This window comes from Aphelocoma coerulescens, assembly GCF_041296385.1.
Source record: "Aphelocoma coerulescens isolate FSJ_1873_10779 chromosome W unlocalized genomic scaffold, UR_Acoe_1.0 ChrW_unloc_scaf_2, whole genome shotgun sequence".
In the NCBI taxonomy this organism is placed as follows: domain Eukaryota; kingdom Metazoa; phylum Chordata; class Aves; order Passeriformes; family Corvidae; genus Aphelocoma; species Aphelocoma coerulescens.
In genome coordinates this window covers 86019-230197 of record NW_027184081.1, presented here as the reverse complement: position 1 = coordinate 230197, position 144179 = coordinate 86019, and the positions used below count along the sequence as shown (strand labels likewise).

The 144179-nt window shown below is 47.2% G+C and overlaps 2 long non-coding RNA genes and 1 pseudogene across 2 annotated transcripts; 1 reads left to right on the top strand and 2 right to left on the bottom strand.

Moving 5' to 3' along the window:
* Nucleotides 1-2219: 2219 nt before the first annotated feature.
* LOC138102800 (uncharacterized) lies at nucleotides 2220-21516 on the bottom strand (annotated as a pseudogene).
* A 69265-nt stretch (nucleotides 21517-90781) lies between these two features.
* LOC138102817 (uncharacterized) lies at nucleotides 90782-97016 on the top strand. The gene is made up of 2 exons (XR_011147558.1): nucleotides 90782-91004; nucleotides 96491-97016. It is a non-coding gene; the product is annotated as an uncharacterized lncRNA (long non-coding RNA).
* A 1158-nt stretch (nucleotides 97017-98174) lies between these two features.
* On the bottom strand, nucleotides 98175-142476 carry LOC138102818 (uncharacterized). The gene is made up of 3 exons (XR_011147559.1): nucleotides 141744-142476; nucleotides 127352-127584; nucleotides 98175-98566 (listed from the first exon to the last, which is right to left on the bottom strand). It is a non-coding gene; the product is annotated as an uncharacterized lncRNA (long non-coding RNA).
* Between the last annotated feature and the right edge of the window lie 1703 nt (nucleotides 142477-144179).

Sequence of the window (144179 nt, the reverse complement as noted above, 5' to 3'; positions counted from 1 at the left end):
CCTGGTAAGGCATCTATGATTTTTCTGCACTCTTCATTTGCGTTATCTCTCACTAACTGCCTTAACAACAACTGTCTTAACCTGTCAACCTGCTTCTCGAGAGAAGCAGCGACTTTCTCTACAAAGAAGAATGACTCTGATTTGCCTTGAACTATTTCAGTATATCGCTTTCTAGGTGCAGACAACTCTATGGTTTTCAACAGGGCAGCCATGCCGACCTGTTGAGCTTGCTGCAGGATGCTAGTGGGCAAAGTACCCTCTAGGCTGGGATCAGAGAAGGGACCAGTCCCCGTCAAAGCATCCATTCCTTCTGTCCGTCTAGGATCGGCAGCAGGGAGCTGCATATTCCCTAATGCAGCCTTGTCGGCCAGCTTTCTCCTGGTTTTCTCAAAAACCGTAAATTGTATAGGTTGAAATAGAATTTGACCTAAGTGTCTAATATCAAATGGAGCAAGCAAATCTGTATTTATCACCCTTATTATCTGCATAACCTCAGCAGAACCTAGTCCATGTTGTGCCACCTTGGATTGTAAATGCTGCACAACCTTCCAGGCAATTACCTCATGCTTATCATGCTGGCCTGAGTTTGGGAGAGCCTTAGATACTGGGAAAGCTTGAATCTACCCTTTCAGGGAGTCACTACCAGCCTGAACTTCTGGCATAGCCTGTGGATGCAGTGTAACAGCTTCCTGATTACTCCCAGGATCCTCAACTCTGCTTGGCATCCCCAGTTTTTCCAATAAATCCCAATCACCCACCTCCAGAGCCCGCATCTTAAGTGACTCCCAGAAACGGTTGTAGTGTCTCGGACGCACTGTCACAGTGCAGTCTGGGAAGATCCAGGGGCGAGACTGGAGCAGCCTTTTCTTTCGCCTCCTGGCTACAGCCGCTTTACGACCTGGGGCCAAAGCCTCCTCTGTCTCACTGCCTGACGATGAATCATCGGGTAAAGGCAACTTTGAGGTGCCATGAACGAATAAAGGTGGGCGGGGCGGGGAAGGGACTGACCAGAAGAGAAACTGGCAGCACAAGCTGCAGTCGGCTGCACTGTGGTTTGAACTGCAGCCTATTTTTGGGATGTGATCTCTGCCAGTTTCGACCGATCTGGCGCTGGAGCTGCTGCTGCTGTCTCTGGTGCTGCTTTCGCCCCCAGAGCCGCTGCCGTCTCCTGTGCCGTGGCAGCACCTGGAGTCGCCGCCCACCTGGGCACGGCCGCCGCTTCCACCGCTTCTGTCGCTAGTCTTGGCTCCATTGGCGGCTGGAGTGCCGGCGCCGCCACTGCCGCCACGGGTTCCAGGTTTGGAGCTTCCGGCAGCGCCACTTCCATGTTTGCCATATCTCTTGCAGGTGGTGCGGAAGGCGCAGGCATGGAAGGCGCAGGCGCGGTGCGCCCTGCTTGGTGGGGCACCTCTGGCCGCTGTAACAGATGCCTTTGCAAGCTGAGCAGTTCCAATAGCTGCTGTGATATGTTCGGCAGCTCTGTCAACAAAGGCAGATGCTGTATTAGAAGGTCGATTGCTTGGTTCTGCTTTTCCACAGCACTGTCTGTCGCTACGGAGGGTGATGAGCCGCATCCGGGCATTCTCAGTGTGGCAGGTGCATGCGCAGCCGGGCTAGGAGCTGCCATGGGCATCCAAGATGCCAGACCACTGAACCGTGGCCCCGAAAAAGCGGTGGCCGCGGCTGAGCCGAACGGAAGGGCGGGCTGTCCGCCCCTCCGTCAGTTTCTCTGCCAGCGCAGGGTTCCTGGGGGGGCGCGGAGTCCTGCGACTGCGCAGGGTGACCCGGTACAGGCTCCAGGGCATGCCCCGCCTGTGGACCCGGGGTGGATTTTTTGGATCCACCACCACACGCCCCTGGAGCCAGGCTAGTGGGGGTCTCCTTCGGATATCTCTCCGTCACTCGCCACTGAAACAGGCTAGCCAGCTCTGTTGCCACAATTATAGTCTATTAGCAAATTAAACAAACCCCGCCATGTGCGCAGTAATTCCAGCACTGGCGGATCCCCAGATGGAAACTCGCGCCAGAGCACACAGCTGACTTCTTGCCACAGCCTGAATTCCAGGGCGGTGTCTGCGTTCGGGGACATGCCATGCAGAGCAGCCCAGTCTATTAGCTCACAGAGGGAATTCTCATAAATGCAGGCATTCATTAAACTGAAAACACCTTTCCAGACTGATAGCACAGCGTCAGTTTTTAAGCCACTGTTCACCATTCTCTCAGTCCCGTCGGACATCCCGGTCTGGGGGAGGTGGGGAGGGAACAGCGTACCTCTAAAGAATTTCGGCTTGGTTTGCAGCGTGCAGGACACATCGGGGTTCACGAAATATTACTGTATCCCGCAGCCGTAGGGAGGTGTCATGGGTTAGCTAGCATAGTTTCGGAAGTGATGTTCTCGCAAATGGGTGCTTACAGCTTCCCCCATGACCTGACAGAACCTATCAGCTAGCCAGTTTGAATATGGACAATTCTTTAAGCCACTTAAAATTGTGACCGCCTCTGTGATACACACTTAAGAAAAGACAAACCCCCCCCACAGCTCTCTCTCGTTTCCAGTGCTGGGACAGGTGGCTGCGGGCCCCATGCGGGGGCCAGTGGGCCCTGCCCAGGCCCTGCTTGGGCCAGGCCGGGCCGGGCCACGGCCATCCTGGAGCCAATGGGCCCTGTTCCACCTGTGGAACCACCCCACAGCAGGGCTGTGGGCAGCCGGAGTGGCTCGGCTCTCCCCCCACCTCCACTTCAATAAGCCACATTCCAGCCGCAAGGCCGAGGTGAGATTAACCCTTTTAGTGCTGTGAAGAGCTGAAAACCTGAGGGAAGAGAAAGAGGAGATGCTTAAAGCTGAAATTCTGTTGTGAAGCTATGATATGTCAGAGTATCCCGTTGTAATCTCATGAAGATATGGGGGATGGAGTGTTCAGTTCAACTTGTAAGCAAAAGCACCTGTGCTGAGATAGGCAGATGCTGACGCAGCTGTAATTTCATGAGAAGTTTGGACAGGGAGAGATGGAAGCGATGAGGACTTTTGCTCCAAATGGGAAAGGAGAAAGCCTCAGTTCCTAGAGATGCTCCCAGAGATAGTCCTAAAGATGAAGATGAGGAAGACCCTTTGCTCCCAGGGAAGGAGAAGGGCCTCTGTTCTTAGAGATGAAATGCTCCCAGAGATGGGTGAAGAGAACTTTTGTTTCTGAACGGGTCAACCTTAAAATTGTACCCCAAAAACTTCAAGAGTGGACCCTCGAAAGCAGTTGTGGGAAAAGCTGCAAGTCGGGGGAAGGGACTCACATGTGAGCAGAGAGACCTCTTCCTAAATGGACTGAACAAGGTTATTATGGAAGTGGTAAACAGACTGAACATCTCAAGGGTTGTCTTTTTACATTGTCAGTGGGAGAAGGGAGGAAGGTGGGGGGAGGAGAAGAGTTCTGAAGGTGTGGTATAATTTTTTTTTTCCTTCTTTTAGGTCTGTTAATAAACTTCTTTATATTCTTTCAAGTTTGGTGCCTGCTTTGTGTTTCTCCTAATTCTTATCTCACAGAAGGTAAACAGTAATGAGTATCTTGGACCAAACCACTACACTAAATTGGTGTTTCTGCCCGGTTACAAACCCAACCCGCTACAGGAGGAGAGGAGAGATATCCAGCAGGCAGGAATTGTGCAGCAAGATTGATTTATTTAATTATTTTACAAACTCTTTTACAGACTTTTTTCTTCATAGTCTAATTGGACAAAGGATCAGCCACCCATTGGGGTGATTGGCTAAAATTCTAAAACATCCATTGTCAAAATATTTTTCTACTGTACCATAAACATGGATTTGCAAGGCTGCAGGTGTTCATAGTTTTTAGAACTCTGCTACTATCTTCCTGAGAGAGAAAAGTATCTCACGGGCTTAGAAAGAAGCAGGAAAATTTCTTGTTAACAGCATTTTTGTATCCACAGAATTGGACAGTTGCAAAAGCAGTAATACATAGAGTGAAGAGAAGCATACAACAGCTGGGACCAGACTGTAAGGATAATGTATGGTTTTGGGATATACCAACTTGAGTTGTCGCCTCTTTAATTACACCTGGGGTGGCGGCAGCAAAAGCATTAGGAGATTTAACTAAATTAGGGTCTTGGGCTGTGAAGCAGTTAAACATAACATCAGATATTATTACGCAATTGCTTATGGATGTAGATAGCGTAAGACATGCTGTATTACAAAACAGAGCTGCAATTGATTTTTTGCTTTTAGTGCAGGGACATGGGTGTGAGGAGCTTGAGGGAATGTGTTGTATGAACTTATCTGACCATTCAGTATCAATTCATAAGAAGCTGCAGGAGTTGAGTGACAACATGAAGAAGTTGACTGTAGGCAGTTCAGGCCTTGATGAGTGGCTAAAAGGCTGGGGCATAACCAGATGGTTATTAGATATTTGTAAGCAAGGCATTGTAATTGTAGGCTTTGTACTAATTATTTTATTAAATGTTCCTTATGTAATGAGAGGGGTGTCTGGCACGATTGACAAAGCTATGAAGAAGGTTTGGCTGGTTCAAGAAAAGAAAGGGGGAATTGTAGAGATGTATTTGGAGGAAAACAGTTACATCATGAACCAGCCATACGAGAGTATAGAGTAAGCACGTAGCCAAGTATCAAAGGTCACCGGGAGGAGAGGAAAAGAGGAAGAACATCGATTGCTTCACTAAGAAATGAGGAAGAAAGCCAAGAACAGCTGGATACGCGGGAAGTACACCAGAAACTAACTGGACCAATAGAAATATTGCTGAGTTGCATGATTGCCTCGTGCAAAAGGACTTGAACCAATCAGTAAGAGCGTGATTGTGTGAATAGACAGAAAAATTGTATATAAGGGATAGACAAAAGCAATAAAGTGGCTTCTGCTTGATTCATATTGAATCGTGTGGAGTCCATTGTTTTGTCTCCTCATCCCACAGGCAAAAGTCCTCCCCAAACTGCTGCAATGTGGGTCGTTCTCCCACAGGGTGCAGTCCTTCCAGGACAGGCGGCTCCAGTGTGGGCTTCTCTCTCCATGGGTCTCCCATGGGGTCACAGCCTCCTCTCAGGCATCCACCTGCTCTGGCATGGGGGTCCTCCACAGGCTGCAGGTAGATCTCTGCATCCCCATGGATCTCCATGAGCTGCAGGGGGACAGCCTGCCTCACCATGGTCTTCACCACGGGCTAAAGACACATCTCAGCTCCAGTGCCTGGAGCATCTCCTCCCCCTCCTTCTCTACTGACCTTGGTGTCTGCATAGTTGTTCTTCTCACATGTTCTCACTCCTGCTTTTCTCTGGCCGCAATTACAACTGCACAACTTTTTTTCTTTCTTCTTAAATATGTTATCACAGAGGCATTACCACCATTTCTAACTGGCCATGATGCCTTGGGCTTTAACTTTTATATTTTTCAAATCCTGTACTGCTTTGTGTGCAACTCTGAAGTTTCTTGTAGCCTGTAATTTCTGCTCTCTCATGCTACGTAGACATAACAAAGCCTCTCCAGGCTTGCCCTTCAAGGACACCCAGACCGTCCTAGGCCCAAAAAGTATAAACCAAAAGCCTCTAAAGGGGGGCAAGCTGAGGGGAATTACATAATTAAACTGAAGCTTTAATTGGAGAATTAACCCTGATATGCAAATGAACCAAACCTATAAAAGTGTGAAGAACTCATGACCTGTCATGCATCTTGGGGTCCATCTTGGCAATAGCCTCTGGCTCCCCAGGGGGTACCTTTGAAGGCCTTTCAAATAAATACCTACCTTTATTCCCTTACTCCTGTCTAGTTTCTGTTTGTAGGTGGTCTCTCAAGGCATCAGTTCTTTGGCACCACCAGAAGGGACAACAAGGCTTCCGAAAATCCTCTGGGACTCAGAAAGATCCAGCTCAGCTCCCCTCCTTCTGCCAGCACCCGGGGGGGGGGGGGGGGGGGGGGCAGTTGCTACAGTCCAGGAGGCAGAGGAGCCCCAAGAGCCCAGAAAATTCTCCAGGTCCAGCACAGAGGCATGTGAGTAAATGAATAAAGGTGGTATTCTGTTAGCACCTGGGTTGGGTGTTAAGAGATCTCTTACAGTTTGTTTAGGGGCTCAAGAGAGTCCACAAGGGTCTCAACTCCAGTTGGAACACCTTTGTTTGCTAGATGCTTGTGAGAAGCTTGTCAGGGAACTCGTGATGAGTCCCAGGGGATTCCCTCTGTCAGTTTGTTCCTGCCTTGTGAAAGGTTTAGAATTGAAGCCACTGTCCATCGGTACATAGCCAGGTGGTGCTGTGGCTTGGGGTCTTGAAACATATTTCCAGCCACATTTGAAACCCCGGGGTTGTGAGTTCCAATCCTGCCTTCTCTAGTTTTCTTTCTTTGCTTAGTAGCGTGTTTTATAGATCGCTTTGCTTTATTTTTGTGAATTTTCTGTTTATAAGCATAAAACCATGGGCTGTAATATTTCTCATATGGAGAATGAAATACCGCAGAGCTGCCCTTTGAGGCATGTCCTAAAAAAATGGGGGAGGTTAACTGGTGGAGATAAAGCCCTTACAAAAGCAGAATTAATTTGGCTTTCCACAGTGATCTAGCCAGTTCATAGTTAGATAACCAGCAAAGGTGGCCCCAATTTGGAAGCCTAGATTGTTGGAGTCAAAGCTTCTCGGGACCCAGGCCCAGAGGAAAGCCAAAGTACAGGGGTTGAATTAAAACCTTTGGATAAGCTGAGATACATGAAGTCACACCAAAGTGAAATAGAAATATAGATTTTTAACTTTTAGTAGAAATATATGCTAAGTGCTTTAAACATTGAAAAGCTGCAGCAGAGAACTTAAACACAGTTTTTATTGCAGCAGTGTTATCTTTTCACAGAATTTCTTTACTTGAGACAAAATATAGCTAGAACTATACTGTTCACAGTTTTTAGATAGAGTGTTCACATAAACAGTAAGAGCTGATAGAAACTATATACGCAAATCTGTGTTGATGCCATGAAGATTTTTGCCTTTTCTTTTATACCCGTTATACCTTTTTACAACTTCTGTATTCCTAGTGCTTATTGCCTACATTCTTGGACTTGTTTGTCAAGCTGAGAGACTAAACATTTTAGAAGCTTCGTAGCTAGAGATCAGTGTGCCCCAGACCCCAAGGTCCTCTCCAGAACACATTCTGTAAACCAAGATAGAACCATCCAGGGGAAGGCTCCTTGGGGAGGGGGGCTCACTTGAGCCTCTCATTGGGGAATCTTTGATAGATATGCTAATTAGTAAAACCTATAATGTTATACCCAATGTTGGGGAGGGGGGAGAGACATAGATAGACTCGGCGGGGTGCATCTCGATGCATATGACCTGGACGTGTACACCTAAGGATCCTTAAAATAAACACCAAGGTAAAATCCCTTTTCCCCTTCTAACCGTGTATGACTCTTGATTTTAAGACCAGAAAAAGGCATCAGTGTGATACATATGTAACACTCGTGTAAGATTTACAACTGTTAGAATTAGACCAGGATAGGTTAAGAAAAGGAAAACTAGAATCACATGTTAATCTTATTGGTCAATTAACAAATATAATCCACACTTCTGTAAGAAAAAAAGAAGAACTAGAATTAGAAGAAGCTGTTTGCTTCTTGCTGTCTGCCTGCTGCTGCTGCTGTTGCTGCTTAGCCTTATGATGTAACCCCTTCGAACTCTGCCTTCAAGAAAGCTATGAGACTATGAAATAAAGAATTTAGCAGAACGGCAGCCTACTTTGCTCTCTCACCCTCGTCCCAAAAGGAAGGGTATCCCATCAAAAGCTCAACACTAGATGAAAAATTAATATCAAGTTTAATATCAAGCCTTCAAAAACACCACTGCTTCTTAGAAATCGAGTATGCAAGACTTTTTAGTTATAGCCCAGTTACAAGAATCAAAGAAGCATATACTGCTTTAAAAGAAAAAAGAGAAAAAGAATAAGAAGTCTATGTTGGACGTGACAAATGGGGAGGACGTGGAGATAGATCTAATAGCTCCTGCCTTGAGAATGGGTCCTCCCCCTCTTCTTTCTCAGCCGATGGGGGTATTGCAGATGGGGGGGGGGGGGGAGGAGGGGAGGAGAGACAGCTTTGGATGGGTCCCTGCCAGTGAAAAAGGAGAAGGTGGAGGCTGTGAGAAATGAGACAACTCTTAGTTAAAAAAAAAATTAAAATAATTTATTGAAAACAGAAAAATGGAAAAATTACAGAAATTAGAAAAATATAAAAATTTGGGATCCTATGGCTCAATAGATGGTATGCCCCCGGAGCACAGGGATTTTAGATCTTCTGGCTGAAACAGCTCTGCACCTCAGAGAAAAAGGACTTGCAGTGCTAGGCTGGCTTTTGGCTGGTCCAAAAGCAAAAAAATTACTAAAGGCTCCTTAAGAGGAGTAGGCTTTCCCAGCACTGACATCCACCACAGCTAGGCTGGAGAGAGAAAAGGGGCATGGCTCTGGCTGCCTCATTGTTTTATAGTGCCTTTGCTCCGCCCCAGTCCGCCCACAGCCCGCCCACAGCCCACCCCTTCGGTTTAAAGTGATTGGTGCTTTCCCTTTGACAGATCATCTCCATCCACCACTGGCTCATCGTTGTCAGAGGGGTGGTACTAGTAGAGATAAGGGTGCTACAATGCCTTCATTAAAATTCAGGTTGCAATAGAGCTTGCCTACAGGGTAATGGCTATGGGGCTAAAAATAGCTGCTGGCTGTTAGAACTGGGGTTTTTGAAATTTGCCTTGGAACCAAAGTACAAGTAAAAACACCTAAAAAAAGTATTAAAATACATCCAATACATCTTAAAACACTTGTAAAAGTATACAATAAACACAGGAAAGATAACTCTTATGGTGTACAAGTGGTTTGAAGTTTGAAAAGGGAGCATTAAGTTGGGAATTTTAACTGGGGAATTTTTAACTGGGAAGGGTGCAACTCTCTTAATAAACTACTTTGAACAATTGAAAACACTGATAATGGAACTTGATTTTTGTGCCTGGGCTGATGGGTTAATTTTAACATTCAGTTTAAAAATCTTTAACTCAAAATTAATTAATTAAAGCACTTAATATGCAAAGACCAAGCACAAATAGGGATTTCATGTATGACAGAGGCGGACTGGCTGCCCCTGCCCCCTCCTGCGGACCCGGGAGACCTCCCGGCAGCGACTCGGGCTGCGATTCTGGCCAATGTAGCAGGCCATCCCCTACAACCACTGCTGCTGCAGCCAAGCAGGGACCCAGCTCTGGCAGGGCCACATCTGAAGGAAGAGGGGGACTGGCTGTGGCAGCTCTGGGTGATGTTTGCATCTTCAGTGACTTCAGCCCAGAAGCCGCAGGCTGTCTCCCCTCTCCCCTCCGGTCCCTCCGGGGGGGGGGAGGGACTGAGGGGAGAGGACAGCCAGCATGTGTAGCCTACGGCACCACCCTTAGAGGTGGAGCTGGGAGGCAGGGCTTTCCACCGGGGGGGTGGGGAGGGAACCTCCCACAGGGGAGGCAACGCTGCGTGCCTGGATAGCGGTTCAGCGGATGACGTCAACAGACTGAGCCAAGTCCTTTCGGTAAAGGAAGCTGATGGTAGGAGTTACCGATTAGTGCAAAATTTAAAGGTAATTAGCAGAATTACAGAGGCCATACACCCAGTGGTAGCAAACCCTTATACACTTTTGACCACACTGACAGATGAATTTGGGTGGTTTACTGTTGTAGACCTGAAAGATGCCTTTTTCTGCATTCCTGTACATAAAAAGAGCCAAGAGCTTTTTGCTTCTGAGTTGGAAAATCCCGAAACAGAGAGGAAAAGTCAGCTTACTTAGACAGTCCTAACCCAGGGTTTCAAGAATAGCCCAACAATATTTGGAAAACAGCTAGCAAAAGGAATTAGAAGATTGGAGGAGACGAGCCAGGAAGGGTTATCCTTCAGTGTGTTGATGACATCTTGATTTCAGCTAAGACCAGAGATGACTGCATCCAATTCACTCTAAGCTTGTTAAACTTTTTGGGACAGAGTGGATACAGAGTTTCCAAAGACAAAGCACAGATCACCAAGGAATCAGTAGTTTACTTGGGACTTGAGATCTTCCGTGGACACCAACAGCTCAGCAAAGAATGGAAAGAAGCCATCTGCCAGCTTCCAGAGCCCCACTCTGTGAGAGAGATGCAAGCTTTTCTGGGAATGGTAGATTGGTGACATTTCTGGATAGCAAATTATGGGTTGTTGGTGAAATGCTTGTATGGAGCAATAAAAGCAGCTGAAAATGGCATTATAATTTGGACTGAAAGCACAAGGGCTGCATTTAAACAGCTGAAACACTTTAAGCTCCAGCACTGGGCTTACCAGACTTGACTAAGCCTTTTGAACTTTTTACACATGAAAGACTTAATGTGGCACTGGGCATATTAGCACAGCTATAGGAGAAAGTTTCACGAAGGATGTCTGGACTTCAGGTGGCTCTCTTGGAAGCTGTTTATTGCATAGGTGAAGTTACAGCATTTCAGGGAGTGGGTATCCAGAGCCAGCCCTACAGCTGCCAGCTCCAGCTGTAGGCATACCTGAAGCCGCTTTCTGTTCAAGTTACAAAGCATTTTATACTTTTCTTTGCAGAGTATCTTAACATATAACAACCAATAAGCACCATACACAATACCTTTACATTTGCCTATTGCCTATCATAACTACTACCATCACCATATTATAGTCATTATTATCCAATCACAAGAGTAAGTAAGTTACAATTTAAGCTTACAGTGGAAAATTCTCAGACCTCTCTTTTTCTTCCTACATCAACATTTCTTGTTTGCCTGCCATATCTCTCTTTTTGGTAAAGACATGTTTTCTATTTACTTATGCTCTTCTTGAGACTTATTTACTCCATGAAAAACATGTCTTTGTTTGTAGTCACATACCTTTGCCCTAATCATAAAAATCTCCTTCCAACTCATCTCCAACCTTTGCCTTCTCAGTTACTCAGTGGTCAGTGTTTCAGCAAAACATCTTTTACTCTATATCAAAACTTGCTTTCATTTCTATCTCATCCCCAGTTTCTACAGTCACAGATCTTTCTGCCAAGCCTAAATACCTGTGAAACTTCCCAACAAACTTTCATCCTCCCCAACACACAGTGCCTCGGATGCCAACAGAGGGCTGTGGCCTAGTTTTCCAAACAGCTAGACAATGTTAGCCAAGAGTGGCCTGGGTGTTTGAAAGCCGTGGCAACTACTGTTATCTTGATTCAAGAGGCCTGGAAACTCACCCTTGGACAACACATTGTAGTGTATGTGCCACATGCAGTAGCAGCAGTACTGGAACAGAAAGGAGGACGTTGGCTGTCCGGCAAGTGAATACTTAAATATCAGTCACTGCTGTTAGAACAGGATGATGTTACCCTGAAAACAACTTCTGTTGTTAACCCTGCCATGTTTCTGTCCTCTACCTTAACTGATGATGTGCCTCAGCATGACTACAGGCAATCGAGGAGGTCTATTCCAGCAGACCAGACCTGAAGGACGTGCCCCTAGGAAACCCAGACTGGGAGCTGTTTAGAGGTGGGAGCAGCTTCATGAGAAATGGTAAACTAATGACAGGTTATACAGTAACCACTGAGGACAAGGTGATCGAGGTGAAGGCCCTGCTAGCAGATGTGTCATCGCAGAAAGCTGAACTGATTGCACTGACAAGGGCCTGTCTTGGGGTGACCTTATGACGTGTATCCCATATCGCTGCCTATGCCCAGAAATTAATTCTTGTGCCTTTCTATGCCTCTAAACTGAGCCTGAGAGGGGGAAGAAAAAAGTGAGCAAAACTTTTTCAAAGCAGTTTGCAGCTTGTTCAAGGTCACACACAGATAGCAATTGGTTTTCCCAGCTGCGGCAGGGGAGGGAGGAGGCATCCGGCTTGCTGCTCCCGGGACAGTTTTTGGGTCAGTGGTTCAGCTGCTTTTTCTCCGGAGAGACTGAGAGTTGAATTTTTCCTTCCCTGGAATTTTAGATTTTCCCCCTTTTCTACTGGACTGCTTGATTGCTTTAACATCAGAACACATCGGGAGGACTTTCCACCGGGCACAGAGGGCCTGGCCGTGGGCCAAGCCCCAGCTCCGAGGAGACCAAAGGGAGGACTCTAACACTTTCCCAGGTTTTTCCTCCACAGTGAAAGATTTTATTATTTAGCATTATTTTCCTTTTCCCATGTGTTTGTTAAATAAATAGTTTTATCTCCTTCACTTTCCTTCGAGGAAAATTTTTTTTTTTTCCCGAACCTGGTGGGGGAGGGGTGGTTGTGCCTTCCCTCAGAGGATATATATCTAAATTTGGCCAAACCAGAACAAATTTAGTGGCCCCCAATGTAGGGCTCGAAGGAAAGTGAAAAACCTGCGATAATTACATTTTGGTTTGAATTTACTTATTCTGTGTCCGGGTAAAATAGCCATCATGTTGGTTGAGCTCATAACGTTTCTCTGGCTTGATATATTCATGTATTTCTGGTCTGTAGGGTTGTTTAAGGTACTAGTGCCTTTCTGGTCCCTAGGCTTATTTGCCTATCCACTGATGCCTTTTCCTGGTCTTAAAATCAAGAGTCATACACGGTTAGAAGGGGAAAAGGGATTTTACCTTGGTGTTTACTTTAAGGATCCTTAGGTGCACACATCCAGGTCATATGCATCAAGATGCACCCCGCTGAGTCTATCTCTGTGTCTCTCTGTTTCTCTCCCCAACATTGGGTATAACATTATAGGTTTTACTAATTAGCATATCTATCAAAGATTCCCCAATGAGAGGCTCAAGTGAGCCCCCCCCCACCCCCCCACAAGGAGCCTTCCCCAGGATGGTTCTATCTTGGTTTACAGAATGTGTTCTGGAGAGGACCTTGGTGTCTGGGGCACACTGATCTCTAGCTACGAAGCTTCTAAAATGTTTAGTCTCTTAGCTTGACAAACAAGTCCAAGAATGTAGGCAATAAGCACTAGGAATACAGAAGTTGTAAAAAGGTATAACAGGGGTATAAAAGTAAAGGCAAAAATCTTCATGGCATCATTTCCCCCCTTTTAGAGACTAACAAAACTCTATCTTGTCTAGACTTTACTCTACTCTACTTTACTCTACTCTATTTTTACCCGCAGAACCAGTTTACACAACTGTCTGCTCCCCAGGAAATTACACAGATAATAACTACAATTACAACTATTATGAATATTTCTTTTACCCAGGTCCAGTTTGGTAACCATGAGGTGAGGGTATCAAAAATATGATCAAATTTTAAAGTGTTATTTCTAGAAGCCACTTCATGCAGAATTTGAGTTCCCTTCCAAATTTTATCCAAATCTTTCTTAATTTTTCTATTAAAATGCTAATTAATGGCCAGTGACCCTTCCCATCTAGGGGCGGTAACTGAGTACAGATCTAGCAATTGCTCATATTAAGAATTTTGGACACATTTTGGACCACAGTCTTATGCAAATCATGGGGTGAACCCTGAACCATGGTTACCAGTTGGGCAAACAGCAAACATGTAAAAAACAGTTTAGACTGCATCTTTCTGATTTGTATCAGTCTCTGTCTTCTTGGTGATTTCGGGAGCAGAAGCTTTCTTCACCCTGGAGTAGTGAATCCACGGTCCCTTGCCAGCAACCTTGACCGCAGTAAAAGTGGTCAGCAAAATTTGGAATGGTCCCTTCCACTTGGCTTGAAAGGGGTCACTGCCCCACCACTTGATGTAGACCCAGTCTCCAGGCTGGAATGGATGAGCAGGTGTGTCCAATCCTATTGGTTTGGGTAACACGACGAATCTCTGGAGCTTCTGCAAAGTGGAACTCAGAGCCATAAAATATTTCTGCAAATCATTTTTACCTCTCATATGAATTTCCCCTGGGATATGTGGAACCTGGTATGGCCTGCCATATAATATTTCATAGGGACTGATGTTGTCCCTTCGCCTTGGCTGTATGCAGACCCTCAGCAAGGCTATAGGCAGGGCATGAACCCATGTCATGGATGTCTCTTGACAAATCTTGCAAATCTGGGTTTTGAGGGTCCTGTTCATGCATTAAACTTTGCCACTTGCCTGGGGCCTGTATGGTGTGTGCAGGTCCCAGGTAAGTCCCAAAATCTTGCTAACTTCCCCAACCACCGTTGCAACAAAATGTGGTCCCCTATCTGATGACATTCCCAAAGGAACCCCAAATCTTGGTATTATATGATTGAGCAAAGCTTTCACTACTTCTTTTGCTGTGTTGGTGGGACAGGGGAAAGCCTCAGGCCATCCACTGAAGGTGTCAACCAGTACTAGTATATACCTTCATCCCTCTTTGCGTGGCATCTCAGCAAAATCTATTTGCCAATAATCTCCTGGGAGATCTCCTGTCTTTGTCACTCCTAACACAACTCACCTGCTTGCGTCAGGGTTGTTTTTACAGCAGGTTTCACACTTGCTTGTTACAGATTGCACAATATCAGTCATTCCTCTCCCTATCACTACTTTCCTCAAATGTTTTAAAAGATTTTCTGTTCCCCAATGGGTACTTTCATGCTCTCGTTGGGCTATTTCCCGAAGGATCAGGGGTGGAACTACGACTTGTCCTACCAGGGTAACAGCCCACCCACCTTCTTTGATTTCAGCCTTAGGGAACTTAATTAATTTGTGATCCCTCTGATCGTTTTTTGGGGTAAATGATGACAAATCTATCTCTTTTTGTGGTACCACTGCAAAAATGCCTTTTTCTGCAATCCCCCTGGTTGTTTCATCAGCAAAACAATTTCCCAGTTCAGGGGCTGTTTTCCCTTTTTGATGACCCTTGCAATGCATGATGGCCACTTCCGTAGGCTTCCAAATGCTCTGTAAAAGTGCAAGAATCTGTTTAGCATGCTTAACTTCATTACCTTGAGCAGTCAGCAGGCTACGTTCCTTCCAAATAGCTCCGTGGGCATGCACAACACTGAAGGCATATTTGGAATCAGTCCATATGTTCACCTCCTTCCCCTCACTCAGTTCTAGAGCTCTCGTTAGTGCAATGAGTTCAGCTTTCTGTGATGATACATCTGGAGGCAAGGCTTTTGCGTCAATGATTTTATCTGAGGTGGTTACAGCGTAACCGGTCATCCTCCTACCGTTTCTCATGAAGCTGCTCCCATCAGTGTACAATTCCCTGTCTGGATCCTTCAAAGGAACATCTTTCAGGTCTGGTCTGCTGGAATAAGTTTCCTCTATTGTCTGTAAACAATCATGCTCAGGCACACTGTTAAGTAACGTGGATGATAAAAACATTGCAGGTTTTACCACAGAAGTTGTCTTTAGAGTCTCCAAGGTGCTGTGCCAGTACCCCCAGAGCAACATTCAGTAGCTCATGTGTAAAGAGTTCAAAAGGTTTAGTCAAGTCCAGCAGCCCCAGAGCTGGGGCTGACATCAAGGAATCTTTCAGCTGTTTAAATGCAGCCCTGGCATTCTCTGTCCACATAATTGTCCCCTTTTCAGCTGCTTTAAGGACCTCATATAAAGGTCGCACCAGTATACCATAGTTTGATATCCACAGGCGACACCAACCTACCATTCCCAGGAAGGCGTGCATCTCCCTTATGGTATGGGGCTCTGGAAGTCGACAGATAGCTTCCTTCCATTCTCTGCTGAGTTGTCGATGTCCACGGAAAATTTCCAGGCCCAGGTATACTACTGTTCCCCTGGCAACCTGTGCCTTCTCTTTCGAGACCCGATACCAACTTTGGCCCAAAAAGTTCAACAGACTTACAGTGAGCTTCATGCAGTCATCTCGTGTTTTAGCTGCTATCAAGATGTCATCAACATACTGGAGAACCGCTCCTCCTGGTTCTTGTTTCCTCCAGTCCTCAAGCTCCTTTGCCCGCTCGTTTCCGAATGTGGTCGGGCTGTTTTTGAATCTTTGTGGTAAAATTGTCCAGGTGAGCTGTGTCTTCCTCCCTGTTTCAGGATGTCCTGGGTTGAGGTGTATTCTATTACCATCCTCATGAGCAGTGGAAATCAGGTGGGGCAGTGTTTCCTTGCCTCCTCCCCCCAGACTATCTTGCTGTTAATGGCCCATCATTGTCCTGCTGCATGACTCAGAGATAACTCCCTCCGGACTATCTTCTGTTAACGAGCTTAATCAACACTTGGCCTCACGAATAATTACCCTATTGTGAGATGCTCCACCCAGAGGGAGGAACCAAGCATCCCACCGTGGATATAATCTGGGACTCTGAGCACCAGAGACACTCTCTTTCCACTGGATTTCCAGAGGACAGGAGCCCCACAGCCACCACTGGACTTTCTGAGGAAGAGCAGACCCCTTCTACTACAGGATCACCACTTCAGAGCACTGCGACCACCACTCTTCCTAACAGGGACTCAGGTTGTATCTTGACTCTCAGTGTTTTCTTTTACTTTCTTTCCCTTTTCTTTAATTTCCATTAAATTGTTATTCTGACTTGGTGCCTCCCACTGGTTTGTTTTCAAACTAGCACAGAGGATTCTCCCACTCAAAAGCAAAGAGTTCTTGGCTATTCTTATGCACAGGAATACAGAAAAAGGCATCCTTGAGATCTAAAACAGTGAACCACCCTAATTCATTCGTTAGTGTTGTCAAAAGTGTATAAGGATTCACTACCACTGGGTGTATGTCCTCTGTTATCTTGTTGATTTCCCTCAAATCCTGTACCAACCTGTAGCTTTTACCATCAGCTTTCTTTACTGGCAAAATTAGTGTGTTGTACCTGGATTCACACTCCACTAACAACATAAATTTGAGAAACTTTTCAATCACAGGTACCAATCCCTTACGAGCTTCTAATTTCAGAGGATATTGTCTTTGCCTTACTGGTGTAGCCCCTGCTTTGAGTGTGATACTCAGAGGTTCAGCTTTTTTGGATCTGCCAGGAGAATCATTGGCCCACACTATTTGAATGACAGCCTCTTCAAATTCTTTGGGAATTCTTCCATGGCATTCCTGTACAAGTATAGCAGCTGCTTCGATAATTTTAGATTCTGGGATTATAACTTTCACTCCCCCTTCCTTTGAAAACTTAATTTCTGCTTCCAATTTTTCCAATAAATCTCTGCCTAACAATGGCAGTGGGGAATTTGGCATATACAGGAACTGGTGAGTGACCCAGTGTTTTCCCAATTTAAATTTTAAAGGTTGGAAAAAAGGCCTTGTTTCACTTTCCCCTGTAGCTCCGATCACATCCACAGTGTCTTGACTCAGTGTACCTTTTAAAGTATTTAACACAGAATATGTTGCCCCTTTATCAACCAGAAATTCAACATCATCATTCCCCAGCTTAGCTACAACCGAAGGCTCTGCTGGGGTAGTTACCTTCGGTCCCCGTCAGTCCGTATTTACAGTTAGTTCCGAAACTGGAGGCTTCTTTTCTGCTCGTGATGGACACTCATTTTTCCCGTGCCCCCATTTTTTGCAAATTGCGCATTGGTCCTCAGATAGGGGAAAAGGGGGATCCCTTTTTGATGTCTCAGATGACTTTTCCTTATCATACTTCTTCTTGTAGTGGGGTTTATGATGTTTATCTTTGTCTGCTAAGTCCCTGTTCTGGTATACCTTCCAGGCTACAGTCAACAATTTACTTATATCTGGTGGCCCATCTATCTTTTGCAGCTTTTTCTTTATGTCATTAGCAGATTGACCTATAAACAGGTAAGCCAGGTGGATCTGCTGCTCAGGTGAGTCAGGGTGTAAGGGTAGTGTATTTTTGTGCAGCCTCTTTAAGCCTATTTAGAAACTCTGCGGGGGTCTCATTTGGATTTTGTTTGATCTCATACAACCTAGCCCAATTCACTGCTTTAGGAACGGCACATTTTAACGCAACAACCTCCCATTTTTGGTATCGCTTCAGCTTTTCCATCTGTTCTGGGACATTAGGATCCCAGTTAGGGTTTGCTAGGAGATAGATATCCCTTGAAGACTCCCAGTTGCAATTTGAGTTTCTAAAGAAGATATAGCAGCTTTGTTGACCATTTCTCTCTCTGTTTTATCCAATAATTCATCTAGCATAACATTTAGATCACCCCAATCTGGGTTTTGAGCTTTTATGGACATTTCTACACCCATAGCTACTCTCTCTGGGTTGTCCCTGTACTTCCCAATTGAGTTTTTCCACTGCTGTAATTCTCCGAGAGGAAATGGTGCTTTTATATAAATAACTCCTTGATTTCCCACAGCCTGTCTCAGAGGTGCTTCTAATACAAGTTCTTCTCCCTCCCCCTTTATCTATTTTGGACCTTGTGTGTTTAGCGACGGGACTGACTTCTCTCATAGCTTCTCGGGCTATCCTGCCCCTTCTTCTACCACCCTCCCCGTGGGAACCATCTGTATCGGAATCATCCCATTCGCTTTTAATCGAAATTGGTTCATTGGTTTTAAAACTTGTTGCAGGCAAATGTTGATCAGGAACTGTCTCGCTCTTTGCGGCGGTGGAGGGGTAGGGAGGCAGGGGCTGCAAGCAGGTTCTCCCGTCCCTAGCTCTGCAAGAGCCGCCTGAGTCGGGGCCATCCCATCTGCCCTCAGCTTTAACACTGCCTGTGCTGCAGGGTGGGGAGAGCGAGCAGCTCCTCCTGTCTCTGGCTCGGAAACTTGCGGTTCTCTGTATTGGGGAATGCCGCCGCAATTGCCCGTGTCCATTTCTACCTTCACTTCTGTGTTCAGGGTACTCGGGGAAAGGCGGCCAGCCTGCCCCTTCCCCTCCCCCTTCCCCGTCTCTGCCTCTGGAAAGGTCAGGGGGCGGCGGCCAATCCACCCCTTCCCTGCCTCTGGAAAAGTCAGGGGGCGGTGGCCAATCCGCATCTCTCCTACCTCTGCGCCTGCCCTCTGCCCCTGATGAGGCTGGGGGTGGGGGGGCCCCGCGCCCCTCCTCCAGCTTGGAGCCGGCCGCCTGCTCCCTCCCCTGCCCCCGCTCGGACAGCGGCGGGGACAGTGGCGGCGGTGGTGGGCGAGCCACTGCTCCCCCATCCCCCGCCCCCACCTGTACGGGCTGCCCCGGCGGTGGAGTCGGTGGCGGCGGTGGTGGGCGAGCCACTGCTCCCCCATCCCCCGCCCCCACTTGTGTGGGCCACCTCGCCGGCGGAGGCGGGGGCAGAGCCACCGCTCCCCTACCCCCCCCGTGCGGGCTGCCCCGGCGGTTGAACCGGGGGGGGAGACACCCCCCCCCCGGTGCGCAAAGCTGGTGCTACCATATCTGTATCTGTCATATCAATTTCTCTGTCCGTATTAGTATACGAGTCAGCTTGCTGCGGCTTTTTCTTTCCCTTTCTCCTCCTTAAAGTCATTTCCATATTACTTTTGTCTACTACATATGCTTCTTCCCTGTTCAAATACATAGTAAAAAGTTCTGCATATCTTAGTTCATCAAACTTACGTAATGATCTCAGTTTTACCATCAGGTCAGTAATGATGTTCCTTTCCAAACTCCCATAGTGAGGCCAATTTCCTTGACTTAATTTTAAAGTCGGCCAAACCCGTGTGGACAGTCTGATCAATTCTCGGGTGTCCAAAGTAGTTTTTCGCCCTGTCAGCCATCTCCAGTGTTTTATTATCAGCTCTAATTGAAAAGCGGAAAGGACTCCACTACTAGAATAAGTAGTAAAGTAGGTATGCTTTATTCCAGCGCTGGGACGCACGGGGGATCGCTCCTCCAAAATCATGCGTGCCGACAGCTGCATTCAGCTCGGTATTTATCGGGTTGCATGTTCCATATTCATTAAGTTTCCTAACAAACTCATACATATTCATCACCTAACCCCGCCCAGCTTTGCTTCGTATTATAATGAACTCAAAAGTCCTTTACATCCGCATAGCGCTTGCGCAGTGTTGTTTGGTGGTTGTGGTAGGGGTCTCCCGGGGGGTCTTGTGATGAAGTCAGGGGAGTCTTCCTCGTCCTGAACTTTTCACCTTTCTCTCCTGCGCATGCTCTTTTATACCTTTGGCCTGGGTTTAAGCTTTGGTACTGGTTTGAGCTAGTTTTGGGGAGGGCAGGATGTCTGTCTGAGGCTCCCGCTGGTCTTATCAGCAGTCTCTTATCTTTTTTCTTCCTGCTCTGGTATGCTGACCAAGCTAGATGCATTATTCCTGACAAATGAATTCTTCTGCTCCCCATCCCCCTGATTCAGTCCCCCCTTTTCTAAAGAGTTAGTAAATTCTTTTACTAATACTTAAATTCTTTTCCTAATGAATTTTTTGGTAGGCATCTCTTAATGTTTTTCCGTGTGCATTTGACAAAGTAGTTAGGACTGATAGCCTTTTTAGTACTCTATAGTTCCAAATAAGTAACGCGATAGACAGCGCGAGGCAGGTACTAACCAAGGTTAATAAGACAATTATGGGGTGACATAACATATTTAGGATACCAGTTGTGGTAGGTGACCACCCGAAAAGTGAGTCCCACCAGTTATGGCTTGCGTCTTGTTTTACTCTTTGCAAGATTCTGCTGATTTCTTGTGTGTCATAATGGACGGTGACTAAGGTCTTTTCCCCGTTTCTTTGGATTTCTCTCAAAATCTCCATGAGGTTCTGATGCTTTACTAATTGCTTTACTAATGTTAGGTCCATCCCAATAGGTGTGGGTAGCAATTTATGGTAAATGGTATAGTTAGATCTTATTAATTGATGAGATACGACTGGTGCTAAATACGAAAAGTCACACCCAACAATCTTGGCAAAATTACAAATACAAAAATTGGAGTGATTCCTGGCAGTTACATTTATAACATTGTCATCTATCATCATCGAAGTGCAGGTAGTTCTTAAGCACACACAGCCTTGACTAATATATACAAGTACAGTTTTTGGTGAAGTGTCTGGGTGGATCTCAAAGTGACATATGCCTTGTTCTGTATCAAGACATATGTCTCTGGTATCAAGTGTATTACTTTCACAGATAAATCCTTGTTGTTCCCGTGTAATGCAAGATTCTAAATTTACCGTTTACCATTTTTCTCCTACCATCCGAGCCCATACTCTATGTTCAGAGGGGTAGAAAACTGTCCCTTTATGGTTTAATCCCAATGCGACAATAGGATGAATTACATAAACTGTGGCATTCTGTATCGTAAGGACAAAGGCAGTAGCTATGTTAGTCATTGGGTCATAGGTGAAATTTACCAAGGTCCACCAGGATTGGAGCTTTCTTTCTAATTTAGTAGCATTGTTCCAAACAGCCTCTCGGATCTCAATAGGAAATACACCTTCATTACCTTCTCTTATGATTAAGGAAGCTGTGGACTGCATCCATAATTGAGCTTGTATGCAGCTAAGGGCTAATGAGACATTGTCCTGAGCTGTGCCAAGTGTGTTTAATATCAGTTCGTGGTCCAGGTTGCTGATTTTCTCAAGGTCTGGGAGTATTTTTGAGACTTGCCACTGGCTGTTTCCTAATGCTAATAGGGAAGACTGTAGGGGTTGTTTTAATTTGGTCAGGTCACTGGTCGCTGTGGCCAATTTATTCATCAGTATCTCTGAATCAATCCCATTTATAACTCCCAGTCCTGTTCCTAGTATGCCAGTCAGGTCTCTCTGCATCCTGCCCTTGAGGGGGGTTTGCTTTTGCAGCCAGGCTGTCCACCCTTCAAGGGATGTTTGAATTAAAGGGGAACAGGCTGGTTGGATTTCAGAAATGTTAATTTGCATTAGTAGTTCTACACGCTTAAGAGACCATTCTGGGTTAAACAGTAGTAATTGTTGGCATGTGTTCCTTACTACATAAGGGCCAATCTCATAAACCTTTGGCTCAGATTTAAGTGGTGTGACCTGGGTTTGGATCTGATTGCCAGAGTAGGTCGTAGTAGGCCTAGCCATGGCATTTATCTGGAATTTGAATGAGAGCCCATTACTGCCTTGGCCCCAAAGACAAACCACTTCAACAGTCTGTACTAATGTAAAATTATACCAACAATCTGCTTCACTTGAGTAACTACAGATTTCACGGTGTTTGTCTGTAGGAGTAGTTGAGACACTGATTTGGGTTGCTTTTCTGTGAGTAGTCCCGTTAATCATTCGGCATCCAATCTTGATTTTTTCTCCTACAGTCCCCTGGAGCTGCCAAGTTCTTTGTTTTTCCCATTCTTGCTTTGTATACACTTGGTTTCCGTGCATGACTACAGTCAACAGGTTTAAATTTTTTAAATCAGAATATTTCCCCATGAGTCCAGTAACCCGCATAAAGGCTTGAGACCATATGTCTTCTCTCCTATGAATAACTTCCCTGCTGAAGGCTACAATTATAACTGTGAGAAAAACAATTTTCTGGGTTATACTTGCGTGCCACCCTAACATTTTCATTTTGTTCGGGTAAACTTCAATTTCAGTTCATCATCCCCAGGGGTCACTTTCCAAGGGGTCTCTGGAGCCTTCTTTACTCGGGTATGGTGAATCCAGGCACTCTGTTCTCTGATCTTAATCGCGGTGTAAGTGGTGAGGAGCACCTGGAATGGTCCTTCTCACTGTGGTTCCAGAGTCTTTTCTGTAAGAGACTTAACATATACATAATCTCCAGGCTGAATGCCATGTACAGGACCGTCCAAGCCTCGACTTCGAGTTCCAGCCACGTTTTCCAATTTCTCTAAGCTGTTTATCTAAAGCAATCATGTAGGTGGTTAGCGTTTCTTCCCCTATTTGGGTAGATATTCCTTTCTGTACCCCATATGGTCTCCCATAAAGTATTTCAAAGGGACTTAGCTTCTCTTTAATTCTGGGCTTGGTCCGAATTCGTAACAATGCAAGTGGAAGAGATTGGGGCCAGGGTAGGTTAGCTTCTTGCCCTAATCTCACAATTTGCTGTTTAATCAAATGGTTCATTTTCTCTACTTGGCCACTCGACTGGGGATGGTATGGAGTATGGAGTTCCCAGTCTATGCCTAAATGTCGGCTAGTTTGTTGCACCACCCTTGAAATAAAATGTGGTCCCCTATCTGAGGACATTGTGGCTGGAACTCTAAAGCGCGGTATTATTTCTTGTAGTAACACCTTGGTTACTTCTCGAGCCTTAGCGGTCCTAGTAGGAAAAGCTTCTGGCCATCCTGAAAAAGTATCTGTTAGCACTAATAAATATCGATACCCCCCTTGTCTTGGAAGTTCTGTGAAATCAATTTGCCACTGCTGTCCCGGCCCATGGCCTCTCCCAATCTGGCCCATTTTTGGTTTGGGGGTATTTTTGGGATTAGTCTGGAGGCAAAGGTTGCACTGTCGGGTTACTTGCATAACAGTTTTGTATAAGTTTCTGGCGATAATTTTCTCAATTAAGTAGTTATATAAGGCATTTGTTCCCCAGTGTGTTTTCTGGTGTTCCTCTCTAACTACGGCCCATAGCAAATGAGAGGGAATAACTACTTTTCCTCCTGCAGTGATAGCCCATCCCTCTTGGTTAAATGTTCCCTTTTCATCTTTAATCAATTTCTTGTCTTTTTTATTATATGTTGGCTTACCCTCTAGGGAAAGTTGTCCATCTGGGATCAAGGCTCCAGTTGTTGTTACTTCACCTTTTGCTGCTTCTTTTGCCTCTCTGTCCGCCAGTTCATTCCCTTCTTCCAATTCTGAGCTCACCTTTTGATGCGCCCTTATGTGCATGATTGCTACCTTCTCAGGTAGCTGGACTGCTTCCAACAGCCACATTATTTCTCGTGCATGTTTGATGTTCTTTCCATGCGATTTTAACAGTCCTCTTTCTTTCCAAATGGCCCCGTGTGCGTGCACAACTCCAAACACATACCTTGAGTCTGTATAGATGTTTATTTTCTTTCCTTTTGCCATCTCTAAGGCACGGGTTAGGGCGATTATTTCAGCCTTTTGTGCAGAGGTGTTTGTTGGCAGAGGTCTGGATTCTATCACCTCCTGGCAGGTGGTAACTGCATACCCAGCATGTCGCTTTCCACTGATGATGTAGCTGCTCCCATCAGTAAACCAGGTCTCTGCGTTGTCTAAAGGGATATCCTTTAGATCCGGGCGGCTGGAGTAGGTGGCTTCGATAGTCTCCAGGCAATCATGATGTACCGGTTCCCCTTGATTTCCACTGAGAAAGGAAGCTGGGTTGACAATGTTAGTTACCACTATTTCTACATCATCTTGTTCCACCATGATGGCTTGATATTTCAGGAACCTTTGTGGGGAGAGCCAGTGCCCACCTTTCACTTCCAGCACCGCAGACACCGTGTGGGATACCAGTACAGTCATTCTCTGACCCAAGGTGAATTTGCGTGCTTCCTGGATGTTTAGCACGACTGCTGCAACAGCTCTGAGGCACCCAGGCCATCCTTTGGCTGCTGCATCTAGCTGCTTAGAGAAATAAGCAACTGCCCGTCGGTATGGGCCCAGGTCCTGTGCTAGTATTCCCAGGGCGATCCCTTGCTTCTCATGGGAAAATAGAAAGAATGGCTTACTCACGTCTGGGAGTCCTAGTGCTGGAGCTGACATGAGGGCATTCTTTAGCTGGCTGAAGGCCCGCGTGGCCTCCTTTGTCCACTGGAGATCTCTGCTTTCCTTTGTAATGAGTTCATATAGTGGTTTCACGAGCAGCCCGTAATTGTAAATCCGCAGTCTGCACCACCCTGTCATCCCCAGAAAAGTCCGTAACTCTTTCGCTGTCTGGGGTTTGGGGGTTTGGCATATCGCTTCTTTGCGATCTTGCCCCAAAGTTCGTTGCCCAGCACTGACTTCATAGCCCAGATAGATCACTTTCTGTTTCACCACCTGAGCCTTTTTCTTGGATACCCTGTACCCTTGGAGTCCCAGGAAGTTTAAGAGGCTTACCGTCCAGGCTGTGCAAGCTTCTTCTGTTCGGGTAGCTATTAGGAGATCATCCACGTACTGCAATAGCTTCCCTTCTCCTGGTGGGGCTTCCCAGGACTCTATATCTTTTGCGAGCTGTTCTCCAAACAAGGTGGGACTGTTCTTAAATCCCTGAGGCAACACCGTCCACGTGAGCTGGGTTTTGCGCGCACTCTTAGGGCTTTCCCATTCGAATGCAAAAATTTTCTGGCTGGCTTCATGGAGAGGGAGGCAAAAGAAGGCATCTTTTAGATCTAAAACGGTAAACCAAGTTAGCTCTGGTGTTAAACATGTTAACAGAGTGTAAGGGTTTGCCACCACAGGATAGAGATCCTCAGTTATCTTGTTAACAGCCCGTAAATCCTGTGCCACCCGGTAAGATCCATCAGGTTTACGGACAGGCAGGATAGGAGTATTAAAATCAGATTGGCACTCTTTTAACAATCCCAACTGTAAGAATTTTTCAATTATTGGGCCAATTCCTTCCCTGTCTTCCCTTTTAAGGGGATACTGTTTAATTCTAACTGGTTGTTTCCCTTCTTTGAGTTTGATCTGTATTGGGGTTGCATTTTTGGCTCTCCCAGGTACATCTGTGGCCCAGACTCCTGGGAACACTTGGCTTATTATCTCTTACCTAATTTCCTCCGCAGGGCCTTTGGTTGTTAATATTAGGCTCAGTATCTCTACGTACTGTTGGTCATTTACCTCCAGAATAACTTCCCCATTCCTAAAAATAATGGTTGCTTGTAATTGTTCTAATAAATCTCTTCCCAAGAGTGCTTTTGGAGAATTGGGTAAATATAGAAACTTGTGAATACTCCATTGTTTCCCAATTTTATATTTCAATGTCTTACAAAAATAAGCTTTTTCAGATTGGCCAGTTGCTCCGTGTACCACAATATAGTCATCCTCCACAGGCATTAAAGCTTTATTTAAAACTGAATATGCTGCCCCCGTATCCACTAAAAATTCTATTTCTTTTTCCTTGTCCCCTAGCTTCATTATAACCAGTGGATCTGCTAGGGTGGAATCCCCCGGTCCTCTTCAATCTTCTTTCACATGTGCAACCACCCTCCCCCTTCCTCGGTTTCCTCTGTTCTGGCGGTCTTCTTGTCTTCTTTCTGGGCACTCATTTTTCCAATGGCCGGACCTTCCACAAATAGCGCATTGGTCTCTACCTAGCCGGGGTGGGCCTTGTCTGGGAGGTCCTCGTCTGGGGGGTCCTTGTCTAAGTTTTCCTCTATTCCCTTCTTCTACTACTGCTACTAATCTCCTCATCCCTTGCTTGTAACTTTCTTCTCGATTACTGAATACCCTCCAAGCTGCATCTAATAGAGTTTCCAAGTTCCTCCCTTCTGGCCCCTGAAGTTTCTGCAATTTACGTCTGATATCTCCTGTGGATTGCCCTAGAAACAAAGATACCAGCTGTTGTACCCCTACCTCGGTCCCAGGATCCAGCGATGTGTTATGGCGCATTGCATCCCTCAGACGATCCAGGAATTCGGATGGTGACTCGGAAGGACCCTGTCTTATTGCGTACAAAGCTGACCAGTTTAGGGTCTTGGGAATAGCCCTTTCTACCCCTTTTGCTATCCATTCTTGATAACCTTTTAATTTCTTTAATTCAGCTGTTCTATTCGGATTCCAGTGTGGTTCCTGGAGTGGGAAGTAATCTTTTACATCTAATTGTTGCGTTTTGTAATAATCCTCTGCCAAGTCTCGAGCTGTTTTCAAAACTAACTGTCTTTCTGTCTCTGTTAGTCCACCCAATAATAGTTGTATATCAGCCCAATCTGGATTATGCTGTTTAATTATAAGTCGCAAGCGCTCAGCAGTACCCGCTGGATCATTTCGGTAATTTTTGGCAATATTATACCATGCATCTAGGTCAGCAGTAGAGAAAGGTACTCTAATCAACATTGTATCTCCATCAGGTGCCACCGCCTCTCTCAGGGGTGCCATCAGTACCTGTTTCCTGGTTTGGGACGAGACAGGACTGCCCGGGGGAGAGGGGGTTGGCGTTGGTGTTCCTTCCGAGTCCGCATCCTCTTCCTGTCTCCTGAGGGGGGCCTTAAGCAAATTGGTTAATTCATCATCATCTTGTCCCTGAGCTGCTGCTTGATAGACTTTGTCTGACCTTGTGCATCTCTGGCCTATGCTGCACGAAGAACAGCAGCGCTTAATTCTTCTTTGGCCCTTTTTATTTTCTTTTTCCAGAGCTAACACCATAGGATCACTGGGGGGTTTGATTCCACAGTCTCTCTGCCATTCAGGGTGTTTTCGGAGAGAGAAAAATGCATCAGCGTAGGAAACTTCTTCCCATTTACCTTCCAGCCTCAGAATCCGGATTAGCTGAAGCAAAGTATTATAATCTAAAGTTCCATTAGATGGCCATTTGGCTTCATTTTCTAATTTATACAGTGGCCACCACTGGGTACAATATTTTATAAGGGTTCTTTTATTTTCTGTGCCTCCAGCTCCTACTATCTCCTTCCAATGGGCTAGAATACAGCCGAGCGGGCTTGCTCTGGGGATTTCCTTACTTTGTCTGGTTCCCATCCTCCTATTTGAGCTTACTCAAATACTGTGCCACCCTCTTCGGGTCACCTGTATCCTATGCTTTTTTCCAAGCCTGTTTTGCTGCTTGAAATCTCCTTTTTTTTTTTTTTTTTCTTTTTGTTTTTCCCGACTTCCACAAAATCTGCACTGAGCTTACACCCACACACAAAGCGGGGAGTCCTTTCTATCACTCGAGCAGATAGGACACATGAATGGAGAGAGTTTCGTCCCCTAGTGTTATCTCGTTTCCACCCAAATCTTTCTTCACACTCTCTCACAGTTCTTTCCCAATTTTCTTCCCGAACCTCCCAAACCTCAGGCACCAAATGCGACTTCCCACACACAATCTTTAAAATCTCAGGCTCAAAATACAAACTTTACACTGCATTAATACCCATGCAACCTGCCACCCTCCCGTTGAATAAAAGGTTCTGATACATCCACAAGAACAAGCTATTCCACGTACTCTTTCAAACTCTAAATTTTCTGCTGCTGGTTGTTCTCAATCAAAAGCCACTAATCTTCCTGCAGAGGTTCTCCCAGTCAAGATTCCAAATTCAACAAGCAAGCACCCTCCCAAACAAATGTCTCAATATCGCACTCTCAAGCAACACACAGCAACACGCACGCTTCCTGTTTTACAAACGAATAGGCGACCTAATACACATCCACACCCATAAAAGCAGTCCGACAACAACCAATGTCTGCACAGACATATAAGCAACACAACATTCAAACCAGCTACTAGTAGCAAAAATGTTCATAACACCCGCTTGTAATAGTTTCAGGGTCCCGCTTATATTTTCCCAACACAGTAACAAGTTCCACCGGGACCCCCCCTGGAATCACCCGATCCGCCCTCAGGATCGCTAGCGGCCGCCCTATCAGTCGGCGATTCCCCCTTGCCGTCTCTGTAGCCGGTTGCTTGCAAGCCCCACCTGTACCCTCACAGGGGCTGCGCTGTGCGCGGGACGTCTCCTCACGGCTTACCAGCAGCCCTGGCCACGCGTATGACTTACAGGCACCTTAAATGCAAAACATACCGTTTGTCCGCAGAATTAGCAGGTTGTCTGTCCGCCGCAGTGAGGGAGCTGAGGGGAGGAGATCCTCCAGGAAAGCCCTGGGGCGCGCCTAGGATGTCCGCTCCTCAGTCGATCCTGCAGCCGGGCAGAGTTTCTCCTGGCTGGCTCGCCAAATGAAAAGTGGAAAGGACTCCACTACTAGAATAAGTAGTAAAGTAGGTATGCTTTATTCCAGCGCTGGGACGCACGGGGAATCGCTCCTCCAAAATCATGCGTGCCGACAGCTGCATTCAGCTCGGTATTTATCGGGTTACAAGTTCCATATTCATTAAGTTTCCTAACAAACTCATACATATTCATCACCTAACCCCGCCCAGCTTTGCTTCGTATTATAATGAACTCAAAAGTCCTTTACATCCGCATAGCGCTTGCGCAGTGTTGTTTGGCGGTTGTGGTAGGGGTCTCCCGGAGGGTCTTGTGATGAAGTCAGGGGAGTCTTCCTCGTCCTGAACTTTTCACCTTTCTCTCCTGTGCATGCTCTTTTATACCTTTGGCCTGGGTTTAAGCTTTGGTACTGGTTTGAGCTAGTTTTGGGGAGGGCAGGATGTCTGTCTGAGGCTCCGGCTGGTCTTATCAGCAGTCTCTTATCTTTTTTCTTCCTGCTCTGGTATGCTGACCAAGCTAGATGCATTGTTCCTGACAAACGAATTCTTCTGCTCCCCATCGCCCTGATTCATAATGGGCTGTTAGGAGGGATTTTTTCATTCACACCACTCATGTTTTCTCACAGACAGGAAAACTCTGCCAGAGGAAAGCTCTTAACTCTGGAATTCAGCCTGCAATCTGGCCTTGGAATTCCGATTTCCCAGGCAGTTTATCTAGGTTACTACACAAACACTTCAGAACAGCACTTTAAAATACTAAAAAGCAACTAGTTTTAGCAAGCAGTAAATGAGCGGGCGAAAATCTGGTCTCAAATGGATTCTAACCCTCAACTTCCCGACGTCCCAACCAACCAACCAACCAACCAACCTCTGAGCCACTCCTGCAGCTGCGTAGGGTGCAGCCTCTGGGCTCTTGTGGACTCCACAGAGGGCGTCCCCTCCTTTCCACAGTTCGCAGGGGAAAAGTTTAAGCTTTCCCCTTTTGTGGGCTTCTATGCCCCCAACCTTTCCAACCCCCTGGGAGATCTCCTTCCCTAGTGCTAGCACCATCTCAGTAGTACTGATCCCCTTTTCACTCACCTCTTTCCGGGCTTCTGCCTTTCCGTGCTGGGTCCTAAAGTCCTGGTCACAGTCTTAGATTGTTGCTCCGGCCCCTCTGTAATTTGCCGGCAAAGTGAGAGGCAAAGCAAGATGTGTTCCAACCCAAGACTGCGAGTTTCAAGGTCTTTAGGGTCCCTTCGTGGTCGCCAGCAACTGATGCCTTTTCCTGGTCTTAAAATCAAGAGTCATACATGGTTAGAAGGGGAAAAGGGATTTTACCTTGGTATTTATTTTAAGGATCCTTAGGTGTACACGTCCAGGTCATATGCATCGAGATGCACCCCGCCGAGTCTATCTATGTCTCTCCCCCCTCCCCAACATTGGGTGTAACATTATAGGTTTTACTAATTAGCATATCTATCAAAGATTCCCCAATGAGAGGCTCAAGTGAGCCCCCTCTCCCCAAGGAACCTTCCCCCGGATGGTTCTATCTTGGTTTACAGAATGTGTTCTGGAGAGGACCTTGGGGTCTGGGGCACACTGATCTCTAGCTACGAAGCTTCTAAAATGTTTAGTCTCTTAGCTTGACAAACAAGTCCAAGAATGTAGGCAATAAGCACTAGGAATACAGAAGTTGTAAAAAGGTATAACAGGGGTATAAAAGAAAAGGCAAAAATCTTCATGGCATCAAAAGAACACCCCCCAGTTTTAATTAAGAATTTAGAATCAGGAAAAATAGAAAGACCATATGATCTTATAACAGGGGGAAAGGGGTTTGCATGTCTCTCCACAGCTGAAGGAATCAAGTGGATTCCAGCAAAGTACGTGAAGCCGTACCACGCATCAAAGCCTGTTGTCGGTTCCACTTCAGCCAGTGACCCCGCGAGTGGAAGCTGAGATGCGGCACCCAAATGTGAATTACGCAGAACCACTGAGAGATCGTCTGCCAGAAACAGCTCAAGAAAAGAATGGAGTTTTATTATTATTTGTGCAGATGCATGTTGCTTTTACCCTTTTGTTTTTGTTTTTGCAGTGAAGCTTTACCTGTAAATCAACCAAAGACAAATGTTTGGGTTGCTTTAGCCAAGTCCGACACCATCTGTTTATCCAACATGAGCCCTGACAAACCCTTCTCAACCTGTTTAGTTGAGTGCCTTTCCCAGAAGGTTTTGGTAATGTTACTTTTGATAAATACTAGCCATATGATGATAATCACATTTCTCCAACTCCCAGCCCTAGACACCAAACTTATATTGATAATTTCAAAGTTGATAAATCTAACCTTCAAGAATTAGAAATTTTAGGCACAATAAAGAAGTAAGTGCCACTTCTTCTATGATCGGTGACTTGCTGACAGATGAAGAGGCTGTCAAACATGCCACTTTACAAAACAGAGCTGCCCTTGATTATCTTTTGCTAGTACATGGGCATGGCTGTGAAGATTTTGAAGGATTGTGTTGTATGAACTTATCTGATCATTCTGCTGCTATTCATAAGCAGTTGCAAAACTTAAGAGATTTAGCTAACCAAATTACAACAGATGAACCACCTTGGCTAGACAGTTTGTTTGATGGTTGGAGCTTTGCACCTTGGCTGAAGGAACTTTGTAAAATAGGCTTAATTATTTTGGTAGTAATAATTGTGGTTATAGTAGTAGTACCCTGTATACTTCAATGCATGCAGAAAATAATGAATAAAACAATTTCTAATATTTTAATAGTTCAACAGAAAGGGGGAGATGTTGGGAAGGATGAAAGTTTGGTAAGAAAGTTTCACGGGTATGTAGGCTTGGCAGAAAGATCTGTGAATGTAGAAACTGGGGATGAGATAGAAATGAAAGCAAGTTTTGATATAAAGATGTTTTGCTGAAACAGTGATCGATGAGTAACTGAGAAGGCAAAGGTTGGAGATGAGTTGGAAGGAGATTTTTAGGAGTAGGACAAAGGTATGTGACTACAAACAAAGACATGTTTTTCATGGAGTAAATAAGTCTCAAGAAGAGCATAAGTAAATTGAAAACGTCTTTACCAAAAAGAGAGATATGGCAGGCATACAAGAAATGTTGATGTAACAAGAAGAAGAAAGGTCTGAGAATTTTCCACTGTAAGCTTAAATTGTAACTTACTTACTCTTGTGATTGGATAATAATGACTATAATATGGTGATGGTAGTAGTTATGATAGGCAATAGGCAAATGTAAAGGTATTGTGTATGGTGCTTATTGGTTATTATGTGTTAAGATACTCTGCAAAGAAAAGTATAAAATGCTTTGTAACTTGAACAGAAAGCGGCTTCAGGTATGCCTACAGCTGGAGCTGGCAGCTGTAGGGCTGGCTCTGGATACCCACTCCCTGAAATGCTGTAACTTCACCTATGCAATAAACAGCTTTCAAGAGAGCCACCTGAAGTCCAGACATCCTTCGTGAAACTTTCTCCTATAAGTCACCACCATCCAATCACAAGAGCAAGCAAGCTACAATTCAAGCTCACAATGGAACACTCTCAGACCTCTCTTCTTCCTGCCACATCAACATTCCTTGTCTGCCTGCGATAGCTCTCTTCCTGGCAAAAACATATTTACTTATGCTCTTCCTGAGACCCACCCACCAAGGGAAAAACATGTCCTTGTTTGCAGTCACATACCTCTGTCCTAACCACAAAAATCTCCTTCCAACTCATCTCCAACCTTTGTCCTCTCGCCCATTCAGTGATCAATGTTTCAGAAAAACATCTTCCACTCTACATCAAAACCTGCTTTCATTTCTATTCCATCCTCAGTCTCCACACTCAGAGATCTCTCCACCAAGCCCACACATCTGTGAAACTTTCTTACCAAACTTTCATCCTTTCCAACACCAAACATCATTTCGTAAGGTGACACTCTCAGGTCTGACCTGGGTTGTGTCCGAACCCTCAATAAAGCCAGAGGTTGGCATTTTACCCATGACATTTGAGTTTCAATTATTAATTCAGTTAAGGTTCTCTTTAAAGTTTGTTTCATCCTCTCTACCTGTCCTGAACTCTGTGGGTGCCATGGGGTATGTAGTTCCCATTTTATTCTTAAGGCTTGAGTTAGTTGCTGTAAAACTTTTGATGTAAAGTTTGTCTATCTTCTTAATCATTCCATACCTAGGAATAATTTATTCTAAGAGGGTTTTATATACTACATTGGCTGTGGCTCTGCCAGTGGGAACAGCTTCCACCTAATGGGTAAGATGGTCTGTTATTACTAACAAGAATTTCTACCTCTGCACTTGGGGGAGTTCAGTAAAGTCCACTTGGATACTTTGAAATAGTTGGAGAGCTAACTTACGACCTCCTGGAGTTGTTTCTCTCATCACCTTTTTATTTACTTTTTGGCAAACCATACATCTTTCAGTTATTTGTTTAGCCAACCCATAAATTCCGATGCCTTAGAAAGTGATCACACAAAGCCTTAGTACCCCAATGAGTTTTTGATGCATGTTTTCTAATATTTTTCTGGTGAGTGACTTATTAAGTAACTGCCTTCTGTCAGGAAGTTTCCATTTTCCACATTTGTCTGGCTTTCCTCCCCTCTTACTTAATTCTTTCTCCGTTTCACTGAATTTTGGAGTCTCCAGTTTTTCGTTCTTTGAAGTCAAAATTAACACAACCCTTTTTATCCCATTCTCTGCAGCATCCTCAGCCCCCCCAATGTGCCAAACTACCTCCTCCCATCTCTGAGGCCATCCTCCCCTTGTATCTCCCCATATGTACCACAGCTATCTCTTCAGGCAATTCCAATGCCTCTAAAACCTCCAAAACAAGTCCCCTATGCATCAACCCCTTTCCCTCTGAACCAAGCAATCCCCTTTCTTCCCAGATTTTCCCAAAGGCGTGCACCACTCCAAAAGCGTACCTTGAATCAGTATATATATTTCCCTTCTCGTGTGCTAAATATTCTAGTGTGCATAGTCCCCCCATCAACTAAAGCATACCCTGTCATTCTTTTTCCTTGTACACATCTGGAAGAACCGTCTATATATATTATTTCCTTCTGAAAGGGCTTGTTCCTCGAGATCAAACTTTGGTGTTTTGCTTCTCCTTTAAGAGGAATAGCAGAAGCGGTCGTTGCCAAGGGAACGGTGCAGGCGAGGGAGGGGGGGTAGGGAGTAGGAGTCCTCTTCGAGGCTGATTCCTTTAGGAGTGGGGGAGCATAGGCGGAGACTGCCACCAGAACCGCCAAGGGGACAAGCTCTTCCGGTGCATACCAGAGTCTGGCGTGGACCCTCTGCACGCGGTCCACGGCAGCCATGGTGACAGGACTCTTGAGCTGCCGGCGGACCCAGCGCGGCCCACGGGGCCGAAGCTGGGTTCAATGGAGCCGCAGCAGACAACGCAGCAGGGGCAGGGGCTGGTGGAATGACCGCGGACATCAGAACAGGAGCCGGAGCCGGGGCGAGGAGAGGGCCCCAAAAGCGGAGGGCTGGGCTGCTGTGGAGCAGATACCCGGTCTAGGGATGGGCCGGACACCGTAAGGGCGGGCTGGGCTGCCTCTGGACCCGCAGGGGCTGGAGGGGGCGGTGGGAACACCGGGGCCACCGGCGGAGCCGCCGCCGCTGGGAAAAGAGGTGGAGCCGCGGGTGGTGCCATGAGAGCCAGGACAGGCGGTGCAGCTGCAAGTGGCGCAACAGGAGCCTGGGCTTGGCGGGGGGGGCAGGCGGGAATGGAGGGGGCAATGCTTCCAGGGGGTCCCAGCCCTTCTCTTTCTTGTTTTCCCTTTTCTCCTTTCCTTGGGTCTCTGACCACTTAAAAATTCTTATCCCTTATACTCTATGTTTCCCACCCAGCATGAAGCATACTTGCTTTCTTCTGTGTTAAAGGGTTCTTTTGAATTTACAAATATTTGTAAAGCCTGACAGATCCAGACTTCAAAAGAGCCATATCTGGGCCAGAAAACATGGTTGGATTTTATTTCCTTCTCAGCCCAACCAAACATACAAAACTGTATCATTTTGACTTCGCTCTTTTTCTTTGTACTTGGGTTTGTGAAAAACGAGGTTCACTCTCCTGTGAGAATTTAAAGGGTTTAATATAAAGACAATAAGAGACACATAAAATAAAGCAAAGAGGTAACAGCCGGGTGCCTTGGCGCTCTGCCAAGAGCACACCTGATGCTCAAGGTTAGTCCTTTTTATACCATTTTTACTGTGTTCTCTATTCATATTCAAACTTTTCCAGGAGCTGTTCTGCATGGCCACTCCTTGGTTCCGCCTTTTTAGAGCATTCGTATTCTTCTGCCTTGCGGTTTTATTTCTTTTGATTCTTGGGGTTGGGCTCGCTAGGTGAGAGTTGATAGTAGGGTGGATCTCTTAATTCTCCAGACAGTCAGGGCTGATTGCAGCTTTGGGCCTCTTTGTATCTCCGGGCAGAGCGGTGATAACGGCTCTTGGGCTCTCCTGGCCCCCCCCCCGTTCTCCGGGCGGAGTAGCCTTTAGGCCCTTTTGTTCTCTGGACAAAGTGTTGATTAGCAGCTTCTTGGGCCTCATCCTCTGTTCGTTTGGAGGTTATCTTACTTGCTCACACTTGCTAACATTCTTGCTAAAAAGAGAGAAAACTACATCCACACAGCAAAAAAGCATTTCTAACATTATATAATATCTACCTTTACTTTGCGAGAAGCCAATATTATAATATATGTTTATAACAGGTTAATATTCCAGTTAGCTAACATAACTCCCAAAGGGCTTTCCTGGGGTATCTCCGCTGGCACGCCTCTATTCCTTTCCTATTTTTTTTTTTTTTTTTATTCCCTGACTCTTGCTTACTAGTTTTATGTCCCATTTTCTCAGAATCTTATCTATCCTTCCCAGGCCTTTGTTTCCCACTTTTTTAATAAAAGCCAACAAAACAAACAACTATTCGAATCCCACCACCTCTTTCCCCTTTCTTCTCCTAGAATACAAAAGTTCCCACCTCTTAATAAAATATGCCTCCCTCCAGAAAATAAAGTTATATTTCAAGGTTTAACATTTCTATCACATACATTTTTATTCATTCTCACTCACTCTTTTTTATTGTTTCAATTTCTCTTTCTCAAGCGCTATCAGTCACAACCACACAAGACTTAGGTACCTTTTAATTTCAAATTGTTGGCCAATATTCACCCCTGGGCCCAAAATTCCAGGTTTCTTGGGGTAATCCTCAATTTGTCAGAATTACGCCTGGATTTCTTGAATTTTTTTAACCCTCAATCCAGCAGTCTCAAAACCCAAATGTCTTGGAACTAACCCTCAATTTAGCAGAATTAAGCCCGGATGTCTTGAATTTTTGAACCCTCAATCCGGCAGTCTTAAACCCTAAATTTCTCGGATCCAATACTAGGAAACTCTTGACTCCCCTCCTTCAAGGAGTCCTATCCCTCCCCTGAAACCCCATCCCAGTTAGACTAGGGGTTCTCTCACTCTTTTTATCTTTCTCTTCACCTCTTTACTGACTGCTTCCCTCGCAGGAGAGCAGAACTGCAGCCTCAGAGACTCCACACTCACTTCGCAGGTCTGGGGTAACCAGCCCACGTCTCATACACACACTTTCATCCCCCGTATTCCCCCAGAAAGAGGAAAGAAAAGATACTCAACTTTCTCAGAGTCTTTGTGCACAAGATTTTATGTGTTTAATTACCGCGGTATCTTAGGGAGCCTTTTCTTCCCTTTCTTTTTGCTTTGTCTCCTCTCTTGTCCTCCAGGTGTTTGATCTGCAAACCCTTCTGACCACACCGGGAAACACAACATGAGGCCGCCAAAAGCAGGCGGGGGCGCCCCCCCCACTCTGGGGTCCCCAGGAGATCCCAGAGGTGAGGCCTTTTCCCCGTATGGGCCACCAAATTGTGAAAAAAGAGGTTCAGTCTTTGTAAAATTTTAAGAAAAATTTAATAAAAGGGACAATTAGGAGACAACAGCAAAAAGGGTATTACAGCCGGGTGGTTTGGCAGAAATCCAAAGGCACAACTCTACATCCAAAAGATCATCTTTAAAAGTACATCGCTTATTTCATATTTATCACCATCATGCATAATTCATTAATTCTTTGGAGTTGCTAAGTATCATCCCATCAGCCTTATCTTCCTCCTTGGCTCCATTCTGTCTGGTTTCAGGTTTTTCTTCTGATAAGATTCTCCAGGAATGTGAAGACCCCCCCCCCCCCCCCATCCTTCCCAAACTGACCACACAAACAACAGACATTCTACAACATTACATTAGAGAATCTAGGCAAAGCCCCCCCCAACAATAAGTAACATGCAAAAACCAATATCACAATACATTCATAACAATTATATAACATGCAAAAAGCCAATACCACAGTACATTTATAACATCCAGAAATACCGTTCAGTGGAATGGACTGAGTATGATCAATGGCCCCATGCAGGCTCATGTGGTTAAGAGCCTCAAAGAGGAGATTAGGGAAGAGATGAGGGAGGAGGTGATGGAGGAGGTGAGGAAGAACAGTTCCCATGTGGCACCAGTGCAAACCACATGCCCCAACATCAGAGCCTGATGTCCCCCAGGTAGGGAGAGGGGGTCCAGCCCATGAGGCGACCTGTGGTTCTTCCTGTGTGACCATGGGGAAGATATGAGATAGTGGGATGGGAAACCCACTTCTATCCTGGCAGCATGGGTGCATAAACTCAAGGAGGAAAACACTAACCGAGAGAGTTCCGCTAAAATGAAGGTAGCCTCAGTTTCCTGTGACCCAGCTGCCAGGTATAACAGAAGGGAGGATAATATGTCTGATTCCCTTGAAGGAACCTCCAGAATGTATGCCCAGGGAGGGAATGATTAATGTGGTCCCTGCTTTGCCATTAACAGCCCAAAGGCATTAATTCATAGATGTGTAAAAGATGCAATTTTCAGACAAATCATCCTAAATATTTATTGTTTTCCCTTAGCCCATTGGTAGCTATTAAACAAACTGGTGTCAATTCTATGTTTGGCTCAAAATGTACCTTAGGAAGGCGAATGTTTTATTTTTCCTACACTTTTTCCTTAGGCATCTGCTGGTAGGCACTGTTGGAGGATAAGTAGTGGTTCAGTCAATACCCAAATAGAGCATATGGATTTTTAAACTGCTTTTCTCAGACTGTGCATTTCTTAATATAGCACTTGCATAGTTTCCAACAATAAACTGATTTTTCCAGAAACATGACATTTCAGTAGAAAGTAAGCAATAAAGAACTTCCAAAGGGCTCTGATTTACAAAGTCATTTTCAGTCTAAACATGTGTCCTGGTTCCAGCCAGGACAGGGTTAATTTTTGCAGTAGCCAGGAGGGGGCATGGCTAGGACCCAGCGGTTATTCTATACCACCTCACTTAAGGGAACAGGGAAAGGGCTTTTTTCTGGGTCGGGGTAGCATGGCTGCAGTTGGGTGGGGCCCAGGCAGTCACCATTTTGCATGTGAATCACTCACCTCTCTCTTGTACCCTCTGTCATTAATATTGTTGCTGTTACTGTTCCTTTTCTTATCTCATTGTTATTTCCAGTAAATTGTTCTTATCTCAACCTTTTGTGCCTCCAGTTCTCCTCTCCAGCCTGCCTCAGGGGGAGGGGGGAGTTAGCCAGAGGTGCCTGGTTTCAGTGGGAATACTAAATTGGAGAATATAATTCCTAAATCAATATGAGGTAAACAGAATTGCCCAATCAAATTTACAAAGAAATAACATTTATTATGTGACCGAAATATCGGTCTCAAAAGCCATGATCGAGAAAAGCAGCTCCGAGCCCAGGGTCGGAGCTGGGTGAACACGCATAGATCTGATCTCTATCGCACCAGACCTCCCAAGTTCCCGACTGCTGCTTCAGCTGGTCCCTTCTTATACAGTTTTTGGGTAGAGTCCGAATTAATTCTATTCTTCTCGTAATTTTAGCATATTCATGAAGTTTTCTTGTCCCGGAGTTGGGCTGCACAAAGCCTTTCCTGGGTCTGATGAATTGTCCATCCTGGGTGATGAGTGGGCCATTTCTGGTGATGGAAGGGCCATCTCTGATGATGAATGGGCCATCTCTGGTTCCTGGAACAGTTATTTTTAGTTCCCAGAATGTCCAATTCCTTATCAGGTGAGATGTAGATATCAGAGTGTGGTGATCAAGTTGTCATGGTGCAAATGTCCCGGTGATAAGATCCAATCCCACCTAGGTGGAATCCTCACTTATTGTGAGAGAACTTCTTTTAGTGTTGTGAAATTTTTCTCTCAGCCAGGCTGGTGGAGGGATTTTGAAACTCTGTCTCTACATGGTCTGATTACATTCCAGTTTTATACATAATAGCACGAATTACATACTTTATTTATAACAACATGTTCTCTACTCATCAACATTTGTGATTCGGTACTTGCTCATTTGGACTGGAGAAACAGAAGTGGCCATGTCTGAATGCCACCTCCTTCACTTTTGAAATGATTAGCATAGCTATCAGACCTCATTCAAGCTAGTCACCTAGGAAGAGATGTAGCCTGGATTCATTTTGATGCACAATAAAACCAGCTGTCTGATGGTAGAAAAACTAAACAGCATTTTACTTCAGCAAGATAGCCCATGGTACTGTAGCGATTTCCAAATCATTCTTGATAAGAACTTTCCTTCACCTTCCTACTTCCAAGGGGCTGTTGGTTATTTCAGATAATTTTCTTGGTTTGGATTTTCTTTTTGTTCTGTGCTTCCCCCCCTCCCTCAATATTCTTTGCCTGTTTGTACAACAAATTACCTCTCAGCTGTTTTAAAAAACTGTTTTTGGCCTTTACCTTCCTGATGACTGTATCTGGCTCTCACCTTGGGCGAGTGTCGGGGTCCCTCCCCCGCCATGTAGCCCTGGGAAGAGGGGCCCTGAGGGCACAGACACACGGGGTTTCCCTGCCCCTGGTCAGCCTCGTTCCCCATTGGTTGGTTTGTGTTCCCCTGCGCGGGCAAAAGGACCTCGGGTCCCGGACTGTAGCAGTTCCTTGACAGAGCCCGGCCATGCGGCTGGGGAAATAAACATCTCTCTGAAACATCTATCAAGAATCCGTCCATATATATATTTCTTTTCCACGGGACTCCTGGTTTGATATAGGCATGTTACAGTATCCCCACTGTAACAAAATGGTAGAGAATTGTGAGCAGAACGATCCCCGATCCCTAAGCGACTGATTTGTGTGAGTAAACCCTGGAAACTTTGGATTCCTCTTCTTGGTTTTGTTTTGCTATTCCACCTCCCCTGGCAGTGGCAACGCAGCTGAGAGCAGAGGAGGCGACGCACGGAGAACGGAGCGGCGCGGCCTGGCCGGGCCTGTGCGGCCCCAAACGTGACCCTGGGAAAAGCGCGCCGGAACCAGCAGCCCCGACAATTTCAACACAGGAGCGACCGAAAGAGAGAGCAAAGACACAGCGAGACAGAAAACAGCAGCCACTCAGAAAAAGGAAAAGACCATAGTAGCTAAGATCTTAGGGACAGTGAAATGGTATAATGTTAAACAAAATTATGGTTTTATAACAAGATGTGATAACCAGCAAGACATATTCGTGCATAGAACTGCTATTAAATAGAATAACCCTGAAAAATGCACCCCAAGCTTGGCAGATGGAGAGGTGGTGGAATTCAAAATCATACAAGGTAGAAAAGGGTTACAAGCATCGCAGGTCACTGGGCCTGATGGTGTTCCTGTGAAAGGCAGTATACATGCTAAAAATCGTAGTCCTGTTAGACAATATCTCCATTGTAAACCCTCCCTACAGTCTCCCTTTCCTAATCCCACCTTTCCCTTTTACCCTATGTCCTATTACCCCCAGTGTATTCCCAATCCGTTTTTCCATCCATGGTTTTCCTCACAAAACCATGCCTTTGCCAATTGTTTCCCCAAAAATCCCTTTCCAATGCCGAGTGGGGGATGAAAAAGGGGGAGGGAAGAAATTAAACCCTCTCCTGCCTCAGTTTCCCCACAAAGCATGCTCAGAGAGTTCTGTCTCCCTTCTGTCAGCCCTAAGATGTTCCACAGAATCTGTTTGGACATTTAAAGACTCAGGAGGGTGGCTTGTTTTGTTTTGAAACTGTTCTTGTTATGTTTATCCAGTTGTCTTCATTCTCCTTTTATTAAAATAAAACGGGTGAAATGTCGGGGTCCCTCCCCCGCCATGTAGCCCTGGGAAGAGGGGCCCTGAGGGCACAGACACACGGGGTTTCCCTGCCCCTGGTCAGCCTCATTCCCCATTGGTTGTTTTGTGTTCCCCTGCGCAGGCAAAAGGACCTCGGGTCCCGGACTGTAGCAGTTCCTCGGCAGAGCCCCGGCCATGCGGCTGGGGAAATAAACATCTCTGAAACATCTATCAAGAATCCGTCCATATATATATTTCTTTTCCACGGGACTCCTGGTTTGATATAGGCGTGTTACAGCATCCCCACTGTAACAGGCGAGTAGTGTGGAACAGCAGTCGTGGACAGCAGATGATGGTGTAAGATTTTTCTTTTTTTTCTTTTACATGCTGTCCTGTTCAGCCATACCTTCATGCTCACCTCTGACACTAAAAATTCAGTTTAATAGTAAATGAAGCATATTTCTAAAACACTGCATATTAGCTGCATAGTTAATGTTGCAAATCCATTTTCTTCCTACACTTGCAAGAAAACACCTGTCCAGAGAAGGGCATTGAAGCTGGTGAAAGGTCTGGAGTACAAGTCTTGGGAGGAGTGGCTGAGGCAGCTGAGGTTGTTTAGCCTGGAGAAAAGGAGGCTCAGGGGAGACCTTATTGCTCTCTACAACTACCTGAAAGGAGGTTGTAACAAGGTGGGGATCAGCCTCTTCTCCCAGGCAACTAGTGATAGGATGAGAGGACAGTCTCAAGCTATGCCAGGGGTCATTCAGTGTTGGGGTTCCTCCCCCCTGCCATGGGGTCCTGGGAGAGGGGACCCTGGGGTAGAGGCATGGCCTAGGCACGGGGTCTCCCTGCTCCCTGGTCACATGTACCCTAATCCTGTTCCCCATTGGTTATTTTGTGTTCCCCTGCCTGGGGAGGACCCTGGTTGTCCAGTGATTCCGGGGTCTTTGGGCAGTCCCCTGGCCATGTGGCTGGAAAATAAAGATCTCTGAAACTTCTATCAAGAATCGCTACCTCTTTCTTTCCATGGGCCTCGCTGTCTATGGATGTTGCAGGAGACCCCACTGCAACAATTCAGGTTGGACATCAGGAGGAATTTCTTCTCAGAAAGGATGATTAGACATGGGAATGGACTGCCCAGGGAGGTTGTGGAGTCACAGTCCCTGGAGGTTGTAAGAGACTGAAATGTTAACGGTTAATGACAAACAGTTGGCCATTGACAAAAGCAGCAGGTGCTTTGTGGAGGCCAGGTTTGCACCCCCTAACCGAAGGGGAGGGGGAGAGTTTTAGGGTGTGTGGTAGTGAAGCCTCTGATCTGCATAAGAGCAGCCCAGGTGCAGAGGCGGTGTGCACCCATCACCAGAGAATGACCATCACAAACCAACCTTTGTTCAGCAACAAGCTGGGTTTTGAGCCAGATAAAGGAAAAGAATGACAAGAAGCAGATCCTTTGAGGTGGGATAATGCTTTTTATCATGCCAGTGTTCTCCCTTACACATCTGGCACAGGTGTAAAACTCCCCTCGGGGAAGGTATCAGGACATTCACTTTTGCACATATTCATCCCTTCTGAACAGGAATAACTGGCTCAACTACGCTGGCCTGAGAGGCAGCTTTCATGTCTGTCTTGGTTTGAAAGACAGGTGTCTGCCAAGGAAAGCAGGAGTCTCCCTTGAAATGAAAAAGAAAATGCAACCCCCTTCCCTCTGAATTATTATAATTTTGAAATTAAGGGGCTTTCAGGCAAAGATATGAGGAATAGGAATAACAGTTCTTTACTTATATATATGTATAACAAGGCAAATAAACAACAATAACTATGGCAGTAACAGCAAACAGAATCACAAATCCAGTCCCAGCCTTCTCAGCTGTCAGGCCCTTTCCCCTCTGGTGCAGTTACGGTCGCAGCTGGCAGGGGTGCTGGAGGCTCCCAGTGAGCAGGGCAGGTGCGATGGTTCCCCCGCAGCTGCAGGGGGCGCTCCAGAGCGAGCCCGGGGAGCACGCAGCAATGGCGGCTTGGGATGGAAGAAAAGTTCCACAAACCCCCTGGGCAGCTGATCCCGGTGTCTGGCCAGACCCTCGGGGACAGCAGGCTGGAACAGCAGGGACAAGCACAAATCCCGAGAGGCAGACAAGATGTATCGAACTCCAGAGCTGCGATGGGAACCCCAGGAGGTCTCGGCAGGCAGGGCGTGCGGAGCTACAGTGTAGCGAAGGCTCGAAGCAACGGCGGGGGCAGGGCAGCCACGGCCCGGCTCCCAGCGGGGCAGGGAAAGGCAGGCTTGGGATCCCGGGGTTTTCCCTGAGGCACCCGATCAGATGGTGAAAAGGTCCCTGTTTTAGTAAGGTGGGGTGTTAGGGTCCCAGTGTAACAGCCACTCCAGCGAGCAAGCTCCACTCATGGTAGAAGGAAGGCAGACGAAAGCAGAAACCTGCAGCAGCGATGAACTCCCTCCACAAAGATAGGAGCCCTCGTCTAGCTCCGAACACCAAGAACACCAGCCAGCCAGGAGCTGAACCCAAGCCCTTTTTCCCAGTTCAAATCTCGTGGCATCCCCCACCCTACACAAGAAAATCCCAGGTGAAAGAGAGTAGCCAATTGGAACCCTCCCCCTCTGTCCAGGTCTTTTGTTTTTCTTAAGCACCCAGTAATTTGTCCCCCTGGCAACATATATAGGGAAAATTCTTTAAGAGAAAAAGAAAATAGAAGGAGAACTCCTAAAACCCCAACATCTTAGAAGGTGTCGTAAAACATCAAAGACCCCTGAAGCACCCCCAGACTCATTTCTGGGTCCTTCCACCAGAAGACTGTGCATGATCCTCAGTGTTGCATCAGACTATAAAATTCCCCCCTCAGAGGAGGTACCTGGGTGTTCCATCTAAACCTGAAAGTATATTAACCCATTGAACTTTGTGTTTCATGGGCTTCCTCTACCCCCGATGCATCAAGACTACAACCATCATTTCGACCAACGGACATCTAAATTGCAACAATCAAGTCTTGTCTCTGGATTCACAGATGGTGATATCTTTCCTCTCTGCTATCTACTGTTATCTTTCCTTTCATTTCTTTCTTTTCCTTATATATTTTCTTAAGTGATATCTTTATATTTTTATATTACTATATTTCTATTAATAATAACCAAAATGGCTACATCTAAAATAAACCTGCTATATGCATAACACCAGTTATTCAGTGTCATTTCACTCTAATTCACCCCAAGGGATCTATTATTAACAAGGACCTCAGTTACCCTGTCTTCAGGGGTGGGTTGTTACAGGTGTTTAAGGAAAGAATGTATGTTACACTTAATGCCATGGTCTAGTTGACATGGTGGTGGTCAGTCACAGGTTAGACTCGATCTCAGAGGTCTTTTCCAACCTAATTCTGTGATTCTGTGAAATTAGTGCTACTGACTTCTTATTTTCCTCAATCATTAAATTTATGCAAGACCAGATTAACATGTAATTCCTCTTTGAAAGACTGTAATAAATGACTGGGGAAGTGCAGTTAAAATTTTGACCATAACAACATTTCACTATTTACAAAGGTCAGTTTCCACCCACAGCATGTATAGGTAATTAACCACTGGAATACCTTGCGCAGGATGGAGATTTTCCTCTGCTTTTGATTATTTTATCAGCACTGAGTAACTTTCCACAGCCTGTGGTGAGCAAGAAGCAGATAAACTCCATCATTCTTCTTGGCCTTGAAATTTATGATTTTAGAATTAAAAAAAAAATTGTCTAGTGAAAATTTTCCAGTTTGTTGTAAGGAATTTATTATCTATAATAAGGATCCTGAAATGTAGGAAGGAGACCACAAACAAGCACATACATTTCTATACAGGCACTTCCCCTCTGCATTATTGTCGCGACATGGTGCTGGATGGTAAAGTGCTGTGACCTTCCCAAAAGCATCTCCAGGAGGACACCACACACACACACTATACCGGATAGCTAAGGATGAACTGATGACAAAGAAGGCAGGAAGGATCTCCATATGGGGTTCCATGGGGGAGGTTTATTCCAGCCACCTACGTGAAGGGTTCTAGGGACGAAGACAAAGAACAATGGAGGGTCCAGGGTTATATAGGGGAGCAGAGAGACCATCAGACACCAATGATCTGAGGACACAGGGGCGGTACAAAGGCAGGACTAGGGTAAGGGAGCCAGTAGGGAAGCTCTGAGGGCATGGGGATGGGGCAAGGGCCAAGGGGGGGGAACAGGGAGTGGAGAACCTTCTAGGGCAGGGACATATAAGGTACCAAAGGGGCAGGGAGGCCAAACTGGCCAACCAGGGACACAGAACTGGGGTACATTAACATAACAGAACAGAGGATCCTGGGGCAAGCCTTTTCAGTCACCCTAACCTGGGGAGGATCTCTGATACTAGGGACTGTCTCACCAGTGGACTCTCTTTGTCCCTTGTACCACAGGCCCACTGGCCCCCACAACTCCCCCTTCTCTTTTAATTAAAAAGGCTTCCCCTGAGGATCTCAAAAGCAATAATTTAAAGCAACCAAACACACATAAAACAACAAAAAACAGCCAGAAGCACTCACAACCCAACGCCCCAACAAGTCCTCAAATCCTTCAGGAGATTTTTCCTCTGGATGATGGTATGGATGCTCTCACTGTGGATGGCAAGATCCTCTTTGGGCTGTGGCTCAGTCCAAGCATCCACTGCCAGTGGTACCAGGAGTGTCCAGAGGATGGCGGTGCGACAAGTGCTGGGTTTCATGATGGAGTGTTGGCAGGCAGGTGCTTCTGCTAGAGTTTTAAATAAAATTGTTAAAAAATAGCAATTTTGGGGGGGATTTCCATTCCCTCCCTCATTGCATTCCCCCTTCTTTATTAACTAAGAAGCCATAGAAAAAGGGAGTGGTAACAGGGGTATGGGGACACGTGGCTGGGGAATGGATAACGTGGAGGAAAAAAGGGGGTAAGATATGAGAAAATGTCAACTGTGCAAAACTTATCTGGTCGCAGCTCTGGTTGTGGGACGGCGAGTCGGTGTCTGCGGTGGAAGTCGGTGCTGCCTCTGTCTCCATGCTGCGGTCGTCTGGTCTTGTGGTTGTTCTGCGTCAGCTTCAGGTATGGCTATGTCTTCGGGAGCAGTGTTTGCTGGCCCAGTGTAGGGCTTGATGTTCTTGCCCAGCAGCCGCCTTGGGCCCGATGGTGTTGAAACACAGGCATACCCCCTCTCCCAGGTTATCAATGGGAAAGGGCCCGATATTTGCTGAGTCTCAGGATCTTTGATCAGCACTGGCAGCTTCTCATTGAGGTTAGCTTGGGCCGAATTGGAGAAGTACCGGAATATGGGGGTTTTGGCTCTGTGAATGAGCTGTTCAAGAAATTTATTGTAAAAAGGGCCTTACAGAGCCTCTCAATGGGAGGGCTGATCTCTGTCCCTCCCTGCTGCTGATCAAGGACCCGCTTGATGGCACCATGGGCTCTCTCTACCATCCACTGTCCTGTGGGTGAGTGGGGTATGCTGGTGCCGTGCTTAACCCCCCACTGGTTGAAGAACTCTCTGAGTTTGTGGGAGATGTAAGCAGGGCCGTTGTCTGTTTTTATTTGCTCAGGCACTCCTAAGGTGGCAAACACGAGGAGGAAGTGTCTAATGGCAGCCTTGGCCTTCTCTCCCGCATGGGCTGAAGGAAACACTGCTCCAGAAAAGGTGTTTATCGACACATGAATATACTTAAGTCTGCCGAAAGATGGATAATGGGTGACATTGGTCTTCCACAACTGGCAGCTGTTGAGTCCTTGGGGGTTAACCCCGGAACCCAATGATGGTATTTGGTATTGCTGGCAGTTGGGGCAGATGGCCACTATCACCCTCGCCTGGTCGCGTGGTAGATGGAACGTGTGGACCAAGGCAGGCACATTCTGATGGAAAAAGCTGTGGCTCATTTTGGCCTGTGCAAAGATGTCAGGTATGTTAGCAGTCTGCACAGTCATGGCCAGGGCATCGGCTCTTCTATTACCCTCCATGACTGGCCCTGGGAGGTCGGTGTGTGACCTCACATGCATTATATGATAAGGTTGCTCTCGGTGGGTGTCCTGGGTTGAGGTGTATTCTATTACCATCCTCATGAGCTGTGGAAATCAGGTGGGGCAGTGTTTTCCTTGCCTCCTCCCTCCGGATTATCTTTTGTTAATGGGCCCATCAATGCTGTGCCGCATGACTCATAGATAACTCCCTCTGGACTATCTTCTGTTAATGAGCCCATCAACACCTTGCCTCCTGATGAATCATCCCATTGTGAGATGCTCCACCCAGAGGGAGAAACCAAGCATTCCATCCTGGATATAATCTGAGATTCCGAACACCACAGACAACCTTTCCACTGGATTTCCAGAGGACAGGAGCTACATAGCCACCACCGCACCTTCCGAGGAAGAGCAGCCCCTTTCTACAGGATTACCACTTCAGCAGAACCACACCCATCACTTCAGGAGGACTGCAGCCACCATCTTATTGGACTGCTACTGCCACCCTGACTAACAGGGTGTCAGGTTGTATCCTGACTATCAGTTTAACCCAGTTTTTTCTGCCTTTATGTTTTTGATTTCCCCATTAAATTGTTATTCTGACTTGGTGCCTCCCACTGGTTTGTTTTCAAACTAGTACAGTGGGAGAGAAAGTAAATCAGCTTTGAGAGCAATCTGTGTAAATTTGGGTTTGTCACTTCTTTTAACAAAGAATGTTCAGCCCTGGCAGCTACACTGGCTACATACGCCTAATCCGTGACCAGATTGATGGGTTCGTTCAACCTCTCAAAGGCCCTGACGACGGCTGCCAATTTGGCAATTTGTGGGGATCCTTCAACAATTTGGACCTCAGACTCCCACTTCTGTGTCCTTGGATCCCTCCAAGTGAAACATAGATTTAAAAGAAACATAAAGATTTTAGTTATAGGCTAGCTGTGTTGAAATTAGTTAGAATAAGAAGGAATTTGGGCCTGGCTAGAGTTAATTAAAATAGTAAAGAGAGCTGGACCTGAAATGGTTTTCAAGATGTTAGTAATTGATTGCTAAATAATTGATGATCTGTCATTTGTATGTTTGTTTAGCTGTGCTTTGATAAGTTGGTCTAGGGAACAAGGACAATTACCAATTTCCTCCTTCTGTGGGAATCTATTCAAAAGTCATGCAAGAGTAAATTTGGAGGTCACTAAAATAATTAGGATTGTTAAAGTTCAGAAAGGTGAAAAAGGTCAAAATGAGGGAGATGAGCTTACTTCATCTATCTGGGACCACTGACCCAATTCGAGACCACTGATTCAATTCAAAGCACACATTATGCATGCTTAATGACATTTAAGCTCATTTCCATATGAAGTGGAGAATGGGAGGTGTTAATGTTATGAATATGCATTTGTATTTTGGATATTCATAATTTTTGTAAATAAAAAGCTTTGTATTTGCTCAGATCGGGGGTCTGCATCTTAGGGAGCTATCCCACGCAGTGCCTGGCACCAAATAAACATACACTTTCTAACTCTAAACCATTATAGAGTCTTTGTCCATCTCAGTTGGATATCGATACTAGATCGATATTCATATTTTAATAAATCACAAGTCATGGCTGAATTTTTGGATCCCCCCAGGCTGTTGGTGAAAACTGTTAAGGCCTTTAAAGGCCTCCGACTTTGTAGGGATTTTGGGGCCAAATGAAAGGCCAAATTAAAAAGCTTGTGGCTAGGTTTATGTATTGAAATTTGGCCCGTCTAGCGGTCTAGGGCGAACTGGAGGTGCGTGTTGTTCTGGAGCAAATGGTCTAGAACCCCAGTGGTCAATGGCAGGAAAATGCATGAAAAGTCACAGCCCGCAAGGGTGTGGAGGTGTGCCCTGGCTTTAATGATCAGCTGAGCCATGAGCACTTGTGGTGTCGTGATAGTCTTAATTGGCTGATTATGCAGAAAGACCCACTCGATGATGAGGAGTGGGTCCTTCAGTGCAGAGGCCCACTAAAAAATTAGTGCATGGAATCTGGGTGACTTACCCAGGAAGACGAGATGGAATGGGATAGTGGGGTCAGACCTGTGCATTTGCCGGGAAGACAATGCCTCTTGAACCTTTGTGATGGATTCCTGGGACTCCGAGGTGATGGTACAGGGCGAATCAAGGTCCTTGCTGCCTCGGAGGAGATTGAAGAGCGACGTGAGGTCTTTCGTTGTGATCCCCAGCAGTGGACGCACGCAGTTGATGGACCCGTAGAGCTGGTGGGGTCGTGGAGGGTTTTTGGGTTGTCCCGGTGTCATGGGTTAGCAAGCATAGTCACGAAAGTGATGTTCTTGCAAAGGGGTGCTTACAGCTTCCTCTGTGACCTGACAGAACCTATCAGCTGGCCAGTTTGAATATGGATAATTCTTGAAGTCACTTAAAATTGTGACTGCATCTGTGATCCACACTTAAGAATAACCCCCCCCCCAGCTCTGTCTCGTTTCCGGTGTTGGGACAGGTGGCTGCGGGCCCCATACAGGGGCCAGCAGGCCCTGCCCAGGCCCTGCTCGGGCCAGGCCGGGCCAGGCCACGGCCATCCTGGAGCCTATGGGCCCTGTTCCACCTGCGGAAACCCCCCCCCCCAGCAGGGCTGTGGGCAGCCAGAGAGGCTCAGCTCCCCCCCTCCTTCCAGTGCTGCCAAGATTCATCTGAAGCTGCACCGCGCTCGGGCAGAGATCATGTGACCAACAGCAATAAGCTTCATTCCAGCTGCAAGGCCGAGGTGAGATTAACCCTTTTAGTGCTGTGAAGAGCTGAAAACCTGAGGGAAGAGAAAGAGGAGATGCTTAAAGCTGAAATTCTGTTGTGAAGCTATGATATATCAGAGTACCCATTGTAATTTCATGAAGGTGTGGGGGGTGTAGCATTCATGTTGTACTTGAGAGCAAAAGCACCTGTGCTGACATAGGCAGATGCTGACACCGCTGTAATTTCATGAGAAGTTTGAACAGGGAGAGATGGAAGCAATGAGGACTTTTGCTCCAAATGGGAAAGGAGAAAACCTCTGTTCCTAGAGATGCTCCCCAAGATAGTCCTAGAGATGAAGATGAGGAGGACCCTTTGCTCGCAGGGAAGGAGAAAGGCCTCTGTTCTTAGAGATGAAATGCTTCCAGAGATGGGTGAAGAGAACTTTTGTTTCTGAACGGCTCAACCTTAAAATTTTACCCCAGTAATTTCAAGAGTGGATTGTCAGAGACTGAAATACTATATTTTATGACTTAAACATTTTCTTAAAGGACTTTTTAAAACTGTATTACAAAAGCTGAAGAGAACACTACCACACCCTGAATGGGGCCCTGACTGAGGCCTGACACGGCTCGCTGATGAAGATAAGATAAAGTAACAACTCAGGGCGGGGGATATTCACTGAGCACAGGCTTAACACCTCCAAGATGAGGACCACAGCCCCAGGGCTATCAGCTGCCAGGCTCAAACAGACTCTCGAACCAAGGGGTGGAGGGAGGAGAGACTTTGGGTATCTTGGAAAAGCCTCTGGTCAGAGGCGCAGTGACTGCCCATCCTCCACTGTGCAAAGGAGCCAAGATGAGGGGTCCTCACCAGGAGGGGGAAGCTTATCCACAGCAGGAGGGGGTGACATGGCCCATCACAGGGGCCCCCCTCAAAGGAGTCCCCAGACCCTGCACCAGAGCACCAGAGATGATGCAACAGACCCTCAGTGTTGCAAGGGACAGTGTGTCAAGCTAGCCCCTGCAAGAGGAGGCACATGGGCGTTCCCACCTGGCCCAAAGTGTATATTAGTCCACGGGGTTCTGCACTCTTTGGCGTGTGGCGGCGTGTGATGGCGTGTGGCGGCGTGTGATGGCGTGTGGCGGCATCTGGTGTGTGGCAGCATGTAGCAGTATGGCCAGGGTGGCGGCAGGGGACCCTCACCACCAGCAGACCAGATGGAGGGGAGCAACGAGACGTCGTTGGGACCCTCAGATGGGTGATATGCTTCCATCTAACTCCTGTCACCTCTCCCTGTTCCCCCACCCCCCACGCACACTTCTTTTCTTTCTCTCTTTTCCCTTGTCTTTGCCTCTTTTACTATTAAATAAAATACATCCATTTTTTGGCAACAACATCTAACCGCGTTTGGTTTTAATCTCATTCCTGGGGATATTTTGAACCTTCTAAGCTCTTTTTGGTTTATGCACAGAGACTTAGTTTGCTTTGTTTTTCTGGGTTTAAACCGGATCACAACATCTTAATGGCTTAGTCGTCAGGATCCCGTTAAAATGAAAGTGTTGTTTCCAAAAAATCAATGAATTGCTAATTCTTATGATCAATCATTTAAACATTTCCTAACACCTCTCTACCTTTCTTACTCTCTCTTACTCTTTTGTTTGTTTGTTTGCTTGTGTGTTTACACATATACATGTGCCTAAGCGGTGCTCCCAAGGCCCAAGGTCTGGGAAATTAGCACTCCTGTAGGTGAAAGACCTGGGAGTTTGGAAAGTTATTTTGCGACTCGTAACTGAGATTTTTTACTTTGCGACTTGTAACTTTGGTAAACACTAGGTGCTCTTGAGGTGTAAGGAGTAAGACCTTGGAAAATATTTTTAAGGGATGTCCCTCGAGAGAGACTACTCCAGTGTTTGTAACTTTGTTTGGTATGGTATGAGAGGTACCTTCCCAGAGAGAGGGGTGAGACTTTTGTAAATTTGCTTTACGCTGGGCACCCTCTGGGAAGATCACCCCGACATTTATGGTAGCATAAGCTTTGTTTGATTTGATATAAGAGGTACCTTCCCAGGGTGGGGGGTGAGACTTTTGTAAACTTGCTTTTACGCTGGGCACCCTCTGGGAAAGATCACCCCCAAATTTGTGGTAACATAAAATATAGTGCATAAGCTTTGTTTCCTTTGTTGAATGAATTTGGTGCCAGGTCATCTTCTGTGGGGATGGTCTGCACACTGAAATGGTTTCTGTAACATCCAAGTGGTCATTGTTGTTTAAATTCTCCGCTCTGCTAGCAGGGTGAGAGTTAAAAGAGGCTGCAGGAAAAACCATGCGCCAGCTGCTGAACTTGATTGTCATGTCCAAAGAAAGTTTTGGAATGCAAATGAGAGAGAACTTTACAGGGGGAAAAACTGAGAAGTTTTGAACCTGTAACATTCTTTGAAGTGTGGTCTAAAGTAGCATGTAGACCCTGAATTAAAACTGGCAAGGGTCAGAAAATTACCACCAAAACGATATCTGTATGGCTACTGAAAAATCGAAATTTGGCCATAAACCCGGCAAAATTAGAATCTAATCAATAAAATGCAGTGAAACACAAAAAAGGCTGGGTGAGTAAAAGGAGCAAATGTTATCTGCAGAACTGATAAGACTAACTGCTCCAGGCAGAAATGCCCTGAAAAAAAAAAGAGGAGAAAAAGGCAGCCCGAATGTCTAAACCACTCACTCCACAGAACATCAAATCAATTGGAGGACACCCCATTGAAAAACAAACTGTGGGACATGAAACCTAAAAATAACAATAAATTGATGAAATTAACAACTTGCTTTACACATGCATATTTTGCCTGGGAAGCTCCTTTTCTTTTTCTAGGAATCCAAACATCCCTGCACTGAAGAAAAGGAGAATGAATTTGGGAGTAGCAAAACTGCAAGCAGCAGATTCACACCTAGATGTGATAACCATCTCTTCACTTTAAGCTCTGTGACTTTGTAATAACTACAAGACGTTTTTGTTTTAAGATCAGTCTGTAGTAGGCCAAATTTTTACTTTTCTTTTATAGGAACCTACCAACAGATGAAATAGAGCTGTGTGAGAACCAATGCAACTTTTAAATTGTCATCCTGACTGCTTGCGTTGTCAATTAATTTGTTAATGTTTGCAATTTGTTTGTGTTTGCATTACAAGCAAATCAATTTAATTTTATATATTGTTAAGTTTGAGTTCTTTTGCTGAGATAGTGTGGCAAAAAGTCTTATGAATGTTTGTTTGTTTTTTGAAAGTTGGTACAAGAATATATACATATATGAAATCTTACATATATGTCTTTCCCAGTTCTACCTTGGAATCATTATAATTTGGCTAATTCTTTTTTCTCTTTTCTTCAAGAGTTATCAATTAGTGAACTAAAGAATCCTAACAGAATATAAGATTAAATGAAAAGCAGCCTTCTACCATCTCTCAAACCCACTTAAACATCTTTAATGTACTGTTAAGTTTCCTGTGTCCAAGAACATTTTAATTCTACCTCACTTCTTTTAATCATGCTACTAAAGTTCAAAAGGAAAAAGTTTCTTAGTTGTACAACTAAATTTAAAAGAAAAGTCATTTCTTTTTTATTTCTTCTATCTTTTTTTTTTTTGTTTTTTTTCCCCACCAATAACAAAACTACAGTTTCTGTTTTGTGTCAAAATTAAATTACAACAGTGCTATGATCTATTCCCTGATAAATGAAACGTAGCTGTGATGTAAAAATGTGTTTGCATGAAAATCTTTTGTATGAACATGTTTTTATATTTTGTGAATTTAATATGATAAAAGTTAATTCTTTCATAGACTTACCCAGCAGAGCAGGAATACTACCAATGAAATCCTTCCAACTATATGTGAATGCAGTCAAGAAAACAACCTATTTTTCAGCCTTGAAGTATGCAAAAGCACACATTTTCAACAAACATATTCACATTTGTTCCAGGGTACAATTATATTAGGAATTTAAAAAATTAAAACCAGCTGTGTAACTCTATGATCAATTTCAAAACATATTGTGGGAGTGTGTTTGTTTAGTTCAGTCCAGGTCTCCCCCTATGTTCTGTAAGTTTGGTGTACCCCAGTTGGCACCCCCCCCGTTTTATTTAAATCACCCTGTCTGTCATTTTTATCTCCTCCCAGGACCCTGTCTGTCACTCTGCCACCCCTCCCAGGCTTCTGGAAAGTTCTAGCCAGGGGGCCAGGTGATTAGTCCTGGGAAAGGAGTCCCTCCCCTTCCCCTGTTATAGTTGGTTCCCTTATGTGTCCCTCGTTCTGCTTGCCATACCCTTCCCTTCCCTGGTTGGTTGTTCTGTACACCCCCCCCATGCCCCCCCCGCCATAAAATGCCCTGGCGTGCGATCTGCAGGTGCTCTGGGTTGGGCACCCCTGGTGGTTGAGGTCCCCCCATTTGGAGGACCAATAAACTTTCTGGATTTAACCCAACTCTGAGCCTGCCCCCTTTCCTCCGCCGTCTGCCTTTATCGCCGCGGTCCCTTGGAAGGACCCACGAGCCAGACCTTTGATCCCTCCGATATCAGAGGCTGGCCCCCGTTGCCTGCTGTGTCCCGAGCTGACCGGGCTGAGTGGGAACTGTTCCCAGAGGACACAACGGCAATTTGGCGCCCAAGCGTCGGGCTGCCGTTCCATCGGACTGCAAAGACAGCGCGGCGCCTGAGCGTGGGGTTCCTCGTTCTATCGGACCCCACGGAAGGGGCGTCCTCGGCAAAGGCAGCTTGGCGCCCGGGCATGGGGCCCCACTTCCATCGGACCCCACGGAAGGGACTGATTGTTTCGGCAAGTGCGTCATCGGGACGTCAAGCTACCCCAGCTGCAGCACGCTCCGTTTTAGTGAGCGGCGCGCCTGGGGTTGAGGACGATAGCTTCGCCCGCGCCGCGAAGTCGTTCTCGGCGGAGGAATCGGACGCCTGGAGTGTGCCTGGACGCCAGTCAGGTAAGTATTTTTCCCCGGGGGGGGGGGGAAACTTGCCTCAAAGCCGGTAAAGGCTTTTGGAGGGACCAGGACGGTCCCGGGCTCTCGAAGAGCCGAACGTAGGCTGCGCAGCCCCGGGACAAGCGCGGTTCGCTTGTCTCCGGTTGGTTTTTGGGAGACCGGCGTTCTAGGCTTTAAAGATTCAGCTCCACACACTGTGCTGTCGGTGCTATGGGCGTCAAACTGTCCACAGCACAGAAGGAGGCATTTCTCCAAGTTGCGGGACTCCTTCAGGGTGGGGGGATAAGTTTTTCAAAGGGATGTTTAAAACGGTTTGTTCGGTGGCTGTTTCTGCACTTCCCTCAGTGCTCTCAGAGTTTGGTTTTGACCGTTCCCTTCTGGAACGCCGTGGGAGAGACACTAGCGCGATCGAATTCTGCCAAAGAGAAAGATTTCTCTTTTCTGTATTTGCAGATTCGATCAGCGTTAGCTAAAAAAAGGGAGAGGGAAGGACGAACAACCCCGAATTCCCCAGTTGTTACCCCTAACCCGTCTCCCGAACCCGTGTCCCCTCAAACGGGCATCCTGAGGAGAGCAACCCGCGATGCGCAGGGGTGCCACCGTCTCCCTGGCTTTCCTCGGGGTTCTCGGAGCCCTCGCTCGGACAGTCCCGGCCAGACTGCCCGAGGTTTATCCCGTTCCCCGACTTCCCCAGTTATCAGACCCCAAGTTCGGTTTAGTGATCCAGACAGTTTAGAAAATGCCCTCCCTGCCCGAGGAGGACAAGATGGCGGGCGCCACGTGGAAGGGACCCCCTCTTGCCTTCCCCCGCGCTTTTCCACCCAAAATCCCTTTCTCCCAAGCCCCAACCCCTTTCGCCCCGACCCCTCCGACTCCCAAGTTGGATCCACCCCTCTTACCCCTCCTACCTGCCACCAGTGCACGCCCCCAAGCTCCGCCCCCAGAAATCGCGGCTCCATGCCTGGCTGCCACCCACTTCCTGCTTCCGGTTCTCACGCCTGTCATTCCGGTTCCCACGGTGTCTGGCCGGAAGGGGGAGGGCCGGAGGACCGGAACCCGGAACTGGATCCCATTCCCTCAGCCGCTCCAGTTTATTATCAGAGGTCCCGGAGAGGAGGAACAACCCATGTCAGCTGGGAACCCCTCTCCCACCAAACAATAAAGGAACTCTGCAAGGCACAGAAGGAGTTTGGGAGAGAAAGCAAATATTTTCGTGGCCTCTTAAGGCAAATCTCTCCGGAGCAGTAATGACGCCCTTTGATCTGTGTCAGCTTTTCTCATGCCTGCTTTCCTCAGCAGAGTTTCTGCTCTGGAAGGCAGCGTGGGAAAGGGAGCTCCGCAGACTCCTTCCAGCGCCCTTGCAAGGTTCTGATACGGCCGTTGATGCCGACAATGAGGCACTTACATTGGACCATCTAAGCGGCAAAGGAGATTGGGCTCTGGCACCAAAGCAGGCTCAAGGCTTGCCTTTGGAGGTTCTGCAACAGATCAAGGAAGCAGCCAGTAAGGCATTCCTTGGTCTGAGGCCTGATATGCCCATAGAATCTTACTCGCAAGTCCAGCAGGAACCCACTGAGTCATTCCTGAAGTTTGTGGAAAGACTAACCCGAGCTGTAGAGTTGCAGGTCAAGCAGCTGGCGGCCAGGGAAGAGGTCATTTCAGAGATGGCCATGGTGAATGCTAACCCTCAGTGCAAGGCAGCCATCCTGAGCCTCCCCCTGGACCCCCCGCCAACCATACAGACTATGTTAGAAGTTTGTGCTGCGAAGGCACCGCTCCTGCAACCTGCCAGCTCGGAGAGACAGCGGCCCAGAGGAATGGCCTCAGTGGGAACAGCAACGCATCGCCCTGCAGCGGACCAGAGGAGGACTACGGGCCAGAACACCAAACCACCTCCAACTGTGAACGGCCAAAGGCGAACCCCTCAGGCCAGGAACACCTGCTTCCTATGTGACCGGCCTGGACATTGGACAAGGGACTGCCCGCTCAAGCAGCAGTTCCAGCGATTTAAAAAAGAACATGAACCTGGGGGACAGGAGGGCCTACTACACCAAAAAAACTGAATGGGGAGCCGCGCCCGCCCCGCGTGAAGACAAAAAAGGGAGGGGACGCGAGGGGGAGGGGAAACTTAGAGAGGTAAAACCACCGGACATGACCTTAAAACTAGATTTGACTTCTTCTTCTGATGGTTCTTTCAGGTTGCAGCTGTTGACACCGCTCCACCTAAAGACCAGTGAGTGGCATACCGCACCGGTAAGCGCTGGTGGTGAGCTGTGTCCAGAAGACCAAGGCCCTGACAGGTATGTCATACTCGGAAGTGTTACCTGCACACCACAAGAGATCGAAGTCGCTCAGGGACTAATGACATCTAGTCCCGAAGGACCCGTTCTCTGGCTGCGCTGTGTCCACCCACCTCTGTTCCTGCCCAGAGGGCAGACAGTCGCCCAGGCTATCCCTGTAGAAAGGCCACCCCCAACGGTGTGTGCCACACATGTAATAGGGACAGAGAAGCCTCGGGTAGGCTGCGAAGTCAACAGAGGGGAGGAAGTCCTGCACCTCAGAGGGCTTCTGGACACAGGGGCAGATGTGACGATCATTCCCACACGAGAATGGCCGGCACATTGGGAATTGCACAACGTGGCTGGACACATACAAGGTGTTGGGGGCATTCAATTGGCTAAACAATCTAAGAGCATCGTGCAAATCAAGGGACCGAGTGGACAATTGGCAAACATACGTCTGTTCGTATTAGACTACAAGGAACCCCTCCTGGGGAGAGACCTCATGCGGCAGTGGGGAGTCACAATTGACCTACCTGACCCCCCGAAAAATTTTTGGGTTGCGGCCACTGAAGAGCGCCCTACTCAAAAACTAAATTGGAAAACTGATCAGCCCATTTGGGTGGAGCAGTGGTCGCTCCATGGTGAGAAGTTGAAGGCGCTCGAGAAGCTCGTGGAGGAGCAACTTAAAAAGGGGAATATCGTGGAATCCAACAGCCCCTGGAATTCCCCTGTCTTTGTTATCAAAAAGCCTAACAAAGACAGATGGCGGCTCCTCCAGGACCTTCGTCAAATTAACAATGTTATCGAAGACATGGGCTCTCTCCAACCAGGGATGCCATCCCCAACGATGCTCCCTCAAAATTGGAATCTGGCAGTAATTGATATTAAAGACTGCTTTTTCCAAATTCCCCCGCACCCTGACGATGCCCCGCGTTTTGCCTTCTCGATTCCTGTTATCAATCGAGAAGCCCCAAGGAAAAGATACCATTGGAGGGTGTTGCCACAGGGTATGAAGAACAGCCCGACCATCTGCCAATGGTATGTCTCTTCCTTGCTTGCCCCAGTTCGCGCAGCAGCAAAGGAGGCCATCATCTTCCATTATATGGATAATGTCCTCGTGTGTGCCCCCGACAATGACATGCTTGCCAGTGTGCTCGACCTGACAATCAATGCATTGGTTGCTGCAGGGTTCGAGCTCCAAGAGGAAAAGATTCAACGGATGCCACTTTGGAAGTACCTGGGCCTGGAAATAACAAAGCGGACCATTGTGCCACAAAAATTGGCTATCAATACCAACATCAAGACTCTGGCAGATGTCCACCAGCTGTGTGGGTCTTTAAATTGGGTGAGGCCGTGGCTGGGTCTGTCCAATGAAGACCTAGCCTCCCTTTTTGATTTACTAAAAGGGGGAGAGGAGCTTAGTTCTTCCCGGACACTCACCCCAGAGGCGCAAACAGCTCTGGAGAGGGTGCAACATCTAATGTCCACCAGGCAGGCAAGCAGGTATAGGCCTGACTTGCCATTCAAATTCATCATCCTGGGTAACCTGCCACACTTGCACGGGGTTGTCTTCCAATGGGAAGACAACAAAAAGAAGAGCAAAAAGGACCAGGACCGGAGGGATCCCCTCTTAATCATAGAGTGGGTATTTCTCAGCCATCATGGGTCCAAGAGGATGACACAGCCACAAGAGCTGATGGCTGAACTGATCCGGAAGGCTAGGATCCGGATCAGAGAGTTATCAGGATGTGACTTCGACTGCATCCACATGCCAATTAGGACAAAAACGGGCCAAATTACTAAGGCGATGTTGGAGAGTCTGCTTCGAGATTGTGAAGCATTGCAGTTTGCTCTGGAGGGCTACACAGGCCAAATTTCCTTGCATAGGCCAGCCCACAAAATTTTCAATTCGGAGATTCAATTCGAATTAAATACAAAAAGTGTTCGGAGCAAAGAACCTCTAGAGGCCTTGACAGTTTTTACGGACGCATCCGGGTCCCATAAGTCCGTGGTGGCTTGGAAAAACACCCAAACTCAGCGGTGGGAGGCTGACATCAAAGAGGTAGAAGGATCGCCTCAGGTTGCTGAGTTGGACGCAGTCATCAAGGCTTTCGAAAGGTTCCCCGAACCCCTAAATTTGGTAACAGACTCTGCATATGTTGCAGGGGTAGTCTCCAGAGCCGAGCACGCCATTTTGCGTGAGGTCTCCAACATGGCCTTATATGAGTTGCTCTCAAAGTTAATAAATCTGGTCTCCCACCGAGAGCAACCGTTTTACGTGATGCACGTCAGGTCACACACGGACCTGCCCGGGTTCATCGCAGAAGGCAACAGGAGGGCAGATGCCCTCGCTGCGCCAGCTGCGATGGCCCCGACTCGAAACGTGTTTGAGCAGGCCAAAATCAGCCATCAGCTGTTCCATCAGAACACTCCTGCCCTGGTTCGTCAATTCAATCTAAAGCACGACCAGGCCAGGGCGATTGTGGCTGCATGTCCAGAATGCCACCAGCTAGCTCTTCCTGCCATTAGTACTGGTGCAAACCCCCGTGGACTTAACAGCTGCGAAGTGTGGCAGATGGACGTGACACATGTTGCTTCATTCGGCAGAATGAAGTACGTACATGTGTCAGTTGATACCTTCTCGGGAGCAGTTTTTTGCCTCTGCCCACACAGGGGAAAAGGCTAGCAATGTCCAAAAGCACCTAGTGCAGGCATTCGCTACCCTGGGCATCCCCAAAGTCATCAAAACGGACAATGGCCCAGCGTATACCTCCAAGGAGTTCAGGAGCTTCCTGCAGCAATGGGGAGTAGAACACAAGACTGGCATCCCCTATTCCCCGACAGGTCAAGCCATTGTAGAGAGGGCCCACCAAAACATTAAAAGAATGCTCCAGTGCCAGTGCTCCTCCAAAAAGCTAGAGTCACCTGCTGTCAGGATCTCAAAGGCTTTGTTCACCCTAAATTTCCTCAACTGTGCCTTTGAGAACCTGAACCCACCAATCGTGCGGCACTTTGGGCGGTCTCAGCAGTTGCAAGTGAAAGAAAGGCTTCCGGTGTGGGTTAAAAACCCAGAGACTAGGGAGATATAAGGGCCTTATGAACTAGTTACCTGGGGGAAAGGGTACGCATGTGTATCCACCCCCGAGGGCCCTAGGTGGATCCCATCAAAGTGGGTGAAACCGTGTATCTCCCAGACCGTCTGGAAGGGAGATCAAATACCCCCCAAGACCGGGGTAGGTTAGTCGTGTGTCTCTCTGACCCCTAAGCCCCAAGTTTATCCCAGTTGCTATCCCCAGTTTTAACCTTATTTTTCTAAGTTGTGTTTTAGTTTGGAGACACCGGAGATGACGTGGTTCGGGGACCTGTACCCAGACTCAGAGTACTGTCCCCAACCCGGATTCATGTCATCTTAAAAAAAAACAAAAAAGGAGGAGATGTGGGAGTGTGTTTGTTTAGTTCAGTCCGGGTCTCCCCCCTATGTTCTGTAAGTTTGGTGTACCCCAGTTGGCACCCCCCCCCCGTTTTATTTAAATCACCCTGTCTGTCATTTTTATCTCCTCCCAGGACCCTGTCTGTCACTCTGCCACCCCTCCCAGGCTTCTGGAAAGTTCTAGCCAGGGGGCCAGGTGATTAGTCCTGGGAAAGGAGTCCCTCCCCTTCCCCTGTTATAGTTGGTTCCCTTATGTGTCCCTCGTTCTGCTTGCCATACCCTTCCCTTCCCTGGTTGGTTGTTCTGTACACCCCCCCCATGCCCCCCCCGCCATAAAATGCCCTGGCGTGCGATCTGCAGGTGCTCTGGGTTGGGCACCCCTGGTGGTTGAGGTCCCCCCATTTGGAGGACCAATAAACTTTCTGGATTTAACCCAACTCTGAGCCTGCCCCCTTTCCTCCGCCGTCTGCCTTTATCGCCGCGGTCCCTTGGAAGGACCCACGAGCCAGACCTTTGATCCCTCCGATATCAGAGGCTGGCCCCCGTTGCCTGCTGTGTCCCGAGCTGACCGGGCTGAGTGGGAACTGTTCCCAGAGGACACAACGGCAACATATTAAGTCAACATCCAAGAAATACCATATTGGGGAATCCCTCACATCCACTGTCAAATAAAGAAAACTGATTTTTGGGTTCACGGGGCGGGAGGCACTTACTAAGAAGCATTGGATTGATAATTGTAATTGAATTTACATTTTTGATTATTGGAATAACTATTGTATTACTTGCAATGTTACTTCTTCTATCTTTTCTCTTACTAACCACTCTACATATCACCCACCGTGGGTAACCCATAAACTGAAGAAACATCAGAAGAAAAGTTTAAGTCACGGGGTGGATTGTCAGAGACTGAAATACTATATTTTATGACTTAAACATTTTCTTAAAGGACTTTTTAAAACTGTATTACAAAAGCTGAAGAGAACACTACCACACCCTGAATGGGGCCCTGACTGAGGCCTGACACGGCTCGCTGATGAAGATAAGATAAAGTAACAACTCAGGGCGGGGGATATTCACTGAGCACAGGCTTAACACCTCCAAGATGAGGACCACAGCCCCAGGGCTATCAGCTGCCAGGCTCAAACAGACTCTCGAACCAAGGGGTGGAGGGAGGAGAGACTTTGGGTATCTTGGAAAAGCCTCTGGTCAGAGGCGCAGTGACTGCCCATCCTCCACTGTGCAAAGGAGCCAAGCTGAGGGGTCCTCACCAGGAGGGGGAAGCTTATCCACAGCAGGAGGGGGTGACATGGCCCATCACAGGGGCCCCCCTCAAAGGAGTCCCCAGACCCTGCACCAGAGCACCAGAGATGATGCAACAGACCCTCAGTGTTGCAAGGGACAGTGTGTCAAGCTAGCCCCTGCAAGAGGAGGCACATGGGCGTTCCCACCTGGCCCAAAGTGTATATTAGTCCACGGGGTTCTGCACTCTTTGGCGTGTGGCGGCGTGTGATGGCGTGTGGCGGCGTGTGATGGCGTGTGGCGGCATCTGGTGTGTGGCAGCATGTAGCAGTATGGCCAGGGTGGCGGCAGGGGACCCTCACCACCAGCAGACCAGATGGAGGGGAGCAACGAGACGTCGTTGGGACCCTCAGATGGGTGATATGCTTCCGTCTAGCCCCTGTCACTTCTCCCTGTTCCCCCACGCACACTTCTTTTTCTTTTTCTCTTTTCTTTCTCTTCCCTTGTCTTTGCCTCTTTTACTATTAAATAAAATACATCCATTTTTTGGCAACAACATCTAACCGCGTTTGGTTTTAATCTCATTCCTGGGGATATTTTGAACCTTCTAAGCTCTTTTTGGTTTATGCACAGAGACTTAGTTTGCTTTGTTTTTCTGGGTTTAAACCGGATCACAACAACCCTCGAAAGCAGTTGTGGGAAAAGCTGCAAGTCATGGGAAGGGACTCACATGCCAGCAGAGAACCAACCTGGGCGGCTGGCTCGTTGTGATGATGTTTTCATAGCATGGGCAAGAGAGACTCCTCTTCCTAAATGGGCTGAACAAGGTTATTATGGAAGTGATAAACAGACTGAACATCTTAAGGGTTGTCTTTTTACATTGTCAGTGGGAGAAGGGAGGAAGGTGGGGGGGAGGAGAAGAATTCTGAAGGTGTGGTATGATTTTTTTTCCCCTTCTTTTAGGTCTGTTAATAAACTTCTTTATATTCTTTCAAGTTTGGTGCCTGCTTTGCGTTTCTCTTAATTCTTATCTCACTGTCTGGCCAAACCGGTACACTCACAGAAGATAAATAGTAATGAGTCTTTTGGACCAAACCACTGCACCCTGATGGAGAGCTGCTGGGGTACGATGGTCTGCTCACCAATCTGGAGTCCCAGGTATGTCCAGGGGCAGGTTCGCTGAATCTTATCTTGGCGGATTTCGAATCCGGTGTCCTCAATAGTTTTTACTGTCCTTGTTAGCACAATGTCTAAATAGGACTGGTCCCAGGAAAAAATTAAGATATCATCCATATAGTGCAGGATGATGGCATGTGGAAAAGACTTTCTTATAGGTGAGAGGATGTGGGCCACGTACCACTGGAAGATGGAAGGTGAGTTTTTCATCCCCTGGGGGAGGACATGCCAATGGTACTGTTTAAGAGGGGCTTGCCTGTTTAGGGATGGGACTGAGAAGGCAAACCGGGGTACATCTCAAGGATGGAAGGGGATGTTTAAAAAGCAGTCCTTGATATCTGTGACTGCTAGTCTCCATTCGTGCGGCAGCATGGAGGGTGAGGGCAAGCCGAGCTTCAGGGGACCCATGTCCTCAATGACCTCATTGATCTTCCTGAGGTCGTGGAGGAGCCTTCACCTGTCTTTGCCAAGTTTCTTAATAACAAAGACAGGAGAGTTCCAAGGGCTATTGGTTGGTTCTATGTGGCCCTTGGCTAGCTGCTCCTCCACGAGGGACTCGAGAGCATGCAGCTTCTCAGTTGAAAGGGACCACTGGTCAATCCACACTGGACTATTGGTCTTCCACGTCAGCGGTGGGGTGGCACGCTCCACAGTAGCCCCAACTAAAAATCCTGGGATGGTAATGGGATTTTTAGTTGACCCCCCATTGAGATAACAGGCCCCCGCCCCACCGAGTAATACCCGACCTGACCACGAAGGGCCTGATGGTGGCAACTCGACCCTCGGGTCCCTCCACTATGATGTTGTGCTTGCTGCGCATGGAGACTGCAGCACCTCCAATCTCTGAGATGGTCCCAGCAGCCAGTGTCAGCTCCCAGTCCCGTGGCCACTTGGAGCAGGCGATGATGGTGACATCTGCTCTGGCATCCGCCATCGCTGGAATATATAACTTAGAACCCTTGTTAAGCAGGCCGCACTCTATCATAGGTTTATCTGGGTCCAAAACCTCAACCCAGCATGCCATAGACTTATCCGGGATCCAGTCTCTATGATGTGGCAGGATGAAAATTTGGGCAATGGCCATCCCTTGGTATAAAAACCAAGGGGGCTTATTGCATGAAACAGTTACATAAATTTCGTCGTTGTGGCCGACAGTTTGGACTTCCAGTGTGACATAAAGTTCGTCAGGCCCATAGAGTCTGTCTCCAGTGATTAAAATGTTACGTGGGCCATCTGGGTGATACCTTAAGTTTTAACCTTTATATTTTTCATATTCTGTACTGCTTGGTGTGTGATTCTGAACTTTCTTGTAGCCTGTTAATTTCTGCTCTTGTGCTAGGTAGACATAACAAAGCTTCTCTGGATCTGCTCTTCAAGGACACTTAGGCTGTCCTAGGCTCAAAAAGTATAAACCAAAAGCCTCTAAAGGAGGTGTAAGCTGTGGAGAAAAAGGAAGCTTTAATTGGAGAATTAACCCTGCTATGCAAATGAACCAAACCTATAAAAGAGTGAAGAACTCATGACCTGTTTTCCATCTTGGAGTCCATCTTGGCAATAGCCTCTGGCTCCCCAGGGTGTACCTTTGAAGGCCTTTCAAATAAATACCTACTTTTATACCCTTACTCCTGTCTAGTCTCTGTTTTCTAGGAGGCCTCTCAAGGCATCAGTTCTTTGGCACCCCAAATGGGACAACAAGGCTTCCAAAAATCCTCTGGGACTCAGAAAGATCCAGCTCAGCTCCCCCCCAGCTCCCCTGCCCCCTCGCTGGCACCCGGGGGGAAGTCCAGGAGGCAGAGGAGCCCCAAGAGCCCAGAAAACTCTCCAGATCCAGCACAGAGGCACATGAGTAACTGAATAAAGCTGGTATTCTTTTGGTAGCACCTGGATTGGGTGTTAGGAGATCTCTTACAGTTTGTTTAGGGACTTGGGAGAGTCCAAGGGGGTTTCGTTTGGTGTTTCCCCTTTTGTTAGCTTGGCAGCTCGTGAGAGCTTGTCAAGGAACTTGTGTGAGAGTCCCAGAGAATTTGATTTTCCCTCTGTTGGTTTGTTGCTAGCTTCCGTCCAGCCACCACCCTTTGGCACACAGCCAGGTGGCAGAGCAGCTTGGATCTTATTTCCAGCCTCAGTTTGAATCCCCGGGGTTGTGGCTTCAAATCCTACCTTCTCTAGTTTTCTCTCTCTGCTTTATAGAGTGTTTGAGATATTGTTGCTTTATGTTCGTGAATTTTCTGTTTATAAGCATAAAACCATGGGCCATAATATTTCTTGAATGGGGAGTGAAATACCACCGAAAACCCCTTTAAACTTTGTATTAGATAACTGGGCAAAGTTGATTGGCAATGATAAAACCCTTACAAAAGCAGAATTAATTAGGCTTTTGTCTCGGTTTGAAAGACAGGTGTCTGCTAAGGAAGGCAGAAGCCTCCCTTGGAGTGGCAGATGTAACCCCTTTCCCTCTGAGTTATGATTTTGGAATCAAGGGTCTTTAGGCAAAGATGTGGGAAATAGGAATAACAGTTCTTTACTATATATATATATAGATAGATAGATAGGTAGATATATAACCAGTCGAACAAAACAACAACAACTATGGCAGTAACAGCAAACACAAACCCAGTCCCAGCCTTCTCGGCTGTCAGGCTATTTCCCCTCGGGTGCAGTTCCGCTCGCAGCCGACAGGGATCGCTGGCGGCTCCCGGTGAGCAGGGCAGGTGCGATGGTTCTCCCGCGGCTGCTTTGGTGCCCTGGGATCCCGGGGAAGGATGGAACAAAAAAAACTTCACAAATCCCGGCTGGTCAGCCGGTCCTGGACTCCCGGAACCGCAGGCTGGACTGGCAGGCCGGAGCTGCAGGCACAAACACAAATCCCGGGTGGCAGACGAGATGTATCCAAAAGGGGAACCCCCCGGGGCTCCAGGCAGGCAGGGTGAGCACGGCTACAGCGTAGCGAAGGCTCGAAACAGCAGCGGTGCAGGGCGGCCCCAGCCCCAGCCTCTAGCAGGGCAGGGAAAGCAGCCTTGGGATCCCGGTGTTGTTTCCAGCAGAAAGGAAAGACACCGAAAACGGGAACCAGCAGCTCTTCTCTCCGCGGCTTCTCTCTCCAGACGCTGAGAGCGAACTGAACTGCCCGCCAGGTGAAAACAAAAGCCTGGACGGGCCCTTTTGTCTTTCTTAAGTATGGCTATCTCCTCTCAAGTATGGCCATTTATCTCCTAGCAACATGCTATGGGAAAAAATTCCTTTAACAGAAAAAAAACTAGGACTAAAGTAAAACCCCAACAGCTTTCTACATTGATTTGGCCAGCTTATAGGTTAGATAACTGGAAAAAGCAGCTGCAGTGGGGAAGCCTAGATGAAGAATTGTCTTGGTTTGAAAGACAGGTGTCTGCCAAGGAAAGCAGGAGTCTCCCTTGAAATGAAAAAGAAAATGCAACCCCCTTTCCTCTGAATTATTATAATTTTGAAATTAAGGGGCTTTCAGGCAAAGATATGAGGAATAGCAATAACAGTTCTTTACTGTTATATATATGTGTGTACAACAAGGCAAACAAACAACAGTAAGTATGGCAGTAACAGCAAACAGAACCACAAACCTAGTGCCAGCCTTCTCAGCTGTCAGGCCCTTTCCCCTCTGGTGCAGTTCTGGTCACAGCTGGCAGGGGTGCTGGCGGCTCCAAGTGAGCAGGGAAGGCGCGATGGTTTCCCCGCGGCTGCAGGGGGCGATCCAGAGAGAGCCCAGGGAGCATGCGGCAATGGCAGCTTGGGATCCTGGGAAGGGATGGAAGAAAAGCTTCACAAGCCCCCTGGGCAGCTGATCCCCGTGTCCGGCCGGATGCTCAGGAACAGCAGGCTGGAACAGCAGGGACGAGCACAAATCCTGCGTGGCAGATGAGATGTATCAAACTCCAGGGCTGCAGCAGAAACCCCCCAGAGGTCTCAGTAGGCAGGACGTGTGGGGCTACAGAGTAGAGAAATCTTAAAGTAACAGCTGGGGCAGGGCGGCCACAGCCCGGCTCCCAGCAGGGCAAGGAAAGGCAGGCTTGGGAATCCCGGGGTTTCTCTGGGAGAAGGAAGGAAGGCAGCCGAAAAAGCAGAAGTGTTCAGTGCTGACGAATTCCTTCCAGCCTCTCTCTCCATCCAAATGCCGGGAACTAAAAGCCCACAAGCCCAGGTGAAAGAGAGTAGCCAGATGGACCCCTCCCTCTATGGCCAGGTCTTTTGTTTTTCTGAAGTACCCAACAATTTTTCCCCCTAGCAACGCGCATGGGGAAAATTCCTTTAACAGAAAAAAACCCAAAAGAACTCCTAAAACCCCAACATTATCCACCCCGAATTTTTTCCATACTAACATGTTGCATGAAACTTGACCCTTTCAACCATATACATGCATGCATCACCCGAATTATATACATATATACATGCTGATACTGATACAAGTACAGAGCCATGGGTAGTTCACCCTGAAACAAGGTCCCCTTGAGGTATACATCGGGTCTCTCCATCCTTTTGCATCACCCACCAGGTGCAACCTGGTCCCTGAGCGAAGACAACTCCACAGATGGGTTTAGTCTTTGCTCAAGGCAGACTTTACCCAAACAGTTTTTCCAAGCATACCTCTCAGGGCACCACTGGAACCTTATCCCCGTCTGTTGTTTGTAGGGGTTCGGATTGGGCAGGGCCTTCTTGGCTGGTGGAGCCTTGGGTGTTAACTAACCAGGGGGCTCTTGCTAAATGCACCTCCCAGTTTTTGAAAGTCCCCCCACCCAGTGCCTTCAAGGTGGTTTTAAGCAATCCATTACACCGCTCCACTTTCCCAGCTGCTGGTGCATGGTAAGGGATATGGTACACCCACTCAATGCCATGTTCTCTAGCCCAGGTGTTTATAAGGCTGTTCTTGAAATGAGTCCCATTGTCAGATTCAATTCTCTCAGGGGTGCCATGCCTCCAAAGGACTTGCTTTTCAAGGCCCAGGATGGTGTTCCTGGCAGTAGCATGAGGCACAGGGTAGGTCTCCAGCCACCCAGTGGTGGTTTCTACCATTGTGAGCACATAGCGCTTGCCTTGATGTGTTGGAGGCAGTGTGATGTAATCAATCTGCCAGCCCTCCCCATACTTGTATTTCGACCATCGCCCACTGTACCACAGGGTCTTCACCCGCTTGGACTGCTTGATCGCAGCACATGTCTCACAGTCATGGATCACCTGGGAGATACTGTCCATGGTTAGATCCACCCCTTGATCTCGTGTCCACCTATAGGTGGCATCTCTGCCTTGAAGTCCTGAGGCATCATGGGCCCATCGAGCTAGGAACAACTCTCCTTTATGTTGCCAATCCAAGTTTATCTGGGACACCTCTATTTTTGCAGCCTGATCCACCTGTTTGTTGTTACGATGTTCTTCATTAGCCCGGCTCTTGGGGACATGAGCATATATGTGGCAGACTTTCACAGGTAGCTTCTCTACCTGAATGGCAATGCCTTTCCACTCTTCAGCAGCCCAGATTGGTTTTCCTCTATGCTGCTAGTTTGCCTTCTTCCACCTTTCCAGCCAACCCCACAGAGCATTGGCTACCATCCATGAATCAGTGTAGAGATAGAGCTTTGGCCACTTCTCTCTTTCAGCTATGTCCAGGGCTAATTGGACAGCTTTGAGTTCAGCAAATTGGCTCGATCCACCTTCTCCTTCAGTAGCTTCTGCAACCCGTCATGTGGGGCTCCATACAGCGGCTTTCCATTTCCGGCTAGCTCCTACAATTTGGCAGGAACCATCAGGGCGTGTTGTCTTCCACTCTCTGGTAGCTCCTTATATGCTGGGGCTTTGTGGTGGTTCTTGACCCCCACATTTCCTCCCCGGATGGGGGAGAAAATCCTTGCCAGGAATAAGAGATGAACAGGACTTTTGGATCTTCTCGGTCTTCAGATTATTATAACTTATCTGTAATTTACATGCCGCTGACACAGTGTGAAGCAGAGCAAATACCAAAAAACAAAATGCAGGAAAACTCAAGGCCTTTTAAAGATAAATTACCCAATAGTCAATAAGTATGTACATTATTTTTACTTTTCTACCAATGCCTAATGAACTATCTATTCACGTAGCCTGTACTGCGGCATTTTCTAACCAATCATTCTGTGCTACCAACACTGCAGAAAATGGAGTAGGTGCAGAAGAAGGAAGAGACCTGAAAAATGACAGGGATCCTCCATCTTGCCTTCATCTACTTACAATGCTAATAAACCTAAAAACTCTAAATTTTTCACCCTGTCACAAACTATATATTATACTACCATCTAACTCACACTCTTGTAGATTCTAATTCATCCCAAAGCCTTGGCAGCTTTCTCCATGGAGGAAGGTTAAAAACAGTGTTCTCCTGAGGGGATGGATCCTTGAGGACAGGCAGAGAAACATTCCCTGCACTCTGGGTTCCAACAGGGCTTCTTTGGCACGTGTCACCTGCTCCTCTTCGTCTTCAGAAGATAACCCAAAAGTCTCACCTTCAGGTGAATTGGTAATTATTTCCAAAATCCCAGGGCGACTTGGGTTTCCAATTCAGGCGCACTGTGTGATGAGGGTGATACATTCGCTCCAAGTAGCGTCAGTGGTGTGATGCATGGAAGGAACCTTTCCCTTGAACTGTTACAGTATCCCCACTGTAACATTGAACATCCACCCCAGCACCAGTAGTCGGGGTGCCAAGAAGAGTTGTGCCTCTGTGCCGATTACTTCTGAGGCAGCTTGGACTCCGCCATAAGCTGCCAAGATCTCTTTCTCTGTGGGAGTGTAGTTGGCTTCAGACCCTCTGTAGCTTCGGCTCCAGAATCCCAGTGGTCGACCACGAGTCTCACCAGGCACCTTCTGCCAGAGGCTCCAGGACAGACCATTGTTCCCGGTTGCAGAGTAGAGCACGTTCTTCACCTCTGGTCCTGTCCTGACTGGGCCCAGGGCTGCTGCATGAGCAATTTCCTGCTTGATCTGGGCAAAGGCTTGCTGCTGTTCAGGGCCCCAGTGGAAATCGTTCTTCTTGCGGGTAACCAGGTAGAGAGGGCTCACCATCTGGCTGTACTCAGGAATGTGCATTCTCCAAAAACCTATGGCGCCTAGGAAAGCTTGTGTTTCCTTCTTGTTGGTTGGTGAAGACATCACAGTGATCTTATTGATGACCTCGGTGGGAATCTGATGTCGCCCATCTTACCACTTTACTCCCAGGAACTGGATCTCTTGAGCAGGTCCCTTGACTTTGCTCTTCTTGATGGCGAAGCCAGCTTCCAGGAGAATTTGGATGATTCTCTTTCCTTTCTCAAATACCTCCATTGCCATATTCCCCCACACAATGATGTCATCAATGTACTGCAGAACATCTGGAGCCTCACCCTTTTCCAGTGCAGTCTGGATCAGTCCATGGCAGATGGTGGGACTGTGCTTCCACCCCTGGGGCAGTCAGTTCCAGGTGTACTGCAGGCCCCACCAGGTGAAGGCAAACTGTTCCCTGCACTCTGGCTCCAGAGGGATGGAGAAAAATGTGGTAGCAATCTCAGTAGTGGCGTACCACTTCTGTGCATTGGACTTGCGACGGTTTGTCAAATTTAGAAATATATCCTCTGAGAGAAGGCACAACTTCCCCTCCCGCACAAGGTTTGGGAAAAATAAATTTTCCTCAAAGGAAAGTGAAAGAGATAAAAACTATTTATTTACAAAACACACGGAAAAAGGATAATAATGCTAAATAATAAAACCCCTTGCCCTGCTGAGAAAAACCTGGTGTAGTGTTTTGGTCCAAAATACTCATTACTGTTTATCTTCTGTGAGATAAGAATTAGGAGAAACGCAAAGCCGGCACCAAACTTGAAAGAATATAAAGAAGTTTATTAACAGACCTAAAAGAGGGGGAAAAAAATCATACCACACCTTCAGAACACTTGTCCTCCCCCCACCTTCCTCCCTTCTCCCACTGACAATGTAAAAAGACAACCCTTAAGATTTTCAGTCTGTTTACCACTTCCATAATAACCTTGTTCAGTCCATTTAGGAAGAGGAGTCTCTCTTGTCCATGCTATGAAAACATTATCACAATGAGCCAGCCGCCCGGGTTGGTTCTCTGCTTGCAATGTGAGTCCCTTTCCCCCGACTTGCAGCTTTTCCCACAACTGCTTTCAAGGGTCCACTCTTGAATTACTGGGGTACAATTTTAAGGTTGAGCCATTCAGAAACAAAAGTTCTCTTCACCCATCTCTGGGAGCATTTAATCTCTAAGAACAGAGGCCCTTCTCCTTCCCTGGGAGCAAAGGGTCTTCCTCATCTTCATCTTTAGGACTATCTCGGGGAGCATCTCTAGGAACTGAGGCTTTCTCCTTTCCCATTTGGAGCAAAAGTCCTCATCAGTTCCATCTCTCCCTGTTCAAACTTCTCATGAAATTACAGCTGCTTCAGCATCTGCCTATCTCAGCGCAGGTGCTTTTGCTTACAAGTTGAACGCTCCACCCCCCATATTTTCATGAAATTACAACGGGTACTCTGATGCATCATAGCTTCACAACAGAATTTCAGCTTTAAGAATCTCTTTCTCTTCCCTCAGGTTTTCAGCTCTTCACAGCATTAAAAGGGTTAATCTCACCTAGGCCTTGCAGCTGGAATGAAGCTTATCGCTGTTGGTCACATGATCTCTGCCGGACAGCAGTGCAGCTTCAGCTGAATCTTGGCTGCACTGGGGTGGGGGTTGAGGGGGTGGGGGGGGCGGGGGGGGGGGGGGGGGGGAGCCGAGCCGCTCCGGCTGCCCACAGCAGGGCTGTGGGGGGGGTTCTGCAGGTGGAACAGGGCCTATCGGCTCCAGGATGGCTGTGGCTCTGCCCGGCCCAGCCCGAGCAGGGCCTGGGCCGTGCCCTCTGGCCCCCGCCTGGGGCCCGCAGCCACCTGTCCCAGCACCGGAAACGAGAGAGAGCTTGGGGGAGAGTTTGTCTATTCTTAAGTGTGCATCACAGAGGCGGTCACAATTTAAGTGGCTCAAAGAATTGTCCATATTCAAACTGGCCAGCTGATAGGTTCTGTCAGGTCACAGAGGTAGCTGTAAGCACCCCTTTGCAAGAACATAATTTCCAGGAATATGCTTGCTAACCCATGACACCTGGGAAAATTTCAGAGTCCTTCCGTAGATCTCTCTCTCCCCCTCCTTGGAGCTGGGACGGGTTGGTGGGCATACATCCAGGGCCAAGTCCTCCCAATGTATTCTGATGTTGAAACCATCCAGCAGAGAGAAAAGGGAAAAAAACAAAATCCCAGGAAAACACAAGTTCAACTCTCCGAAGGAAAAAGAGATGAGGAAAAAACTGCCGAAAAGCAGGCTGGAAAGAAAATCAAGCCTGGGGCTTCCCTTCCCACCTGCTCTCCTGCTGCAGCTGAAAAAAAGTCTCTGTCTCTATGTGACCTTGAACAAGCTGGAAAATGCTTTGAAAGAGTCTTGCTCAGTTTTTTCCTTCCCCCTCTCAGGCTCAGTTTAAAGGCATAGAAAGGTGCAAAAATTAATTCCTGGGCATAGGGCAGAAATATGGGATACACATCATAAAGTCACCCCAAGACATTCCACCCCTTATCCCATATCATCGGCTCAATGCCCAAACTAATATATTCTAATTCTACACACACACATTAATACATATATATATATACATATATACACATAGCTATGTACAAATAGTGACAGTGACACTCAGCAAGCAGTGGTATACATGCATTCCACATTACAGATTGTTTTCACTCAACAATCAGATCTCCCTGCGGTACACAACGTGTTGTTCCATCTTTCTGCATTACCCACCATGTGCAACCAGGTCCCTGAGTAAAAACAACCCCATGGATGGGTTTGTCTGTACTTGAGGCAGAATTAACCCAAACAGCCATTCCTAACAGACCTCTGACATGCACTACTGGGACCTTATCTCCATCTACTGTATGCAGGGGTTCAGACTGGGCTACACTAGCTCTATTGGTAGAACCTCGGGTGTTAACTAACCAGGTGGCCTTTGCTAGATGCTGCTCCCAATTTTTGAAAGTTCCCCCACCTAGTGCCTTCAAGGTGGTTTTAAACAATCCATTGCACCGTTCCACTTTGCCTGCAGCTGGTGCATGGTAAGGGATATGGTACACCCACTCAATGCCATGTTCTCTAGCCCAGGTGTTAATAAGGCTATTCTTAAAATGAGTCCCATTGTCAGATTCAATTCTCTCAGGGGTGCCATGCCTCCAAAGGACTTGCTTTTAGAGGCCCAGGACGGTGTTACGGGCAGTAGCATGAGGCACAGGGTAGGTCTTCAGCCATCCTGTGGTGGCTTCTACCATTGTGAGCACATAGCGCTTGCCTTGGCGTGTTTGAGGCAGTGTGATGTAATCAATCTGCCAGGCCTCTCCATACTTGTATTTGGACCATCGCCCACCATACCACAGGGGCTTTACCCGCTTGGCCTGCTTGATCGCAGCACGTCTCACAGTCATGGATAACCTGGGAGATACTGTCCATGGTTAGATCCACCCCTCGGTCTCGTGCCAACCTATAGGTGGCATCTCTGCCTTGAAGTCCTGAGGCATCATGGGCCCATCGAGCTAAGAACAACTCTCCTTTAGTTTTCCAATCTAAGTCTATCTGTGACACTTCTATCTTTGCAGCCTGATCTACCTGCTTGTTGTTTTGGTGTTCCTCATTAGCCCTACTCTTGGGGACATGGGCATCTACATGGCGGACTTTCACAACCAGCTTTCTTACTTGGGCAGCGATGTCTTTTCACTCTTCAGCAGCCCAGATTGGTTTTCCCCTACGCTGCCAATTAGCCTTTTCCCACTTTTCCAGCCATCCCCATAGAGCATTGGCTACCATCCATGAATCAGTGTAGAGGTAGAGCTTTGGCCACTTCTCTCTTTCAGCAATGTCCAGGGCTAGTTGAACAGCTTTGAGTTCAGCGAGTTTGCTTGATTCACCATCTCCTTCAGTAGCTTCTGCAACCCATCATGTGGGACTCCATACGGCTGCTTTCCACTTTTGTTTCATCCCTACGATTCGGCAAGAACCATCGATGAAAAGAGCGTGGCGTGTGTCTTCCGATGGCAGTTGGTTGTATGGGGAGCTTCTTCAGCACGTTTCACTTGTTCTTGTTCCTCTTCATCAGTGAGACCAAAGTTTTCACCTTCAGGCCAATTTGTGATTATTTCCAAAATCCCAGGGCGATTAAGTTTTCCGATACGGGCGCGCTGTGTGATGAGAGCAATCCATTTGCTCCCTGTTGCATTGGTGGCATGGTGGGCAGAGGGAACCTCTGCTTTGAACATCCACTCCAGCACTGGTATTCGGGGTGCCAGGAGGAGTTGTGCCTCAGTGCCGATTACCTCTGAGGCGGCTTGGACTCCCTCATAGGCTGCCAAGATTTCCTTCTCTGTTGGGGTGTAGTTGGCTTCAGACCCTCTGTAGCTTCGGCTCCAAAATCCCAGTGGTCGACCTCGAGTCTCACCAGACACCTTCTGCCAAAGGCTCCAGGACAGGCCATTGTTCCCAGCTGCGAAGTAGAGCACATTTTTCACCTCTGGTCCTCTCCTGGCTGGGCCAAGGGCTACAGCATGAGCGATTTCCTGCTTTATTTGGGCAAAGGCTTGTTGCTGTTTGGGACCCCAATGGAAATCATTCTTCTTGCTGGTAACCAGGTAAAGAGGACTCACAATCTGGCTATACTCAGGAATGTGCATTCTCCAAAAACCTATGGCACCTAGGAAAGCTTGCATCTCCTTCTTATTGGTCGGTGGAGACATTGCTGTGATCTTATTGATGACCTCGGTGGGAATATGATGTCGTCCGTCTTGCCATTTCACTCCCAGGAAGTGGATCTCTTGAGCAGGTCCCTTGACTTTGCTCTTCTTGATGGCGAAACCAGCTTCCAGGAGAATTTGGATGATTTTCTCTCCTTTCTCAAACACTTGTGTTCCGGTTTTCCCACACACAATGATGTCATCAATAATGTACTGCTGAACATCTGGAGCCTCACCCTTTTCTAGTGCAGCCTGGATCAGTTCATGGTAGATGGTGGGACTGTGCTTCCACCCCTGGGGCAGTCGGTTCCAGGTGTACTGCACGCCCCTCCAGGTGAAGGAAAACTGAGGCCTGCACTCTGGCTCCAGAGGGATGGAGAAAAATGTGGTAGCAATGTCAATAGTGGCATACCACTTCACTGCTTTGGACTCCAGCTCGTACTGGAGCTCCAACATGTCCGGCACAGCAGCGCTCAATGGTGGAGTCACTTCATTCAAGGCACAATAGTCCACAGTCAATCTCCATTCTCCTTCAGATTTGCGCACAGGCCAAATTGGACTATTGAATGGTGAGTGTTGCTGCTTCTCCGAGCTGCCCTTCCCCCTCCGCGAAGCAAGTCAGGACTTGCCTCTGCCATATGCTCTAAACTCGTTTGTGCGAAGTGCGGGCAAAACTGAAAGGAACTCTAAACTCTAGAGCAGTGTCTGATTGTCCAGTTACCCCGGGTCTTCCCCCCAGTTCTCCCCTTTCCTTTCCTGAATAAAAGAGGACCCCAGAGGGGGCCCGCCCTCTGTGGCTCTGCATCCCTTCTGTGAACAACGTCTGTGTGTCTGTCTCTTATTGAAAGCAGGAGTATAGCTTAAGCCAAGAGGTATATTTCTCCCTCTTTGCTTCTACTAGTGGTATTAGCTTTGCAGCTATCATTTGCTGCTTTTAGAGCTACTGAAATGCTAGATTGCCCGTGCTACCTCTCTAGGCTGCTCGAGGCTTTCTAAGGCATTGAACTACGAGCGCTATCCAGTAGAAAGCTGTGAGTATTCCACATTTGGCTCCCATTGAGCTATCTCTGAACCTCCGTTCTGAGAGACTTTTAGGGTGTCCTGGCCGCTGCGTGTCTGCCGGAGTTAGCTCTGCGTGTCCTGCTGTGCCAGCTCTTTGTAGCAAGCTGTTACATTTTGCGTAACAGTGAGCCCAGAGCCTCAGCCTGTACCCTCCCCCACACCGCATGGCGAGTGAACGGCTGGTAAGTGGAAGACCCATGTTGCTTATTTTTTTCTCCGGACCTGCTTTCCTGTGATAAAATCCAGAATTCTGGTGAGTATTTCCCTGCTGGTTTAGGGGGTCCTTTTTTAAGCTGGTTCTGGTGCAAATTTTCTCTTTTTTTTCCTCTTTTTCGTGATTTGGGGATGAGGTTTATGGTGCTGCATTCGTAATGGGATCTGAGGTTTCGGCACACCACAGAGGAATATACTACCAAGTTCAAAGATACCTTTCTTGTACTGGGCATAAATACCCTAAAAATCTAGTTCAGTCTTTTGTGCGATGGCTTTTCCAGTACTTTCCTAATCTGACGTCTGAGGATATGAGCTCTTCTGAATTTTGGGATAAGGTGGGGAGAAAACTCTCCTCTCTCAGATGACCGGGAGATGAAACAGTTTCAAAATTCTTTCCTCTCCTGTTACTAAGTTTCATTTTGCCTGAGAAAACCACAGTACATGAAAAGCCACCGCAAAAAACCCTGTTAATTCCCTTATACCCTCTTCCAACGCCTGTGTCCCTGACCCCTCTTCCCCTATGCTGGAAAACACAGCTAGAGCAGACTGCTTTTTAGCACAGGAGAGCTATCGTCCTCCTGGCTCACAGGTGTTTCCTTAGCACCCTGCCTTGAATGGGAATCCAAAGCCCGTCCCAGGACCTTTCCGACCCCTTTTCTCCACTCCTTTGTCCCCAGTTTCTAGTCCTCATGTTTTAAGCGCGCGTAAAAATCCCTTCTCCCCAGATCTCTTTGTTCCCAGGGACAGCCATTGCCATGTGCTCGCAGCCTGGGAAAAACCCCAACCCTTTTTCTCCGAGTTTGTTTGTCTCCAATAATGGCAGACACAACGTTTCTTCGTCTCCGAACTACACCTCCCACAATCCCTTTCTCCCCCACCCCACAAATCCCTTCTTGTCCCCATCCCCTCCCACTTCTGCACCGCAACCTGTCCCCGACCCCAACCCTGCCCCCAAAGCCTTGTTTCACACCTCCCTCTGTTCCTGCCCATGACTCAAGTACCACCCCTGCCTCCCACAACCCCGTCCCCAAGCCCTCCCCTCCTCCTGCCGCATCCCCACCTCCACTCCCATGGAATGTTACCATTGGCTTGTGCTTCCCCAAGGTATGAAAAATTCCCCAACTCTCTGCCAAGAGTATATTGCTAAAATTCTATCTCCCATCCGTGCCAAAGCAGAGAAAGCCATCATCCTTCATTACATGGATGATGTGCTGGTATGTGCTCCCAATAATCAGTATCTCGAGCAGACACTTAACATGGTGATTGAGGCCCTAGAGGCCAAGGGCTTTGAATTACAACCTGAAAAAATGCAGAGAACAAGCCCTTGGAAATACCTTGGACTCAAAATCACAGAAACCTCTATCACCCCAACACACGTCACCATTAATAATAACCCAAAAACATTAAAGGAAGTACAATGGATATGTGGGACACTGACCTATCTAAGGTCCTTTTTAGGACTCACCACAGAGGATGTAGCTCCTATTGCAAACCTGTTGCAAGGAGAAGGCGGTCCAGCATCCCCTAGATCCCTGACAGAAGAGGCAAGGCAGTCTCTCAAAAAGATACAAGAGCTCATTTCCACCAGACAAGCACACAGGTATCAGCCCTCCTTACCCTTTAAGCTTGTCATTCTAGGGAAGGTACCACGTTTTCACGGCCTCATATTTCAGTGGGACAAAGAGCAGGAGGAACCCCTCATCATAACTGAATGGGTTTTCCTTCCACTCCAACCGCCTAAGACCATCACATAGCCACAAGAACTAATGGCAAAAATTATCATGAAGGGTAGAGCAAGGCTCCGCACCTTGGCAGGATGTGACTTTGCATGCATCTACTTACCGGTAACAACAGACACATTAGATCACCTACTTCAAAATAATATAAATTTACAATTTGCATTAGATAGTTACTCAGGCCAAATGTCAAATCATTACCCAAAACATGCATTGTTTAATCTGGCATTCTCTTTCATCCCTTGAGAGATTCAAAGTAGAAAACCCCTTGATGCTTTAACCATTTTTACCGATGGCTTGGGAAAAAGTAAAAGGTCTGTGGTCACATGGAAAAATCCAAAGACGTAAAAGTGGGAATCTGACATCAAGGTAATCCAGGGATCACCACAAGTAGCTGAACTAGCAGCTGTCCTTAGAGCATTTGAGAGGTTCAAAGAACCCTTTAATTTGGTGACAGACTCAGCATATGTAGCTGGAGTAACTGTTAGAGCTGAGCATGCTCTCCTAAAAGAAATCTCAAACAAAAAAATTTATGATTTGTTCTCAAAGCTAATTTATCTAGTTTCCCACAGAGAGCATCCCTATTTTGTCATGCATGTGAGGTCACATACAAACCTGCCAGGATTTATTGCGGAAGGTAATCGAAGAGCTGATGCTCTGGCTATGCCAGCAGAAATAGTTCTATCAGCCGACTCACCAAAACTCCCCCAAGTTTTTGAACAGGCAAAATTGAGCCATTCCATGTACAATCAAAATATTCCTGCTCTTATCCGTATGTTCCATCTGTCACGGACACAGGCAAAAGCAATAGTGGCAACATGTCCCAACTGCCAGAAGCTACAGCTTCCATGACTGGGCATGGGGGTCAATCCCAGAGGCATTAATAGTGGTGAAGTGTGGCAGATGGACTTCACACATTTCCCTGAATTTGGGATATTAAAATACATTCATATTTCTATTGATACCTTCTCTGGTGCTATGTCTGCCCCTGCACATGCAGGTGAGAAAGCTAAGGATGTTGAAAAACATCTTGTCCAAGCTTTTGCTGTGCTCGGTATACCTGAAGAGATACAAACTGATAGTGGACCTGCCTACACCTCTCAGGAGTTTAAAAACTTCCGTCAGCAGTGGGGATTTCGACATGTTACAGGTATTCCTCACTCCCCAACTGCACAAGGCATTGTTGAACGTGCCCATCAAACCCTCAAGCGAATGCTGTTACAACAATCAGGGATCACTAAACTCAACTCACCTGTCCTCAGACTCAGCAAAGCACTGTTTACCATAAACTTCCTGAATGGCACCTTTGAGGAACCAAACCCTCCCATCTATCATCATTTCCAGAACACCGGGAGACAGAAACTGAAGGAAAATCCAGAAGTCCTGATCTGGAACCTGGAGACTCAAAAAATCCAAGGGCCATACAAACTTGTAACTTGGGGATGTGGGTATGCCAGTGTATCTACCCCTCAAGGACTGAGATGGATCCCAGGGAAATGGGTAAAACCTTATGTCACTTCCTCAAAAGTCAAGGTTAAAACTGCCTCCTGGAGGAGATGCCGTAAAAAGGATCCTGATTTTGCACCCTCATGTAATCCCCCTACTGCAGATTTTGATGTTAATCCCTTAAGGTAAGTTGCATTGTTTTGCACCCACATTTTGCACTATATTTTGTAAATCTTCATCCTGATACCCCATACCATAGATGTCCTGACTAACCCCCTGAGTTTTAACTGGGGAACTAGTTTTAAGACATCCTAGGTACTGTCAGGTTGTAGGGACGATAGATTCCAATTAACTTTTGCACTGTTGTTTTGTTACTGTTCTATGCACTTTTAAGTTACTAAGAGGTACAACCCAGCTTTAAAGAAAAAAAAATAGGGAATTGTTCCTGCCTGCTCCAAGCTGCCCTTCCCCCTCCCCGAAAAAAGTCAGGACTTGCCTCTGCCATGTGCTCCGAGCTCCTTTGTCCCAAGCTTGGGCAAAACTGAAAGGAACACTAAACTCTAGAGCAGTGTCTGATTGTCCAGTCACCCCGGGTCTGCCCCCCAGTTCTCCCCTTTCCTTTCCTTGCCCCTCTCAGGCTCAGTTTAAAGGCATAGAAAGGTACAAAAACTAATTTCTGGGCATAGGGCAGCAATATGGGATACACATCATAAAGTCACCCCAAGACAGGACTCCAGCTCGTACTGGAGCTCCAACATGTACGGCACAGTAGCACTCAGCGGCGGAGTTACTTCATTCAAGGCACAATAGTCCACAGTCAATCTCCATTCCCCGTCAGACTTGCGCACAGGCCAAATGAGGCTGTTGAAGGGTGAATGGGTCTTGCTGACCACCCCTTGGCTCTCCAGCTCACGGATCATCTTGTGGATGGGGATCACAGCATCTCGATTAGTCCGATACTGCCGGCGGTGCACTGTCGAGGTGGCAATTGGCACTCATTGCTCTTCCACTTTCAGGAGCCCAACTGCAGAAGGATTCTCTGATAGTCCAGGCAGGTTGCTCAATTGCCTAATGCCCTCTGCCTCCACAGCAGCTATTCCAAATGCCCATCTGAGTCCTTTTGGGTCTTTGTAATAGCCGTTCTGGAGGAAGTCTATGCTCAGAATAAACGGGGCCTCTGGGCCACTCACAATCAGATGCTTTTACCATTCCTTCCCAGTCAGGCTCACCTCAGCTTCCAACAGGGTCAACTGCTGTGATCCCCCAGTCACCTCAGCAATAGCAACAGGTGACACTGAACTGTGCTGTAAATCAAATCTCTCCTGATGGGAGAGGGAGTTTTAAAAGTCCTTGCAAGGAGTTCACGAAAACAGAGACTCTTCCTGGAGCTTCACTGCTGCCAGATAGCTGTTTATTAAGTCTTATCAGAGAAATAGGGTCACTAGCGTGACCCAGGCATAACATAGAGCAGTGAAAGAAGGAGAGAAGTGTGTGTTTATCAAGATTTACACAGCCTTTTAAAGATAATTTAACCAATGGTTACTAGAAACGCATATTATTTTTACTTTCCTACCAATTATTCAGTAACATGGCCAGGAACTGCAGAATTCTTTGTCCAATCATCCCAAATTACTTTTACTGCAGAATATGGAGTAATAGAAGAAGAAGAAGAAGGTTTAGAGAACAACAACAATCCTCCATTTTGGTGTTTTTTGCTCTTATCTATTTACTACAAAGAGAAGCCTAAAACCTCTAAATTTTTCACCCTGTGACAATCTTACATAGTAGTCTATCACCTAATTCACACCATTGTATTTTCTAGTTCTTGTCTGATCGTAGGCAGTTTTTTCCAAGGTTGGAGGTTAAAACAGTGTTGTTCAGGGGGGTAAAAACCCTTCAAAACAGGCAGAGAAATATTCTTGGCACTCTGGGTTCCTACATCTCCCCCTCCTGTTTGAACCAAAAACACTTCCTTGACAGCTTTGTCCATGGCTCATCTAGCACAGTGAAGTATACATGGCACAAATACTAAAAGAATTACAACAACAATTAAGACATACAAACCTATCTTCAAAATTTTTCTCCATAAGGGTGTAAGGTCAAACCAATTGAACAAATCGTTCAACAAAGATCTGCTTTCTTCTCCAAGTTTAGCTATTCCGTCCTCTAATTGCCATATACTTTCATGAATGGATTTCGAATGATCCAACAAATTCATACATCACATACCTTCAAATTCTTCACATCTATGTCCATGCACTAATAGAAGATAATCAATTGCTGCTCTGTTTTGCAGAGTCGCTTGTCTCACACTCTGAACATCAGTTAACATATGGCTCAGTGCGAGAGAGACAGCATGAGAGTTCTTACTTAGCCAACAGCCCAATTGATCCAATTGTCTTAAGGCTGCTCCTGCAGCAGCACCAGGTAAAAGGAGAGCTGCAGAAAACCTTTGTCCAAAATTCCAAGCTACAAATTTGTGATTACAATCAGATTTATATTGCTCAACAAATCTTTTCTCCCTACTCTTATGTTCTTTTATCATTTTTGCATTAGGCGTTAGCAAAGAAAGCTTTCCAAAGCTGCATGGACGGCCTTTGACATTTGAGGGAATTGCAGGCCAAATTTTGCCCCCACAAATGAGAAACATCCCTCGTGGTAATTGTAATGGATCCTGGTTGAACGGTGTGCTCATCTTTACTGTTGAATTGCACCAAGATGTTGCATTTCTATATATTTTGTAATTTGGAGTGACATCTGTTATCTTGTCTTTATTTTGTTTCAATGACCCTGGAGAACTGAATACTACACAAAACTCCATCTTTATTGAACCAAGAATTTCCAATTCCTGAGGTTCGTAAGGAGCCTCCGGAAGGGATTTGGTCCAAACATCCCAACTTTCCACTGGATTTGAACTGAATTGTGAAAGTTTTAGATTAGCATGTTTGGAAGGTGGCCATTTGTCTGCTGGTAGACCAACCAAACGTTGAAAATGGCTTCTTTGGCCTTGAATGAGTTAGACAGATGGTATCTAAGCCTGATGCATTGGCCAAAGTCTCCCAGACATTTTCTTTTGGTTGTTTCACTGGGAAAGCTGCATTGCTTAAGGCAATCAGTGAGATGATAAGACACAAATGTAATACCTGATTGAGCTTCATGTTCAACAGCTTTATCTAATATAGGAATCTCTGATCTGTAACAACTTCTACCACACTCTTACATACAAAATTTGCACCATTAACTTTCCCACACTTTTGCATAAGATTCAGTCCACAATTCTTGCACAGAAAAATAACCGATGTCTGTGGCATCGACAGTAGTGTTGACACTGATTCACGTCTGCATGCTCGCTTCCTTGTCCCCGGAGTCGATTCCTGCTTGTTTCTGGACTTGATAAGGTTTCACGGTTTTTGCTGGAATCCACTTCGGTCCTGCACCTGTTGAGACACAAGCATACCCTTTGCCCCGTTATTAGTTGAAATGGACCCTCGATCTTTCCCGTCTCTAAATCTTTGATCAAGACTAAAGGATTTTCTCTCAATTTTGCCTGAGTACTATTTGAAAAATGCCTGATAATTGGTGGAGTAGGTTCTGCAAAGGAGCTATTCAAGAAGTTTAAAACATACAAAGCTTTGTTCAACCGCATTTGAGGCATAGCCTCTGCTTCCCCCCTTTTCTGTTTATCCAAAAGTGATTTTAAGGTATGGTGTGTTCTTTCAATGATGGCTTGGCCCGTAGAAGAATTAGGAATGCCAAATATGTGATGAACACCCCAATTTTTCAGAAATGTGTCAAGGGTTCGTCCGCTGTAAGCTGGACCATTGTCTGCTTTAAGTTCCTGAGGAATGCCTAATAATGCAAATGCTTGCAAAAAATGTCAACATGCATGTTTCGCTGTTTTGCCTATGTGTAGGGAAGCAAAGACTGCACCTGAGAAGGTGTCCACAGATACATGAATATTTTTAAATCTCCCAAAACATGGGTATTTTGTGACATCTGTCTGCCATAATTGCAGGCTCTGCAATCCTCTGGGATTGAGTGCTCCTGTGGATACAGGGGGTTGCACAAGCTGACAGTCTGGACAAGCATTTATGATGGCCTTTGCTTGATCTTTAGAAATGTGAAATGTCCACATCGGTGCTTGTGCGTTCTGATGAAAAAATGCATGACTCAGTTTTGCTTGTTCAAACATGCTCGGCAAAGTGTTTGAAACGACAATGGTTAATTTATCTGCTTGTGCATTTCCTTCTGCCAAAAATCCTGGAAGAGAAGAGTGTGGTTCTGTTCGTAACCGGGTGGAAAAACCAATTTAGTGTAGTGGTTTGGCCCAAAATACTCATTACTGTTTATCTTCTGTGAGATAAGAATTAGGAGGAATGCAAAGCAGGCACCAAACTTGAAAGAATATAAAGAAGTTTATTAACAGACCTAAAAGAGGGAAAAAAAAATTATGCCACCTTCAGAACTCTCCTCCTCCCCCCACATTCCTCCCTTATCCCACTGACAATGTAAAAAGACAACCCTTAAGATGTTCAGTCTGTTTACCACTTCCATAATAACCTTGTTCAGTTCATTTAGAAAGAGAAGTCTCTTCTTGCTCGTGCTATGAAATCATTATCACAATGAGACAGCCGCCCACTTCCAAATATTGCTCAGTCCATTTAGGAAGAGGTCTCTCTGTTTGCAATGTGAGTCCCTTCCCCCGACTTGCAGCTTTTCCCACAACTGCTTTCAAGGGTCCACTCTTGAAGGTTTTTGGGGTACAATTTTAAGGTTGAGCCATTCAGAAACAAAAGTTCTCTTCACCTATCTCTGGGAGCATTTAATCTCTAAGAACAGAGGCCCTCCTCCTTCCCTGGGAGCAAAGGGTCCTCCTCATCTTCATCTTTAGGACTATCTCTGGGAGCTTCTCTAGGAACTGAGGTTTTCTCCTTTCCTGTGTGGACCAAAAGTCCTCATCGTTTCCATCTCTCCCTGTTCAAATTTCTCATTAAATTACAGCTGCTTCAGCATCTGCCTATCTCAGCGCAGGTGCTTTTGCTTATGAGTTGAACACTCCACCCCCCATATCTTCATGAAATTACAACGGATACTCTGATATATCATAGCTTCACAACAGAATTTCAGCTTTAAGCATCTCCTCTTTCTCTTCCCTCAGGTTTTCAGCTCTTCACAGCAATAAAAGGGTTAATCTCACCTTGGCCTTGCAGCTGTGTGGGTTATCGTTGTTGGCCACCTGACCTCTGCTGGACAGCGGTACCGCTTTCGCTGAAATCTTGGCTGCAGTGGGGGGGGGTTCCAAGCCGCTCTGGCTGCCCACGGCAAGGCAGTGGGGGGGTCATCCTGGAGCCGTGGCTCTGCCCATACTGGCCCGAGCAGGGGCTGGGCCCACTGGCCCCTGCTCGGGCCCCACAGCCACCTGTCCCAGCACCGGAAACGAGAGAGAGCTTGGGGGAAGAGTTTGTCTATTCTTAAGTGTGTATCACAGAGGCGGTCACAACTTTAAGTGGCTTAAAGAATTGTCCATATTCAAACTGGCCAGCTGATAGGTTCTATCAGGTCCCAGAGGAAGCTGTAAGCACCCCTTAGCAAGGACATCCCTTCCGGGACTATGCTTGCTAACCTATGACAGTGGTCTGATATAGGAAATAAAATATTTGTGCTCTCTCTTATCTATTAATTTTTTCATACACCTGAGATAAGAATACAGATTCTCATTATCAACTTCTTTCCAAAATGATCCTTCTATTCTTTTAACTATATTTGCTATGTAAGCTGAATCTGTAATTAGATTGAATGATTCTTGAAACAAATGAAATTCTCGAATGACTGCTGCTAATTCCACAATCTGGAGTGAGCCTTGTACTATCTGAATATCTGATTCCCATTCTTTTGTAGTTGCATTCTGCCATGTTATCACTTATCTAAGTGTTTTCCCTGAACCATCAAGAAATAATGTTATTGCGTCTAATGGCACTTCACTTATCATGGGTTTTTCTCTAAAGCTTACTTTTGCTTGTAGCAGTTTGTGGCTTGGAAAATGAATTGAGCAAACGCCTGAATAATCTAACTATGCAACCTGCAAATCATCTGATTTTTGCATTGCCCAGTCAAAATATTTCTTTTTCAAAGGCAAATAGGTTGTTAGTAACCTTGCTCTAGCTCTGATTATAATTTGAGCTGCCATTTCCAAAGTTGTGAATATTGTTTTAGGGGATCTATAGGGAAGAAAAATCCACTCTAACATTAATAAAGGATTTTGCTGTGATGAGTCCCATTGAAATATGAGACCATACAGTTGCATATTTTCTCCTAACACTACAAGGAAAAACGGTTGGCTCAGTATAAAGCGATGTGCTTGTCTGTTGAAGAGCTTCAGCAATCTTTTCAAGACCTTCTTGAGCTTCAGGTGAGAGGGTTCTGGGCGAATTGATATTACAGTCTCCCCTCAAGAGATTAAAAAGTGGTGCAAGTTCATAATCTGTGATTCCCAAGATTGGTCTGATCCAGTTGATCTCTCCCAAAAGCTGTTGTAGATCTCATAGATTTTTAACTTGAGTTCTGACTTGTATCTTCTGTGGTCTTATTGCTTGCTCTGTAAGTCTCCATCCTAAATATCTCCATGGTGAATTTTCTTGAATTTTTGAAGTGGAGATTTCCAATCCGGCTTTTTGGACTTCTGTAATCACACTGTTGCGAGCTTCTTGTAGTTCTTGTTGTGTGGATGCCTCAAGGAGCAGATCATCCATATAATGAATAATTATCGCTTGTGGGTGTTTCTTTTGCTCTGGAGATAAGGCTCGCCCCACAAACCATTGACAAATGGTTGGATAATTTTTGAGACCTTGTGGAAGGACAACCCAGTGATATCTTTGCAGAGGTTCTTGTCTGTTGATGCTCGGGACTGAAAATGCAAATCAAGGAGCATCCTCTGGATGAAGTGGGATGTTGAAGAAACAATCTTTGAGATCAATGATTACAGGTGGCCAATCTCTCAGAATCATCGAGAGAGATGGAAGTTCAAGTTGAAGTGATCCCATTTCTTCAATGACTTCATTAATTTTCCTGAGGTCATGGAGCAATCTCCATGGACCGGAGGTTTTCTTGCAAATCACGAATACTGGAAAATTCCAGGGACTATTGGTTGGTTTTATGTGGCCTTTTTGCAATTGTTCTTTAACAAGACGCTTGAGGACACTCCATTTCTTCTCTTCCAGGGGCCACTGGTCCACCCATACAGTATCGTCTGTTTTCCAGGTTAATTTAAAGGTGGTGAGTGCTGCAGTGACCCCTATTAAAAATCCACTTCTATCTTTGTTCCCCATTGTGACAACATGTCTCTTCCCCATACTGTGATGGGCTTCTTCACAATGAAAGGACGAATGATTGCTGTCTTTCCTCCTGGTCCTGAAACAACGATTGCATGCTCACACTGCAGGCATAGGGTATTTCCTCCAATACCGGAATGCAAATTCAGAGTTGCCCTCAAGCGCCATTCTTTGGGCCAAAAGAGATAAGACATGACTGTAACATCTGCACCAGTGTCCAACATGCCCTTGATTGAGATTGTCTTGTGTAGCAGGTTTGGTTCTGTAACCGGGCAGAAACACCAATTTAGTGTAGTGGTTTGGCCCAAAATACTCATTACTGTTTATCTTCTGTGAGATAAGAATTAGGAGAAACACAAAGCAGGCACCAAACTTGAAAGAATATAAAGGAGTTTATTAACAGACCTAAAAGAGGGAAAAAAAAAAAAAATTATACCACACCTTCAGAACTCTCCTCCTCCCCCCACCTTCCTCCCTTCTCCCACTGACAATGTAAAAAGACAACCCTTAAGATGTTCAGTCTGTTTACCACTTCCATAATAACCTTGTTCAGTCCATTTAGAAAGAGAAGTCTCTTCTTGCTCGTGCTATGAAATCATTATCACAATGAGACAGCCGCCCACTTCCAAATATTGTTCAGTCCATTTAGGAAGAGGAGTCTCTCTGCTTGCGATGTGAGTCCCTTCCCCCAACTTGCAGCTTTTCCCACAACTGCTTTCAAGGGTCCACTCTTGAAGTTTTTTGGGGTACAATTTTAAGGTTGAGCTGTTCAGAAACAAAAGTTCTCTTCACTCATCTCTGGGAGCATTTCATCTCTAAGAAATCTTTGGGAGCGTCTCTAGGAACTGAGGTTTTCTCCTTTCCCATTTGGAGCAAAAGTCCTCATTGCTTCCATCTCTCCCTGTCCAAACTTCTCATGAAATTACAGCTGTGTCAGCATCTGCCTATCTCAGCGCAGGTGCTTTTGCTTACAAGTTGAACTGAACACTCCACCCCCCATATCTTCATGAAATTACAATGGGATACTCTGATATATCATAGCTTCACAACAGAATTTCAGCTTTAAGCATCTCCTCTTTCTCTTCCCTCAGGTTTTCAGCTCTTCACAGCAATAAAAGGGTTAATCTCACCTCGGCCTTGCAACTGGAATGTTGCTTATCGCAGTGGAGAGGGGGGAGAGCCGAGCCGCTCCAGCTGCCCACGGCAAGGCTGTGGGGGGTGTTCCGCCGGTGGAACAGGGCCCATCAGCTCCAGGATGGCCGTGGCCCGGCCCGGCCTGGCCCGAGCAGGGCCTGGGCCGGGCCCACTGGCCCCCGCATGGGGCCCGCAGCCACCTGTCCCAGCACTGGAAACGAGAGAGAGCTTGGGAGGGGGGGGGGTTGTCTATTCTTAAGTGTGTATCACAGAGGCGGTCACAATTTTAAGTGGCTTAAAGAATTGTCCATATTCAAACTGGCCAGCTGATAGGTTCTGTCAGGTCATGGGGGGAAGCTGTAAGCACTCCTTTGCGAAAACATCCCTTCCGAGACTATGCTAGCTAACCCATGACATCTTGTCTCCACATGTTAAGCTGCAAATGATCACAGGTTGATCACAGCCTATCTGCTTCATCCAACTGGCATGAATGTCCACGTCTTCAATGCCAAGTGAAGCTTGTTGATTGGTCACTAGCATGATCAGTTCTGTTGTATGAGATGGTAAGGCAATAGCCTTGGCTATTGGAGTATTTTTTGGAATAACCAGTGGAGGACGTAAAGGTTGAGCCAAAACTGTTAGCTCTTCATTTTGATCTGCTGAAACAATTGATGGAAAAACAACAAGCCCTATGATGCTACATCTTTCCTTGCCTACTGTTAAAAAGTCTTGTCTCTTCCAAGATGTTCCAGTGACCGCTGTGGGTATCACTGCATGACTTTCATTCATAAAACTTACTAATTTGGAAGCTGCCAATTCGCATTGCACCCCTGGTGGTAGCAATTCTGGGTCGCTGGGGAATCTACAGATGGTCCGATCGATGGAGTTTGATTGACCTTCCCCAATAACTGTGTTCCCTGTGGGATTACAGATTGAGCCATCGCCATCACTTGTGTCGTAGCACGTTGGCGTCCCGCGCTCCTTTTCAAGTTTTTCGGAAGAGGTAAAAGATTCCCATCCACATATGTTCTGGGGCGACATTGATTGGCATGATGCCTTCCTCTACTACATCTTGGACAGAGACCTGACGCTTTCACATTTTTTCCAGGTCCTGGACAATGCTTTTTCATGTGTCCATATTTTCCACATTTAAGGCATGGTCCCCCAGTGAATTCTGCAGCCATCACTTCTGTGGAGTTACTTCGTTGTAGATCTGAACGAAACGCTGCTACTTGCTCTTTAAGAAGTATTCCAAGTTCTTGTCCAAAAGCATTTGCTTGGACTGTTGCAACATGCTGAGGTGTGCCCACCTTACTGCATGCTTCTATCATTTCAGCTATGGTCGGTTGACCAGGCATAGCACTGATTATACGTTTGCACTCTGCATTAGTGTTTGCAAAAGCAAGACCTCGTAGCAGATATGGTTTTGCCTCATCATCACTGACTTGTCTGTCCAAGTCTTGCATAAGGCGATCGACAAATGAGGTAAAAGTTTCAGCAAGACCTTGCTTTATTTCTGTGTAAATGCCTTCTGGAGTTCCAGTTGGTGGAATTTGTAAGATTGCTTTTTGCGCTGCTTCTTTGATATCTATAAGCACATTTCAAGGTAAAACCACTGCCTGATCTTCTGGTCTAGCATGAAGTTCGTCACCAGCCAATTGCTCTAATGTGAGAGCTGCATGTGGTCCTCCTGCATATTTTTCTCTCAGCTCACGAAGTGCTCTTCTCCATCTTGCATCCCATAGCAGGAGTTGTGCATCTGTAAAAATTGTTGAGGCAATACTTCTACAATCAAAAGGTACCAAATCATAATTGTTAAATGTGCCTCTCAAAAGTTGTTTGAAGTATGGACTTCCCAGTCCATGATTCTTTACTGCATCCATTAAATCTTTGATGACTTGATGATCCATAGGTTGCCATACAGGAGGATTTTGATTTTGTCTGGAATACGTAACTGGCATTACAATACTATCTGTTTCGGCCATATTAAAATCAATGTCTTTGAGTCCTTTTTTACTAATACTTGGCCAGTCTGTTGTAACAGATGTATCTTTTGAAACATATTTGTTGGGTGAAACCATGTCCATACCAGCATTCCGTGGACTTGCAGCTTGAGAGGATGCAGGTTCTTCCTCACTGAAGAATCCATGCATTCTATCTTCTTCTCCCCCTCCTGGATGAGGAATAGGGGAGGGTATTCGTGGTCATGCACTGTAAGGTAATAAATGAGGAGTGGCTGAACCTGCCATCGCAGGTGGCTGTGATCTGGACACGGGAGGAGAGGGTACAGTGGATTTGGACAGGGTATTGCCACCATGCGGGATGGGTGAGGGCTGGGGACCCAGTGCACCAACCTCTTGAGGTAGATAATCTCTTGCACATTCTTTGAGTCGGAAATTAAGATGACAAACTAAGTCATCCAAAAGCTGAAGGCGACGGTGGAAGAATGAGGGATCAGATGCCTGTTGTTGTGGAACTCAAAGCCTTGAAGGAGGCATGCAAAAAGTTGGAGTTGTACTGCTCATCATAAAAAAATGAGATGAAGCTTGAGAAGATATAGGAATGCCTTCTGAAGCTGTGATGGTCACCATATTCTCCCAACTGAGGTCCTGAACAGGCACTTGAGGATGAAAAAGTCCCATAAAATCAGCTGAGCATCCCTGAGAAGTTCGAGAAGAATGTGCTTGAATTGGTACGTTACAGTGCGGATACTGCAACACGTATATCAGACAACAAGGCCCGTGGAAAAGAAATATATATGGACCGATTCTTGATGGATGCTTCAGGGAGATGTTTATTTTCCCAGCCACATGGCTGAGGATCTGCCCAGGAACTGAGGCAATCATGGGACCCGAGGGTCCTTGCCTGCGCAGGGGAACACAAAACAACCAATGGGGAATGAGACTGACCAGGGGCTAGGGAAACCCCATGTCTCCCCACCAGGGCCCCTCTCCCAGGACTACATGGCAGGGGGGAGGGCCCCAACAGTACGTTTCGCTCCGAGACTTCCCTTTTAGTAGGGATAATACGTGGTGCATCCTGCTGTGGTGGAAGAGGAGTTAGCATATAATTGAAGAAGTCCACCTTCTCTTCTGGAGATAGAACAGATCTTGTTTCGCTGAAGACGTGTGGGAGATATGGTTTAATATTGTGTGATTGTCGTGATAATTCTCTGAGTGGTGTTGTCAGAGGGATGGGGGGGGGTACACGTGATGCTGACAGAGTAGCTGCTGAAATGCCTTGGCTGTATGCCCTTGGCCTTGGCTGCAGTGAAGACAGGGGCACTGTTGATGCAGAGCCGGTGGGAGCCGCAGCCGCTGAAGGCATGTACGATGGAGCTGCAGTAGCTGATGGAATTACAGCGCTGGCCGGAGGTGCTGTGTCTACTGGCGGTGCTGGCGTAGCAGCTGAGGCGTCCGTGTCTGGCAGCCGCGCAGGGGTAGCAGGTGGGATCGGGGGTGGGGCCGGCCTGGTACTAGAAACGCTGGGGCCGGGGACCGGGGGTGCAGCTTGGCCGGAGCTAGGGGTGTGGCTGACGCCCTGGCTAGGGCTAGGTGCAGGGCTAGGAGTGGCTTGAGTCGCGAGCGGCGTTGCTGGGGTAACCGCGGTATCTGAGGACGGGGGGGGGTTATGCTGCGCGGCGCAGGCATGGAAGCGAAGCCTCCGGAATGCAGAAGTAAAGCAGAATCAGCAGCGGCGGGGCTGATGATGTCAGAAGCAGGCGCCGCCGCCGCGCCGGGCAGTTCAAACGCGGAAGCGGCTGTGAATCCGTGCTGCGTGGGGGTAGCGGGAGGGCTAGATGGAAGCTCCGGGACCGCCCTTGGCTGCGCGCATAGTTCATCTGACGGAAGGACCCCGAGTTCGGGAGGTACAGATCGCCCCCTGTCTTGTGGTGTAATGGGTGGTTTGGGCATGATGGAAACCACGCCCTCCGAGGCAGACTCCGTCTTCAGGGAGACGGTCGGGGATCCCCCTCCCCCCCGGGCATGCGCCCGTGAAGGGAACTCTAAAATTGCTGTATCATGTTCCTCGCTTGGACCGACCAAAAAGTTGTAATTTCGGGTCCGGTAAAAATTCCCATTCTGCCTCCGGAATGGCTGCGCCCCCCCTCCCCGCCGCCTGCAGTGCCTGCAGGGATGGATAATCGCTTTTTCTAGGAACCTCGGGGACTTTTGCACGAACATCGCGTTTTCCGCCCGTCTCTGAGGGTGGGAAGGGTGCAAGCGGGGTTTTAAAATCTCCCGCTGTTTGCACGGGTGTCAGCGAGCTCTCCGCGGGAGTTTTAAACAGCTCGTCTGTGGGAGAAGTAGGAGGTGCCAGCTCTAGAAGTGTTTCATAAATTACTCTAGCTGGCGGTATTAATTTCTGAGCCGTTTCATCTCTTAGACTCGCGTAATGGTATAGAATAGAATTAACATTCTCCCAAAAAGATGGTAAATACAAATCTCCAATTACTGCATCTGGAAACTATTTTTTCACCCAGGATAGCAAATTACGTATTTCTTTTCTAGATGCTGGTAAGGGATGGTTACGAACTAGGTTTTCAAAACTATGTATTACATTTGCCTTGGCCTGGGATGGAACTGCACCCATAATTTGCTATTTGGTCAAGTTTTGGACAGCTCACCGTGTTTTAGATGGTTGTTATCAGCTCATGAAATCCTGGTCTGTGTTCCGTCCAGCAGTTCACAGCTCCTCCTCCCCCCTGTCGACCAAGGCTAGGAGATCCTGGAGTTTCAAAGCCGACCCCAGTTTTTTTTTTCTTCTGTTTCTAGTTGCGCGCTGCCATCCAAAACGTCCTGGCTTGCTTTGTTCCAATGAGGCCGAACATAGAGCACCAATTGACACTGAACCGTGCCGTAAATCAAATCTCTCCTGATAGGAGAGGGAGTTTTAAAAGCCCTTGCAAGGAGTTCGAGAAACAAACAGAGACTTTCTTGGAGTTTCACTGCTGCCAGATAGTTGTTTATTAAGTCTTATCAGAGAAACAGAGTCACTAGCGTGACCCAGTAGGCTTGAAACCTGGCAGAAACACCAATTTAGTGTAGTGGTTTGGCCCAAAATACTCATTACTGTTTATCTTCTGTGAGATAAGAATTAGGAGAAATGCAAAGCAGGCACAAAACTTGAAAGAATATAAAGAAGTTTATTAACAAACCTAAAAGAAGAAAAAAAAATATTATACACCTTTAGAACTCTTCTCCTCCCCCCACCTTTCTCCCTTCTCCAAGTGACAATGTAAAAAGACAACCCTTGAGATGTTCAGTCTGTTTACCACTTCCATAATAACCTTGTTCAGTCCATTTAGGAAGAGGAGTCTCTCTGCTCACATGCAAGTCCCTTCCCATGACTTGCAGCTTTCCCACAACTGCTTTCGAGGGTCCACTCTTGAAGTTTTTGGGGTACAATTTTAAGGTTGACCCGTTCAGAAACAAAAGTTCTCTTCACCCATCTCTGGGAGCATTTCATCTCTAAGAAATCTTTGGGAGCATCTCTAGGAACTGAGGTTTTCTCCTTTCCCAATTGGAGCAAAAGTCCTCATCTGGTCCATCTCTCCCTGTCCAAACTTCTCATGAAATTACAGCTGCGTCAGCATCTGCCTATCTCAGCGCAGGTGCTTTTGCTTACAAGTTGAACTGAACACTCCATCCCCCATATCTTCATGAGATTACAACGGGATACTCTGACATATCATAGCTTCACAACAGAATTTCAGCTTTAAGCATCTCCTCTTTCTCTTCCCTCAGGTTTTCAGCTCTTCACAGCACTAAAAGCGTTAATCTCACCTCGGCCTTTCAGCTGGATTGTTGCTTATCACTGTCGGTCACATGACCTCTGCCAGACATCAGTGCAGCTTTCGCTGAAATCTTGGCCTTGGCCGAAGTGGAGGGGGGGGGAGCCAAGCCACTCCGGCTGCCCACAGCCCTGCTCTGGGGGGGTTCCACAGGTGGAACAGGGTCCATCGGCTCCAGGATGGCTGTGACCCAGCCCGGCATGGCCCGAGGGGGGCCTGGGCTGCACCCGCTGGCCCCCGTACGGGGCCAGCAGCCACCTGTACCAGCACCCAAAACGAGACCGAGCCTCTGCCTCGGGGTTTACTATTTTTAAGTGTGTATCAGATGCGGTCACAATTTTAAGTGGCTCAAAGAATTGTCCATATTCAAACTGGCCAGCTGATAGGTTCTATCAGGTCATAGAGGAAGCTGTAAGCACCCCTTTTCAAGAACATCACTTCCAGGACTATGCTTGCTAACCCATGACACCCAGGCATAACATAGGGCAGTGAAAGAAGGAGAGAAGTGTGTGTTTATCAAGATTTACACAGCCTTTTAAAGATAATTTAACCAATGGTTACTAGAAACGTATATTATTTTTGCTTTCCTACCAATAATTCAGTAAAATGGCCAGGAACTGCAGAAATCTTTGTCCAATCATTCCAAATTACTTTTACTGCAGAATATGGAGTAGTAGAAGAAGAAGAAGAAGGTTTGGAGAACAACAACAATCCTCCATTTTGGTGTTTTTTGCTCTTATCTATTTACTACAAAGAGAAGCCTAAAACCTCTAAATTTTTCGCCCTGTGACAATCTTACATAGTAGTCTATCACCTAATTCACACCATTGTATTTTCTAGTTCTTGTCTGATCGTAGGCAGTTTTTTCCAAGGTTGGAGGTTAAAACAGTGTTGTTCAGGGGGGTAAAAACCCTTCAAAACAGGCAGAGAAATATTCTTGGCACTCTGGGTTCCTACAACAGATTTTGCCCCCACATGCCCTGATGGCATTAGAGTACACTGTGCGCCAGTATCAACCAATGCATCATATTTTTGTGGCTCTGATGTGCCAGGCCATCGGATCCACACCATCCAAAAAACCCGGTTCTCCCATGCCTCTTCCTGGCTAGAGGCAGGGCCCCTCTAGCCCTGGTTATCATTCTTCCCCTGGGCGTACATTCTCGAGGTACCTTCAAGGGGATCCGACATATCATCCTCCCTTCTGTAATACCTGGCAGCTCGGTCACGGGAGGCTGAAGCTACTTTCATCTTAGCAGAACCCCCTCGGTTAGTGTCTCCCTCCTTGAGTTCACGCACCTGCACTGCCAGGACAGAAGTGGGTTTCCCATCCCACCTTCTCATGTCTTCCCCATGGTCGCACAGAAAAAACCACAGCTCAGCTCGTGGGGTGTTCCCTCCCTCTCTAGCCAGGGGACATCGGGCTCTAACTTGGGGGCCTGTGACACGCACTGGTGCAACACTGATCTTCCTCATCTCCTCCCTCATCCCCCTAATCTCCTCTTTAAATTCCTCTTTGAGGTCCTTAACCATGGCAGAGACATGAGCTTTCAGCGGGCCATTGACCATACTGTCATAATTTCCAAGCTTGTTGGCAACAGAGCCCACTGTTTCTCGGTTGTCCTCTGCATTAATTGTTGCAATGAAGGTGGTGTATTGCTGTGGCCCTAGCTTTGCCAGGTTCCACAACATCTGCCCTGTGCACTTGACCTTATCGGAGTCATTATCATGCTGTCCATCCTTCCCAAAGAGTACCTCTAATACTGCCACCTCTCTTAGCTGTTGGATCCCTTCCTCAAGTGTCTTCCATTGCATTCTATGATGGTACTCCTGCATTCTCTCTTTATGAACGAACCTTTCTCTCACACTCGTTAAGAGCCGCTCCCAGAGAGAAAGGGGCCCTGGCTCCCTGTCATAGGTTAGCAAGGATAGTCCCGGAAGGGATGTCCTTGCTAAGGGGTGCTTACAGCTTCCTCTGGGACCTGATAGAACCTATCAGCTGGCCAGTTTGAATATGGACAATTCTTTAAGCCACTTAAAGTTGTGACCGCCTCTGTGATACACACTTAAGAATAGACAAACTCCCCCCCAAGCTCTCTCTCGTTTCCGGCGCTGGCACAGGTGGCTGTGGGCCCTGTGCGGGGGCCAGCAGGCCCGGCCAGGCCGGCCCTGCTTGGGCCAGGCTGGGCAGGGCCACGGCCAGCCTGGAGCCATGGGCCTGTTCCAGCCGTGGAACCCCCCCCCCCCCCACTGCCTTGCCGTGGGCAGCCAGAGCGGCTCGGAACCCCCCCCCCCCCCCCCCCCCACTGCAGCCAAGATTTCAGCAAAGCGGCACCTCTGTCCGGCAGAGGTCAGGTGACCAACAGCGATAAGCCACACAGCTGCAAGGCCAAGGTGAGATTAACCCTTTTATTGCTGTGAAGAGCTGAAAACCTGAGGGAAGAGAGAGAGGAGATGCTTAAAGCTGAAAGTCTGTTGTGAAGCTATGATATATCAGAGTATCCTGTTGTAATTTCATGAAGATATGGGGGGTGGAGTGTTCAACTTGTAAGCAATAGGCAGATGCTGAAGCAGCTGTAATTTCATGAGAAGTTTGGACAGAGAGAGATGAACCAGATGAACCAGATGAGGACTTTTGCTCCAAACGGGAAAGGAGAAAAACCTCAATTCCTAGAGATGCTCCCAGAGATAGTCCTAACAATGAAGATGAGGAAGACCCTTTGCTCCCAGGGAAGAAGGGCCTCTGTTTTTTTGTTTCTGAATGGCTCAACCTTAAAATTGTACCCCAAAAAACTTCAAGAGTGGACCCCCGAAAGCAGTTGCGGGAAAAGCTGCAAGTCGGGGGAAGGGACTCACATCGCGAGCAGAGATACTCCTCTTCCTAAATGGACTGAACAATATTTGGAAGTGGGTGGCTGTCTCAGTGTGATACTGTTTTCATAGCACGAGCAAAAAGAGACTTCTCTTTCTAAATGGACTGAACAAGGTTATGGAAGTGGTAAACAGACTGAACATCTTAAGCGTTGTCTTTTTACATTGTCAGTGGGAGAAGGGAGGAAGGTGGGGGGAGGAGGAGAGTTCTGAAGGTGGTATATTTTTTTTTTTTTCTTTTCTTCTTTTAGGTCTGTTAATAAACTTCTTTATATTCTTTCAAGTTTGGTGCCTGCTTTGCATTTCTCCTAATTCTTGTCTCACAGAAGATAAACAGTAATGAGTATTTTAGACCAAACCACTACACTCGCTCACAAATATCTGGTCCACACCCGGGTCCTGGGTCAATGATCCCAAATACCTTGCCTCACCACTATCCAGTTGCACGCCTGTGCCCATAAGGTCCCAAACCCAAAGTAACCAAGTTGTATAAGCCTCACGCCCCCTTTGCACAATGTCTTTTCGCATTCTTGTCGTACAACACGGACTCAGTGATTGTTATAAACATATATTATAATACTGGCTTCTCGCAAAGTACAAGGGTAGATATTATATCTATATATATATTATATTATATTATATAATGTTAGAAATGCTTTTTGCTGTGTGGATGTAGTTTTCTCTCTTTTTAGCAGGAATGTTAGCAAGTGTGAGCAAGTAAGATAGCCTCCAAACGAACAGAGCATGAGGCCCAAGGAGCTGCTAATCAACACTTTGTCCAGGGAACAAAAGGGCCTAAAGGCTACTCCGCCCGGAGAACAGGAGGCCAGGAGAGTCCGAGAGCCGTTATCACCACTCTACCCGGAGAGACGAAGAGGCCCAAAGCTGCAATCAGCCCTGACTGTCTGGAGAATTAAGAGATCCACCCTACCATCGACTCTTACCTAGCGGGCCCAACCCCAAGAATCAAAAGAAATAAAACCGCAAGGCAGAAGACTACGCATGCTCTAAAAAGGCGGAACCAAGGAGTGGCCATGCAGAACAGCTCCGGGAAAAGTTTTAATATTAATAGAGAACAGACAGTAAAAATGGTATAAAAAGGACTCACCTCTAGCATCAGGGGTGCTCTTGGCAGAGCGCCAAGGTACCCGGCCGTTACCCCTTTGCTTTATTTTATGTGTCTCTTATTGTCTTTATATTAAACCCTTTAAATTCTCACAGGAGAGTGAACCTCGTTTTTCACAGTGATGATTTCAGGTTCTGACTCTCCTGCTGGTTGCGAGGGCCCTGGTTCCCCATCATCATTAACTGGGCATACTGATTTGGTCTTATACTTCCTCCTTTGCACAGGGGCGACTGCCGCTGGCTGTGATTGCCCTTGTGGTTCAGCTGGAGCCTGGACGGTTGTAACATCCGTGGGTTCTGCTGCTGCACCATCAGACTCTCCCCCTTCGGGGCAGGGAGAGGGTTTACCACTAGCTGGGGAGGTGTATTCCCTCTGCAGCACCTGCCACATCTTGTGCATCTCCTTCACCAGTGCCCCCACTAAATCTGGGTGGTTCATTTCTGAGGTGGGCTCTTGGGCAGTGTCAGGCTGTGGGGCAGGGTCAGGCTCTGGGAATGGATCTCTAGTGTCTGGGGCCGTGTCAGGTTCTGGGGCAGGATCAGGCTCTGGGGTAGGATCTCTAGTCTCTGGGGCCAGTGTCTGTGTAGTTATCCAAGTCAATCTCAACTTGTCTCTGAGTGCTAAATAGAGTAGGCTTATCAGCACCACTTGGTTAGTATCCAGAGGAAATCTAAACCCTTCAAAAATTGGTGGGGTGGGCCCAAAGAACTGGTTGAGGGGTTGGGAGAAAACTTCCCCTGGTGTCATTTCCTCACAGAAAGTACCATTTTTAACATAACCCCAAAAACATGCACTTAGTGTGTGATAGCCCTTTATCCATGTGCCCACATTCCAGAGCAAGATAAAAGCCCATGAATTCCTCACCTTCTTGACCCATAGTGCAAACTGGATAACAGCAATGGTAGCCATAGTCAGAGGACCCATGTTTAGGTAAGGAGCTGCAAAGGGGAAGAATATAGCCACGACCACCTGCCACCCGAACCAGGGTAAACTAGACCACATAGTGCTGCCTAACAAGGTTCCTATATGCAGCACACAAAATTAAGTTATCCAGGAGCTGTTATTCCTTTTTCACCCCTTTCTCTTGATGCCCTCAGGCCCCACGGTTGGGCGCCAAGATCTGTCTCTGTTTGAAAGACAGGTGTCTGCCAAGGAAGGCAGGAGTCTCTCTTGAAATGAAAAAGAAAATGCAACCCCCTTCCCTCTGAATTATTATAATTTTGAAATTAAGGGGCTTTCAGGCAAAGATATGAGGAATAGCAATAACAGTTCTTTACTATTATATATATGTGTGTGTGTACAACAAGGCAAACAAACAACAGTAAGTATGGCAGTAACAGCAAACAGAACCACAAACCCAGTGCCAGCCTTCTCAGCTGTCAGGCCCTTTCCCCTTCGGTGCAGTTCCGTTCACAGCCAGCAGGGGTGCTGGCGGCTCCTGGTGAGCAGGGCAGGTGCGATGGTTCCCCCCACAGCTGCAGGAGGCGCTCTGGAGCAAGCTTGGGGAGCACGCGGCAATGGCGGCTTGGGATCCCGGGAAGGGATGGAAGAAAAGCTTCACAAACCCCCTGGGCAGCCGATCCCGGTGTCCGGCCGGATGCTCAGGAACAGCAGGCTGGAACAGCAGGGACGAGCACAAATCCTGCGTGGCAGATGAGATGTATCAAACTCCAGGGCTGCAGCAGAAACCCCCCAGAGGTCTCAGTAGGCAGGGTTTGTGGGGCTACAGAGTAGCAAAGGCTCAAAGCAGCGACGGGGGCAGGGCGGTCGCAGCCCAGCTCCCAGCAGGGCAGGGAAAGGCGGGCTTGGGAATCCCAGGGTTTCTCCGGTAGAAGGAAGGAAGGCAGCCGAAAAAGCAGAAGTGTTCAATGCTGACGAATTCCTTCCAGCCTCTCTCTCCATCCAAACGCCGGGAGCTAACAGCCCACAAGCCCAGGTGAAAAAGAGTAGCCAGATGGACACCCCCCCCCCCCCCCCCCCGGGGCCAGGTCTTTTGTTTTCCTTAAGCACCCAGTAATTCGTCCCCCTGGCAACATGTATGGGGAAAATTCTTTATGAGAAAAAGAAAACAGAAGAACTCCTAAAACCCCAACAAGAATTGATACTGAGTTTAATATCGTATCATCAAAGAGATCACTGTTTCTTAGAATTAGAGTATGCAAAGCTTTTCTTGGCTGCATCTACGTTACAAATATCTAAAAAAGAGCATATACTGTTTTTAAAGAAAAAAGAGAAAAAGGTTAAGAAGTCTATGTTGGACCTGACAAAAGGGGAAGACATGGAGATGGATTTAATTGTAGGTACAAAAATGCTGCTAGCAAGGATTTTCTTGTTATTTTCTAAGTCCGTGAGAGACTTTTCTCTCTCACAGAAGAGGTAGCAGGGAATGTAAACAACCAAGCCACCTGCAACCTTGAAAAGTCTTGTTTATGGTATAGTAGAAAAATATTTTGACAATGGATGTTTTAGGATTTTAGCCAATCACCCCCAAGGGGTGGCTGGTCCTTTGTCCAATTAGACTAAGAAGAAAAAAGTCTATAAAAGAGTTTGTAAAATAATTAAATAAATCAATCTTGATGTCAATTCCTGCCTGCTGGATCTTCTCTCCTCCTCCTCCCTATGGCTGCGGGATACGGTGATATACCGTAGGAACCAGGCCTGCGGTAATATTTAATAGCTCCCATCTTGAGATTGGGCCCTCCTCCTTCTCCTTCTCCTTCTCCTTCTCCTTCTCCTTCTCCTTCTCCTTCTCCTTCTCCTTCTCCTTCTCCTTCTCCTTCTCCTTCTCCTTCTCCTTCTCCTTCTCCTTCTCCTTCTCCTTCTCCTTCTCCTTCTCCTCCTCCTCCTCCTCCTCCTCCCCCTCTCCCTCCTCCTCCTCCTTCTCAGCTGACGTGGGTCCCGGGGGTGGGGGGGGCGGGGGAGGAGAGGCAGCTTTAAAATGGTTCCGGCCAGTGAAAAAGGAAAAGGGGGAGGCGGACTGGCTGCCCCCACCACCTCCCACGGACCCAGGGGACTTCCCGGCTGCGACGCAGGCTCTGACAGGGCCGCATCTAAAAGAGGGTGAAGACTGGCCGTGGCGGCTCTGGAAGGTGTTTGTGTCTTCAGTGGCTTCTGCCCAGAAGCCCGGGTCTCTCTCTCCCCCCTCCCCTTTGGTCCCACCAGGAGCGGAGAAGCTAAGGGGTGGGGACAGCCAGCATGTGCAGCCTATGGCATCGCCCTTAGAGGTGGAGCCGGGAGGCAAGGCTTTCCGCCAGGAGGGCAGGGAGGGAACCTCCCGCAGGGGAGGTGGCGTTCCTTCCTCTCCCAGGCGTTGGAGTCTCCATGACAATGCCGTGTGCCGAGCAGTTGGCTTAGAGGATGAGGTCATCGAAGCAAGCAGGCCCAGGGACACTGCCCTTTCCCTGCCACAGAGCAGGTCCCTGACAGTGATACCAGGTACCAGAACAGGCCGGGGCAGACCTGACACAACCCTCTCACTCTGGCAGTTCCTCTGAAAAGGAAGATGAGATAGCTGCTTTAAGCAGGCGAAAGAGGAGAAAGATAGCAAGAAAAGCAATAAGGGAGCGAAGCCCAATTGCTAAATGGACCAGAGCAAAAAGGGAGCCAGTTTTGCAAGCCCCTCTGAGACAGGCTGCAGGTAATCAAGGGCCAATCTATGTGAAGGTTCCGTACTCCCTCATAGAGTTAGAACAATGGAAGAGTACAGTGGGAAAATATAAAGAAAATCCAGACAGAGTTGCTACTTTGATACAAAGAGCAATTCAAACACAGAACCCTGACTGGAGTGATTTGGCAGCTATAATAGAGACATTGCTTGATCCCACTGAAAGACAGATGGTAAACAAAGCTATTACAGACTCTGTGGAATTAGGCATAGCTAGCGGGACGTTCCAAGGTACGGTCACAAAAATTTTTCCAACGGATGATCCAAGGTGGGACCCAAATGTGCCAGCAGAAATGCAAAGATTAAAACGGTATCAAGATCTCATAGTATATGGGTTAAAGCATGGTGTCCCTAAAGCTCTCAGCTGGGCAAAGCTTTATGAAGTGAAGCAAGGTCCTAATGAAACTCCTACTGATTTTTTTAAGAGGTTAAGAGAAGCTGCTACCAAATACACAAACATAAATCCTGATACAGTGGAAGGGGGAAATGATCTGGCTTATTTGTTTATGGGTCAGGCTTCAAACGATATAAGAAGAAAGTTGCAAAAGTTAGAAGGGGTTCAAGACATGAATAAATTGTTAGAAGTAGCCTGGAGAGTGTTTCAAGAAAGAGACTCCAGTGACAAAGGTAAACCCTGTCCCAGGAAGAAGGATACCCAGGAAAAGTCATCTAAGAAAGCCTCTACCCCTAGGGACAAAGACACATGCGCTTATTGCAAGAAGAAAGGGCATTGGAAAGCTGACTGTCTGATGCTGAAGAAGACACCCCCAGTTCTATAGCTCCCATTAGAACAAAACTCATACTCAGAATGATGGGGACCAGAGGCTTCTCCCCAGCAGAGCCTTCGGTTATAGCCAAGCTGGGGAAAGATGATATAGAATTTCTGGTAGACACCAGCATGGCATATTCTGTGTTAAATACTTTAAAAGGGAAACTGAGTCATGAAACTGTTCATGTGTTTGGGGCAACAGGGGTAACTGAAACATGGCCTTTCTTCCAACCTTTGAAATTTAAACTGGGGAAGCACTGGGTAACTCATCAATTTCTTTATATGCCCAACTCCCCAAAACCATTGCTGGGGAGGGATTTGTTAGAAAAATTGGAAACCGAAATTAAATTTAAAAGAGGGGAGGGCATACGAGTTATCATTCCAGAAACTAAATTTGTCTAAGTTGCTGCACTTTTTATACAGGACAGATGTGGCAAATTCCCCATTGAAGTCAAAAATGCTGTCAATCCAATTGTGTGGTCCAGTGATGTTCCAGGAAGATCCAAACAGGGAGAACCAGTGAGCATTGCACTCAAACCAGGAGCTACACCGGTAAGGCAAAAACAATATCCTTTAAAATTAGTCGCAAAGGACTAGCACCTATAATCGAAAAATTCCACCAGCATGGGTTATTAGTGCAATATGAGTCCAGGTATAACACGCTAATCCTTTCAGTGAAGAAAGCTGATGGTAAAAGTTATCGGTTAGTCCAAGATTTGAGGGCAATTAACAAAATTACAGAGGACATACACCTAGTGGTAGTCAATCCATACACACTTTTGACCACACTGACAGATGAATTAGGGTGGTTTACTGTTGTGGACCTAAAAGATGCCTTTTTCTGCATTCCTGTGCATAAAAACAGCCAGGAGATTTTTGCTTTCGAGTGGGAGAATCCCGAAACAAGGAGGAAAAGTCAGCTTACTTGGACAGTCTTACCCCAGGGTTTCAAGAATAGCCTGACAATATTCAAAAACCAGCTAGCAAAAGAATTAGAAGATTGGAGGAGACAAGACCCAGGAGGGGTTATCCTTCAGTATGTTGATGACATCTTGATTGCAGCTAAGACCAGAGATGACTGCATCCAATTCACTCTAAGCTTGTTAAACTTTTTGGGGCAGAGTGCATACAGAGTTTCCAAAGACAAGGCGCAGATCGACAAGGAATCAGTAGTTTACTTGGGACTTGAGATCTTCCGTGGACACCAACAGCTCAGCAAGGAATGGAAAGAAGCCATCTGCCGGCTTCCGGAGTCCCACTCCGTGAGAGAGATGCAGGCTTTTCTGGGAATGGTAGGTTGGTGTCAGTTGTGGATAGCAAATTATGGGTTGTTGGTGAAACCCTTGTAGGGAGCAATAAAAGCAGCTGAAAATGGCATTATAATTTGGACTGAAAGCACAAGGGCTGCATTTAAACAGCTGAAACACTCTTTAATGTAAACTCCAGGTCTGGGCTTACCAGACTTGGCTAAGCCTTTTGAGCTTTTTACACATGAAAGACTTAATGTGGCAATGGGCGTACTAGCACAGTGCCTCGGAAGCCAATGGAAGGCTGTGGCCTATTATTCCAAACAGCTGGACAATGTTAGCCAAGGGTGGCCTGGGTGCTTGAAGGCCGTGGCAACTACTGTTATCTTGATTCAAGAGGCCCAGAAACTCACCCTTGGACAACACACTGTAGTGTATGTGCCACATGCAGTAGCAGCAGTACTGGAACAGAAAGGAAGACATTGGGTGTCCAGCAACCAAATGCTTAGATATCAGTCACTGCTGTTAGAACAGGATGATGTTACCCTGAAAACAACTTCTGTTGTTAACCCTGCCATGTTTCTGTCCTCTACCTTAACTGATGATGTGCCTGAGCATAACTGTTTGCAGACAATCGAGGAGGTCTATTCCAGTAGACCAGACCTGAAGGATGTACCCCTAGGAAACCCAGACTGGGAGCTGTTTACAGACAGGATCAGCTTCATGAGAAATGGTAAACGAATGACAGGTTATGCAGTAACCACCCAGGACAAGGTGATCGAGGCGAAGACCCTGCCAGCAGATGTGTCATCACAGAAAGCTGAACTGATTGCACTGCCAAGGGCCCTAGACCTGAGCGAAGGAAAGAAGGTAAATATATGGACTGACTCTAAATATGCATTTAGTGTTGTCCATGCCCATGGAGCCATCTGGAAGGAGAGAGGACTGTTGAATGCTCCAGTTAACCAGATCAAACACGCTGAACAAATCCTTGCCCTCTTAGAGAGCATCAAAAAATCCACAGAAGTAGCCATCATGCATTGTAGGGGTCACCAGAAAGGGAAAACCACTCCAGAATTGGGAAATTTCTTTGCTGATGAAACAGCAAGAAGGGCTGCAGAAAAAGGTATTCTTGCAGTAATTCCACAAAAAAAAGATTGATTCTTCCGGGTTGACCCTAAAATATGATCAGGCAGACCACAAGTTAATTAAGTTTCTTAAGGCTGAGATCACAGAAAATGGATGGGCTGTTACACCTGTGTCATGGCTTACCAAAGCATAGTCCCAGAAGTGATGTTCTCGCAAAGGAGTACTTACAGCTTCCCCCCATGACCTGACAGAACCTGACAGCTGGCTAGTTTGAATATGGACAATTTTTTAAGCCACTTAAAATTTTGACCACCTCTGTGATCCACACTTAAGAATAGACAAACCCTGGGCAGAGCTCTGTCTTGTTTCCGGAGCGGGGACAGGTATTACGGCAGTCCTGGTTCCTACAGTATATCACCATGTCCCACAGCCATAGGGAGGAGGAGGAGGAGATCCAACAGGCAGGAATTGACATCAAGATTGATTTATTTAATTATTTTACAAACTCTTTTATAGACTTTTTTCTTCATAGTCTAATTGGACAAAGGACCAGCCACCCCTTCGGGGTGATTGGCTAAAATCCTAAAACATCCATTGTCAAAATATTTTTCTACTATACCATAAACAAGACTTTTCAAGGTTGCAGGTGGCTTGGTTGTTTACATTCCCTGCTACCTCTTCTGTGAGAGAGAAAAGTCTCTCACAGACTTAGAAAATAACAAGAAAATCCTTGCTAGCAGCATTTTTGTATCTACAGACAGGTAGCTGCGGGGCCCTGTACAGGGGCCAGCGGGCCTGGCCCAGGCCCTGCTCGGGCCAGGCCAGGCCAGGCCACAGCCATCCTGGAGCCTATGGGCCCTGTTCCACCTGCGGAACCCCCCCCCCCCCACCCCACCCTGCTATGTGCAGGCAGAGTAGCCTGGCTCCCCCTCTCCAGTTCTGCCAAGATTCAGCCGAAAGCTGCCCTGCTGTCCGGCAAAGATCATGTGATCAACAGCAATAAACAAAATTCCTGCTGCAAGGCCTAGGTGGGATTAACCCTTTTAGTGCTGTGAAGAGCTGAAAACCTGAGGGAAGAGAAAGAGGAGATGCTTAAAGCTGAAATTCTGTTGTAAAGCTATGATGTATCAGAGTATCCGTTGTAATTTCATGAAGGCATGGGGGGTGGAGTGTTCAACTTGTACTTGTAAGCAAAAGCACCTGCGCTGAGATAAGCAGATGCTGAAGCAGCTGTAATTTGATGAGAAGTTTGAACAGGGAGAGATGCAAGTGATGAGGAGTCTTGCACCAAATTGAAAGGAGAAGACCTCAGTTCCTAGAGATGCTCCCAGAGATAGTCCTAGAGATGAAGATGAGGAGGAGCCTTTGCTCCCAGGGAAGGAGGAGGGCCTCTGTTCTTAGAGATAAAATGCTCCCAGAGATGGGTAAAGAGAAGTTTTGTTTCTCAATGGCTCCTGTTGGGGAAGATGAAACAGGAAAGCCTTATAAATATGATTGCCTAACAAAAGATTTTGGGAATATGAAAACTGTGAGCGACATCGAAATGAAGGCCATCTTTGAGATATAGAGTCTTAGTTACTGAACAACTAGAAAACAATGGTATAGCCGGCTGAAGGTAATCCCCTCTTGATTGAACAATACCCTCTGCTTGCAGACAGGTCCAAGGGTCAGAGCAGACCCTACTAGCTCAGCAGAAGGGGTCCAAGGAGTAGTTTTTAGAAGTAAAAATGTAACACTCTATGGTAATGTAAGAACTCTTATAGGCTGTATGTAAATGCTATAGGATTTGTACCTTGTATTAGATTGGCTAGTGAGAATTAGAATATTCACTACAGAAGATGATTTATTGTATTGTAACAAGGACCTCGCTCTCTTAGTAACGCTCTTGCTCTTAGCTCTCTTAGTAACTCTCTTGCTCTTTACTCTCTTAGCTCTCAGCCTCTTGCTCTAGCTCTCTTGATTCATCTCTCTCTCTCCTACACCTTGGGCCTGCTTGGAGCTGCAGCTGGCAGCTCTAAGCAGTGCCCCTGTACCCACGCCCTTTGCAATAAACTGCATGCTCCTAAGACCTGCTTATAGAGATCTCTAGTCTCCATCCGTCCATCTCCAGCCGGGCACTACCGAACCCACACCCTCATCACGATCAGTTTCGACAGCTCCACCTTAAAATTGTACCCCAGTAGCTCAAGATTGGACCCTCGAAAGCAGTTGTGGGAAAAGCTGCAAGTGGTGGGAGGGGGACTCTCACATGATGCGAGCAGAGAACCAACCTGAGCGGCTGTCTTGTTGTGATAATTTCTCCATAGCATGGGCAAGAGAGGCTCCTCTTCCTAAATGAACTGAACAAGGCTACTATGGAAGTGGTAAACAGACTGAACATCTCAAGGGTTGTCTTTTTACATTGTCACTGGGAGAAGGGAGAAAGGTGGGGGGAGAAGAAGTGTTCTGAAGGTGTGATATGATTTTCTTTTCTTTTCTTTTCTTTTCTTTTCTTTTCTTTTCTTTTCTTTTCTTTTCTTTTCTTTTTTCTTTTCTTTTCTTTTCTTTTCTTTTCTTTTCTTTTCTTTTCTTTTCTTTTCTTTTCTTTTCTTTTCCTTTTCCTAATTTTAGGTCTATAAATAAACTTTGTTGGGGAGGATGAAAGTTTGGTGAGAAAGTTTCACAGATGTGTAGGCTTGGAAGAAAGATCTCTGAATGTAGAAACTGAGGATGAGATAGAAATGAAAGCAAGTTTTGATATAGAGTAAAAGATGTTTTGCTGAACCAGTGATCACTGAATAACTGAGAAGGCAAAGGTTGGAGATGAGTTGGAAGGAAATTTTTATGAATAGGACAAAGGTATGTGACTACAAACAGAGATGTTTTTCACCAAGTAAATGAGTCCCAAGAAGAGCATAAGTAAATAGGAAGCATGTCTTTACCAAAAAGAGAGATATGGCAGGCAAACAAGAAATGTTGATGTAGCAAGAAGAAAAGAGGTTTGAGAATTTTCCACTGTAAGCTTAAATTGTAACTTACTCTTGTGATTGGATAATAATGACTATAATATGGTAATGGTAGTAGTTATGATAGGCTATAGGCAAATGTAAAGGTATTATGTATGGTGCTTATTGGTTGTCATGTATTAAGATACTCAGCAAAGAAAAGTATAAAATGCTTTGTAACTTGAACAGAAAGCGGCTTCAGGTATGCCTACAGCTGTAGCTGACAGCTGTAGGGCTGGCTCTGGATACCCACCCCCTGAAATGCTGTAACTTTGCCTATGCAATAAACAGCTTTCAAGAGAGCCGCCTGAAGTCCAGACATCCTACGTGAAACTTTCTCCTATAAACTTCTTTATATTCTTTCAAGTTTTGTGCCTGCTTTGCTTTTCTCCTAATTCTTATCTCACAGAGGGTAAACAGTAATGAGTATTTTGGACCAAACCACTACAACCCGCAAATCAGGTTGTAGTCCCACCTCTAATTCTTTGAGGGCTAGCTGCAAGAGAACATGAAAGCACACATTTCGGGGTTGAAAATCTTCTGAAACATCTCAAAAAGGTAGTAATAGGAAAGTGAATGACAGATATTGTACAATCAGTAGTGAGCAAGTGCGAAATCTGCTGCAAAAATACTCCTGATACGAGGAAAAAGTTGTGTTAGGAGTAACAAAGGCAGGGGATCTTCCTGGAGATTACTGGCAAATAGACTTTGCTGAGTTACCACGCAAAGAGGGATACAGGTACATACTGGTAATGGTTGACACCTTCAGTGGAGGGCCTGAACGTTACCCCTATTGCACTAACACAGCCAAGGAGGTGGTGAAAGTTTTGTTTAATCATATAATACCATGGTTTGGGGTTCCTTTGGGTATGTCCATGAACAGAGGACCACATTTTGTTGCAAATGTGATTCAAGAGGTTAGCCGGATTTTGGGAATTGCTTAGGATCAGCACACACCTTACAGACCCCAAGCAAGCGGTAAGGTGAAACGCATGAATGGGACCCTTAAGGCACAAATTAGCAAAATTTGTCAAGAGACATCCATGACGTGGGTTCAGGCCTTGCCTATGGCTTTACTGAGGATCCATATACAACCAAGGCGGAGGGATAACATCAGTCCCTATGAAATATTGTATGGCAGGCCATATCAAATTCCACATGTTCCAGGTGAAATTCACGAGGGCAAAACTTGATTTGCAGTGATATCTAATGGCTTTAAGTTCTACTTTGCAGAAGCTCCAGAATTACATCGTGTTATCCAGACCCATAGGACTGGACACACCAGCCTGGAGACTGGGTCTATGTCAAGTGGTGGGACAGTGATCCTCTACAGGCCAAGTGGAGAGGACCATTCCAGATTTTGCTGACCACCCTCACCGCAGTCAATGTCGCTGGCAAAGGACACTGGATTCACTACTCCAGAATTAAGAAGGCTTCTGCTCCTGAAATAACTGAGAAAACAGAGACTGATACAAATGAAGATGATGTAGTTTAAAGGATTTTTTTCCTGTGCTTATTATCTACACAGTTGGTAACCCTGATTCAGGTTTGGAACTAAATTTTGCGTATGATTCTAGTCCAAAGTATATCCAAAGACATTCATTTGGATACAAAACTAATAATTGACATGTAAACTGAAGTGAAAAGAGCAACAAAATTTGTTTACAATTTGAGAATTAACTTAGATCTTTCATTGGATAGCATTCAAAGCTGATTGTATCTTCCACACCCTGGTTTCATGGTTACCAAACTGACCCTGAATTGAAGATTGTTTATAATGATTGTAATTATAATTCTTGTTTATAGAGATATACTGCTGTTAGACACATATTATTAGTAGATATTTAGAATATTTGGAATAGAGTCTCTACAAGATAGAGGCTTTGTCAAGCCTCTAAAGGGGGGAAAATGATGCCTTAAGTTTTAACCTTTATATTTTTCATATTCTGTACTGCTTGGTGCATGACTCTGAACTTTCTTGTAGCCTGTTAATTTCTGCTCTTGTTCTAGGTAGACACAACAAAACTTCTCTGGATCTGCTCTTCAAGGACACTTGGGCTGTCCTAGGCCCAAAAGTATAAACCAAAGAGCCTCTAAAGGGGGGGTAAGCTGTGGGGAAAACTTAAGCTTTAATTGGAGAATTAACCCTGCTATGCAAATGAACCAAACCTATAAAAGAGTGAAGAACTCGTGACCTGTTTTCCATCTTGGAGTCCATCTTGGCAATAGCCTCTGGCTCCCCAGGGTGTACCTTTGAAGGCCTTTCAAATAAATACCTACCTTTATTCCCTTACTCCTGTCCAGTCTGTTTTCTAGGAGGCCTCTCAAGGCATCATGAGGGCCCAAACTCTCCCATGGGGATTCTATAAATGCCCTCATAATCAAACTGAATTAATAAGGCACTCACCAATTTGCACCAGGAGCATACCTTTAGATGCGGGTAGGCCTCAGAGACTTGGAGCTCCTGGTCTCTATACTCCTCTGGAACATACCTTTGGGCACCCGAGTCTCTGGGATGGTGGGCGGGGCATGGCACAACAACTGCGCATTTGGTGTCATTTCACGGGGCCGTCCCGCGCTCTGTTGGTAGTTTCCCAGACGCCGCCTATGGTCTCAGTGATATTGGTGAGGCCAAGGTCATTCCCCTGGTGGCTGTAAGTCTCTTGAAGCCCCGTGCTCTGGGCAGTCTTTAATAAAATGTCCAGGCTCCCCACAATGGAAACAACGCTGTCTGTCCCCAGACGTTGCCACTAGGGTTTCCGCCACCCCCTTAAAAACCGCCATGCCAATTACATGTTCAGTGGATGTCAACTTAGCGCAGGCTTCGATCATCAGTTCAATTGTTGGCTCACGGTCTAGGGTGAGGGCCCTTAAGATCTTTTTACACTCCCCATTCTCATTAGACATTGCCAGATTGCGCAGCAGTTCCCTGCGGGCCACTGCATTCTCCACCTGCCTTTTGATCAAGCCTTTTAGGTGGTCCACAAACTTGATAAATGATTCCTCAGTCCCTTGCCGAATATCTGCAAAGTTCAGGGTGGGCGTGGCATCATCAGGTGTGTCGAACAGTGCTGCCTCTGCTACCCTTTTAATATCTCTTAGGACAGCCTTGGGGATGTCTTGGGCCTGGTCCTGGGGTTTTTCAAAGTTACCTTCTCCTCATAAGTGTTCGATGGTTAAATAACCCCTAGTACGGTCTCCTTGATATGTTTGTAGGAGCCCCCTTAGGTGTTTTTTCCATGTTGTCTCCCACAGCATGTATTCCGTGGGGGGAGAGGAGGCACGACATGGTGTTCTTAATGTCATGTGGTACTAGGGTGAGCACGGAGAAAGTAACTTGCAATAGATTTTTAAAATATGGTGACCCCCGCCCATAGTCTTTACTGGTCTTGCATAGCTCCTTTAACTCTTGGTAAGGGATGGGTTCCCAATGGGGATTCCTACCTCCCCTCTTATAAATAGCTGGGGCTGTATACGGCGTTCTCTTATCTGCCAGCTACCAGTTACCATCCCCGGTCTCCTGCTTCCTCACTATAACCCAGTGATCTTCAGACCTAGCATAAGAATCTGAGGAGTCACTGCTCTCCTCCTCCAAAGAGGAGGGAGAGTGCCTGGCTGGGATGCGAGGCTTTTGGCAAACCGGAGCTGCCTGGTGTGCTGCAGTGGAAGGCAAGATGGTGCCTTTCCGGTTGCCACCGCACTCACTTCCGGTCCCAGTGATGTGGGAACCTGAAGCGGGTTGGTTCCCAGGGGTGGAGTCACCGATGGAGGGGGTGGGAACACAGGAAGGAGAGGCAGGGTCTGCAGCCAGAAGGGGATTCCTGGTGGAATGGGAGGGGCATGATGCAGACACACCCATTGACGCAAGGGAGGAGAAGGGCGGAGGGGGGTCGCGAGTTTGAAATGGCCCCTGCCAAGTGGCTGGGTGAGGGTGGGAAAACTTGGAGAGGGAGAAGACAAGATGGCAGGGCTGGGCATGTTGCCAGCGCCATCTTGGGACATAACTGGGAGTGATAGAACTGGGTATGCAGGCATAGGTAAGAGGGTTAGGAAGAGCCTGGGACAGCATGGCCACTGCTGTCCTGGAAAGGGGACAGAGGAGACTGGGAGATGTCAGGAAGATGGTAGTAATCCTGTGCCCTTGGACGGGATCCATCTCCTGATCTCTCCTGAGGCAGGGAAGAGGGATCTGGAACGCTAGCGGAGGAACACGGCAAAGGGGTTTTTAAGCTGGGATTTACTTTTCCCAAACACCCCCCAATACACTTAACACATTTAATAATCATAGAAAATAAAGGATAAAACTTTCCCACTGAGAAGTCCCCTCTGGATTGCCAAACACCCAACTTTATCCCAACTTGATCCCAAAAATCCTTGGAAAGAACTTAAATAACTAAAGAACAAAACATTTTAACTCCCCCTTTGAAAAACGAAAATTTCCCCGAACAAGGGCTCCTTTAACTTGGATATAAGCTTCCCGCTGAGGGTGGGTCAGTTTAGCTCCCATCTCCCCTCTTCCCAACACCCAAGGCAAAAGGCTTAACAAAAAAATAGAAAAGAGACACGATATATCTCACCACACAGGGTCAAACGAAAACTCTCGGGGTGGTTCATCCATTCTTGGCCGATCCTCTGTTCCCAAGAAGGTTGCTGACCACCCGTCCAATCACCCTGATAGAACTCAGGGCTCTCTTCAGGGAAGTGGCTGCTCCAAACGCAAACTTCCAGCAGCTCAGGCTGCTGGAGATGCTTTCAGGGACCCTCAGAAGAGGTCCCTGTTCAGGCGCCACTTGTTGCGACGTGGTGCTGGATGGTAAAGTGCTGTGACCTTCCCAAAAGCGTCTCCTGGAGGAAGCTGCTCAGCGAGGTCACCACACGCACACACACACTACACCGGATAGCTAAGGATGAACTGATGACAAAGAAGGCAGGAAGGATCTCTGTATGGGGTTCCACGGGGGAGGTTTATTCCAGCCACCCACGTGAAGGGTTCCAGGGATGAAGACAAAAAACAATGGAGGGTCCAGGGTTATATAGGGGAGCAGAGAGAGCATCAGACACCAATGATCTGAGGGTGCAGGGGTGGTACAAAGGCGGGACTAGGGTAAGGGAGCCAGTAGGGAAGCTCTGAGGGCGTGGGGATGGGGCAAGGGCCAAGGGGGGGGGTAACAGGAAGTGGAGAACCTTCTAAGGCAGGGACATATAAGGTACCAAAGGGGCAGGGAGGCCAAACTGGCCAACCAGGGACACAGAACTGGGGTACATTAACATAACAGAACAGAGGATCCTGGGGCAAGCCTTTTCGGTTACCCTAACCTGGGGACAATCTTTGATACTAGGGACTGTCTCACCAGTGGACTCTCTTTGTCCCTTGTACCACAGGCCCACCGGCCCCCACACATTATGAACCTGTTAACCATGTCTTTCTCAGTCACTAGGATGTCTTCATGCCAACTGCTACAAATGCTTACAGCAGAAAGTGCCATTAAAAAGCTATAAGTGTTTTAGCTCTCCTAAAAACAACCTTAGAGGCTGGAAACAAGCAGAATAATAATTAGAATTCAATGAGCCATCACTCTATGGACTAGACACGAATGGTCCTCAGACATTAGATTTCCACAGACTGCAGTCTATAAAATTGAAAAGTGCTTGATACCATAGAATCTAACCCGAGCTCACCAGTAATTTCAGGACTGCAAGTTACTTGGGCTATGTATGGTAACATCCAATTGTGCCAGTCAAATGCATTCATCTCTCTTAACCATGGATTTAACTCATTATCACTGATTTTTGAACCTTCTCCTTAAGTAAGTTAAAGGAAGGTCTTAGCTATACTCAAATGTTAAAACCTAGTGCCTGGTGTCCAAAGAAAATAGTACTATTCTTAGTTAAGCCTGACCACTGCTCTGAAATAGCTCAACTCCAATATCCTAATGGAAAAGCAAAGAAGTGGCTTCATGAAGTATAAGTAATATGTAAGGAAAAATTAATTGATCTCAACCAGAAAAAAAATAAACAAAATGCAGCACAAAACCAAGACATATATTCCACCTGCAGAAAATAACTTCATTTTATAAAAATGGGATTGGTTAAGAAATAAAGTTTTATCTAAATTATGTTCTAGTGTTCTTAACACACCACTATGATGCTGTGACACCATTTTTGAGCTGCTTTCTGGGTTCATGTGTCAGGAAAAATTAATCCACAAACACCAGAGGTTTATGTTCAAAAAGGAGACAGAGGAGCCCTGATACTTTATTCAAATAAAGGAAGAGGCCATGGGGCATTCCCCTGGGGTCTCTCAAATTGTTAGAGGACGCAGCCTCCTTTTTATCCTAATTTTCCCAGCCGTATTTCCCTCTCTCTTTCCCCATTGGCTGAGGTACTTGAGAGGTACAGACTTCCTGAATCACTTAATACTGACCCCTTTCTGATGTATACTCCCCCCCCTTTTTCTTTCCTATGGAATTTATGGTTCTTCCCATTGCCTCTTTCATCTCTCAGTATCCATCTTCACCTATCAGCAAACCCACAGTTTGTTTGTAAAGACAAATTCCTCTCACTCCTTTTGATGCCATGATGATTTTTTGCCTTTTCTTTTATACCCCTTTGTTGGGGTTTTAAGAGGTCTAGTTTTTTTTTTCTGTTGAAGGAATTTTTCACCCCATACTGTTACTAAGACAACAAATCGCTGGGTGCTTAAGAGAGACAAAAGACCTGGCTGCTCCTTTTGTTTCACCTGGGTGTGTGGGCAGTTGGGTCTCCAGAGTTTGGACAGAGAGGAGTTGGCTTGCTTCGGCTGCTTTTCCTTGTGCTGGAAAGCCCCTGGATCCCAAAGCCGCCTTCCCTGCCCTGCTGGAGGCCGGGCTGTGGCCACCCTGCCCTGCCGCTGATTCGAGCCTTCGCTACGTTGTAGCCGTGCTCGCCCTGCCTGCCCAGACCTCTGGGGGGCTCCCCGCTTGGATATATGGTGTCTGCCACCTGGGATTTGTGCTCATCCCTGCCGCTCCAGCCTGCCATTCCAGCCTGCCGTTCCAGCCTGCCGTTCCCGAGGGTCCGGCCGGACACCGGGGCCAGCTGCCCAGGGGTTTGTGAAGCCTTTGTTCCATCCTTCCCCGGACCCCAGAGCACCAGTGCCGTGTGCTCCCCGAGCTCGCTCCGGAGCGCCCCCTGCAGCCGTGGGGAAACCATCACACCTGCCCTGCTCACTGGGAGCCACTAGTGCCTCTGCCAGCTGCAAGCAGAACTGCACCAAAGGGGAAAAGGGCCCATCAGCTGAGAAGGCTAGGACTGGGTTTGTGATTGTTTGCTGTTACTGACATAGTTATTGTTGTTTGTTTGGCTGGTTATATATATAATAGTAAAGAACGGTTATTCCTATTTCCCACATCTTTGCCTAAAAGCCCTTGATTTCAAAATTATAATAACTTGGAGGCAAGGGGGTTGCATCTGCCATTCCAAGGGAAGCTTCTGCCTTCCTTAGCAGAACCCTGTCTTTCAAACCAAGACACCCTTTTATATACCTTTTTACAGCCTTTGTATTCTTAGTGCTTTTTAGCCTACATTCTTAGACTTATTTGTCAAGCTAGGAAACTAAACATCTTAGAAGCCTCGTAGTTAGGGATCAGAAAGCCCCAGACACCAAGGTCCTCTCCAGAACACATTTTGTAAAGTGAGATAGGACCATCCAGGGGAAAGGTTCCTCGGGGAGGGGGGCTCACTAGAGCCTCTCACTGGGGAATCTTTTATAGATATGCTAATTAGTAAGACCTATAATGTTATATCCGATCTATTGTGTGTGGACATTGTGGTGTGCATTTCGGCCCATTCCACCTGGACATGGTGCACCTAAGGATCCTTAAAATAAATATAGAGGTAACATCCCTTTTCCCCTTCTAACCGTGTTTGACTCTTGATTTTAAGACCAGGAAAAGGCATCAGTTGCTGGCGACCCAGGTGGGACCCTAGAGACCTTGAAACTCGTAGTCTTGGGTTGAAACACATGTCGCTTTGCCCCTCCCTTTCTGCTGGCGAACTACAGAGTCCAAAGCGACAATCCAGTACTGTGACTAGGGCTTTAGGACCCAGTACAGAAAGGCAGAAGGACAGAAAGGAAGGTGAGTTAAGAGGGACCGGTATTGTGCTAGCACTAGGGAAAGGTTGGGGTTTGAAAGTGTGGGCAGAGAAGCTCGCGAAAGGGGAAAGCTTAAAGCCTGCCCCTACAAATCTATGGAGAGGAGGGGACGCCCTCCATTGAATCCACAGGAGCCCAGAGTCTAAACTCCGCTGTGCTAGTTTGAAAACAAACCAGTGGGAGGCACCAAGTCAGAATAACAATTTAATGGAAATTAAAGGAAAGGAAAAGAAAGTAAAAGAAAACACTGACAGAGTCAAGATACAACCTGAGTCCCTGTTCGGCAGGGTGGTGGTAGCAGTCCTCTGAAGTGGTGATCCTGTAGTAGAAGGGGTCTGCTCTTCCTCAGAAAGTCCAGTGGTGGCTGTGTAGCTTCTGTCCTCTGGAAATCCAGTGGAAAGAGAGTGTCTCTGGTGCTCAGAGTCCCAGATTATATCCACGATGGGATGCTTGGTTCCTCTCTCTGGGTGGAGAATCTCACAATAGGGTAATGAGTCATGAGGCCAAGTGTTGATTAGGCTCATTAACAGAAGATAGTCCAGAGGGAGTTATCTCTGAGTCATGCGGCAGGACAATGATGGGCCATTAACAGCAAGATAGTCTGGGGGGAGGAGGTAAGGAAACACTGCCCCACCTGATTTCAACAGCTCATGAGGATGGTAATAGAATACACCTCAACCCAGGACATTATCCACCCCTTATTCTATTACCATCTACATCATCCCAAACCAATACCTTCTTAAACTCTAAACACACATAGATATATATATATACATATACATATACAAACATAAATACATCCATATATATATATACACATATACAATGAAACCCTACACACCATTCTCACCTAAGATTAGGTCTCCCTGTGGTACACAATGGGTTTCCCCATCTTTCTGCATTACCCACCAAGTGCAACCAGGTCCTTGAGCAAAGACAATCCCACGGATGGGTTTGCCTTTGCCTGAGGTGGGATTAATCCAAACAGTCTTTCCTGAAATACCTCTCAGGTGTACCACAGGGACTCCATCTCCATCCACTGTGTGCAAGGGTTCAGACTCGGCAGGACCAGCTCGATTGATGGACCCTCGGGTATTGACCATCCAGGTGGCCTTTGCTAAGTTCACTTCCCAATTTTTGAAGGTCCCCCCACCAAGTGCCTTTAGGGTGGTTTTAAGTAGTCCATTGCAGCGTTCAACTTTTCCGGCAGCTGGTGCATGATAAGGAATATGATATATCCATTCAATACCATGTTCTCTGGCCCAGGTGTTGATGAGGCTGTTCTTAAAATGAGTCCCGTTGTCTGACTCGATCCTGTCCGGGGTGCCATGTCTCCACAGGACTTGCTTTTCCAGGCCCAAGATGGTGTTCTGGGCTGTAGCATGAGGCACAGGGTAGGTCTCCAGCCATCCAGTGGTTGCTTCAACCATGGTCAACACGTAGCACTTGCCTTGGCGGGTTTGGGGAAGGGTGATGTAATCAACTTGCCAGGCTTCCCCATACCTGTACTTTGACCATCGTCCACCGTACCACAGAGGCTTCACCCGCTTGGCCTGTTTGATTGCAGCACAGGTCTCACAGCTGTGGATGACCTGTGAGATGCTGTCCATGGTAGGGTCCACCCCTCGGTCACGGGCCCATCGGTATGTTGCATCTCTGCCCTGATGACCAGAGGCATCATGGGCCCAACGAGCTAGGAATAATTCTCCCTTGTGCTGCCAGTCCAGATCCACCTTAGATACTTTCCCCTTGGCAGCTCGGTCCACCTGCTCATTGTTGCGATGTTCTTCATTAGCCCGACTCTTGGGTACGTGCGCATCCACGTGTCGAACCTTCACGGTCAGCTTCTCTACTCGGGCGGCGATGTTCTGCCAAATCTCAGCTGCCCAGATGGGTTTCCCTCTGAGCTGCCAGTTGGCTTTTCTCCAGCGATCCAGCCATCCCCACAGAGCATTAGCTACCATCCACGAGTCGGTGTAGAGATAGAGCCTTGGCCACTTCTCTCGTTCAGCAATATCCAAAGCCAGCTGGACGGCTTTAAGCTCTGCAACCTGACCCGATCCACCTTGTCCCTCGGTAGCTTGTGCAACTTGTCGTGTGGGGCTCCATACTGCAGCTTTCCACTTCCGGTTAGCGCCTACAATTTGGCAGGAACCATCAGTGAAGAGGGTATAACGTCTTTCAGTCTCCGGTAGCTCATTATATGGTGGGGCTTCCTCAGCACGAGTCACTTGCTCTTCGTCTTCTTCAGAAGATAATCCAAAAGTCTCACCTTCAGGCCAGTTTGTTATAATTTCCAAAATCCCAGGGCGATTCGGGTTTCCAATACGGGCACGCTGTGTGATGAGAGCAATCCATTTGCTCCATGTGGTGTTGGTGGCGTGATGCCTGGAAGGAACTTTTCCCTTGAACATCCAACCCAGCACTGGTAGTCGGGGTGCCAGGAGGAGTTGTGCCTCTGTGCCGATTACCTCTGAGGCAGCTTGGACTCCGTCATAGGCAGCCAAGATTTCCTTCTCTGTGGGAGTGTAGTTGGCTTCAGACCCTTTGTCGCTTCGGCTCCAGAATCCCAGTGGTCGGCCACGAGTCTCACCAGGCACCTTCTGCCAGAGGCTCCAGGACAGACCATGGCTCCCGGCTGCAGAGTAGAGCACGTTCTTCACCTCTGGTCCTGTCCTGACTGGGCCAAGGGCTACCGCATGAGCGATTTCCTGCTTGATCTGGGCAAAGGCTTGCTGCTGTTCAGGGCCCCAGTGGAAATCGTTCTTCTTGCGGGTAACCAGGTAGAGAGGGCTCACAATCTGGCTGTACTCAGGAATGTGCATTCTCCAAAAACCTATGGCGCCTAGGAAAGCTTGTGTTTCCTTCTTGCTGGTCGGTGGAGACATTGCAGTGATCTTATTTATGACCTCGGTGGGAATCTGACGTGGTCCATCTTGCCACTTTACTCCCAGGAACTGGATCTCTTGGGCAGGTCCCTTGACTTTGCTCCTTTTGATGGCAAAGCCGGCTTCCAGGAGAATCTGGATGATTTTCTCTCCTTTCTCAAATACTTCCTTTGCTGTGTTTCCCCACACGATGATGTCATCGATGTATTGCAGATGTTCTGGAGCCTCACCCTTTTCCAGTGCAGTCTGGATCAGTCCATGGCAAATGGTGGGACTTGACTTCGACCCCTGGGGCAGTCGGTTCCAGGTGTATTGCACACCCTTCCAGGTGAAAGCAAACTGGGGCCTGCATTCTGCTGCCAAAGGAATGGAGAAGAAGGCATTGGCAATGTCAATAGTGGAATACCACCTCGCTGCTTTGGACTCCAGCTCGTACTGAAGTTCCAACATGTCCGGCACAGCAGCGCTCAGTGGTGGTGTGACCTCATTCAGGCCACGGTAATCCACCGTCAGTCTCCACTCTCCGCTGGACTTACGCACTGACCATATAGGGCTGTTGAAAGGTGAATGGGCCTTGCTGACCACCCCTTGGCTCTCCAATTTGCGAATCATCTCATGGATGGGAACCACAGAGTCTCTGTCGGTGCGGTATTGGCGACAGTGCACTGTTGCTGTGGTGATTGGCACCTGTTGTTCTTCAACTCTTAGCAGTCCCACGGCAGACGGGTCATCTGAGAGGCCAGGCAATGTACTCAGTTGTCTGATATCTTCTGTCTCCACAGCAGCTATCCCAAAAGCCCAACGATGTCCTTTTGGGTCCTTGAAATATCCATTTCTGAGATAGGCTATGCCGAGAATGCATGGGGCCTCCGGGCCAGTCACAATGGGGTGTTTCTGCCACTCGTTCCCAGTTAAACTCACTTCAGCTTCCAGTACAGTCAGCTGCTGGGATCCTCCTGTCACCCCAGAAATAGAAATGGGTTCTGTTCCCACATACCTTGATGGCATCAGAGTACATTGAGCGCCTGTGTCAACCAAAGCCGTGTATTTTTGTGGCTCAGATGTGCCAGGCCATCGGACCCACACAGTCCAAAAGACCCGATTATCCCTTTCCTCTACCTGGCTAGAGGCAGGGCCCCTCTATTCCTGGTTCTGGTGCATGTTGCTCCCTTACGGTGAATATGTTCCTGAGGTCCCTTCAAGAGGATCAGTCATACTATCATTCTGGTATCGTCTGGAGTTCTGTGTGCGAGAGACCGGAGCAATGTTGACTCTAGATGCGCTTCTTGTGGTAGTTGTCCCTCTTTTTAGTTCCCGTACCCTGGCTGCTAAGGAGGAGGTGGGTTTTCCATGCCACTTACTCATGTCTTCTCCATGTTCCTGAAGGAAAAACCAGAGATTACCTCGTGGGGTGTATCCTCTCTCCCTGGTTGGGGGACGCCGGCTCCTAATGGCAGAGACTCTTGTTGGTTCTGGTGAGATCTGGTAAATCTCTTCCTTAAGTTCCTTTTTCAATTTCTGATGGCCTTCTTCAATCAAGCTCCGGACTTGCTCAGCCAAAAAATTTGTTTCCACGGATGAGACATGGGTGCGAAACAGGGCTGTGACGGTGTCCTCGTAAATCCTCAGCTTGTTCACCAAGATGCCCACCCTGTCCTCGCCTTCCCTCCATTGCAGCATTGCCAGGTAAAGAGAGTATATCTCTGGTCCAAGGCGTGCGAACCTCAACCACATCTGTGACGTGCACTGGACACCATCTGGGCTCTTAGGAAATCTCTCGTCTTCTGAGAAAATGATCTCCAGCACAGCCAATTCCCTCAGGCACCGGATACCTTGTTCCATTGTGCTCCATTTCCCTTGGTGCACCTGGAGGTCTTCTTTACAAAGGTACCTGTCCCTTACACTTGTAAGCAGTCGCTGCCAGAGGCTGAGAGTTTCTTGGGTTCTCCCGATTCCCTGGTCAATGACCACATCCCGGGACAGAGATCCCAGCTGCCTGGCCTCACTTCCGTCCAGAATGGTGTCATTGTCTGCAGCGTCCCAAAAGCGGAGCAGCCAGGTCAGGGTGGACTCGTTAGTCTGGCGCGTGAATTCCCTCTGCAGGTCACGCAGCTCACCCAGGGATAGTGACCGAGTGATGATCTCTGGCTCTGCCTCTTCTTCTGGGTGCAAAGGTCCTGCTGCATCCTTGTCAGTCACTATGCGGACTGATTTTCTTTTTGATTTCTTCTTCTGGACGGGGGCAACTGCAATCGGTTTGGGCTGTTCTGGTTCAGTGATGGTTTGCATGGGGACACTGACAGTGCTTTTGGTTCCTTTCTCCTCTGAGTCAGTCTGCGTAGACATGGACGCTGTTGTTTTGTGTTTGGTTCCTTTCTCCTCTGTGACAGTCTGCATAGAGATGGACACTGTTGCTTTGTGTTTGGTTTCTTTCTCCTTTGTGACAGTCTGCGTAGAGATGGACACTGTTGCTTTGTGTTTGGTTTCTTTCTCCTCGGTGTCAGTCTGCATAGAGATGGATGCGGTTGCTTTGCGTTTGGTTCCTTTCTCCACTGTGACAGTCTGGGTAGAGATGGATGCGGCTGCTTTGCTTTTGGTTCCTTTCTGTGTGGCAGTCTGTGTAGACATGGTATTTGCTGCTTTGCTCCTTTTTACTTCCTCCTCAAGCAGACATTGAACCACACTAAGTAGTGTTCTGTTTCTAAGCATGGTGTACACAATGCAGGCCATAGAGAAAAAAGAGAATAGAACTGACAAGAAGATTATACCATCCTTAACATCCAGAGGGAACTCAATATTTTTAAAAACTGCTGTGCCTGGCCTGAAAGGCTGGAAGAAACCACTCTCTACTCCTCCCACCAGGGGCTGGGTGCGATTGTTGAAGAGATCCCAGACATAGGAGCCCAGACTAGGACAGCCAAACAAAATTGAGTATATATTCCGAATGGTATTCATCGCCTCGCAGGTTATTATGTTATATGCATAATAAACCAATAAAGCAATTCTCATACCAGTCCCTGGTTTTAACAGGAGTAACACAACAGGCAGATAGTTCCCCATGTGAGGAAAAATATAGAGAGCAAGATACAGTACCCATGTAGACAAGCTGAGCACCATGGTGAATAGGTTTCTGTTTATACAAGATTGTAATTCTGACTTTCTCTCAGAGCAAGCCCCATACTGGGCGCCAAATTATGTGTGCTAGTTTGAAAACAAACCAGTGGGAGGCACCAAGTCAGAATAACAATTTAATGGAAATTAAAGGAAAGGAAAAGAAAGTAAAAGAAAACACTGACAGAGTCAAGATACAACCTGAGTCCCTGTTCGGCAGGGTGGTGGTAGCAGTCCTCTGAAGTGGTGATCCTGTAGTAGAAGGGGTCTGCTCTTTCTCAGAAAGTCCAGTGGTGGCTGTGTAGCTTCTGTCCTCTGGAAATCCAGTGGAAAGAGAGTGTCTCTGGTGCTCAGAGTCCCAGATTATATCCACGATGGGATGCTTGGTTCCTCCCTCTGGGTGGAGCATCTCACAATGGGGTAATGAGTCATGAGGCCAAGTGTTGATTAGGCTCATTAACAGAAGATAGTCCAGAGGGAGTTATCTCTGAGTCATGCGGCAGGACAATGATGGGCCATTAACAGCAAGATAGTCTGGGGGGAGGAGGAAAGGAAACACTGCCCCACCTGATTTCCACTGCTCATGAGGATGGTAATAGTATACACTTCAACCCAGGACATCCGCACAGCTGTGGGAGTGGCTCAGAGGCTTGAGAGATTGGTTGAATGATTGGGAAGTCGAGAAGTTGCGGGTTTGAATCCCGCCAAGACCAGATTTTCGCACGCACGCATTTTCTGTTTGCTAAAATTAGTTGCTTTTTTAGTATTTTAAATTGCTACAGTTTGTGTAGTAGGCTGGATAAACTGCCTGGGAAGTGGGATTCCGAGGCCGGATTGCAGGCTGAATTCCAGAGTTAAAAGCTTTTCTCCGGCAGAGCTTTCCTGTTTGTGAGTAAACATGGGTGGTATTTTTTCAGATGAAAATGTGAAAATTCCCCATAATAGTCCTTTAGAGTTGATAATAAAACACTGGAGATGGCTGACAGGGCTGAGAACTACTCTGGACACCCGAGAATTGATCAGGTTTTCGACACGAGTTTGGTCGACTTTAAAGTTAAGTCAGGGAAGTTGGCCTTGCTTTGGTAGCTTGGAGAATGATCTCATTACTGACCTGATGGTAGAACTTAGATCATTACGCAGGTTTGATGAATTAAGATATGCAGAGCTTTTTACTATGTATCTGAACAGAGAAGAAGCATATGTGATAGAGAAAAACAGTTTGGAGATGGCTTTGAGAAATAGGAAGGGAGGGAAGGCAAGGCTGCCGCAAGCTAGCTTGGATACAACCAGAGAAATCGATATGACAGACGTAGATATGGTAGCCCTAGCCTTGCACAGCAGGAGGGGGGTCTCCCTCCCCGTTCAGCCACCAGGGCGGCCTGCACAGGTGGGGGTAGGGGGTGGAGGAGCCGCACCACCACTGCCATCACCACGGCCCCGTAGTCCAAGAAAGGGACAAGCAGGCAGTGGTTTCAAAGCCAGATGCAGCTGGCGGGGAGCTGCAATGCGCAGCCGACTCCAAGCCAGAATCGGCTCAGCACAGAGCCTCTTTCCCTCCCTCTTCCTTGCTTGGAGCGGAGAGCGGGCACAGGGGTGGAGCGGAGGTGGGCTTCCCACAGCCCCCTGACAGCCCTAGAGGCAGGGAAGGGGCGGACTGGCCGCCATCCCCCGATTTCCACAAACACCGAAGTGAAGGCGGAAACGGACACGGACGGTTTCAGCCGCATTTCCCTGTAGGGAGAGCTGCAAGCTTCAAAGCTAAAGATAGGCGCTGCGGCTCCTATTCCCCACCCTGCGGCCCGGCCAGGGTTAAAGCTGGCAGCGGACAGGATGGCCCCGACCCAGGTGGCTCTTGCGGAGCTAGGGATGGAGGAAGCTGCTTGCAGCCCTTGCCTCCTTGCGCTTCTAGCGCTGGAAATAAAAGCGAGGCAGTCTCTGATCAACCTTTGGCTGAGACAGTCTCTAATACCAATGAAGCAGTTTCAATTAAAAGCAAATGGGATGATTCCGATACAGATGGTTCCCGTGGGGAGGGTGGTAGAAAAAGGGGAAAGATAGCCCAAGAAGCCATGAAAGCAGTCAGTCCCATCGCTAAACACACAAGGTCAAAAGCAGATAAAGGAGGGGAGGAAGGACCTGTATTAGAGGTACCTCTGAGACAGGCTGTGGGAAATCAGGGAGTAATTTATATAAAGACACCATTCTCCCTCAGATAACTACAGCAGTGGAAAAACTCAATTGGAAGATACAGAGACAATCCAGAAAAAGTAGCTATGCATGTAGAAATGTCCATAAAATCCCAAAACCCAGATTGGGGTGATCTGGATGTTGTGCTAGATGAATTATTGGATAACATGGAGAAAGAAATGGTCAACAAAGCTGCTATATCTGCTATAGAAACTCAAATTGCAGCTGGGAATCTCCAAGGGTCAGTTAATGACATTTATCCCCTATCAAACCCTGGCTGGGATCACAATGTCCCAAAACAGATGGAAAAGCTGAAGAGATACCAGAAATGGGTGGTTGTTGGGTTAAAATGTACCATTCCTAAAGCAGTGAATTGGGCTAAGTTATACGACATAGAACAGAATCCAAACAAGAACCCCACAGAGTTTCTGAATAGGCGCAAAGAGGCTGCACAAAAATACACTACCCTAGACCCTGACTCACCTGTGCAGCACTTCCACCTGGCCTACCTGTTTATAGGCCAATCTGCAAATGACATAAGGAAAAAGCTGCAAAAATTGGATGGGACACAGGACATAAGTAAATTGTTGAATGTAGCCTGGAAGGTACATCAGAACAGAGATTTAGCAGGCAAAGATAAACATAATAAACCCCACCACAAGAAGAAGTATGATAACGGAAAGTCATCTGACACATCAAAAAAGGCTCCCCCTTTTCCCCTAGCCAAGGACCAGTGCGCAATTTGCAAGAAACGGGGGCATTGTAAAAATGAGTGTCCAACATGGGTGGAAAAAAAACCCCCAGTTCCAGAACTAACTGTAAATAAGGACTGACGGGGACCAAAGGCAACTATCCCAGCAGAGCCTTCAGTTGTAGCTAAGCTGGGGAAGGATGATGTTGAATATCCAGTTGATATGGGGGAAATATATTCTCTGTTAAATATTTTAAAAGGTAAACTGAGTCAAGACACTGTGGATGTGATCGGAGCTACAGGGGTAAGCGAAACAAGGCCTTTTCTCCAACCTTTGAAATTTAAATTAGGAAAACACTGCGTCACCGTCTTGGTTTTAAAGACAGGTGTCTGCTAAGGAAGGCAGAAGCCTCCCTTGGAATGGCAGAGGTAACCCCTTTCCCTCCAAGTTATTATAATTTTTGAAATCAAGGGCTTTTAGGCAAAGATGTGGGAAATAGGAATAACTGTTCTTTACTATTATATATATAACCAGTCAAACAAACAACAATAACTATGTCAGTAACAGCAAACAATCACAAACCCAGTCCCAGCCTTCTCGGCTGTCGGGCCCTTTTTTCCCCTCGGGTGCAGTTCTGCTCGCAGCCAGCAGAGGCGCTAGCGGCTCCCAGTGAGCAGGGCAGGTGCGATGGTTTCCCTGTGGCTGCAGGGGGCGCTCTGGAGCAAGCTCGGGGAGCACGCAGCACTGGTGCCCTGGGATCCTGGGGAAGGATGGAACAAAGAAGCCTCACAAACCCCTGGACAGCTGGCCCCGGTGTCTGGCTGGACCTTCCGGAACAGCAGGCTGGAGCAGTGGGCTGGAGCGGGAGGGATGAGCACAAATCCCGGGTGGCAGACACCATGTATCCAGGCAGGGAACCCCCCGGAGGTCTAGGCAGGCAGGGCAAGCACGGCTACAACGCAGCAAAGGCTCGAATCAGCGGTGGGGCAGGGCGGCCACAGCCCGGCCTCCAGCAGGGCAGGGAAGGTGGGCCGGGGATCCTGGCATCTTTCTCCGCAGAAAAGGGAAGAACGGCCGAAAAGAACCAGCAGCTTCTCTCTCTCCCCAGCTTCTCTCTCTGAACGCTGAGAGCAAACTGACCCCACACCCAGGTGAAACAAAGGAGCAGCCAGGCCCACCCTACCTCCAGTGGGCAGCTCTTTTGTCTTTCCTTAAGCACCCAGCGATTTGTCGTCTTAGTAACAGAGTGGGGGAAAATTCCTTTAACAGTAAAAAAAACTAGACCTCTTAAAACCCCAACAGTCACTCACCAGTTCCTGTATATGCCAAATTCCCCAATGCCATTATTGGGCAGAGATCTATTGGAGAAATTGGAAGCAGAAATTAAGTTTTCCAAGGAAGGGGGAGTGAAAGTTATAATCCCAGAATCTAAATTTATCGAAGCAGCTGCTATACATGTACAGGAATGCCATGGAAAAATTCCAAAGAAGTTGAAGATGCTGTCATTCAAATAGTGTGGGCCAATGATTCTCCTGGCAGATCCAAAAAAGCTGAACCTGTGATTATCACACTCAAAGCAGGGGCTACACCAGTAAGGCAAAAACAATACCCTCTGAAATTAGGAGGCTGCAAGAGATTAGTACCTGTAATTGAAAAGTTTCTCAAATTTGGGTTGTTAGTGGAATGTGAATCCAGGTACAACGCACCAATCTTGCCAGTAAAAAAAGCTGATGGTAAAAGCTACAGGTTGGTACAGGACTTGAGGGAAATCAACAAGATAACAGAGGACATACACCCAGTGGTAGCGAATCCTTACACACTCTTGACAACACTAACAAATGAATTAGGGTGGTTCACTGTTTTAGATCTCAACGATGCCTTTTTCTGCATTCCTGTGCATAAGAATAGCCAAGAACTCTTTGCTTTTGAGTGGGAGAATCCTGAAACAGTTAGAAAGACCCAGCTCACCTGGACAGTTTTACCACAAGGATTCAAAAACAGCTGGCAAAGGAGCTGGAGGACTGGAGGAAACAAGAACCAGGAGGAGCAGTTCTCCAGTATGTTGATGACATCTTGATAGTAGCGGACAAAGTGGGTATCAGGTCTCGAAAGAGAAGGCACAGGTTGCTAGGGAAACAGTAGTATACCTGGGCCTGGAAATTTTCCATGGACATCGACAACTCAGCAGAGAACGGAAGGAAGCCATCTGTCCACTTCCAGAGCCCCATACCATAAGGGAGATGCAGGCCTTCCTGGAAATGGTAGGTTAGTGTCGCCTATGGATATCAAACTATTGACTACTGGTAAAACCTCTGTATGAGGTCCTTAAAGCAGCTGAAAAGGGGACAATCATGTGGACAGAATGCCAGGGCTGCATTTAAACAGCTGAAACATTCCTTGATGTCGGCCCCAGCACTGGGGCTGCCAGACTTGACTAAACCTGACACTAAACCTTGCCATATATCAAATCCCTCCTGATGGGAGAGAATATTTTAAAAGTCCTTGCAAGGAGTTTCAAAGAATAAACCCAGACTTTTCCTGGAGTTTCAGTGCTGCCAGATAGTTGTTTATTAAGTCTTATCAGAGGAACAGAGCCACTAGCATGACCCAGGTTCAGCACAGAGTACAGAAAGCAGGAGAGAAGTCCAATTATCAAGATTTACACAGCCTTTTTAACGATAATTTAACCAATGGTTACTAGAAACGTATATTATTTTCACTTTCCTACCAATTATTCAGTAACACGGCCAGGAACTGCAGAATTCTTTGTCCAATCATCCCAAATTACTTTTACTGCAGAATATGGAGTAGTAGAAGAAGAAGAAGAAGAAGGTTTGGAGAACAACAACAATCCTCCATTTTGATATTTTTTGCTCTTATCTATTTATTACAAAGAGAAGTCCAAAACCTCTAAATTTTTCACCCTGTGACAATCTTACATAGTAGTCTATCACCTAATTCACAGCACTGTATTTTCTAGTTCTTGTCTGATCGTCGGCAGTTTTTTCCAAGGTTGGAGATCAAAACAGTGTTGTTCAGGGGGTAAAAACCCTTCAAAACAGGCAGAGAAATATTCTTGGCACTCTGGGTTCCTACATAAACCTTTTGAACTCTTTACACATGAGTGACTCAATATTGCTCTGGGGGTACTGGCACAGCACCTTGCAGACCAGCAAAGAGCTGTGGCCTATTCTTCAAAACAACTCGACAATGTAGCCCAGGGTACAACTAGACAATGTATCCTGCTTTCAAGCAGCCTGCCCTCACCCTCTATGCTGCCAGGCAAATGCAGACTAGCAGTCATAGATATCAAAGACTGCTTCTTTAACATCCCCCTCCATCCTCGAGATGCACCCCGGTTTGCCTTCTCAGTCCTATTCCTAAACAGGCAGGCCCCTCTGAAAAGGTGCCACTGGTGAGTCCTCCCTCAGGGGATGAAAAACTCGCCTTCCATCTGCCAGTGGTATGTAGCCCACCTCCTCTCACCCATCAGAAAGACTTTTCCAGACACCATCATCCTGCACTACATGGCTGACATACTAATTTACTCTAGAGATCAGTCCTATTTGGACACTGTTTTAACTAAGACAATAAGAGCTATTGAAGACACTGGATTTGAAATCCGTGAAGACAAGATCTAGCGAACCTGCCACTGGACCTACCTGGGACTCTGAATCGGCAAGTGAACTGTCGTACCCCAGCAGCTCACCATCACAGATAACCCGAAGACCCTCCACGACCTCCACCAGCCCTGCGGGTCCATCAGCTGGGTGCGTCCACTGCTGGGGATCAAGACAGAGGACCTCACATTGCTCTTCAATCTTCTCCGAGGCAGCAAGGACCTGGATTCACCCTGTGCCATCACTCCTGAGGCCCAGGAATCCATCATGATAGTCTGTGGGAGACAGAGGAGTAAAAACTCCTGCAATTAAAGGAGGCTTTGATTTACAACCCTGGAAGAGACTAGGTCTGGCTTAATTGACAAAGATTTGTGGACTTTAAGCAAAAGGATTACAAACTTGTGTTCCTATAGTTATAAGTAAAATTGTACACTGGGTGTTTTGGTGAAGGGTTTTAAAATATAATAGTGTGATTTTATATAGTTTAAGTTAAGAATGTAGATGGTATAAGAGAGACAACTGTATGTACATGACATGAGAAGTTATTGGTCAAGACATAGCTGCATTGCAGTGAGAAGTGCCACAGGTGATAGGTCATTAATCTAAAACAAAGTGTCGTTTTAAGTATCTATTGGATTAGAAAGTTATAAATTACCATGTAACCCTAAATCTTGTGACTAGTCGCCATTACTCGGGGGTGTTGTAAAATCTCACGCCTGGACTGATGCGTTTGTTATTTTAAACAATAAATTCGTGTAGTTGCATAGTCCCATCCCTTAAAGTTATTTTCCTCCCACACGTGAGAGCGCAAGAAACGGACAATAGTCCAGGAAGCATTATCTTCCCGGCAGGCGCACAGGACTGATCCCACCCTCCAGTTCCAGCTCATCATCCTGGCTAAGTCACCCAGATTCAATGCGTTAATTTCTCAGTGGGACATTATGCAGAAAGATCCACTCCTTGTCATCGAGTGGGTCTTCTTACACAATCAGCCTACTGAGACCATTGCAACACCTCAAGAGCTGATGGCTCAGCTCATTATTAAAGTCAGGGCATGCCTCTGCACCCTTGCAGGGTGTGATTTAACATGCATTTACCTTCCATTGACCGCTGGGGTTCTGGACCATTTGCTCCAGAACAACGAGCACCTCCAGTTTGCCCTTGACTGCTACACAGGCCAAACTTCCATCCACAAACCTAGCCATAAGCTGTTAAATTTGACTTTCCATTTGGTCCCAAAATCACTCCAAAGTCGAACACCTCTAAAGGCCCTGACCATTTTAACCGACGGCTTGGGGGGATCCCACAAGTCAGTCATGACTTGGAGGGATCCAACGACACAGAAGTGGGAGTCTGATGACAACATTGTTGAAGGATCCCCGCAAATCGCTGAACTAGTGGCCGTTGTCAAAGCTTTTGAGAGATTCAAAAAACTGATTCATTTGGCCACTGATTTGGCATATGTAGCGGGTGTAGTTGCTAGAGCTGAACATTCCTTGCTAAAAGAGATGTGTCATAGGTTAGCAAGCATAGTCCCGGAAGGGATGTCCTTGCTAAGGGGTGCTTACAATTTCCTCTGGGACCTGATAGAACCTATCAGCTGGCCAGTTTGAATATGGACAATTCTTTAAGCCACTTAAAGTTGTGACCGCCTCTGTGATACACACTTAAGAATAGACAAACTCCCCCCCCCAACCTCTCTCATTTCCGGCGCTGGGACAGGTGGCTGCAGGCCCCGAGCGGGGGCCAGCGGGCCCGGCCAGCCTGGAACCATGGGCCTGTTCCAGCTGTGGAACCCCCCCCCCCCCCCCCACTGCCTTGCTGTGGGCAGCCGGAGCAGCTCGGAACCACCCCCCCCCCCCTCCCCACTGCAGCCAAGATTTCAGCAAAGCGGCACCTCTGTCCAGCAGAGGTAAGGTGACCAACAGCGATAAGCCACACAGCTGCAAGGCTGAGGAGAGATTAACCCTTTTATTGCTGTGAAGAGCTGAAAACCTGAGGGAAGAGAGAGAGGAGATGCTTAAAGCTGAAAGTCTGTTGTGAAGCTATGATATATCAGAGTATCCTGTTGTAATTTCATGAAGATATGGGGGGTGGAGTGTTCAACTCGTAAGCAATAGGCAGATGCTGAAGCAGCTGTAATTTCATGAGAAGTTTGGACAGAAAGAGAGAGATGAAGCAGATGAACCAGATGAGGACTTTTGCTCCAAATGGGAAAGGAGAAAACCTCAATTCCTAGAGATGCTCCCAGAGATAGTCCTAACAATGAAGATGAGGAAGACCCTTTGCTCCCAGGGAAGGAGAAGGGCCTCTGTTTCTTTGTTTCTGAACGGCTCAACCTTAAAATTCTACCCCAAAAAACTTCAAGAGTGGACCCTCGAAAGCAGTTGCGGGAAAAGCTGCAAGTCAGGGGAAGGGACTCACATCGCAAGCAGAGAGACTCCTCTTCCTAAATGGACTGAATAATATTTGGAAGTGGGCGGCTGTCTCGTTGTGATAATGTTTTCATAGCACGAGCAAGAAGAGACTTCTCTTTCTAAATGGACTGAACAAAGTTATTATGGAAGTGGTAAACAGACTGAACATCTTAAGGGTTGTCTTTTTACATTGTCAGTGGGAAAAGGGAGGAAGGTGGGGGGAGGAGGAGAGTTCTGAAGGTGGTATAATTTTTTTTTTTCTTTTCCTTCTTTTAGGTCTGTTAATAAACTTCTTTATATTCTTTCAAGTTTGGTGCCGGCTTTGCGTTTCTCCTAATTCTTGTCTCACAGAAGATAAACAGTAATGAGTATTTTAGACCAAACCACTACACTAAATTGGCGTTTCTGCCCGGTTATAAACCCAACCCGCGACAAGGTGGCAACCCCAAATTTATACAGGTTGCTTTTGAAGTTAATCTACCTCGTCTCCCACGGAAAGGAACCATTCCATATAATGCATGTGAAGTCACACACCGACCTCCCAGGGCCAATCGCAGAGGGTAATAGAAGAGCCAATGCCCTGGCCATGCCTGTGCAAACTGCTAACATACCTGACATCTTTGCACAGGCCAAGATGAGTCACAGATTTTACCATCAGAATGTGCCAGCCCTCATGCGCATTTTCCACCTACCGTGCCACTAGGCGAGGGCAATAGTGGCCACAGGCCCCAACTGTCAGCAGCACCAGATTCCATAGTTGGGCTCGGGGATTAACCCCCGAGGACTCAACAACTGCCAGTTGTGGCAGACAGATGTGACCCACTATCTGGCATTCGGCAGGCAAAAATACATACACATGTCCATTGACACATTTTCAGGAGCAGTGTTTGCTTCGGCTCATGCGAGAGAGAAGGCCAAAGATGTCACCAGGCACTTTCTTCTGGCCTTTGCCACCTTAAGCGTCCCTGAACAAATTAAAACTGACAATGGCCCTGCCTACACCTCTCACAAACTCAGGGATTTCTTCAATCAGTGGGGGGTGAAGCACAGCACAGGCATACCACACTCTCCTACAGGACAGTCAATTGTTGAAAGGGCCCACGGCACCATTAGGCGGGTCCTCGATCAGCAGTGAGGAGGGACAGAGACCAGTTCTCCCATTGATAGGCTCTGTAAAGCCCTTTTCACAATAAATTTCCTAAACTGCTCATTCATGGAACCAACCCTCCCTGTTTTCTGGCACTTCTCCAATTTGGCCTGAGCTAAGCTCAATGAAAAGCCACCAGTGCTGATCAAAGATCCTGAGAGCCAACAAATATTGGGCCCTTTCCCTTTAATAACCTGGGGGAGGGGGTATGCCTGTGTATCAACACCGTCAGGCCTGAGGTGGCTGCCGAGCAAGAACGTCAAGCCTTACACTGCCCAGCAAACACTGCTCCCAAAGACACAGCCATGCCTGAAGCTGATGCAGAACAACCAAAAGACCAAAGAAGCACAGCCTGGAGACGGAGACGATGTAGATCTCCACCACAGACACTGACTCACTGTCCCACAACCAGAGCTGTGACCGGATAAGTTTTACACTGTTGATGTCTTCCCAAATCTTACCCCCTTTTTTTCCTCCCTCCACTTTATCCATTCCCTTTTTCTCTGGCTTCTTAGTTAATAAAGAAAGGGGAATGCAAAGAGGGAGGGAATGGAAGGCCCTCCCCTGAAATTGCAAATTTTTAACTCTGTTTAAAACTCTAGCAGAAGCACCTACTAGCCAACTCTCCCATCATGAGACCCAGCACTTGTTGCGCTGCCATCCCCTGGATGCTCCTGGTACCACTGGCAGTGGATGCTTGGACTGTACAGCAGCCAAAAGAGACCCTGGCAAACACTACCCCCCTCCATGAGATCATCCATGCCAGCATCCAGAGGAAAGAGTCCCTGAAGTATGTGAAGCCTTGTTGGGACGTTGGGTTGTGGGTGTTTCTGATCATTTTTGTTGTTTTGTGGATGTTTGGTTGTTTAAAACATTTGGGTTTTGAGATCCCCAGGGGAAGCCTCCAATTAAGAGAAGGGGGAGTTGTGGTGGCCAGTGAGCCTACGGTACAAGGGACAAAGAGAGTCCACTGGTGCGACAGTCCCTAGTACCAAAAGATCCCCCCCAGGTTAGGGTGACAAAAGAGGCTTCTCCCAGGATGCTTTGCCCTGCTATGTTAATGTACCCCAGTCCTGCTTCCCTGGTTGGCTGTTGGCCTCCCCGCCCCTTTGTACCTTATATGTCCCATGCCCTAAAAGGTTCTCCACTCCAGGTTCCCCCCATTGGCCCTTGCCCCTCACCACTCCCCCAGAGCTTCCCCATTGGCTCCCATTCCCTAGTCCCCCCTGTGTACTGCCCCGTGCCCTCAGATCATTGGTCGCTGATGCTCGATCCACTCCCGTACTTAAACCTGGACCCTCCATTGTTCTTTGTCTTCGTCCCTGGAACCCTTCACAAGTGTGGCTGCAATAAACCTCGTCCGTGGAACCCCATATGAGGACCCTTCCCAGCTCTTTGTCGTTGACCCATATACTGGAGCTGTCCATGCGTGTGTGAGTGTACGCGTGTGTGTGTGTGGTGGTCCTGCCAAGCGGCTTTGCTAAGGAGACGCTTTTAGGAAGGTCGCAGCATCTCGCGCTCCTGCACCGCAAAGCCCCTCAGTCTGCGACACCTAAAGCAGTGAATTGGTCTAAATTATACGAGGTCAGACAGAATTCAAATGAGACCCCTACAGAGTTCCTGAATAGCCTCAAGGAGGCTGCATGAAAATACACTACTCTGGACCCTGACTCACCTGTGCAGCACTTCCACCTGGCCTTCCTGTTTATAAGCCAATCTGCAAATGACATAAGGAAAAAGCTGCGAAAGATGGATGGGACATATGACATAAGTAAATTGTTGAATGTACTCTGGAAGGTACATCAGAACAGAGATTCAGCAGATAAAGACAAACATGATAAACCCCACCACAAGAAAAAGCATGATAAGGGAAAGTCATCTAACACATCAAAACAGGGTCCCCCTTTTCCTCTAGCCGACGACCAGCGCGCAATTTGAAAGAAAAGAGAGCAGTGGAAGTACGAGTGTTCAACACCGGCGGAAAAGAAGCCTCCAGTTCCAGAACTAACTGTAAATACAGACTGACAGGGACCAAAGGCATCTCCCTCAGTGGAGCCTTCAGTTAAGCTGGGGAATGATGATGTTGAATTTCTGGTCGATACAGGGACAACATATTCTGTTAAATACTTTAAAAGATAAACTGAGCCAAGATACTGTGGATGTGGTCGGAACCACCGGGGTAAGTGAAACAAGGCCTGTCTTGGGGTGACTTTATGATGTGTACCCCCTATCGCTGCTCTATGCCCAGAAATTAACTTTGTGCCTTTCTGTGCCTTTAAACTGAGCCTGAGAGGGGAGAGAGAAAAAAAAAACCGAGTGAACTTTTCAAAGCAGTTGTTCAAGGACAAAGATGTATACACTCCTCTGCTTCTAACAGCAGCAAGAGCAGAGGAAGCACCCTGCTGGCTGCTTTTCAGCCAGCTTTCGGCTCCTTTTCTCTGGAGGGAGATGGAGAGTAGAACTTTGTTTTCCTGGGACTTCGGTTTTTCCCTTCTTCTCTTCTGGACTGTTTCAACATCAGTGCACATTGGGAGAATTTTCCACCGAGGCCCTGGAGGTGGGCCCACGACCCAGCTCCAAGGAGGGGGAGAGAGATTAGACCTACGGAAGGACTCTGAAATTTCTGCAGGTTTCTCTCCACAGCGAGAGGTTTTATTATTTAGCATCATTACCCTTTTCCTGTGTGTTTGTTTATGACAGCTGGTGAGGGGTCAGTAGCTCTGACCGAGGAAGCTGTGACCGGTCCGGAGAGATGGTCCCAAAAGAGATCGTCTTCCCGAAGCCCGGTGTCTTCCCTCAGCTGCTAGCTAGGAGGGCCCGTGCAGAAGCTGTCAGCTCTTTAGTGATTGTCAGCTCATGATTTCAGCTCAACTCTGCAGGGCAGCCTCCAGGTCAGACCAGGGAGAGAGAGACAAGAGGCCCATGTAGCTGTCCTGCACGAGGTAGCTTTATTAGTCCGGCGAAGGGGAGGCTAGGGACGAGCATCTCTCTGCCCTCGCAGGGGCAGGGGGCTAGCTCTTATAGGGATACAGGGGGTGGGTGTCAGAGGGTAAAGGCCAATGGGCTACAAAGGATCTGCATAGGGTCTCCCAGAGGATTCTGGGTTTGTCTTCTTGCCATAACTGAAAAGTGGTTGCCTTTCCAGGGGAGTTCCGCTGGGAGATTTGAGCAATCTCCTTATCTCAGCAGACATCCCTCCAGGGCAGTGGCTGTGCATACCCTACAACTCCCCTTTCTATATTTAAAAAGGCATTTCAAGCAGCCTTTCTGCAGCAACGTAGGAGGCAAGAGAACATAAGTAACACAATAATAATTACAATGAATACCCACAAAGCTCCCTTAATCAAAGATGCAATCCGTCCCGTTATTCCCCATCATCCGAAAAGGTCATTGACCCAGTCTAGGCTCTTATCTACTTTTAAGTCTTTTACTAGTTCTTGTAGTTTCTGGATGTTCGCCTGGATGGATGTTGAGTGCGAAGAAAGATTGAAGCAGCACATGCCTTCAAAGTCTTGGCAGCCATGTCCATGGGCAAGCAGTAGGTAGTCTATTGCTGCTCGATTTTGTAGAGTTGGTTGTCTAGTAGTCTCCTCATCTTTTAAAAGATCGCTCAAGGCAGCAAAGGTCTCATTGGCCTGTTTGCTTAGCCAACACCCTAGGTGATTGATATCCCCAAGGGATTTGAGTGCAGCAAACCAAGGAGTGAACATGGAAGCTGCGTCTTATCCTGCCTTATTCCAATTGTAAATGCGGCTGTCACAACTTTCGTCAAACTCAGCAAAGGATCTCTTTTGACGTGTTGATGTGTCTGTTTGTCTCCAATTATGTAATAATGTGATATTTGGGGTGAGCGTAGAAAGCTTGCCAAGGCTACAGGGGCCTCCTTGGATGCGTGAGGGGATTCCGGTCCATACTCTGTCACCACAGACAAGAAACAGCCCCCGGGGTAACACTTTGGGGTGGAGAGTGGACATAGAGAGTACATGACTGGTGCAATTGCACCAATCCTGACTATTATAGGCTTTGTTAAATGGTGATATGTCTTTTCTGTATGTATTTTTTGCTTGGTCAATCCCTGGCCAGCGTTGGCTTTGCAGTCTAAAATAAAATTTGACACAATATGTTGCTTGGGAGGACCTCAGAAGGTTCAATTCTTGGGGTTCATCTCGAGGATTTGACAGAATCTTTGTCCACTCGTCCCAGGTGTCTACCAGGTTGGGCCTCTTACCTGTGGTGTGAAGGAGCTCTGAGTTAGTGATGGGCCAATCATCTGCTACTAAGGGAATTCCTACCAGACATGTAGAGAGTGGGTTGTCTACGCTGCCCATGGACAGGAACGGATTGTCTTGATTGAGTGTCTTTGCTAGGGTCACCCAAACATTATGGCTAGGCTGTGGGACAAGCCAGCTGAAGGCATGTGGTATGGCGAAGACCATCGAGGCAGCGGGGAGGAGAGCATCAACGTAGATAAATTTCATCTTTGGATGGGGATGGGGCTTCTGAGAGGGAATATAAATGAGATTTATTAGCTTTGTGGTGAGAGGGGAGGTTTTGGGGTTTAAGGAGGTTTGACAAGGGTTGAGGGAAGGGGATATTTTGGGGTAAAAAAGGGGTGGTAACATATAAACTAAGGATTAATTTTTTTCAGGCTGTGTCTGGCCTACGGCTTGACTTCTGCCATAGCATCTTGTTCAGCTTTCTGTTTCGTCTGCTGCCGTGTGGTGGGATGATCTTTTCTCTGGTTGGTGGGCATTCAGCGACATCTTCGTCTCCATGCAGAACTGGTCTGGTTTTGGGGAGGTCCTGTGTTTGACTCAGGAGAGTTCTTGTTGGTGTTTGTGGGAGCAGTGTTCGTAGGGCCTAGGTATGGTTTTATACTTTTTCCTGGGAACCACTTCGGGCCAGATGGTAGCTGGACACAGGCGTAGCCTCTCCCCCAGGTAATCAATTGGAAAGGTCCAGAGACCTGGTGTGATTCTGGGTCCTTCCCCAGTACTGGTGGTTTCTCTGTGAGCTTAGCTTGGGTTGAATTTGATAAGTGGCGGAGTATTGGGGGGTCAGGCTCTGATGAGGTACCATTTAGGAAGTTAATGATGTAGAGAGCCTTACAGAGTCTTTCAAAAGGAGACAAAATTTCTGTTTCTCTCCGTTGCTGGTTGAGGATTCTTTTGAGGGTTTGGTGGGTCCTTTCTACGATGGATTGTCCTGTGGGATTGCTAGGTATGCCTGTCTTGTGTTTTATCCCCCATTGGTTGAAGAAATCTTTTAACTTACGAGAAGTGTAGGCAGGCCAATTATCTGTTTTGATTTCTTCAGGGACTCCCAGGGTGGCAAAGGCAAGGAGAAAATGCTTGATGACGAGGACGGCATTTTCCCCTGCGTCGGCTGAAGCAAACACTGCCCTAGAAAACATGTCGACTGACACATGCACATATTTGGATCTCCCAAAGGATGGGAAGTGGGTTACATCAGTTTGCCACAATTGGCAGCTGTTCAGACCGCGGGGGTTGACTCCGGTACCCATAGGTGGTATTTGGTAGTTCTGGCAGTTCGGGCATTTTGCGATGATAGCTTTTGCTTGATCTTTTGAAAGCTTGAACATTCTGACAAGGGCAGGAATGTTTTGGTGAAAAAATGCATGTGACAACTTTGCCTGGGCAAAGATGTCAGGGACGTTTGCAGTCTCTGCTGGCATGGCCAGTGCATCTGCTCTCCTGTTCCCTTCGGCAATGGGACCAGGGAGGTCAGTGTGTGACCTCACATGCATAATGTAGTAAGGCTGTTTTCTGTGGGAGATTAAATGAATTAATGTAGAAACCAATTGGTATAATTTTTGATTTGAGACCTCTTTGAGAAAAGCATGTTCGGCCCTCATAGATATGCCAGTGACATAAGCCAAATCTGTGACCAAATTAAAAGGTTTGTCTTTGAATTTCTCAAAGGCTCTGACAACGGCTGCTAACTCGGCAATCTGTGGAGATCCCTCTACTATTTGGATATCAGATTCCCATTTTTGAGTATTGGGCCGCCTCCAAGTCATGACAGACCGATAGGATGAACCAGACCCATCGGTAAAGACGATCAGAACTTTGAGAGGTTTTCTAATTTGGATTAATTTTGGAATCGATTTAAAGGCTGCATCATGGTAGAAAAGTCTATGTTTTGGCATGTGGATGGAAATTTGGCCTGTGAAGTGATCTGGGGCGAACTGGAGGCTCTCATTGGTCCGGAGCAAATGCTTCAGATCTCCAGTGGTCAATGGCATATGCATATGCATGTGAACTCACACCCTGCAAGAGAGCAGAGATGAGTTCTGGCCTTTTTTATTAAATGTGCTATTACTTCTTGGAAGGTGGTTAATGTCTTTGTAGGTTGATTGCTTGTGAAGACCCATTCAAGTATCAGCAAAGGGTCTCTGAGTTGAGGGTCCCATTGGAAGATCAGTCCGTGGAAACGGGGAGCCTTACCCAGAACTGCAAATTGGAGAGGCAGGCTGGGTTCAACACGATAGGCTTGGCGTGAAGACAGGGCTTCCTGGACTTTGGTGATGGTATCTCGGGCTTCAGGTGTGAGGGCACGTGGAGAGTCCAAGTCTCCGCTGCCGCGGAGGAGGTTGAAGAAGGGAGTGAGGTCGTCTGTTGTGACTCCTAGTATGGGGCGCATCCAATTTATGGATCTGCAAAAGCTGTGTAAGTCCCTTTCGGTTTTGGGATCATCTTTGATGGTGAGTTGCTGGGGTACGATGGTTCTCTCATGGATCTGGAGGCCGAGGTATGTCCATGGGCTGGAGTGCTGCATTTTGTCCTCGCGAATCTAGAACCCTGCTTCTTCTATGGCTTCAATTGTCTTTTTAACAGTTCTGTCCAAATAAGTTTTTTCTGATGCACAGATCAGGCTGTCATCCATATAGTGGTGGATGATTGCTTCTGGGAACAGGCTTCTGATGGGGGACAGAATGTGGGCGACGTACCACTGGCAGATGGTCGGGCTGTTCTTCATGCCTTGTGGGAGGACGAGCCAATGGTATCTTCTGAGTGGAGCTTGTTTGTTGAGAGAGGGTATGGAGAAGGCGAACCCTGGTGCGTCCTGGGGATGGAGCAGGATGTTAAAGAAACAGTCTTTTATGTCGATGATGGCAAGCATCCAGTCTCGGGGCAGCATTGATGGTGATGGCAGGCCAGGTTGGAGGGGGCCCATGTCTTCAACGACCTCATTGATCTTTCGTAGGTCATGGAGTAGTCTCCATTTGTCTTTGCCAGGCTTTTTCAGCACAAAGGGGAATTCCAGGGGCTCGTGGTCTCGGTGATATGACCTTTGGCAAGTTGCTCTTCCACCAGGGCTTCCAATGCAGAGTTTTTCTTCTTCAAGGGGCCACTGTCTTGTCCATTTTGGGTTCTCAGTCTTCTAGGTGAGCGGGGGAGTAGATGGTAGCACGCGTTTCTCAGTGGCCCCAGTCAGACATCCTGGCTGGGAATGGTGAGGGTGGCACCCCACTGGGATGGAAGGTCTCTGCCCCATAGAGTGATGGGGGCCCTTACCACGAATGGTCAGGTGGTCGCTATCTTGCCCTCAGGTCCTTCAATGACAACATTTCGTTTGCTTCTCATGGATACTGCAACTCCACCAATCCCGGAGATCATACCTGCCACTGGCTCCAGTTCCCAATTCCCTGGCCACTCGGAGTGGGCGATGAGGGTCACATCTGCTCCGGTGTCCAGCATCCCTGGGCGGTAGAGCCTCTCTCCTTTACAGAACAAGCTGCACTCAATGGTCGGTTTGTTTGAGCCCACAATCTCTGTCCACATTGCTGTTGGATTGAGAGGAATCTGTTCTGGGCGGTTCTGTGGAAGTAGTAAAGCTTGAGCAATTGGTGTTCCCTGTGGGAGAAAGAAAGGTGTGTCCGTGCAGCAAAGCTGGACAAGAATCTCTTGTCCAGGGTGCACTGTTTGTATCTCTGGTAATACAAAGATTTGTTCTGGACCATGGAGGGTGTCGCTTAGGATAAGAATGTCCCATGGGCCATTCTATGGTCCGTACTTTCCTTTGGGGATACGATAAAAACCCTTGTCAATAAACTTAAGTGACAGTGACGTTACCAGTTGACGTCTGGTTCCCATCGGTAGAGCTCCATGTGTTGGATCCTTCTCATGTGTTCTGGGATCGCCTGGGATGATGGTGCTGGGTGAGGTCCAGTTGTCTGCTCTCGGTGGTCCGATGTGCAGTTCTCAGGTGGGGCGGGGTAGTATGTCCATTGATTTGTTATCTGAGCATGGGGCCTTGACACCACGCTCTGATGGAAGTTTTTTGAACGTTGCTAGTGCTTTTGCTGTCTCTGGTGCCTTTGGTAGGTGGCATGACGGTCCTGGGTAGGTGACCTTTGTGGGCAGTCCTTTATAAAGTGTCCAATTTCACAACAATAGAAACAGCGGACATTCCCTTTAGACACTGCTGCAGCAAATGAACCAGAAACTCCCTCTGTGATGCCTTTTACAACTGCTTGGGTCATTGTGTTTTCTGTGGATGTGTGTCTGGTACAGGTCTCTATCATTTGTTCTATTGTTGGTTCTGTGTCCATGGGTAGGGCCCTCAAGATATTCTTACATTGTTCGTTAGCATTTGCCATGGCGAGTTTACTCAAAAGTTCTTTTTGTCCATCTGGGCTCTCTATGTGTTTCTTTAAGCTAGTTTTTAAACGATCAACAAACTGAATGAAACTTTCATTTAGTGAGTGTTTGATGTTAGAGAAATATTGTGTAGGAACAGAATCATCAGGAGTAAGGAGCAGTGATGTCTTTGCTGCAATAGCTATGTCTTGTAATGCTACTTCAGATAAGGTTGTCGCTTGGTCTGAGGGTTTTTGGAGGTCACCTTCTCCAGCCAGTTGTTCTATTGTCCAATCTGTCTGATTTACATCTTTAGCATAAGTATCAGACAGTGTTTTTAAATGTCTCTTCCAATGCCTTTCCCATAACATATATTCAGCAGGGGAAAGGATGCAGTTAAATAATGTTTTTAATATCATGTGGTACTAATGTATAGGCAGAGAAAGTGGCTTCCAATAAGTTTCTAAAGAAATGTGACCCTCTCCCATGTTCTTTTGCTGCCTTGCAAAGCTCTTTGACTTCTTTGTATGGGATAGGTTCCCATGTTTTTGTAGTTGATGGACCACCCCTCCTCCTTCTCCCTATAATGACTGGGAAGGCTGAGATTTTCTGGGCTATCTCCCAGTCTCCCTCCCGGTTATCCTCCCTGCGTGTCTATGCCCAGCGGTCATCAGATTCAGAGTCAGAGCTGCTGCTACTGTCGTCTGAAAATGAGGAGTCAGCTGTTGCAGGGCGGGGCTGGATTACAGGGGGCGTAGCGCGGCATTTTTTGAAACGCCGGCTTTGCTTTAGCCAGGGCAGGAGTAGTGGGGGGTCGAGGGTGTTTTGAGGAATGGGAATGGGGTCTATTGTGGCAGCATGGGGGTGGAGAGACTGTGCAGCAGCAGGTCGTTTTGGGGGGCGTCGGGTTGCCGGTGGTGCCGGTTTCGCAATTCCGTGTGGAGTCGGCATGGGCTGTAGGAGAGTGTGAGGGGGCGGTGGGGTTTACGGCAGGAGCGAAGGAGATGGGGATTTCGCAAGAACCCGTGGTAGGGGGAGGGGGGGGTAAGTAGGAAGGTAGGGACCAGCAGCAGGGATTGCGTAAGATGCAGCTGGGGGCGGGGGGGGGGGGAGAGCGGGGGTCTGCTGGTGTTTGCCAGGGTTGCAGAGCTATTGGCGGTGGGGGGAGGGGGGAGGGAGAATCTACTCCATGCACGGCAGCCTGGCGCAGCAGCGCCGATACTTTTTTGCACAATAGCTGCGTCCCGCCAGCAGCGATAGGGGCAGACGCTGGCGGGGGGTGTGACGCTTGTTCTGTGACCCACAGTGTGTGCAGAGGGCTGTGCGGGACCGGCACTTTGTACCATGCCTGCTCCATGGGTGCGGGGAGGGGCAGCGGAGGCGGGGTGGCTTGCTGAGGTGGGGCCGCCGTGGTGGTGCTGGGGTTGGGGGGGGGGGGGCGAGGTCGCGGGGAGCTGGGACGCGGTGGGGTGGGGGGGGAGGTCAGAGGCACCGCGAGCAGGTGCCGGGGGGGGGGAGTAGTGTCACGCGCAAAGGATTGCGAAATACCAGGGGCACAGGAAGATTGAGCTGGGGGGGGCTCAGAGCCATCCATCCCGGGGAGGGGGTATGGGTCTGGGATGGGTCCCGTGTGCGCTGCCTGGGGGCTGGCAGCGGGACCGAGGGGGCTAGCGGGGGATTTTGGGTATGGGAAAACTGCTGGGAATAGGGGATCGGGGGAGGGTAGTGGGGTGGCCGGCGCCCCAGCCTGGCCAGGGCTGGGGGGGCAGGCGGGCTTCGCGCTCTGACTGGCTGTTGCCAGAGGTGGAGAGGGGGACTGGGAGGGGGGAAGGGCAGAGAACGGGTTTGGCTGAGGGGCTTTTGCTGCGCGACACGTATTAACCATTAAATGAAATAAAGGAATGAATCTGGAAACAGAGAAGTTTCCCGTTGCCTGAAAGGAATAGAGTTTCTTCCCCACTGTGTCCCAGAATGGATCAGAAAGGGCGGTCTGTGGTGGCATCAGGAAAATTTCGAGATATCCAATTAGTGAAAGATTTAAGATTTTTCTTACAAAGAACACCTTTAGAGAATTTAAAGTCGGATTTTAAGAGAAGGGTTAGAAGAAAGGGGTATAGGTCTCTCTCAGATGGGAAAAGGCTGGGTTTAGCTTGCCTATTTCCCATTTAAGTTCCTCCCTCAGCAGAAAAAAGAGAAAAAAAAAAAACTAAAAAGGACTTAAAAGTATTGCATGCGAGAAAGAGAGGAGAGCCTGATTTTAAACTTACAAATCCCATCTTCTGGTGAGGCTGGTTCCTGTTGAAGTCCCAAAAAAAAGTCTGCTGGGGGGGTGGTCTGGCCAGTTTGAACCTCAGGGATTTCTGTCCCAGATGAGAGAGGTGAGGGTCTCGAACTGTCCCCGTCCAATAGTCCCTGCTACAACGTAGGTCCTTTTTTCAGAGGATCAGCACATGAATGGCTGGTTCTGTCTTGGCATGGTCAAGATACAGCTCAGGCCAGGAGTCCGTTGGAGGTCCAGGGTCCAAATGGATGTTTGGGCACCAGTTTTGACAGCTGGTGAGGGGTCAGTAGCTCTGACCGAGGAAGCTGTGACCGGTCCGGAGAGATGGTCCCAAAAGAGATCGTCTTCCCGAAGCCCGGTGTCTTCCCTCAGCTGCTAGCTAGGAGGGCCCGTGCAGAAGCTGTCAGCTCTTTAGTGATTGTCAGCTCATGATTTCAGCTCAACTCTGCAGGGCAGCCTCCAGGTCAGACCAGGGAGAGAGAGACAAGAGGCCCATGTAGCTGTCCTGCACGAGGTAGCTTTATTAGTCCGGCGAAGGGGAGGCTAGGGACGAGCATCTCTCTGCCCTCGCAGGGGCAGGGGGCTAGCTCTTATAGGGATACAGGGGGTGGGTGTCAGAGGGTAAAGGCCAATGGGCTACAAAGGATCTGCATAGGGTCTCCCAGAGGATTCTGGGTTTGTCTTCTTGCCATAACTGAAAAGTGGTTGCCTTTCCAGGGGAGTTCTGCTGGGACATTTGAGCAATCTCCTTATCTCAGCAGATGTCCCTCCAGGTCAGTGGCTGGGCATACCCTACATTTGTTAAATAAATAGGTTTTGTCTCTTTCACTTTCGTTCGAGGAAAAAGTATTTTTTCCCTGAACCTGGTGGGGGAGGGGTGGTTGTAACCTGCCTTCTCTCAGAGGATATATTTCCTCCAATTTGTCCAAACCAGCATAAATAATTAATGGCACCCAGTGCGGGGCTCAAAGGAAAGTGAAAAAACCTGTACTAATTTCATTTTGGTTTGAATTTAATTACTTTCTCTGTGTTAGGGTAAAGTAGTCACCATGTAGGTTGAGTTCATAATGTCTCTCTGACTTGATGTACTCATGTCTTTTTGGTCCCCAGACCTGTTTGAGATACTGATGCCTTTCTGGTCCCTCGGCCTACTTGCCTATCCACAGATTGCTCCGATCTTGTCCCTGACACGTAACTTTTGCCGAGCAGGGGCACAAATCTGGATTTCTGTTTTGCTGTACTTGGTGATAATGATTTATAAGAAGTTGACAGAGGTACCTGCAGTTTTTCAAAGTGTGTATGATATGTGGTTTCTCCGTCCTAACCCCAGTCCTAGTTTCAGTAGCCTGTTTTGGGAGTTTATTAGTAATTGTTTGAGGAGGAGTTTGTTAGAAGAGGAGGAGATGGGGTTTCCCAGCCTTTCATGTCCCTCCCCTTTAAATTTGATAAGTTATCTTTTGAGAATGTTCAGTTTCCCCTGGATGTTAAAGACACCATCCTTCTGGTCTTTAATCTGGTAATCTTCCTCTTTATGATTTGCAGCTTGTCTAGAATAAGAGCTCAGATTTCCAGGGTGACTGCTAAGACACCTGACCCAGAGGTGGAACATCCTGAGTGGTGTGGGGAATGGGAGGATATGGGTCAAATCCTGAAGAAATTCTCTGACCCAATGGTTTGCAATTTTCCCCCTGAACAAGTTCAGAACCCTGCTGAGGTGGGGAAATATCTGAGAGAGAAATACAGTGACAATTCTGATGAGAAAAAGCTCATTGCAATAAGATGGGCCTTGGCGTATGCATATCGGACACTGCTAGGTACTGTAGAGCAGTAGGTATAGGTAGAGGGGAAAAAAAAAATCAGCAGACACCCCAGTCACTCAAGGTGCAGCCAAACCAGATGGAGAGCCTAAGCTATTGACAGTGGCTCCTGTCACGAGGAAAAAGCACACAACCAAAATTGATCGCCCAGTGAAAAATGATGATGGTGCAGGGGAAGGAACCTCAAAGCCACCAACTGACTCAGGCACAGAAACCATTACTGAGTCATTGTCCATAAAGGACCTTCACAGCCTAAGAAAGGACTACACCCGACGGTCTGAAGAATCCATAATAAGTTGGATGGTCTGTATTTGGGATGCTGAAGGCGATGATGTGATGCTGGACGGTGCTGAAGCGAGGCATTTGGAATCCCTGCTACGTGATCCAGCTATTGACCAAGAGATAATAAGGAGGGCTGACTCTGTCAGTCTCTGGACATGGGTTTTGACAGGTGTGAATGAATGATATCTGTGCGCAGACGACTTCTATATGCAGAAAACCCAGTGGAAGACCATAGAATAAGGGATCCAACGATTGAGAGAACTAACAATGGTAGAGATTGTCTACACACATGACCCAGGATTGAGGAGTCACAACAGGGTCAG